This window comes from Phyllostomus discolor, chromosome 6 (genome assembly GCF_004126475.2).
Source record: "Phyllostomus discolor isolate MPI-MPIP mPhyDis1 chromosome 6, mPhyDis1.pri.v3, whole genome shotgun sequence".
Classification (NCBI taxonomy): domain Eukaryota; kingdom Metazoa; phylum Chordata; class Mammalia; order Chiroptera; family Phyllostomidae; genus Phyllostomus; species Phyllostomus discolor.
Window position 1 is genome coordinate 154,548,480 of NC_040908.2, and position 141,005 is coordinate 154,689,484.

Consider the following 141,005-nt stretch of genomic DNA (forward strand, 5'->3'; position numbering starts at 1 on the left):
ATGTCACGGCTGAGAGCCCAAGGAGACATGCTGACTCAATGTGGCGGGGGACCCTGAATGGAATCCTAGCCGAAGAACGTTAGGTAAAAACGAAGGAAATTTGAAAAAACTGTGGACTTGGGTTAATAAGAATGTGTTCATATTGCTTCATGAATTGTAACCAATGTGCCGTGCTACCGTAAGGTTAACAATAAGGGAAACTGGCTGAGCAGTGTATGAGAACTCTCTGTAATATCGTCACAATTTCTCTATTCATCTAAAACTCTTTAAGAAGTAAAGTCTACTTTAAAAAATCCCAGTGAGATGTTATGGAGGGGGGGGTGGGTGGAAAGAAGGGGAAACTTTGGACTTGATCCTAAATTTTACCTGGAATAATAACAGGATAGGAACAGGAGAAAAGTTTCCTGTTAAGATTAAGGGGAGCCTGCCAAGTGAGGGTGAAGTGAGGAGGTCTCTGTCTCCTCCCCTCCGAAGATCAGCCTCTGACGAGGAGAAGAGACCACACAACAGAAAACCCACCTTGGATGAAAGGCGGAACCTCAGGCCACAGTGCAAACCGGTGGAAGGCGCTGAAGCGAGGGATGCCTTAGCAGAGAATCCGGGGCACATCCGGCTCTGACTGGTGTGGCTGTGTTGGTTGGGTGTCATCCTGCAAAGCGACAGGTCTTAGGTTTGATGCCGGTCAGGGCACGTGCCTGGGTTTCAGGTTCCATCTCTGGTCAGGGCATTTACAAGAAGCAACCGATTGATGTTTCTCTCTCACATGGATTATTCTCTCTCTCTTTCTCTCTCCCTTCTCCACTCTCTAAATATAAATAAATAAAATCTTTTAAGAAAGTGTCAAACTTTCTGCATGTCCAATGGGGGCCACAGGGAAGGAGAAAGCCAGTTGCTCGCCCAGACCACAGGGGAGACTCAGGTACAGGAGGGACCAGGACCCTTAGAGGCCTGTGGCTAGCAACATGGGGATGTTTTCCCAAACCTTATACAAGAAGCAGGGAGGCCCCCGGATGACCCATCCGAACCCCACCTGTGGCCGTCAAGGGGCTACCCTTCTCCAGCCCTGAAGATCACTACAGACCCCTTTCCCAGAGACGTGCACACAGAGAGGCATTGAACTTGGTTTCCCTGGGCACGAGGAGGGTGAGAACGTGCTGGGTGGAACACAGATGAATAAGAAGTCTGAGGCCTCCGGCTTCCTCCCCACTCAGGTCCAAAATCAGGTCCCTCTGATCTGGCATCACCTTGAAATCAGCCCAGGACTGGACTTATTAGCCCCAGCTCCCACCCCTGTGCCCCTCACACACACACACACACACACACACACACACACACTGGTAGAGAGCGAGCATCGTTCTTTGTAAAAGAAGGAAGACCTGCACGCCCCGGGACCCATCGGCCAGCCTTGGCCTCCAGCAAGCCCGGCCTGCAGACCCCGCCCACCCAGGAACGCACACAGCCTATGCAGTGCCTCCCTCTGAAAACCGCAACAGGAGCCAAGGACCACGAGCCACTGATCCAGCATGAAAGAGGAGACAATAAATAGGGGAGAAAGAGCTTGAAGGAGCCAATAAAACAAAGAGTGGGGGAAAGGTATTCTTGGAGAAAACACTGCGCCCACTAAAAATAAAGGAAGCTATAAGAAACAAGAGCAAGAAATCTTGTTGCTTGATGGAAATTTAAAATATAGAGAGATGATTTTTTTAAAAAAAGAGAGAGTTTAAATATTGAAAAATGAGGTCAAGGAAATCTCCAGGGAAGGGCAATAAAACAGCAGAGATTGCGGTATATCCTGGATGGGATACTACTCGGCACTGAAAATGGACAAACTGCGGCTTCAAGCAACAATGTAAGTGAATCGCAAGACACGCCAAGCAAAGGTTGTAAAACAAAACAAAACAACCCCCCCCCCAAGAATGTGGGACAGAGACCACAGGTAGTCCCCAAAGTCTACAGTATTTACTGCTTGACTCTTTTCAGAAAGTTCACTGATCCTCACTATAGGAAAAAAAAGTAAGCAAATGAAAAAGAGGAGTCTATTATGAATTCCACGAAAATAAAAGCTGTAACACAAAGGAAATTTAATTACAGTGTGTCACAGCACTCCCACGGTCCTCACAGCGAAAGCTCCGAGCAGGGGTGCAGCCCAGCCCGGCGGTCTGACCGCTCTGAGTGTGCATCGGGGTGGAGGTGGGCGGGCGGGGCGAGGAGTCAGGGAAAATGGAGTATACATGAACTCAAGACTCCTCTACCCCTTCAGAGAGTCGCTAGGTAATGTCTAAAACGGATTAATCAAAAACTAGCAATAGTAGCATAAAATTCAGGAAAATGGAGGCGATACCAGCTAAGAGTTTCAAAATTGCTGCCTTTGAGGAAGAGACTAAATTGATTAAAATAAAAAGATAAGAAACAGTGGAGGCGATGTCCTTTCTAATATTAAAAGGTACCATGGAGCTGCAATAGTTTAAACAGGTTGGCTCCGTACACCTGGACCAACGGTCAACAGTGCAATGCGGAAAGACAAGACTAAGCCCGTGACGGTGCGGGAGTCGGCGCAGGACACGGGCAGCCTGCGGGACCATGAGACCGACGAGCGAGCGGCCCCATGACCGGTGCTGGGGCAACTTGCTCCCCGTTAAAGAAAAGAATGAAGTCAGATCCTTGCTCTGCACCACAATAAACTCCAGGTGGATCAAACATTTAAACAGAACTAAACTGGAAAAAAGTCTAGGAAATTTTTTTTATAACTTTATAAAGGAGAAGGTCTTTCTAACTATGCCACAAACCCATAAAGGAAAAACAGAAAACACTTATATTTCCATGCAGCAAAGATACATCATAAATAAATTTATGAAAAAATGCCGGAATTAAGAAAATAAGTTGCATGATATATTTCAAACAGAGGCTTTTGTTATCCTTAATTTGTAAGCTACATTTATACATCAATAAAAGGCACAGGGTCCCCAATTTAAAATGAATAAAGGACATAATCAAGCAATTCACAGAATCAGCACCAAAGATTACTAAACATATGAAAGTATGCTTATCTTGCTAACAATATCGTGTCCTTTAAAACAACAACAAGATGCATCCCTTGCACTTTAAAGTACTGAAGACCAAGCAGATGGACAGTGTTTGGCGTGAGGGAGCAGAGACACAGTCTTGCTCCTACAAAGCCAATGGGAACCGACATTGGTCCAGCCTTTCTGGAGGGCGGTTTGGTGAGATGCCGCAGGACGTAAAGCCGGGCACATGCTTTCACCCTGAAATTCCACTCTGGAACTCGTTCTGAGGGAGCAATGAGAGCAGCACACAGAACATCCGTGGAAGGATGCCCGCGTCAGCATTTGTGTGATAGAGGAATCTGATGTAACCTGAATACCCGTGTGTCTACGTGTCCTTACTTGGATGTCCCCCAGGGACCCCATGAGTGTCACCTGGGAGGTGGCTGCAGTGTCTGGTGTGCGGCGGGTCTGCGGTGAACGCCCTAGGAACGGGGTATGGGTGGGCGAGTGATGAAAGAGGAGAGGGAGAGAGGGAGGACGGTCTTGGGGCTTCTTTGAAACCACCTAGCGATTCCTGCCTTCCTTAACTTCATGCACGTTCTAAAATAACTGAGGGAACTACTATACATTTTTATTTCGCCCAGTCAGGTCACTGGGGAAAACCACCACCATCTTTTACGTATGCCATTACCATCAGTTCGCAGAAAACAGTTAAACACCAAAATAGTAGAAAACACATCATCTTAGGACAAAAGATAGTCCTGCAAGCTGAACCGATTTAACTTTGTGAAAACAGCCTACCTTGCTTTATGGTTTCCGTTTTCTCCAGGACCAGGTCTCTGGGGAAACCTGTCGGGGAAAGCTCTCCGACAGGTGTGGCTCTGGGGACTGGTGGTGTGTGGAAACCGGTCCCTTCCTTTACAGATCAGGCGCCTGAGGTTCTGCGCTGGATAGGACCTGCCTGTGGTTTCCCAGCAGCCAATCAGCAGGGAGAGGGCCAGATCCCTCATCTCTCGACTCACAGAGCCCATGATGTAGCAACACGGCTACACTCTTCTTAGGGTCAGGAGTATTCAGCTCATCAAACCCACTACCTGACCTGAGAGCATAAATCATCTCCAGAAGACACCCCCCACCCTCCACCCTGGTTTACATGCCTCCAGTAACAAGAAGCTCACCATTTGTACTGGCAGCCCCTCTTGTTGGGGGCGGGGAGGGGAAGAAAGGGCTGTTTCGTAGGCAGTTCTTTTCTTCCCGGAGCTGAAGTCTGTCTCAGTGCAGTTCCCCCCAGCATTGCTGAATCTCCTCCCTTGTCCCCCATGGGGTCCTGCCGGTTCAGGGATGTGTGGCATTTGGGAGTCTTATCCTTGGGACTGGGAAACAGTCCCCTGTGGTCTCCATCTCCATCTCTCCTTCCCTCCTTAGCTCAATTGGACAAGAAGAGAAGAACGACAATAGAAACACATTTCGTCTGTGGCACAATGATTGAATTCCACATTCCCAACCCAATTTCCAGGCGAAGAGACCGAGACTTAGAAAGCTAGAGCGGCACTGACCTCGGGCTCCCACACCCCTCACAGCTGAGATCCCCTGCAGCAGGGGGCGTGGCCTGGACCCCAGTCTGGAAGCCATGCCCCACAAACGCTCAGGTCGACCCGTCCTGCTCCTCTGTCTGTGGCGAGGGCAGTTTGCAAGGCCAGCCCCAAAGCGGGTGCTCACCAGAGAGCCGTGGGCTCCTCTGCCTGCTCCCCTGGCTATGTCTACCATTGAGAATTCCGGGGAACAGCTGTGCAGCCTTCTGTAAGCTACGTACTTTCTTAGGTCTTAATTCTGCAAGCGACAGAAATCACTCTGGCTGATTTTGGTCACCAGCCCCCTGAGATTCGCAGGCTGTGTGGTCCCCCCACACAGTAGCAGGGCTGGTCTGTATGACCAGCAGGATATGGCAGAAGGGATGGTATGACACTTTGAGATGAGGTTATAAACAGCTGCAGCTAATAATCATCAAGATATGGAAGAGGCCCAAGTGCCCATCAGTAGATGAGTGGACAAAATAACTATGGGACATTTACACAATGGAATACTACTCAGCCATAAAAAAGAAGAAACTTTCACCCTTTGCAACAGCATGGAGGGACCTGGAGAACACTATGCTAAGTGAAATAAGCCAGGCAGAGAAAGACAAAATCTCATATGATCTCCCTCATATGTGGAATCTAATGAACAAACTGAACTAACAAGCAAAACAAAGACAGACTCATAGATGGAGAGCAGGGTGACAGCTAATGAGGGGGAGGTTAGGGGGTGGAGGGATTGAGCAAAAAGGAAAAGGGACTCATGGATGTGGACAATAGTGTGGTGATTGCTGAGGGGAGGGGGTATAACAGGACTAAATAGTGTTGGAAAAAATGCAATAGAAATTTTAAAAACAAACATAAATAAATAAAAGACTGCAGCTTGCTTCTTGTTCTCTCTCTGTCCCTCATCCTTCACTTTAGGGGGGATCAGCAGCCAGGCCGTGAGCAGCCCTGCTGCCCTGTTGACATGCCCACAACCAGGGGCTGAGGCCTCTCGCCAACAGTCACATAAATAGGGCAACCAACTGACCCAGTGTGCCTGGGACTGTCCTGCTTTTAAGGGGAAAGTTCCGTGTTCTGGGAACCCCCTTTCTCCTGGGCAAATTTGAATCGTTGCTCACCCTACATTTGAGGGGATGTGGGAGTCGATTCTCGAGCCCCAGGCAAGCCTTCGGGTGACTACAGCCCCACTGGCCGCTTGCCTGACCCCGTGAGAGATTCCGGGCCAGAAACATCCTGCTAAGGCGCTCCCAGAATTCCTGACAATGGTGAGAAAACAGCAATGGTGAGAAAACAGACATTTACTATCTTTAGCTACTAAGTTTGGGGGTTATTTGTTTTGCAGCAATAAATAACTAGTACACTCATGTAAGCAAGCAAGGAATATATTGAAAGGATTTCAGGTGGCTCATGGCCCTCTGAAACGCTGAAGAACCAGGCGTGGGGTGCACAGAGCCAAAGCCACAGCCAAGGTCATGCCACAAAGCCAGTGCAGTGAGGACAGTGCCCAACACTGACCAACAGGTGCCGGAGCTGGCGCCTCCTGTCCCCCAGCTCTGCTGCAGCCAGCCTCCGGCATCCCTGCCCTGACTACTACCTCCCCACTCTCCCCAGGAAGGACCGTCCATGGTCCATGCCTCTGTGTGTCATTAGCTTCCAGTTTCGGGTGGGGAAAGCACCTGATTGGCTGAGTCTCTGTCACATGCCTGCGCCTTACCTTTGGGGAGGCTCCGTGTCTTAGTCCTTTGAGGCTGCTTAAAAACAAGGAAAGTATTGCTCCCCGTGCCGGAGGCTGGAAGTCTGGGATCAAGGTACCGTCAGATTCAGTCTCTGGTGAGAACCCACCTCCTGGTTCACAGATGCTGTCTTCTCTCTGTGTCCTCACAGGGCAGAAGGGGCCAGGGAGCTCTCTGGGGCCTCTTATAAGGGCACTGACCCCATTCATGAGGCCACCACCCTCCTCACCTAATCACCTCCCCAAAGCCCCACCTCCTAGTACCATCACATTGGGGATTAGGTTTCAGCACACGAATGGGGGGCGGGCGGGGCACAAAGCCTGGTGTTTTCAGCTTCTCTGGGGGGGGCACAGTGAGGGCACACGCTGCTTCTTCCCAAGGCTCAGAAGGTGAGAAGTTTCCCAGTGGCTGGCAGGGACATCAGATGCTGGGCCGCCAGAAATAACAGACATGCCCACATCATCTCTAACGTGGAGACAATTCAGTAAGATGCTTTGTGGACATGCCTGCCTACTCCCCGGGCACTCAGTAAATGTCAGAAGCTACATGGCAGCCAAGAGGATTGTGTGGAAACATCCATCAGGTCCGGCTCGTCTTCCCAGCTGTGAAGTTGCCAGTGGCTTCCATTGCACTGCAAACCAATCTGAAGTGCAGCAAAGGGTGACTCAGATCCCACCCACCTCTCCTCTCCTCTCCCCCTGTGTCCCCTTCCACACTATGCTCTGGGCACGCCAACCTCTGCCTGCCACCTCACACAGCGAGCCCAGCTAGGTCCCGCTTCAGCGCCTTGGCCAGGGCTGCGTCTCCTGCGGAGGAACTTTGCTCAGTTCTCGGTGGGGCTGGCTCCTTTGACTCTGTCAAGACTCCCACTGAAACGCTACCTCCTCTGAGAAACCTTCCTTACCCCCGTGATCTGAAGTTGCTCCTTCACCCCACCCCTACCATCCCTACCTCCACCCCCATGACCCCCTGGCTGGACCCGTGGTAGGCAGTCTGTAAGCAGCAGGGGCTCACGTGCAAGACAGGAGTCCGTTCCCTGCCACGCCTCACCAGGAGGGTCTAATGGGGGATGCTTCCGGGGCACGTGGGGGATAGCGGTTTGTGCCTCCTGGGGAGCAGGCAGGAGAGAGGCAAGCTGCTTGTCATTAGAGCAAAAAATAGCAATAATGATCTGACCCAGGGCATTTGATCCTAGCTGTTGTCGGCAGCTGGGTGAGGAATCCCTTGGTCTTAAGCCAGTCCCTCCTTCCTTCCAAAAGAGGGATCCCTCAGCTGCCGGGCAAGTGGACCAGACCAGAGCAGAACAGAACCATGCCTGGCTTAACACGAAGCCCGTGGAATCTGGGTACCTTCAACAACTCTTCCAAATGTGAATTTATTGTAAACATGTCTTTCTTGCAATTAAGAAAAGGGGATATCTTTAATAAAAAGCAGAGAAAACAAGGCTGAGTCAGTAGGATTAGAAGTAGAAAGGGAAGAATGAGGAGGGAGTAACTGCCAAAGTTGTTGGGAGTGAGGGAGGAATTTGGCTCTGAGCTTCCTGGCAGCCTGTGCAAAAAGGAAAACCTGATCAGTTACGGAGCTCTTCTTATTAGCGAGGGAGAGGCTTGCCAGTTCCTCAAGGGACATGCAGATGGTTTTCAGTGTTAGTTTTCTTTCAGGCACTAAATCCTGAATGAAATCTCTCCCAATAAACACTGTCCTTGTTTTATAGCCAATGGGGACGTGAATCTCCAGTGGTGTGGGCATTCCACTTGCAGCTCGTTGGACGTATGTTCTGCTTACGCATCATTATTATCAGTAGATGAGAAAGACCACATTGGCTTTTCCTTACAAATAGCTGAGCTTCACTACCATAGAGCATCTCAATGTCCTCAGGGGGGCCTGGAGGGGGCTGGACTGTTAGCACAGGTGTTGCAGAGGGAGGTCATGCAGTTCCTGACCTTGCGTCACAAAGATTCGGTCAGCTCCTTATGTGTGATATGTCTGAGGGAGAAATCAGAAAAATAATTTACCACCCACTAGGCGGAAAGGCTCCACGTGGAAAAGGACAATGAACCAGAAACGTGCAAGCGGGGAGGACATCGAGCAATGGAGTCGGGCAGACCTGGGTCTGAGTCTTGTCCTTCCTCTAGCGCCTCGGCCAGGCCTCTTGACCCCTCTGAGTGTGGTTCCCGCGTCGGAAAAATAGCGATCATGAGAGCTGCCTTGTATTATTGAGAGCCCAAAGGTACTGTCCCGGGAAGTGTGTATCGCACGCTCTATCCTTTCGGTCCTCTTCTCCTCCTCCCCTGGCCTCAGGGAATTCGAGTGGAGCTCCCACCCCACTCCTCCTTCTAGGTTTCAGGCAAAACTCAGCCCATTTGGGGAAGCTGAGGCACAGCCTCACAAGACCGAGTGTCTGTGGTGATGACGTTCAGGTCCCGGGGCCACTTGTTGCCCACACTGACCCAGATCACCTGTGCCAGCCCTTGAGCTGCCTCAGACTTCCCTTCTGAGACGGTCTCAGCAGCTCGCCCAGCCTGGTTCCAGGTTCCATCCTGTGCCTTGGTTTTGATTACCCACCTACGGGGCAGCTTCCTGAGGGCAGGATGCAGGACTTCTGCCCTAAACTCCTTATGTCACACAGGAGGAACCTGGAGCCTAGAAGGGAAGAGGCATGTGCCACGGTTTACGGTGTGCAGAGGCGGGCCCCTCAGCCCTGGATCCCTGAACCACGCAGTGTCTCTGCACCACCCGAGTGGGCAGCCCCAGCCTGCAATGCCCGAGGACCCAGGCCCACTCCTCAGCTCTAGCCCGGAATCTAAAAGCAGCACAACAGGAGAAACCCCCTCCTGGCTTCGCTTACCAGTTAATTCTCTTAAAGGACCTCTTTGCTTTTTGGAGGATGTGATCACACTGTCTTTATCCACCTGGCTTTCTAGCCTCATCTCCGGTTCCCCTGCACCACCCACTCCCTACCCCAGTCACAGCCGACTGCCTGGCAAATACCTGGGCTCGGTGACTCCTCCAGGTCTTTGCTCGAGTGGTTCACAGCGCTGGAATGCCATCCTGCCACTGGTGGAAATTCCAACCCCCTCTCAAGTGCAACCTCTGATATCATTTCCTCGGTGAACCCAGCTCTTCAAAAGGAACTTTTAAAGGCTCCTTCCTCAGTGTCCTTCCCGCTGCCCAAGCCCTTGGCCTCCATGTAATATTTAGCGACGCTGGGTGTGCTTTATGTATGAAATTAATTTGAATTGCTGTGAGCGATTCCATCTCCTGGCCAGACTGAGTCCTCCGTAAAGGACCTTGCCTAACCAATCTTGGTACTCCCCCAGTACCCAGTACTCTGCCTGGCATGGAGCTCAGGAAAATGTAAAGTTGTACTGAATGTCATATAATTATGGCATCGGTTACTGTTAGCTGAGCATCTACTGTGAGCAGCTCAGTAGGAGGCCCTGTATATACACTCTCGTGGCTTCTCACACAGAGCCAGCAATGTGGGCTTTAGCATGCCCCGCTTTGCAGGTAAGAAAACTGAGGCTCGGAGCAGGTAAACCACTGAGCATCACACAGCAAATAACCGGGGTGGGGCTCCAAGAAGCTGTGTTGGTGATGCCAACGTCAAGGGAAACCCATGATTGGTGCATAAAGTGCTTCTCCCCTCCACCACCCCCACCCCGTCTCCCCAAAGACTCGAAGAGTGGGGAGCATGTCCTAGGGGCTGATGATCATGGACGCCCATCCTGGCCCGGGCTCCCTGCCGGCTTAGAGGTTTGCGTGGAACTCCACCCCCTTGGGAGGAGATCTCCCCAGGGTACTACCCTGAAGTCGCCTGCGCCCGCTCTTGCAGGGCTTGCACGGACCTTTGGGTGCGGCCGCCGCCCCTTCTGGGGCAGCCCCGCCCACGCACCTTTCTGGGATCCAATCCCTCCCATCAACCTCCGACTTGGGGGTATTCCCGCCGCCCCGCCCCCCCCCCGCTTTAGACCCAGCACAGGACAGCTTTCCCTGGTAGGAGGCACTTGGCAGTTCAGCCACGCGCCTTGCAGGCAACGCCAAGGAAAGGGATTATTTCTGGAATGTTTGCCCGGTTTACGCCGTCCTGGCGCTGTCCTCCGCCCCATCCCAGCCCGTCGGTTTTCCAGGCGCCAAAGGCAGGCTTTCAGACTTGCAAGCACTTTGGTCTCCAAGAAAATCCTCCGTCTCGTCCTCGCTACCTCCAGCCTCTCTGTGATGTTGAATCCCATTTCACAGATGGAGAAACGGAGGAACCGAGCCAGTGAGCACCGTTGAAACATCTTTCCCAAGCCGGACAGGGACCGGCCCCTCCGGTTCTCAGAATCTCAATCCCGGTAACAAATTTCCACTTGAAGAACACGTGCAGTTCGCGGCTTTAACACTGCAGCCCCACGTAAATAGTTAACATTTTAAACGAACTCCCAAGCCCCTTACCCTCAGCTTTCAGCGGGACGCCTGTGTTTTACAACTTGAGTGTTTATCTCTAGACTGTTGGGCATCCAAAGGGTTAAACGGGACCGGGAGCGGGCCTGCAAAGGGCGGCGGAGCCTCGAAAGGGTTAAAAATATAAACGCGTTTGTCCCTCTATTTGGTTCAAAATGGGCAGCGACGGGACCCGGAGAGCCTGGGAGCCCCCGCTACGGAATGACTTTTTAAAAATCGAGAACTTTTAATTCCGACCAGAAAAAAAAAAAAGTGTCCCAGTTCGAAAGTTCTTTTAACCTTTTCTTTTTTCATTTATTTATTTTTTTCTCGATTTTTTCCTCGGGCTGTATTATAAAACTCGCCCTGTCTTTTTGAGTTCGTGGAGCTCGTTTGCCCCTCCGGGCCACGCGCCGGGCGGGGGCCGAGGGGGCTCCGGGAGTTTTCTCCGGGGCCGGGCTGGGACGCGGCTGGTGAGTCCCGTCTCCGGCCCCTGAATTGGGGGGTCCGCGTCTGCCCCAAACGCCGCTTTCTTCCGTTTTCCATGTCATTTCCTGTACTAATAAGATGGTGGTCAAAGCAGGGGAGGAGAGCAGCAGCGAGTCGCCGCCGCCGCCGCGCCGAGGCTGGCGCTGAAACTTTGCCTCGCCCGGGACCCGAGCGCCGCAGCGCGGCTGCTCCCGCCGCGGGGCCGCCCGCCCGGGCCGCGCCGCCTCCGCCGAGCCGCCCGCCGGGCCGCCTGCGCCGCCCGGGCCCCGCGGCTGCCGCAGCATTCCCGGGAAGGTGAGTCAGCCCCGGTAGCCAATGTGGCCATTGAAAATGGCTTCGGAAAGCGCTCGGCAGTTTGCCAGCTAGCGCGGGGTCCGCCGGTGCAGGGGCTGCGAGCGGCTGCGGGGGGCGCGGGCCGTCAGGGACCGGCGCGAGCGGAGCGGGGACAGGGGTGGCGCGGGTGCAGGCCGGGGGGAGGCGGTTCGCCCCGGCCTTTAGGTGGGTTAACCCTCGGCAGGTAGCTGCCGCCGCTGCCGCCGCCGCTGCGGGATTCGGGGGGCCGCCCCTCCGCCTCCTTCCTCCCCGCTAGCTCCTCGTTCGCTCGCCTTGTTACAATGTAGCCTTTTCTCGGCGCGGACGTCCCGCCCACTGACGGACGTGGTCACCGACCAATGGGAGCGGCGGCCCGGGCCTAGCGTTCGGATTGAGAACCCGGCGACACGCGCGGGGCGGGGCGCCGAAGGCTCCTGGAGGGCTGGCTTGTCGCGGCCGCTGGCCTAGTTCTAGGAGGCACTTTCGGCTGGGCGTCCGCGGCTACTGTGCGGGGCTCGGATTTTTCGGAATGCAGTGGGGCTTTTTCTGTCGCGGTCCTTGATTTCCCGCTACACGTGGTCGAGCCGGAGGCCGTTTGTTTAATATGTTTTAAATCTCAGTTGCGGTGTAGACTCTTTGGCAAATCTCTCCGGAGTGTAGCTCGCATCTCCCCTACTGGCAATCCCCAAGGTACTCTCAGATGCAGAAACTGCGGGAACTTCGCGGCCAATGACCTTTCTCCGGTCAAGGCCTGCACACCCTAGGCAAGTCGCTGCAAGGAGAATACTAATGTCTTGAGCACTCGGCGATGCTGGTTGAAAAGTTGCTTGTGTCTTGAACCGGGTTGTGCTATAGGGGCTTAGACCCCCAGGATGGGCTGAGACTTGGGACAGAAAAGGGTTTTAACCTCTCTTCTTACGCGTTTGCTTCACGTGGGGAAAGGCTGTGGTATATAATTTAGAGTGGCTGAAAGGAAACACACCCAGTTCTTTGTGCGTGGGGACAGGAGACAATAATGAGAGAATGCTCTTGATGCCTGGAAACCCTATAAACTTTGGGGGTTTTGTCTGGGCTGGGGCAAAGGAATTTTTCCACGGAGCGTCCTGCCTCTGGCACTCAGGCTTGCCTTTGCTCACATTTCCCTTGAGGGGAAGGAAGGTATTAGGGGGAGGGGTGGCGTCCACCCACCAGAATTAACGGGCTGTGGTCTTCTTCCCTGGGGAGCGGGGCATGGTCAACTCTGATGGGTGGGCGAGCAGAGTGCTCTGTTGGCACGTGTCTGAACGTCGTCCCTTCTGGGAATACAGCCCTAGCAGTTAGGGAGTGTTTGATGGAAAGGGGCTTTTCCATTGGAACCCTCCCACGTGGACTGGGTACTGTTATCTGACCTGTGTGAACCTCGCTTCTCCCTCCCTAGAGCAGGGCCAGCAAAGCCTGTCTGTCAAGGCAGTTGTGAGATCCAGTGCAACGGCCGAGACAAAACGCCCAGCCCATGGCTGGCACATGATTTAAGAAGCGTTGTTCTGGCTCCCTGGAATCAGTGCAGAATAGACTGTGCTGGGAATACCAGAGTATCCTGGCGGCCCCACCCAGGTCCGTTGAGTCCCAACCAGCAGGACCTCCAAGGAGCAGCTGGGACAGGATCTCGTTCCCTTCGCTGGTGACGTTCTCAAATATATGAGGCCCCCTTCAAAGCTCTTGATCAGCCGTCACAACCATCACTTATATACGATTTTGACTTGAGCTACAGTTCTGTCCTTCAGACCCATTGGATGGATGTGCTTCATACATTTGTTCTCCTCTCCTTGCCTGTAGTAGAGCATTGGCAAGTGTGGAAGAGGCAAAGACCACGGGACTAGGAGTCAGCACGCATACCTACGTATTCAGCTGCCTCCTCCGCCTGCCTTCTTGGCTGTCTTAGTCACGACCAACACACGACGTCCAAGGCTGTCCCCTCATCTCCCTCCCTACACCTCCTCCAGGGCTCTGATCTTGGCCAAGGCTAGGGCCATTCTACTAGTTCTGAAGGCAGGAGGCTTGGTGACTCTGTTCCCCCAATCCATTCCATCTGCAGGTCAAGGGAACGTTAGCCTATACGTAGAATCTGTCCACTCCTTTCTGTCTCCTCCTCCCCCTCAGCATCTTCATTGAGCCACCCCTGACTCTCCCCGGGATGATAGCAAGAGCTCCCTAATGGCCCACCTGCCGCCTCCCCTCCACGCCCACCTCAACATCAGCACCATCAGGCCTCCCACGTCCTGCTTACAGCACTGAACAGTCCTCCCAGTGCCTTTAGGATAAAGAACCAAGTTGTTACCGTGGCCTGAAAGTCTCTGAGAGATCCGGCCTCCCGCTTTTTCCTTGGCCTCATCACCCACCCTCCGTTGGGTCTCTGTACCCCAAGGCTCTCCTGCACACTCTGCTGGTCCCTCCTTCTGGAATATTGAGCAGTGTGATCTAATGAATGAGTCGGCAAAGGGCCAGAGGTGGTGGGAGAGTGGTGGTCCTAAATGCTCTCCCTTGAATATTTCCGGTTCATCCAGGCACACAGTAGGGTAGAACTAGTGCTTGGGTAGGGCCATGTGACTGGCTGGTGAGGTCTGAACTATAGTGATACATGTCACTTCTGGGCCGAAGCGTTTAGTTGCTAGTATGGACCCTCCAGAGTGCCCTTTTCCTGTGGTGTGGCAGCTGGCAGTGTGTGGGATGGTGGCTGCTTCTGCCAGCCTGGGTCCCTGCAACACTACACGAGTGGAGCCCCTTGATGTCCCACAGTGGACATGCACCATGAGTGTTAACTAAACCTTCGTTGTTTTAAACCACTGGGATTTGGGGGCTGTTTGTTACCGCAGCATAGCCTAACCTAGGCTGCCCTGCCTTCCACATGGACTAGACGAGTGTTCCTGGCAGGGATAAGTACACTTGACTCTTGAATAGGACCAGGGTTAAGGATGCCAATCCCTGCCCCTAGCAAAATCAAAAGTCTACTTCTAACTTTTGACTCTGCAAAAATGTAACTGCAGTCGACCCTCCACGTCTGTGGATTCCCAATTGAAGATTGGAAAAGTTGGCTCTTGAACCACACAGGTTTGAACTGCATGGGTCCACTTATACGTGGATTTTTAAACCCTTGTTGTTCAAGGGTCAACTGTACACACACACTTGGGAAGGCTCATCCTTCACAGCCGAGGTGACCTTTTTGACGAATCTGAGTCTGTCAACCCTGTCTGAACAGCCTCCATACGCTCATGAACCACTGCTTTTAGAAGGAAGACAGAAATCCTTAAGCTGTCCCCAGGCCCCACGGGACACCGTCCTGTATCCCTCTGTTTGTCGTGTTCCGCCTAACCCGGTACTTTCCTCATGCTGTCCTCTCTGCTCCAACCACACATTCCACTCTTCTGCTTAGGCCTCCTCGTTCTTCGTCTTTCAACTTCATCACCTCTTCAGGGAAGCCCTCCCTGATTAGGTCAAGCCCTGCATTACAGCCTCTCATGGACCCACGGACCCCTCCTCTGTAGCACTCATCTTAGTAGCAGCTTTACACTTGTCAGTGGAATTACTGATTGCAGCCTCACTCCTTCATCAAATCATAAACTCCTCGAGGGCAGGCCTGGGGTGGCTTGTGTGTGCCCTGATATTTCCAGTGTCTGCACACAACAGCTGCTCACTAAATACCTTCTGACCAGTCCCTGAGCACTGACCGTGGGCTCCCTTTGTGCTGCGGGCTAAGGACGGGAGTAACGGACCCTGCTTCCCTGGGGTGTGGGTGGGCGGGTCCAGCCGAAGGAGGTGTCAGGCATGGCAGGCCCAGTGACTGACCGGTAGAGAGCGGATACTGTGCTCCCCATACGTACCGACGACGCTGCTCCAGAAGGACCGTTTTCCTGGGATGGACTAGACGAAATTCCAGGAGGGCAGGAATGTGAGATTCCTTGGCCCCTTGGAGGTCTCGGCCGGAAAAACAGCCCTTGGAGGTCTCTGCTGGTCTGGAGAGCATGTGATTATCCGGTGAAGGGACGCCAAAGGAGACACAGTAGGAGACCCAGGGATGATGAAGGTGAAGAGAATGGAGATGAAGGCAGCTAATGTTTATGGAGGGTTACCGGGTGCCAGACGCGGCACCAAGCCTGTCACATCCCTGTGCAGAGGACAGCCCCACAGGTGGGGATTAGTATTTCCATCTCACACATGGGGGACTGGGGCCCCAGGAGGGGAAGTAAGGGACCCAGCATTACACAGTGGTGTGGCCAGGCCTGGGACCCTGGCAGACGCATGTCACCTCCTTGGGGACGCTCTCGTCGAGTGAGGGCAGAGAACTGCAGCCCCACCGAGGAGAAGCCCGTGGGAAATGTCACATTGGGTTGTAAAGCCCTCGCCGGAGAACAAGTTTCTAGGAGGTAACCCCGCCCCCACCATTGGGGTTTGAGCGAGGGGGTTCTGGTGCCGGGACTGGTCTAGAATCGACCGGTGCAACTCCACCCTGCTGGGGTTCAGGCGTCCTTGGAGGCCCCAGAGCCCATGTTCTCAGAGTGGGGCCTGGGAGGGGCTTCCCTGCAGCTGGTCCAAGGGCCGCACCGGAAAAACAAGCCATGCAGAAAGAAAAAAAAAAAACAATGAAGAAAAAAGAATGTGCTGTTATTTTTAAAAAAGCCGTTTCCTATTGCAGATTTGTATCTGTGTTGGGAAGGCCTGTGTTTCGCAGTGCAGCCGCACGGGTGGTGGCGTCCCTGGGCTAAGGCTTTGTAAGGGCGGCCCGGGGCGTCCTTCAGTCCTTCACTCGTTCGGCTGGAAGTCAGTGTACGTCGGTGTACCTGCGCTTACCCCGTGCCAGGCTCTGTGCTAGGTAGAGAGGGGTGCAGTGTGGAACCCAGACCTTCCTCACAGAACTCACGGACCAGTGTGGGAGGGGGGCAGCTAACCAGGCAAGTTACAGGTTATAGCTGAAGGATGCAAGGGAGATGGCCATGAACTCTAAATCAAGGAAAGCTTCCCTGAGGAGGAGGCCTTTTAGCTGAAGGGTGAGTAGGATTTGAAAAGCAAAGAGGGGACAGGCATTGCAACATGGGGTATGGCATGTACGAAGACATGGCACATTGAAGGGTTTGAAGAGGCTCTTGTAGTTCCTTTGGCTGGAGAGTGGGTGAGGGAGCACGTGGAGGGGGGCGAGGCTGGGAAAGAGTAGGGTAATAATAATATGACTAACACCCAATCCTGACCGTGCCTCAGGGCCTTTGCACTGGCTGCTCTCGCTGCCTAGAACAGCCTTCCCCATCACCTCCACAGCAGGCTCCCGCGCCTCATGGGCACCTTCCTGCTTCAAATTGCAACCCGCACCCCCTTGCCTCATTTCTCTGCTCTTTTCCTTCTAGCACATAGCACACCCTATGTTTTACTTACTTATTTTTCCTTGGTTCTCTCCCCTAGCTATAATGTAAGTTCCTAGGGAGCTGGGACTTTTGTCAGTTTAACTCACTGCTGTATGAACATCGCAGGGCAACAGATATGCGTGGAATGGGTGAATTGAGAATTTAGTGCATGCACAGTGCCTTACTTGTATTTTTCTCATTTATTCTTCTCAGCAGAGCCCTGATCTCGGTGCTGTTACTTCCCTATTCTTTAGGGGAAATGGAAAATGGTGGCTCAGGGAGGTGGGGTAACTTGTCCAAGGTGTTCCAGTTGGTAATCAGTGGAGCTGGGATTCGAACCCAAGCTGCCTGGCCCCTGAGCCCTTCTGCCTAACCCCGATGCTTTCTCCAGCCAGGCTGTGAAAGAAAGGTCCACTGTGCTGAGGAATTTACACACTGTCTGTGGGGCTGCAGGTATCGCAGAGGGTTTTATGCAGAGAGAATCCACGTGGAGATCAGTCCCAGGGCTCAGAGCTCAGCTGCAGCCGCATGTTGGGTGTGAGGCTGGAGGCAGGGAGGCCGATTAGGGGGCTATTGCAGTAATCAGGGTGGGAGAGGATGAGGCGGAGGAAGAGGTCTCGGTGGCAGTCATTCCGAACGGGAAGGTTGGGGTCCTTCCACACTGGGGCTCAAAATGGGTGGGTTACGGCACAGTTCTGGGGGCCACAGGTTCCCTAGTGTGCCTGGTTTCTGTTTCTGAGCAGCCAGGGCACCCCCAGATAAGACCTGGCCAAGTGCCTTGGGCTGGCCTCCTGGCAGGGAGAGGGGAAGCGAGAGGGAACCAGGAGGTGAGGGGGTGGGGGCAGTGCTGTGGCCTCGGGTTCAGTTCTGCCCAGCCCCTTGGCAGCTGCGAGGCGTGGGCAGGAGGCTGCCCCCGCTGGGTTTGCCTGTTCCTCATCTGGAAAGCAGGGGGTGGTATCAGTGCCGGCTTCACGGAGGCCCCAGCGAAAGGAGTCCGAGTCCCTATGTGTGGCCCGGGGCCAACTCTGGGACCGCCTCCTCCTCGGGTGTGAGGCGGTGGCCAGAGGGGAGGCGTGCCCCAGGGCACGGAAGTAACCGTAACCGTGTGCCCCTTGCTGGAGACAGCAGTGCCCGGACAGGACAGCGTGTGTGCGTCACAGAGGTCCTTCTACCCATAGGTGACCTGACCACACCGTCAGACATTTCTATACCCACTGCGGGCCTGTGTTCAAGGCCAGGCACGTCTGGGCCTCAGTTTTTGTCTCTGTGAATGAAGACAGTATTGTCAGTCCTGCGCCACCTTCTGCGGAAGAAAATGTTTTCTTCCGTGTTTTCGGGACCAAAGTTTACGAGAAACATGTATTGAGCCCAAGGGCACTTGACCACAGTCCCACGAGGTCGCTTCCACATGTGAGAATCCAAGGAAGCTCAGAGTCAGAGAGGTTAAGTGACGAGCTCGACGTCACACGGCCATGCTCTAATCTTCCCAGCCACCTCCCCACGTTTATGAAGGAAGCCTTGGGAGTCACCTGCTCGTTACATAACAACTCCCAGCGGGTCCCCTGGGTACCTGAAACACAGGGTTTGATTTGTAAGCTTTTGCTTTGCGTGCTGGTTTCAGGACCCTCTCCCCGTACTGGGTCAGAACTGGTAGGCACGTCTGGACAGACCGAGAGCCTCCGACGCGATGGCACTGGCTGAGGGGACAGAGGTGGAGAAGGGCAGAAGGCTGCTGGCTGTCCTGCTCCTCGGCATCGGCCTCAGGTGGAGGGTGGGTGCAGCGGGGTGGGGACCCCGTCTGCAGACTGAGGCACTGGGCCTCTGGAGCCCTCAGGGCCTTTGAGAGCTTTCCCTTCCACCCCCTCTCGTCCCCACCCCACCTGATCGATCCCTCGGGGACCCCAGGACATCCTTCTCGTCTTCACCTCCTCCCAGATCCCCGTTGTTAGCCTGAGAAGGGGGAGTCGGTTCTCATGGCCCCCGTTTACAATTGAGAAAACAGAGGCTCAGAGAGGGGAAGTGACTTACTTAAGGTCATGCAACTTAGGGAGTGACCAAGCCAAAATTCTACCCCCAAATCTGGCACCCCTTCCTCTATACTCCAGTTGCAGCAGAGTGGGGGACCTCCTGAAATCACAGCAGAATGGGGACCCCTGAGAGCATTTGCCTGTCTCCGTGTGCCACCCTCCAAAAGGAGAGCCTGTTGGAAAGATCACTGCTTGAACATCTGCAGTGGCGCCCTGGCCGGTGTGGCTCAGTTGGTTGGAGCATCGTCCCAAGAACTGAAGGGTCATGGGTTCAACTCCTGGTGGAGCACACACCTGGGGTGCGGGGTCAGTCCCGGTTGCGGTGCGTGCAGGAAGCAGCTGATTGGTGTTTCTCACATCAGTGTTTCTCTCCCTCCCGCCCCTCCTCTCTCTGGAATCGGTGAGCACGTGTCCTTGGGCCAGGAAATAAAATATATATGTATCTGCAGAGGAGGAGTTCACCCTGGGTAACGTGCTCGAAGGAACTTGGGCGGGGAGGGGACAGTGACCAGTAGTGGGCTTGTTCTCTCAGGCTCACGGCCAGGTTCAGGCAAGAGTGGGGCTGGCAGGCAAGAAGACCAACTTGACTTGGGCACCGAGCTGGACTGGTACGGACGTCACCAAGCAAGTAAATATGGAGCCGCCCCCACAGTGTCAGCTTTCCCAGGGCGGCTTCTTCCGCTATCTTGCACTTCCCCCAAGAGTGCGGTGTGAGGGCGGGGGGGATGAGGATGGCTGGCTTGGGAGTCTCTGGGCTGGCTGAGGGCCCTGGGCAGCAGCCCAGGGGACCCCCCGGCTCTAGGAGGGCGTGAGACTCTCGTGGGGTCAGCTGACTGTGACCCAGCTGGGGTGCACTCAGGGTTCTCGTGGCCCTAGGTACACCGAGGGTGGGCTCTGGGTGAGGGGGCAGGCATGGAGGAGGTTGCAGTCGGGGGCTGTCCCTGACCTCACAGCTTGGCCCTTCGCTGCCCCAACCCAAACGGGGTGGCATTTTCTGGGGTAGTTCACAACCCCTCCTCAGACCAGCTGTGTTCCAGAGGGAAAGCCAGAGGGGGCTGGTAGCTGAGGAGGAAGTGTAGAGGATCAGAGGTTTGAGGTGTCCCAGGGAGGCGGGAGGGTGAGAAGGGAGAAGCTCCTTAGCCTGGGGAAGGGGAGGACCGGGAGGTGAAATCTCCAAAGGAGGTCAGCAGACTTAGTAGCCAGGGGAGAGTTCACCCCCCGAGAGAAGGCGTTGGGTCTCGGGAGGAGGGTGAGCAGATAGGGAGCACCCAGGGCAAAGTGTCTGGCTGGATTGTCCCCAGGCTTTTAAAACCATCCATGACAGCCAAGGCTGAATGAGGCTTATAGGTGTGTATGGGCCCTGCCTGAAGCGGCGGGCTGCTCCGTGACGCTGGCACTGTGAGCCTCAGTTCACAGGGGAGGACTTGAGGCCCAGAGGAGTGAAGTGACTTGTGCAAGGTCACACAGCTATGAGAGGCTGAGGCAGGGGGTGAGCCCAGTGTGTGTGGTTCTGGAGTCCGAGCCCCTCACCACTGCACGGGGCGACCTCACTGTTGCTGCAGAGGGAAGTGCTGTCGGGAGCCGGTGTGGGGAGGGAGGGCGGACCGGAGGACCCGCAGGCCCCAAGGGTTGGCCTCGTGGAGCTGGGAGGTATGGACAAAGCACACCGTCGGCCGGCTGTGGCATCAGGCCGGTCACCCTGTCTGCACTTCTGTGCGCTCACCTGACAAATGGGGATGCCTAGCACAGCTGCTGCCCGTGTCACAGGGTTGTTGGGACCTTCCCATCCAATATTTGGGTCAGCAGATGGAGCGCCCCCTTGAGCTCTGGAGGTCTGAACATAAACAAATGATTTCATGGGCCCTGCCCTCAAGTTCCTCCCGGAGCCACAGGTGCAGGGCCCCGCCGGTGCCATGGAGAGGGTGGTCTGCAGACCCCTGCCCAGCTGTGAGCTCTGTGTTACTGGTCTGTGGCCAGATAGATACAGACACAGAGAGTAACTATTGAGAAACTCATATTGCAACTTGACATTGCCACAGCCATTTTCATTGCAATTTACAAAAGCATCAGCTGGCAACAGATTGGAAAACTTAAAAAAAAAAGTCTCTACCACAAATAGTTTGAGCAGCCCTGGCCCAGATCCTAATTGTGATTGAAGGTAGGAAGTGCCCTACTTGCTGGGGGATGTGGTGGGGAGGGGAGCGAGTCATTCTGCCGTGGGCGCTGGGGGAGGGGGAGCACAGGTCGGCCGTCCCAGCAGTGGTGTGGAGCTGGATATTGAAGCATGAATAGAGGTTTGCCAGGTGTTGGAAGAGGGAAGTGTGTTTCTGGCACTGGGAACGGTGTGCGCGAAGGCAGGCAATGGGAGGATCCTGCCATTCAGGGAATGGCAAGTGATCTGGGCAAGTTCGGAGAAGAGTGTGGGAGGCCTCCCTGGAAAGGCAAGTTTGGGCCAGGCTGGGAAGGCCTTGAATGCCAGGCTAAGGGGTTGAGACTTAAAGGCTGTCCTGGAGGTGTTTGAGTTTAAAGGACTGGAAGGGCCTTGTGGGTATGTGTCCTTTCGGTCTTCAGCCATCAGGAAGGTGTTTCTTGGTGTCCAGCGGAGTGAGTTGCTGGTGGGCAGTGGGCCTCTCCTTGTCCCTTCTCAGGCAGCCAGCCCCATGGTTCAGCCCGGATGCCCTGTGAGTCAGCCCTGGCTGGACAGGCCTTCCCAGGCTGTCCTCCTCGGGGGGTCAGCATCTGTGTGGTTGACGGTGTGGGGCCCGTGTAGGAGGTGAGTGAGGACGATGGCCTAACGCTGCTCCCTGCACGCACCCTCGGATGGGCGAGGGCCGAGACTTGCGTCTGTGGCCTGAGGAGTGAACACTAGTTCGAGGTAGTGAGGAATGGTTAACGCTCCAACCTGTGCCAGCTTGAGGGAGCAGACAGCTCATGGTTGCTGCCACAATCTGTGTCCCTCGAGCAAACTCCTGTCCCTAGAGGAGCCTGCCCTGTCCAGGGCTGCTGGGGACAGAGCTCATTGTGCCTGGGCCTGCGTGTGGAGAGTGCCAGCCTGCCGGGGAGGGAGCTGTGGGAAGCGCCTCCCCTGCCAGCCCCACCCACACCCTCCTCCTCCAGGGCCCCTGCTCCGGGTGGCCCAGCCTCCCGCTCCCTCCCTGCAGCTCCCAGTCCCTCCCTGCAGCTCCCTGTCAGCTGGGCCCCACACCACAGGCCAGGCTGTCTGGCTGCCTTTCAGGGGGAGTCCAGCTGCCTGGGATCCGTGGGATGGGGCTACAAGGCGTTCACAGCCTGTCCAGGCGCAGGCTTTAGGGCCAGGAGTCACTGAGGTGCTTTGATTTTGACAGTGGCCTTGACATCCTCAGAGGCTTGTATACTTGGACCTGTCTGCCTTGGGCTGGTCCCACGCTGGACTCAGTACTTGCCATAGCCCGAGGGTCTCCCTGAGGCGGGGTAGGGCAGCTCTGGGGCAGCTGACCCCTCCAAACCCCGCCCCCACCCGGGGTTGTCCTGCTGCTGCTGCAGTGGCCCAGAGCTGGTGCTTTCCCTGGACCAGACGGGACCTCCTTGCTTCTCAGTGACCCTCTTTGCGAGACCTCCTGAGCCCGTTCTGCAAGGCCCGGGGCCACTGTATCTCCCAGACTAAACCCGCCCAGGCCAGCTGTGCCCTTTGCCCCTCCCAGCCTGTCAGCTTCTCCCAGAGACTCTGCTTTGCTCTTCCTCTCTCCTTGGCTCCCCTCCTGGTCTGTCCCCTGCCACTGCCCCAGCTCCTGGGCTACTGGTGAGGCGGGGACTCGCCTGCCTGGCTCCGAGGGGCCCCTCCCCCGGTTTCAGGTAGAAACCAGACTCCTCCCTGGCACATGCGGGAGGCTCCCTGCCCACCTCCCTCGCCCTGGGCAGTGGCCAAGAAAGGCCCCACTGCTTTTTTGGGCTGTTCCTGTCTCCTGCGCCCTTCCCTCCCTGCCGCCCCCCCCCCCCCCAAAGAATGCCTCTGCCCGCTTCCTTCCCAGGCCCTACCTGGGGCCAGCCAGGGCCCTTTTCTGGCTGTGCCCTGGACTCCCAGACCCACAGAAAAGCCATCTGCTTTTGGAGCTCAGTTGTCGCCACTTCCTTTTCTCTGTTCCCCGTATCTGCTGCCTTGACGGGCCCTGCATTCTGTGGGAGCCCCAACTTCACTCACAGAGGCTGTGTGGGTGTGTCTCATGTTGTCTACACAGCAGGCTGGGAAGCAGATACTATGAGCCTGTTTTGCAGTTGACAGAATTGAGGCTCCAGGGAGCTCAGACTTTGTCAAGGTCTTGTAGGAAGTCGGGCGCAGCTGGGACTCCGACCCACCTCTCTATGGCTCTTCCTTTAACCCCATAGCTGTCTTGAAGGTAAGAACTTCACTGACCTTGGCTTGTTATGTTGTCAGGGGCCAGCGCCCGACTGGGGCCAAGGGCCTGCCCGGGGCTGGGCTCGGTCCCCGGGGGGTTAGCGCTCAATGGTAGCCTGGGCTCAGGGTCATAGTCAGGGGCGATCAGCCCTGTGAGCACTTCACATCCACTTTCCCCTCCTCCTCACTTCCTGAACTCTCGCCCCAGCGTGAGTTCCTCCCAGAGACATGGCCCCTACCCTGCGAGTCAGGCTAAGGCAGGGCAGGCAGGCCAGGGCTGGAGCTGCTGGGCCAGGGGTAGCTCCTGGAGTCACTTGTGGAGGGGAGCGGGAGAGGCAGGGCGGCAGGAGACTCAGAAGCTGGTCCATGCACCTCTAGCGAGGGCCCACTACTCCGGCCTCCCTCCTCCTGGGCCTGATGCTCGGTGCTTCCTTAAAGGCACCCCGGCTCCCGGCTGCTGCGGGGCACTCGCTCCTGATGACGCTCTGAGGTGCAGAAGGACCAGCGAACCCGCCTCATCTCCAGCATTCAAATGCTCTCTACCCCCCCCCCCCAAAACAAACTGCCAGGGACTGCTCGCTCCCTGGGTCCCCAGGCAGCTCATTGGGTCCTTTCTATGCTGTTTTACCAAATTTTAGTTATGGAAGGAATACAAATACATTTACATTGTAAAAAAATCAAATGCTATTTTAAAAGCGAAATATTATCTTCCTTGATAACACAACATTCAGCTTCCTCTGCACGGTTAACCACCACAGTTATTACTTTGTTATTATCCTTCTAGATCATTTTCTCTATGTTGCCACCCTACAGGGATGTGCGCCGTTACGGCGTGTGCGTCTGTAGTTTCCTGTAGGACAGGTAGTTGTCCTCTGAATCGCTTTACTCAGGTAGCTTTGGACCTAGGAAATCTAGTGATGGTTTTACGTAGTGAGCTACCATAGTCTGTCTGTCTCTCTCTCTCTCTCTCTCTCTCTCTCTCTCTCTGTCCTTTTTACTGACGCACAGTGGTTTTGGAGGGAATCATCAGTATTTACGTATGGGTTATTTATGTAGCCGTCCTCCCGCTGCTGGGCATGTAGGTCAACGCTGAGGTTATTCGAGTGTGGCTCCCTGGGCGTATCTGGAGGCGCTCCTGCTGGTTCTGGGAGCCTACTGCATTTTAAAAACATTATTGGACGCTGTTTACAGCCTGCCCACTGAGACTGTGCACAGAACCAGTTGTCTCCCTGAGGGTCCCCCGCTGTTCCTGGGTCTCCTCTTTAGAGCCAGAGAGAATGTCGGCTGCCCTGTCCCCACCGGTCCCGTGGCCGTGGCCGTGGCCGCTGGAGCCGTTCTCCTTCACTCGGGCTGTTCCGCCCTTGCTCAGAAGGCGTGTTTGAGTGAACCCCCGCTCTTGGGAGGCTGTGGTGGTAAGTGGGTGCCGGTGTCGGAATGCCTTGGTTCAAATCCTAGTCTTTCTGGGATGCTCCTTAGCCTTTCTGTGCCTCAGTGTCATCGTCTGTCAGCTAGAGATGCCAACAGCATCTATGTCACTGATGCTGTTGTTTTGAGCTGCGGTGAGGACCTAGTAAGCTAACACGTGCAAAGCTCAAAACACCGTGCCAGGCCAGTAGTAAAATCCCAGTGATTGTTGTCCTGTATTAGCTCCAGACCCCGCTCTGTGGGCAGAGGGCCCCAGCTCCTGGTGGCAGCCTGGGATGGCTCCAGCCTTGGCAACAGCTTCCTCCCACTGGCCACCGCTCTCCCAGAGGGGGCTGCTGCCTGGGAGTGCAGCGGGCGTCACGTTTCTGCCCAGGCCGGCCCTGCAGATCCTGGACTGGGGCCCACGGGGAGTGAAGGAGGTCAGCCTGACCCTTCGCTTGGCGGTGGTGGCCAGGAGCCTGGTAACATGACCCCACACCTCGGGCACATTTACCGGCTCTCAATAAGGCCTATTGTGGCCGGGGATTTGATCTCCCTTGGCCTGCGAGGTGGGCAGGAGAAGAAAGCAGCCTGGGGCCAGCCTCTCCCCTGGGAGTCCTGGGGCCTCTCTGGGCCACACTGGCCAGTGCGGGCAGGGGTTTGCCTGGGGCACATCCCTGCAGGGGATTGTATGTTTAGTGTGGGAAAGGATGGCCTTGTTGCTCTTTTCCGCATGACCCCCATGCCCCCTCTGTTGGGTTTAAACCACCTTCATGCCACTGGCTAACCAGTTTCTCCCAGCTGCCTCTGAAACAGGCAGCGTGGCCAAGGCCATTCTGCAGGTGTGGAAACTGAGAGGATCAGAGAGGTTAAGTGACTTCCCCCAAACCACACAGCCACTGACAGAGTTAGTAATATACCCAGGCCATCTGGCCTCCCATGCAATTCTTCTTCGTAAGGCCACTCCATGTGAGTCTTGGCAGAAGGTGCCCGGCCGGGCAGCCCTGCTTAACCTCCGGCCTTCTGGGCATGGCGCGTGCGGTCAGTGAGCGCAGAGGCGGGGTGATCTCCCGAGAGGCGAGAAGCGCTGTGGCCGGCCTGGGGCCCGGCCCTTCCCCAGCATCAGCCACAGAACTTCTCTGCAGCCAGAGGTGGCATGGGACAGCGCGTGGCTGCTTCGGCTGAGGCCCTCTGCCCTTCTGGGGAGAACACTCGCCCCTGAGCCTGGCCTGAGATGTAGGCGGGGCTGCAGCAACGCCAGGGACTCTGAGTACTCCTCCCAGAGAGGCAGGAGAGCAGCCGCTGTCGGGCCCGCTTTAAGACTCCTGGAGAAAGCAAGGCTCAGAGAGGCCCAGGGGCCAGTCTGAGCTGGTGGCTGGCAGAGGGAAACTCAAACCACCTCCTCATTGTAGACATAGACCCGCACCAGTCATGCTGCAGGGTCATACCAGTGACACTGACCTTGCCTAGCTTGGAGTTAAGAGCACGGTTATTGGTATCAGAGGAACGTGGGCTTGGGTCCTGGCTGGATTATAACTTTAGATTTATTGAGCACATACTATGTGCCAGTCTTGACCTGGCATGTTTCACTTAATCCTCAGAATAACCTCAGGGGGTAGATGCCATTATTATTTTCCATTTACAGCTGGGGAAACTGAGGCACAGAGCAGCAAAGGATTTCCCAAGGTCATACGAGGGTGAAACTGGGATTTGAATCCTGGCACTGCGGCTCCAGGGGCTGTGTGTGAGCCGCCACTCAGTGCCTCTTACAGCTCGGGAGGGCCGTGGGGGCGACAGCACACCTGTCTCATCCTGGCACGGTGCCTGCCACACGGCAGGTGCTCCGTGTGCCTGTGTCATGTGAATAACCGCGCAAATGGACACGAGGCTTTGGACAAGGGACACAGCCTCTCTGGATGTCGGTTTTCTCACCGGCGTGGACAGGCCGCGTCCAGCGCAGTCATGTGTGAAAGTGCCGAGCTCGGGGCTTGGGCCACGGCGGCTGTGCTCGCTCTGGGGAGCTGCTCCAAGCCATTGCACTGGTCTGCAGCTGCCTGCCCGGGGGCAGAGGCAAGTTCTCCCCACATGGGTGGCTGTAGGGTGTCCCCTGTGGCTGGCCTTGGGCTTGCCGTCAGCAAAGCCAGGGGCCAGAGGGCTGAGGGTGAGCACCCTGACCACATTCTTGTGGGAGCCCTGAATTCCTGTGGAACACCCACAGCCTGCTGGGTCGTTCGTGCCCACGTTTACCTGTCAACTTCTGAGTCATCTTTCACCCAGGCTGCAGGAGGTGAGGTGGCGTGCCCAGGTGCCCACGAGTGTGGAACAGGATCCCCGTCTGCCTCACCTGCTGCCTTCAGAGGAGCCCTCTCGATTGCTGTGTATCCCCTGTGGGTTCCGAAAGTGGGGGGCAGGTGCCTGGGGCAGAGCCAAGGGGGGGCCCTTGGTGTCTCAGGGGTGCCTCCCACCTCTGCTGTCCCCACGGGTGGGGACTGGACTTGGATTTGCCATTTTTGTAGAAGCCCTAGCAGTAGGCTCCCTGCAGTGGGACCCGAGAGATGCCGTTCCAGCCTTAGACTCCACCACAGGTTTGCTGTGTGTCCTTGAGGGAATCCCTTTCCCTCTCTGGGCCCTGTATCGTGAGACTTGGGCTCACTGATACCTGCTTTTCTGTAGTCCCTTTAAGGGGTGTGGTTTGGGCCTCAGGGGCTTTAACTCACCCCCCCCTTTTTTTCTTTTTTATTAACATCAGTGTGTGGTTGCCTCTCACACACCCCAAACCGGGGACCCCGCCCACAACCCAGGCATGTGCCCTGACCGGGAATGGAACCAGCGACCTTTCAGTCCGCAGGCTGGTACCCAATCCACTGAACCGAACCAGCCAGGGCAGCTCACCCCCTTTTAAAGAGACTGGGATATTGGGGACCCTCTGCCTTGCCAGTAGGACCCCTGGGCTTGGAGCTGAGGACCGGGGTCTGGTACTGAATAGACGGAGATTGTGCAAGGCACACGTCAGGGTGTGGTGGGGCTGGCCAAGGAGCCCCTGACAGATCCACTCCCCTTGCCCCACCCGAGACCTGGAGCTTGGCGACCACACCTAGCGTGGGGGGTGGGGGGAGCATCGCTCTTGGAACTCATGAGATCAGGGTTTGAATTCAGACTCTGCCACTTCACTCCAGCTACCTGCTTTTCTCACCTGTAAAACTGGGGGTGTGGGATGGGGGGTGAAAATTCCCTCCTGAGGCTGAGGTGCAGGTGAAAAGCCTGCATTTCTCCCTAGCTACCTGCTGACACTTAGCCGGTCCCAAGCAGCATGCACGGGTCTGTTGAGAGTGGTGGTGGTGGGGGTTGGGGGTCAGAGAAAGCTCCGGAAGCCTTGCCAACAGCCCTGGAGGCTGAGTCCAGAAATAGAAGACCCCGGGGACAGAGGCTCCTGGTGGCCGGGCTGGGAGGCCACTCTGAGCGGGCTGCGAGGGCCTCCCCTTCCTCCCGGGGCCGTTGGCTGCATACATTACTCGGCAGCCTTTGGGCTAATTTTACCTTCTTGGTTTTCATGAATCATTTCCCATCTGGGGGCGTGTGAGAGAAATGGAAACAGTTCTGCCAGCTGGATGCCCGGGCACCAGCCGCAGCGAAACACCCCTGGTGAGCCCCGCTCGCACGCTCTCGGAAGCAAGGACGGGACACCCAGGGACCCCAGGAAGGGCCCGCAGGGCCAGCTTCTCCCAGCTGTGTCCCTGCACCTTCGGGTTATCGTGGTTTGGGGTAGAGGAGCCACAGCAGGTCCCGGGGCTGGAACTTGGCTAAATCTAAAGGAATTTGGAATCGAATGGTTTTGCCGTGATGATCAGCAGGGTCTGTTCTGGGTTTTGTGGTGGAGTGGTTTGGTAGACAGACCCCTGCGACCCAAGGGGGTGCTTCTTTGTGGGGTGGCACCGGTGGTTTGCGTGAATGCTGAGTCTCCACAGTCACAGAAACCTGGAGCGGGCAGGTCCTCACAGGCAGTCGGAGCTCCCTGCCTGTTCACACAGACGGTCAGCGGAGGCCCAGGGAAGGACGCACCTCACTCGAGGCCAGGGAGTCAGTGGAAGAGGCGGCGCTAATGGTTCTTCGGTGGCTGTTGACCACTCTGCTCACGGCAGCCCTGTTTGACTGCTGTAACCCCCATTTGATGGAGGGGTCCCTGAAGACACAGAAGGTGAAGGAGCTTCCCCAGGTGACACGGTAGTAACTGGCGGAGCCCCAGTGCACACCTGGGCCTGGGCCGAATCTCTCCAGAGTGCAGGTCCGACCTCTGCACCAGGCTGCCCCTTTCCAGTGGGCACAGGGCTGCTCTGTCCCGGCCCCCTTGCGGTCCCTCGCCCCAGGAGTGGTGTGCAGGGGTCGCAGGGACGCAGTCCCGGAAGCTTCCAGCTCACACCTCTCATTTTCTTCCATTCACCAAGGAGGGTCAGCACTCTGTACCTGCCGCTTCTGTATCCAGGGATTCAGCCTCTGGGATGGAAAATATTTGGAAAAATGTTACATTGTTGCTGACATGTACTGTGTAGTTAGGGCTACGATGGTTGTAGGTATAGACTTTTTTCTTGTCATTATTCCCTAAACAATTCAGGATAACAACTATTTACGTAGCGTGTCCATTGTATCAGGTATTACCTTCATCTAGAGATGAGTTCAAGTACAAGGAGGATGTGCACAGGTTGTGTGCAAATACTGTGTCATTTTACATTAGGGTCTTGAGCATGTGAGGGTCCTCGGAGGTCCTGGAACTAATTGCCCTTGGATACTGAGCAACAACTATGTATTTACTGAGCTCCTGCTGGTGCCAGGAACTGTTCTGGGCCCTGGAGATTGGGAGCAGCCCGAGTGGACAGAGGCTGGGAGGCCAGTGAGGCCCCAACCCAGTGCCCCATAGCACTGGACGCCGAGTCCTTAGAGGACAGTGTGTGCACGCATTGTGGGCGCTGCCGTGCAGCCACAGACTCAGAGGCCTGGCCCGGGCAGAGAGCACAGCTGAATGGCACGGGCCGGCTGGGGCACTGGACGTCCGATGCCTTTGAGCAGGGCCACTGGCACTCTGCTCCAAACAGCCCCTGTCACATGGGGCTGTCTGCCTGGTGTTCCCAGTGCTTCGGATTTTCCAGAGAGGCTGAGCGTCTGTGGCCTTACATGAAATCTTCTATTTGTTTAAAGTTGGCAGCTCAAGCAAAAATAAAATTGGGGAAAAGGACTTTCCCACAGTTTGTCACCTGTGGATCCTCACTTCTGCCGCCTCTCTACAGCCGTGTCTCAGGTCGAAGCAGGTTCTCGTTCTAATTATCCCTCAGGGGCCACCTCTCCCAGGAAGTCTTCTCACTCCCTGCCGGGAAAGACACCGCCCTGCCCCAGTCGTAGCTGTCACCACCCCACGGGGAAGTGGTGGAAAGGCCATGGACTTAGACTGCAGATACCTGCTGTGCAGCCTGTTCAAGCCACTCAACCTCTCTGAGCCTTCCATGTTCTATCTGAAAAACAAGTAAACTGTACTCGCTAGGTTGCTGAAAGAAAGCTAGGGAATGCAATCAGACAGAAACGCAAGTCGAGCAGGATTAGGCAGAAGTGGAATTTATGAGCTCAGCGAAGTGAGAAGTCCAGGAGCATCCACAGCTTCAGGCACAGTTGGATCCAGGGGCTCACAGTGTCATTGGGTCATGGTCTGCCCATCTTACTCTGTGTTCTTCTGTACTGGCTCCATTCTTAGGCAGGTTGTCCTATGTGGTGGCACAGTGGCTGGCTGCCAGCAGATCCATACCTACACTCTCTCTGTGCAGCCCCTCCTTTCAGCAGACTCCTCCAAGCCCCCGCTGGCAGCTCATGATTGGCTGGGCCCTACGCCCTTCCCTGCATCCTTCACTATGATCTGCAGATAAGAGTGCTGGTCGGTTGGTCCTCGGTCATGTTCCTGGCACAGAGTGGAATGCTTGGAAAAAGGTTTTCCCAAGGACACCAGGGGCATTGGTGCCAGAGGGGGGGAATGGATGTCAAGAGAAAAAGCTACAAACATTTTACATAGGCTTCAAGTCTCATGAGGATAGGGACCTAGTTTCCTCGTGGTTCCCAGCACCTAGGACAGTGCCTGGCACTGCCTAGGGCAGGAACGCAGCACAAGCGAATTTGGATGTCCTGGATGGTGTGTGTGGAACACCCTGCACAGGGCCCAGCATCAGCCTCATCTGGGCCCTTCCTGCCTCCTTCCTGGAGGACCAGGATGAAGGTCTTCCGTCATCCTCGCCAGGCTCACCTCCCTGCTGGAGTGCCACAGCCGCACGGTGCCTCCTCGGTGTCGAGCTCGTTAGCTTAGCCCGAGCGGCCCCAGAACACCCGTTTGTCTGAGCGAGCCTGACAGACAGTCATTATGATAATTAGCGATCGCACCACCTTGCACTCTCAGGTATCATTCTCACAAATCATCTCACTCTTTGTTTACTTCTTTATTGCCTGTGTCTTGATAATTTGCTTGTTATTCTTTGGAGACCGCGCTGCAGGCGGAGCTCCAGGTTCACCAGATGTAAGCAGGGGGTCCAGCCCGAGCTGCAGGGCTGTGGAGAGGGTCAGGCGAGACGATGCGAGAGTGGAACACCTGGCGCCAGGCCCGGCACGCAGTAGGTGCTCAAGGAGGCCAGGTCCCCTTTGAGTCCCTTCAGGTCAAGGTCTTAGTGTGAGCCCACGTGTACAAGCCTTTGCCTGAGGACATGGGAAAACAATTAAATCTTTTTTAAAAGATTTTATTTATTTATTTTTAGGGGGACAGAAACATTGGTGTGTGAGAGCCATCAGTTTGTTGCCTCTGTCCCCAACTGGGGACCTGATCTGCAACCCGGGCATGTGCCCTGACTGGGATTCGAACTGGTGACCTTTTGGTTAGCAGGCCAGTGCTCAATCCACTGAACCACACCAGCCAGGCTGGAAGATAATTAATTCTTCATAAATGGCCTCTATTGGCAAATGCTCAGACCCACAGACACCCCCTACACACTTATAGGAAAGAGCCCCAGTACCATCACCTAGATGCTCAGTGTGGCCAAGGCTCCGTGGGTCAGCAAGTCCGTTTATCACAGCACAGCAGACAGCAGGATTGTCACTGGGTAGCAACCCAGCTGTAAGTGCCGTGGGTGACATGATGGGCCAGATGTGACTGTGTGGGCAGTGGGTTACGCTGCACCGGAACTGGGGGCGAAGGACTGGGCACCTTCTGTGGCGAGCAGTCAACAAGCCAGGCCCCTTCTCTGGGGAGAGAGCCGTTACACGGTGTTCATGCTGTGGCCGCCGTGACCTACTTGATGGCCCATGTGACTCACGACCAAAATGGCTTGGGTCAGAGGGTGGTGCAGCCTTACCGTTTGACATACTCAGAAGCAGTGCTCAGAACCCATGGCAGACACCTCTCCCATCACACATGTGCATGTGCACATGCACGCACACACACGCACACACACCTCTTGTCCAAAGATGCAGTAGTTGTCTGGCTGCCCGAGAGTGAGTTCCCTGGTAGAGGTTCTCGTGCGTGCTTGGAGGTCACACGCACTGAGGCTTTGTGCATCTGCAGTTGAGACCGGTGCCTCTCAGACTCTGCTGTGTGTGCAGAACACCAGGGCATCTTTTCTGGGAGCGGCCATAGTGAGCAGAGACTGGGAGGCCCATGAGGTCCCAGCCCAGCACCCCCGTCTCACTGGCTGCTGTGTTCTTAGAGGACAGCATCCCGGACAGATTCCCTTTGGGGGATCTGGGGTGAAGTTCCAGATGGCATTTCTAGCAAGCTCCATGCGGTCCCAGCACTGCTGGTCTGAGGACCACACCCTCAGAAGCAGGGGTTTAGGTGACTTCTGAGATTCCGGGCAGGACTGGGCCAATGAACAGCCAATGAGAATGGTGGGGGCAGGGTGGAGGGGGGCAGAGACTGGGGGAGTAAAGGCCGGTGCTGGGGCTGCAGCCCCTCCCTCCACAGGCCTTTAGCAGACCTCTTATCTTGGGGCCAAAACACCCTATGGTATTTCACCAGGGTCTCACCTCACTGAAGAGAGGCTCCAGGCTCCGAGGGTCCAGGGCCAGGAGGAGTGTAGGTGGAGAATGCAGAGAACCTACTAGGGCTGGGTGAGGGGAATGGCTGGATGGCGGTGGTTCCTGTCTCTCACTGCCTTCCTCTGGGAGGTCTTAGCAAGTCACTTCACCTCTGGGCCTCGGTTTCCTTGTCTAAAAAGGGAGGGTGGCTGGGACAGGAGGTCTGGGAGCGTCCTTTCAGCTCTGGCCTGCAGGAGGCAGGAAGATGTGAGACCACACTGTACCCAGCCCCTGCCCCTTCACGGCCATAGGCATGACCTGGGGACAGACCGCTTTAAGTCTCCGCCTTCTGCATTAGCATGGGGGCAAGTTGCTGAGGAAACCAGAGGCTTTGTTAGGTCCCCTGGCACCAGTGCAGATGGCTTCTGTTATCCGTAAATGAATCTCCATGTCCGGGCCTCTGTCACTCACGACATTCCCACCCTCCCATTTTGTCATCTGCAAGCGTGGCCGCCCTGAGCCCTGGTATCTGCAGCCCAGAGACTCTGCACGGCTTGCAGCCTGACCCCGGCCCTCCCTCTGCAGGCACGCGCCCCCTTCTCGCCAGGCCTTATTTGGCCGTGCTCCACTTGGCCGTGTGGAATCCTGGAGCCCAGCCGGCCTCAGGGAATTTGTTTGGACTTCAGGGTCCCCTTCCAGGGGGATGGCAGGTGGTTAGGACGAGCCCCCTCTGCCTACCCTCCCTCCGTGGGCAGATGCCTTCTCCTCTTTTCCTGCTCCGTTCACTGGCCTGCTGGGCGTTTACTTATTTGTAAAGTTCCGGGGAAAGAAGGGCTCTTTTCCTAATACTAATCTATATTTTTTTGTATTTCATTATGCCAAAAGGTATATAGAGAGTATAATCAACCTCTACATACCTTTCACCAGGCCTCAGTAATGAGTAACTCCTAGGCGTTATTAATTTATTTTTAAAAATCAGAAAAGCATACACGTGGTTTAAAATTCAGTGAGAAGTCGGTCCCTCTCCCCCTTAGCCCTCAGTCCTGGGAGCAGCAGCTGGCACGGCCTGGCACTGCGCTGCACATACATGAGTGCATGTAAAGTGTGTCCTTGTTATTTTATTAACATAGGGCATGGTTGTTTCATATAACACGTTTACATAGCTTCCTTTGCGTCCGCCGCTATTCCAAGTATAGTATAAGTGTTAACACATTTATTTAACCCTTATCAGGTAGGTGCTATTAATATCCTCAGGCACAGAGTGGTTAGGAAACTCCCCTGACATCACACAGCCATCAGCGATGCAGTTGGGAGTTGATCCCAGGCAGCCGAGCACCGGCATCCATGGTCTCAATCACCATTTCTGTGGCCTCTCACATCGCACATATGGCCCTTTCCCTCAGTTTTGTTTCCACCGCCAGCTACATACTCCACTCAACAACCTACGCGTACGGTGTGCTTGCCTTGCACCAGGCACCGTTCTCGCGGCAGAGGATGCAGGAATGAACAAAGCAGATAAACGTCTCTTCCTTCCCGGAGTTTACATTCTAGCTGGGGAGACAGGCAGCAAATAAAATAAATGAGCACTACATCAATTTGTTGGCAAGTCGTGCTCTGGAGAAAAATAAAGCCAGGAAGGAGAGGTAGAAAGTTTAAGGGAGTCGCTGTTGTATCTAGGCAGCCAGAGGACGTGACATTGAGTAAAGGCCTGAAGGCAGTGAGGGAGCAAGCCCTGTGGCAATGTGGGGGAAGAGCATTCCAGGCCGAGGGAACAGCCAGTGCAAAGCACCCAGACAGAACGTGTTATGGTTCAGGCCAAGGGAAGCAGTCCCTGCGGCTGGGGTGGGAGTGAGGGGTGCGGAGGGGGAGGGGAGGGCATGAGGTCTCCGAAGGGATGGGCAGACTGTCCCCCTGGCCTGCCAGGAAGGGCTTTGCTCCTGGCTCCGTGTGTGATGGAACCCTGCGGAGGGTTTTGAGCTGGGGCCTCTGGTCTGACTTAACTTGTAAGAGGTTCACCCTCCCTGTGGGATGGAGAATGGACAAGAGGGGTGGAGTGGAAGCAGGGAGACAGTCAGGCTGCCCCTGCAGCCCTTCAGGCCGCAGGGAGAGGTGGCCCAGCCGGGCTGCGTCCCTGGAGGAGTGGGCGGAGTTCCCTGCTCCACCGTCTTCCCTGAAGCAGCTGCCCGTTGTGTGTGGCTGTGCCATCGTGCATTTAACCAGCCTCCAGAGGGGCACACAGGTTGTTTCCAGTCTCTTGCTATTCCATACAGTGCTGCGATGATTACTCTAACACATGGGTCTCAGAGAAGTTTCTAGAAGTGAAATAGCAGGATCGAAGGGTATGTGCATTCTGAAAAGTTTCCCAGTACAATCATCGCCCCCGATAGAGGTTCCGGTTTGCGCTCCCCTGAGCAATGCAAGTGCACAAGAGCACACCGGTTATAGCTTCAGTGGGGTCTTGGGCTGAGGGGCAGCAGGCGGCCGGGGTGAGATGCTGTGCACCCACCCACTTTGCCCCTTTGGAGGCCAACACCATCGAGGTGGACACTTCACAGAGGCACAGCCAGTTGTGGACCCAGCGGAAGTGGACCACGGGGAGGTGGGGGCTGCACCTTGGTAGGAGGACAGGGTGCCGGGGAGGATGGCGGTGGCTGCATGTGACAGAAACCCTGCGCTGGGGTCTTGAGTGACGGAGACGTGTAGCAGGACATTCACAGGCAGGGCGGGTCCCAGGGCTGGTTTAGTCAGCACCTCTCACCCCGTCCAAGTCCCCGTTTCTGAGACGTTTTCCAACACCAGCCGATTCTCAGATACACTGACACCAGCTGGGTGTCCAACAGCTCAGTTCAGTTCTAAAACGGACGATCCAGGGCTGGCACAGAGCCCGCAGGCCAAGGGCTCAGCCCCAGGAGATGCCCCCTGCAGACTCCAGTCCCCGGTCCTGGGGGGCCTGTGCTTCCTGGCCAGCGTAAGTCAGGGGTGTCTGCAACTCCTCCTCAAGGTCTGTTACTTCCTAGAGTGACTCACAGAACTCAGGGAAGCCCTTTGCTTTCTATTACTGTTTATTAGGAAGGACACACTCAGGAAGAGCCAGGTGGAAGACAGGCAGGAGCCAGGTAGGGGCGCAGAGCCTCTGAGCTCACTCTCCGGCAGCGCCGCTCTCCTGGCCCCTTGGGGTGTGCACCATCAGGAAGCTCTCAGCTCTTGTCGCTCGAGAATTTTGGAGGCATCCTCCAGAATGGGAGAAAATATTTGCAAATCGCATGTCTGATACGGGGTAGTATCTAAAAATATATAAAGAACTGATGCAACTCAATAACAAAAAAAAACTGATTTGAAACTGGGCAGAGGGCATGAATAGACATTTTCCCACAGAAGACCTGCAGAGGGCCAACAGGTGCACGAGAAGGCGCCGAACGTCACGCATCCGCTCGTCGCCAGGGAAACGCAACTCAAAGCCACGCGGCCCTCAGAAGGGCTGTCACCAAAAAGACCAGAAGTTGCATGTTGGTGAGGATACTGTTTGGTATGGAGGTTGCTCAAAAAATTAAAAATAGAACCACAATATGACCCAGGAGTTTCATTTCTGGGTATTTATCCAAAGAAAACAAAAACTAACTCAAAACGATATCTGCACCTTGATGTTCACTGCAGCATTATTGACAATAGCCAAGGCCTGGGAGCAACCTGAGTGCCCACTGATGGACAGACGGATAAAGAAAGTGTGGCGAGATATCGATGTCTAATCTATACTTATGCCTATGCCTATACCTGTACCTGTACCTATGTCTGCACTAGTATATATATACACACTACGTAGTATGTATATATATATATATATATATATATATATATATATATATACTATTTAGTCATAAAGAAGGAAAGGAATACTGCCATTTGCAACAACACGGATGCACCTTGAGGGCGTTATGCTAAGTGAAACAAGTCAGGCACAGAAAGACAAGTACTGTATGATCTCACTTACATATGGAATTTAAAAAAACAAAAACAAAATAAACTCATAAATACAGAGACTAGATTGTTGGTTGCCCGAGGCTGGGGGCAGGGCAGGGGGCCAGGGGTCGGCAAAGTGGGCGAAGGGAAACAGAAGGTGTAAATGTTCAGTATAAAATAAACAAGTCCTGCCCAGCATCTGGTGTTACCGCATGCACACTGTTGTGCATAATACTGTGGTTGCTGAGAGAGTAGATCTTAAAAGTTCTCATCACAAGAAAAAAAATCCTGTTTCTGTGTGTGGTGACGGATGTGAGATTTTTGTGGCGGTCCTTTTGCAATATATACCAATGTCAAATCATGAGGTTGTATACCTGCAACTAACAATGTTTTTATGTCAATTATAACTCAATAAAAAAATTTCTTTTTGTAGAGCTCAGTCTCCAGGCCCCTCCTGTCCTAGGAGACCAGTAGGTGGGGCTGCAAGTTCTAACTGGAATCGCTGGGTCTTTCTGGCGACCAGCCCACCCTGAGGCACAGGGGCCCCACCCCAAGTCCCCCCACTGGCGTAAATTCAGGTGTGACAGGAAGGGGCTCCTTCTGAAGAACGAAAGATACTCCTGTCACTTGGGAAATGCCAGCGTTTTCAGGAGCTCTGTGCCAGGAACGGGGGACAGAGACCAAACACGTCTCTCCCTACAACACCTTCCCTCCACTCTGCTGCCCTAGCTTCCTCCTGAAGCGGTCCCCTGCCAAGGTCCCCTGCAGGGCACGGCTGCCAGCTGCCATCACGTGGGTGCGCTCTCTCGTTTGAGTCGTGACATAGAAGTTCTTCCCGCCCTTTGATGGGCCTCTGTAGGTCAGGAGTCATCTCAGGAGATGACAAGGTGATTGGTTAAAGGCCGGGTCCGTGATCTAATAGTTGGGGAGGGGAGGGTGTTACCGTAATTGGAGTATGTTCATCGGAGCCCACCCCTGGAGCCCAGGGCACGCTCAGCTCTGCCGAGTCGCAGTTGGTTCTGGCGGCGGGAGGGGTGGCACCTGTACAGTGTGTGGTTCTCCGTGGGGAGGAGAGGGCGCATGGGCTCCAGCTAAGCCGCCAGCAGCGTCCTCGGTGAGGAGCGAGCACATAAAAAAGGCACCACCCTTAACTACCTTCTCCACTCGACTCATGAACCTTTACACTTCTTTTCCCGACGTCTTCTTATCCAAGTCTCACGGACGGTGGAGTCAACCATCAATGATGGGACCAAAACCGCCTTGGGAGAACGTGTTCCATTGCCCGACCACCCGCCCCCAATGCCAGCTCACTGGTCCAGCTCAGTGGGAGCTGCTCTTCGGACGGAGGCCTGAGACCCCACTGCCACAGGCCCCCCAGATGCGGAGTCAGGGCGGCACGGGGTCAGAGTCCCCCACGGGAGGACTTTGTCCTTCCTTCGGGCCCCTGCCCATATGTATGTGTTCATTTTTATTAACATGCGAATACACGTGGAAAAATGCACACACAGTGAGAGCAAGGCTCAGTGTACTTTCACAAACCTAACACACCCAGAGGAGCAGCTCGGTCAAGATCAGCAGAGCGTGACCAGCACCCGAGGGCCCTCCCTCTCTCCCGTCCCAGTTGTCCCCATGGATAACCATGAACACTGCTACTTCCGATCCCCTGTTCTGCCCACTCTGTAACCTTCCATACATGGAATGACACCGCACGTGCTCTTTGAGGTCCCACTTCTTCTCCCAGTGTTGTGACTCATCCACGCTACAGCACGTGCTTGTCCTTTGCTCATTCTCATTTCTGCATAGTGTTCTCCACTGACCTATTTCTAAAATACAAAGCAGCTTAGTGACTATCATACACTTTCTTATCAGTTAATATTAATTAGCAGGACCAGCGAATGTGTGTGCCAGATTTGTTTGCTTTTGCTCAGAATGACAACAGCCAACGAGCGTGTTGGCCCCGGCGATGGCGTGACCTGTGTGTTTAGGGAGGGCTGGGGAAGTGGACGATGCCACACAATGTACGCGGTCAGTGTAGCAGAGAATGTCTTTCAACATGGGAATCATGAGGAAAAAGAGAGAGAGGTGCTTCAATGGAGAAATCACAGGGCCCTTCCTGACCGATTGATTGATTGATGCATTCATTCACCAGATACGCATCTGGTGCCACTTACACGCCTGGTACTCGGCCTGTAGGTTGGGTTCCTCCCTCCTCCTGACCAATTGGTTTGATGTCAGCATCTCATGACAAGGGAATGATGACGAGAGAACCTTAGGGATCTTCTCTAGCACTTTCTAAACTAAATGAGTATAAAGACTTTCTTGAAAGAAGTTTTAAGCAACATTCTTTTTCATAAGGGAAAAAGAAAGAAAGAAGAGAAAAGAAATCAGAAACTCTCTCTTTAACACTGTCCCTCCACCAGCTAGCCACAAGTGACCGATAACCCAGAATGCATCCTCCCAGACCTCTGCCTGCACATCCATATGGCTATGCGTATACATTTTAAATGGTATTATTTTGTATCTATCTTTCATACTTTTCATTTTTTTTAAAAAATAGACTTGATTGTTTAGAGCAGTTTTAGGCTCACAGCAAAATGAAAAAGATAGTGAGTTCCCAAACACCCCCCGGCCTCCCACAGTCCCCCGCTGTGCACACCCCACCCCAGAGGGGCACATTTTACGCAACTGATGAGCCCCTGCTGACGCATCACAATCACCTGACGTCCGTCGTTTGCGTTAAGGCTCAGCCTTGGTGTTGCACGTTCTATGGGTTTGCACAAATGCATAATCGTAGGTGTCCACCGTTTTAGTCCCACGCAGAGTGTTTTCACGGCTCTGAAAGTCCCCCATGTCCCTCCTACCCATCCTTCCCAACCTCTCACCCCTGGCAACCACTGACCATTTTACGGTCTCCAGGGTTTCACCTTTTCCAGAAGGCCCTATAGTTGGAATCATATAGTACCTGGCCTTTTCCAGTGATCATCTTTCACTAAATAATAATGTTTACTTTTGTAAAAAAAAAAGATCTTATTTATTTATTTCTAGAGAAAGAGAAAGGGGGTAGAAAGAGGGGGAGAGAAACAGCACACACGCCCCCAACTGGGAACCTGGCCCACAACCCAGGCATGTGCCCTGACCCGGAATCAAACCAGTGACCTTTCGGTTTGCAGACTGGCGCTCAATCCACTGAGCCACACCGGCCAGGGCAATAACATTCATTTTTATTTTCCAATATGTTGAGTATTTGTTTCCACATCAATAAATATTCTTCTAAAGCATTGTGAACTGCGGTCTGGTATTTCATTCTATGCTACCTATTAACCTCTCTCCCACTTTTGAGGTTTACATTGCTTTTTGTTTCTTGCTACTAAAAATAGTGTTGCAGAGGACAGCTTTGTAAGTAAATATTTACACACAACTCAATTATATCCTTAGGATAAATTCCAAGAGGAGGATTACTCCTGCTAAGGTTTTGCTCATTTCAAGGCTTTTGATACGTGATGCCAAATTCCCCTCACAAAGGACAGACGAGTTTATAGTCCAGCGAACTGGGCCTGTCGGGTCCTTCCCCTACACTTGCCAGCTCTGAATACGTGTATTTTTAATCTTTGCCAACTTAATAGAAGAAAAAACACTGTTTGTTTGTTTTCATTTGTATTCGAGTGTTAAGGTTTTGCAGTTTCCCATAAATCATATTGGCTATTTGTCTTTCTTATTTTGCCAATTGCTCTTTCATGTTCTTTCCCGTTGTTTCCTACTGGGATAAGCATCTTCAAAGTATAGATTTAGTAAAAGAGTTTCTCTGGTAAGGGAATTAAAATACCGCTGTGAAGCCCCTCACAGCAGTATTGTAATGTCAACAGTTTTCACCCCTGTGCCCACCCAGTGTCTGTTATACCTTAAAAAGTGGATACAATGAGTGATAATAAGAACTAATATTTATAACTCCATATTATCTTATGACATGCCAGGCATTATGCCGTGTAAACAAGCCCTGTGAGATAGGTCCTCGCCTCCCTCCCAGCGGACAGACGGGGAAACCAGCGAACCTGCACGAGTGGTTAGTGAGTGTCCTCAAGGTCACAGGCACTGTGAGTGGCCATGCTGGTGTCAGCATGATTGACAAACACGTGGTGATGTAGCGCTTCTATGAACTCAGTAACACTTTTTAATAAATGTACCTTATGTTCATCGCAAAAGTATCTACACATGTTTGCAAATCTATCTGATGTATAAGTTCAAGGTGATTTTTTCTCTCCATTCAACAACTCCCTGTGACGATCCCATGCTCTCCCCACTCCTGTGACTTACTGTTAAGAACCGTGTTGGACCTTGTGTTCTCCAGGAAGGTAGCTGAGGCTCAGGGCAAGGCAAGACCGTGCTCTCGGTCACCTGAAAAGTTTACGGCACAGCCGGGACTGAGACCTGGGGCTCCGCATACCTAACCCAGTCCCCTCATCTCCTATTCCTTTGTTGTCAGAAGGGCCAGCGGAGGATGCTGTGGTGGCACCAGGACAGACCTGCCAGATTCTCATGTTGCCAGCCTCTGGGGAAACCAAGTGGGCACAGACTCCCAGTCCTCTGGCCACACGGGCTGCTGGGCATTCCAGGCCCCTGGCGTGCCGCCAAGGGTGAAAACAGAGCTGCAGCCTCCCGAGCCACATTCTGCCCCCTCCTCTTGGTTTGCATCTCACTGCTGGGTTTGCAACATGCCTAATCTCTGCATGTGCAGACTCGGAGGAGCCAGCTGAGAGGGACCACTGCCAGCAGCTCGGAGTCCTCCGCAAGGCCTGCTCACCACGCCTCCCCCAAGGCCCTCACCAGGCAAGCAGGGCCACAGGAGTCTGCAGACATGGTTTGGGGAGCTTCACCTGCTCAGACCTTCCTTGCAGTGCCCGCTGGGATGGACTCAATGAAAGAAACAAGTTCAAATTCTCTCTTCCCAAATGGAGGAGAGAATTTCACTGATTCTGCCAGATCCCATTTCTCCTGACCTGTCCCCATGGCCTTCCTTACAGGCACAGGGGCAGTAATGCACATCGGTCATGCAAATAAGGCTTGATCTTGGTTCTCCAGGCAGCTGGACTCCTCCAAGAATGGAGAGAACTTAATTGTGCAGACTGTCAATAAATAGGTGTCAAATAGCAAGTCCTCTGTAACCCATCATGTTTCCTTTTTTGCCTTAGCTGCTAGGAAGCTCAGAACTGACTGGACAGCTAGATCACTAACCATCTTAAAACAGTTTCTTGGTATCATTGGCATTACTCTTTCTCCATGAGGTCTCTGGTTTTTCTGTCTCCTGTTGGGTGTGTGTCTGTGTTATACATCTTCACAGTCCTCTAATGTGATGAAGGTGGGCTATGAATAAAAATCAGATGTGAAAGGAAGTGGCCTGTAGACCTCTCTACTTTGAGATACAAATGAGTGCTTTCCTCAAGCGGATGGTTTTCCTGGCACCATGTAAGACTCAGGAAAGTGTCTGTGTGCCGTTTTTCCTGTCTTTGTCCCTCTTTTGGTCTTCCTCCCCCTTTCCACCTACTTTTTCCCCACATTCCTCTCCCTTCTCCTTCCCCTTCCATCCTCTATTCTCTCGCCATCACCTACTTTTCTCAATTTCCCTTCCCTCTTTGTGAATCTCTTCCCTGCATCCCCCGTCTCCTCTCTCCTCTTCTCGTGCACCGTGGCCCTTACCTCCGGGTGGCCCGTTAAACGTTACCATTCCTTACAAACCCACAGCACTCGGCTCTGTCCGAGGCCTTGCCCCCACCTCTATCTCATTCACTCCTCGTGCGGATAACCTGGCAGTTAGGATCATTTCCATGTTACAAGGAAGACACTAAGGCCCAGAGAGTTTAAGTCAGTGGTCCCCAACCTTTTTGGCACCAGAGACCATTTCGTGGAAGCCAAGGATGGGATGGAGGTGGAGCCCAGGCAGTTCGGCCAGTGATGGGGAACAGCGGGATGGAGGGATACAGTTTCTCTCACTGGCCTGCTGGGCAGCCTGCTCCCTAACAGGCCACGGAGCAGGGGTCGGGCCCCCCGGTTTAAGTGATGCGCCCATGGTCACACGGGTGTGCTTTACAACTCACTGTCACACTCAAGCTCCAGGCCTTGTGAGTCGGATTCCACCGCACCCTCCACCGCACCTCACTGCCTGTCAAGACCAGCACCCCCCGCCCCCTTGCCTGGCGAAAATCACTGAGAGGGCATCTTAAGAAGAGGATTCAAAACAATACTGCCCACCATGTCTCCCCTTCTAAGGTCTCTTCTAGAGCTGAGATTGTCAACGGGGCCAGCAGAGCATATGTATTAGAGGAGGGGGCGGTGAATGATGACATGGGTCATTTGGAAAATATTTCTTGGGAATGTGCTACGTGCCAGGCAAGGCTGAGACCAGAGTAAGGCAAGCAAGGCCCCCAGGGTGCACAATTTAAGAAGACACTCACCCCTAGGTGCCATTCTTGCAAGCGCATGACTCCGAGAGTGGGTGCTCTTCCAGGTTACGCCCTGGCACCTTGCTTGTCTTCGGCTAGTGCCACCCTGCCGTCAGGCATCGTGACAGGTGCTGGCAATCAACGGTGAGCAAAAGGGCCCACACCTTGCCCTTGGGAACTTATAATCCATTATGGGAAACAGATATGAATCAAACAATCAGGCTAATGAATGACCATTCTAAGTGTGGACAGGGTATTATGGTGGGGGGACAGCAAGAGCTATAGGTTAGGGTAGGAGTTTCCATGCGGGTGCAGGTGGGGGACACAGCAAGTTCACGGGCCTCATGGCGGGGTGGAGCATGGCATACAGGTGAGGCTGGCAGAGGACAGAAGGGCCAAAGCAGGGAAGTTCAATGTAAAATGGTCCCAAGCAATGTGTCTAATACGGTGCCAGAGTGTGCAAATGACTGACTAAACCAACAATGACAATGACAAATCCAGTCCGGTGGAGAGAATGCAAAACCTCCTCACCCCCATGAGGTCCCTCCTCCTGTCCGCCTTCCTGGTCAGCCTTCCCCCCGAGGGATCGCTCAGACTGCACCTCGCTCCCTTCGAGCTCACCTCGGTGCAGTACAGCCCCGTCTGTGATAGAATCTAATCTTAGCCACATTCTCCGTGCAAAGAAGTCGGAGCACAGAGGTTAGGTAACCTGCTGTCTTAGTTGGCTGAGCTGCCATCACAAAACGCCACAGACTGGGTGGCTTAAACAAGACATTTAGTTCTCCCAGTTCTGGGGGCTGGGAAGTCCAAGGTCAAGGTGCCGACTGACTCTGTTCCTGGTGAAGCCTCTCTTCCTGGCTTGCAGACTGTGGCCTTCCCCCTGCCTCTGCTGGCTGCAGAGAGCAAGCTCCTGCGTCTCCTCTCCCCTCGTATTGCAAGGGCAGCAGCCCTGCTGGATCTGGGCCCCGCCCTTAGGACATCCCTGAACTCTTATGATGTCCTGGCAGACCCTGTCTCCAAATACAGGCACGTGGCGTTTTGGGCATCAACATATGATTTGGGGCGGGCAGCTGTGGGCATTCGGTCCATCACACCTGCCCAGGGGCACAGAGCTGATCAGCAGGATTCGAATACCAGCGCCGCTGCGCTGGAGCCCAGGCCCCTGACCATGACACGCAACTGCCTGAGAATGTCCGTGTGTGGATGTTGCCACCTGAGTGCCATCCCTCAGGGCAGGGGTGTTCAGTGACCCCTTCCAAATGCGTTGGTTCTTGTCCCCACCTGGCAGCTTGACAAGTGTGTTGAGGCCTGAACCACCCCAGGGTGATCCCCGTGGTCCCACTGTAAGGGGACCTGGCAGAGGGTATGACATGGAGGAAAACCAGATCTCAGACCTCACGCTTGAGTTTGGGGGTTCTGTTTCCAATTTACTGGGAGAGGGCCCCAGGCTCCAGTACAGACGTCACCAGGAATGGGCTGCGTGTCCCTGGGCAACTCACTTGACACCTTCCAGCCCCTGGGTTCCTGCCTCTCACGGGAGGCAGGGGGCTGTCTATCCACGGGCCATGAGATCCGCCAAGCACCAAGCGTGGCGCGGGTGGCCGGAGGCAAGGGAGAATGCAGGCGTCAAGCCCCCACCCAGGCCGCGCAGGTGGGGAAGTGGGGCGGGCGTACGGTGCGCGGCCGGCGAGTTGAGTGGCAGCGGCGGCTCTGGTGGCGCAGCAGGCCGCTCTGCAGCGGGAGCGCTTCGGCTGCGGAGGCCGGGAGGGCGCGCCGTGAGCTGCTCGCGCATTTCACAGACCTGCACCACCACCCGCCGTGCCACAGGGCCCGGCCTCCGCCGCGCTATCACCCGCACCAGACGCCCGTCCGGCGCCCCCAGGCCCGCGTGGGGGCAGAGCCCGCGAGAGGGGCTGGAATTCCTCCCAGGGGCCCCCCTCCCGCTGCCCCTCCCCGGTGCTCGCTTCCTCCCGCTCCCCGCGCGCCCCCCTCCCGGCCGCCAGCCAACTGCGTGCCCCCGGGGCCGGCAAGAAGCCACATGCCCCCGCAAGGAATGCCGGGCCTAGCGGGCGGGGGCTGGGCAGAGCCGGGCTCGGCCGGGCCGGGCAGGGAGCGCCCCGCCGGGAAGGTTGGTGACAGGGAAAGAGCCAGCCCGCGCCCTCTCGGGCCTCCCGTGTCGCCCCCGAGTTCGACCCGTGCGCCGCCCCGGCCTGATCGCGGTGTCTCACACTTTCCCTGCCGGACACGCGGACGGGACGACCCGCGGGGTCCTGGGCTAAAGCGGGGTAGCTCAGCCCGGTTTGGGCAGCCCCCGCCCCTTTCCGCGCCCCCCCCCACCCCGCCCCGTCCCCGCCGGCTCGGAGGAGGGGGCAGGCCGTCATGTTTCCCCACACCCCTCCCTGCCGCCGCTGGCTTTGGGGCCCCGGTGGGGAGCAGGGGGCTGATTAGCCGAGGAGCAGGGGTGTGGCCAGCGGGGCCCCGGGTAGTGAGTCACACACGCTGCTCGCCCAGTCCCGGGGCCAGCGCGGTCCCAGCCCGAGCTGTGCGCTTCCCTGCCCTGGCCCGAGGAGTGTCCCCGGGCTTGGCATGAGGACCCTGGGGTGCCGAGGGAGGGATTGAAGCCCGGCGCAGTGGTGGAGGAGGGCGGTAAGCGGTGACTGGGGAGACTCCCCTAGATAGAGCGGGGTGGGGCTTGGAGTCAGGGCCAGCCCACCCCAGGACCCCCAGGCTCCGCCCGTACCTGCTCTGAGCTGGCCAAGCGGGCCTGGCTGCATTCCCTGGCCGCCCCTGGGCTAGGGGCTTCACCGCGAGGCGCTGAGGGCCCATTTCATTAGCCCGCGCCCCTTGGCCCCAGCTGGACTTGAGTCGGTCCCTCCCCTGTTCCCTACTGCAGAGTTTTGTGCGGAGGCTCCTGCGGGTTCCTCGTACTCTTTGCCCTTTGATTTCGGGGTCTAGACTGTGCTGTCCAGCTCTGCCTCCTGGCCCGGGCTGCCCCTGGGCCCTGACCCCATGGGGCTGGTGGCTCCAGTCGTCCCCAGGACCAGCCTGGGATAGAAATGGCATTTCCTCTTGGCCAGGCTACAGCTGTTTTTGTTGTCTGTGTTCTCAAGCGCTTCCTCTGGGGATGGCAGGGAGGGTAACCAGACTCCGAGGACCCCCGATTGCCCTCTCTGACACTCACCCCTCTTCTCCTGTCTCTTTGATCCTTTTCCTGTGCCGGCCCCACCTTCCCGACCCCAGAACAGAATGACTGAGAACATGAAGGAGTGCCTGGCACAGACCAAGGCGGCTGTGGGGGACATGGTGACCGTGGTGAAGACAGAGGCCTGCTCCCCTCTCCGAGACCAGGAGTATGGCCAGCCCTGGTGAGGCCCCTGTGTGGGGACAGGAGAGGGAGCTGGGGGAATCCCTGGGCTGGGTCGGTCGGGTTGGTGGGAGACCCTGCAGAAAGTTCCCACTCCCCGCCCACCTTCCTTATCCTTCTCCGCACAGCCCTTGGGACCAGAGGTGAGCACAGGCTTTGGAAAAACCCAGGGAGTGGCCCCAGAAAGCCCAGGCCCAGGCCTCAGGACTCCTCCCTTCCCACCGCCCCCTGCACCAGAGGGGCAGGCTGGCTGGGGCTCCTCCACCTGCCCTGCTCCTGTGGCCTCGGCTTCTCCGCCCGCCGGCCTCTCTGTCTCTGATGGCTTCTTTGCTTTCTTTAATGGCCCCTGTCCTGGCCAGCTCTAGGAGACCAGACCCCTCGGCCATGGAAGTGGAGCACAAGAAACTGAAGGGGAAGCGTGACCTCATCATGCCCAAAAGTTTCCAGCAAGTGGACTTCTGGTGTAAGTGGAGCTTGGGGCTATTGGCTGGGCTACTCCTCCCATCATTTCCAAGTGCTGGCCCCATCGTGCTTAGGGAATGTGCAGGGGTAATACTAAATGATCGTCACTCACCTTCTATGTGCCAGACACAGGTCCGTGCTTTAGGTGATTCTCCCCATGAGCCATTGAGGTGGTTCCTATTGGTCCCATTTTCCAGGTGAGGAGACTGAGGCTTGGTGAGGGTTAAGAACCCTGCCTCACGTCCCACAGCCCACAGATGCACAATTGCAATGGAAACCCACACCCATCTGACTCCAGAGAGTGCTCTTTCTTCTATTTTATCAAACTTGAAACAAAGGGAGCTACTGGCTTCCTTAGTGTTGGCAGGCATGTCCTTGAGCCCCCAGGGAGGGTGCTGGGTTATTGCTACTGAAGACTCGGCAGCCCATAGCTGGCTGGGGTGGAGCCAGGGCTGGGGCTCTGGAGTGCCATGCGGTGCTTTCCACTGTCCTGTGCTGTCCTCAGGGTGGTCTTCCCTTCAGCCCCCCAGCCTCCCCCGACAACTGAGCTTCTCCTCTCTCCATCTCTCCAGTCTGTGAGTCCTGCCAGGAGTACTTTGTGGACGAATGCCCGAACCACGGTCCCCCGGTGTTCGTGCCTGACACGCCGGTGCCCGTGGGCATCCCGGACCGGGCTGCCCTCACCATCCCACAGGGCATGGAGGTGGTCAAGGACGCCAATGGGGAGGATGACGTGCGGTGCATAAATGAGGTTATCCCCAAAGGCCACATCTTCGGCCCCTATGAGGGGCAGATCTCCACCCAGGACAAATCAGCTGGCTTCTTCTCCTGGCTGGTGAGTGTCCCGGGCAGTGCCATGCGAGAGGGCGCCCAGGAACATGGAAGGGAACCAGCAGAGGGAGCCCTCCGCTGGCCCAGCCTGGCTCCAGACCTTTTCTGCCGCCATTCCCGGGCAGGTGGATGATGAACCCTGCTGTCCCCTTGCCCCAGCTAAGTGGCAGCAACCCTTGGTGGCTGAGGGCCATGCTGAAGGGCTCCTCTGGCAGGTGTCAGCAGAATCAGTGGTGGGGCGACTTCCCTGTGCAGGGTCCTCCCTGTGTGCGTCGGCGGGGGCGCCACTCAGTGGCATTTACGAAGGGTTTTCCCAGGTCCTCCTCTGGGCTGGTGACTCAGAGCTGGAGGCTGTGGGGATGCAAAGCATGACATTCGGCTGAAAAGCAGTAACGTCAGGTGCTGGGCTAGGTGCTGGGGGGAAAGCCTTCGATAAGACAGACAGGGTGGCAGACCTCAGGGAGCGGGCAGTCATGGTGGGGAGAGCGGGCACCGAGCAAGCACGTGCACACGCGGTGGCACTGCCGGAGGGGGAACATAGGACTCTGGGAACAGCGGGAGATGGCTGTGTTCGTAGTGTTCGGGAGTTCGAGGCCTGCGGCCCGAGTTCATTATGTCATCCGGCTTTGCTATTTACTATCTCATGTGCCCTTGGACAAGTCATTTAACTTCTGCGTGCCTGTTCTTTAACAGGGTAATCATAGCTAATGGTGAGGATTAAATGAGTCAGCGCTGTGATGTTCCTAGAGTCGTGCTTGCCCCTAGTAAGTTCGTAGCGAATATCAGCCGCTGTTATTGTTGTTGTTGGCTATGCGAGCGGTTTGGGCAAGATTTCCTTTAGCCAGAGACTTGAAGAGTGAGTGGCAGTGGTGGAGGGAGAGTGGAGGGAAATGGAAAAATGCTCCTCGCAGGCAGAGTGGCCAAGAGAGAGGAATTCTGAGAAGTCCCCTGTGGCCACAGCGACGAGCCAGAGGGCTGAGTGGCAAGGAGAGCGGGGCAAGGACCGGATTAGGCTGCGTCTCCTGAGCCAGGGTCTGTGCGTCGTCCCTCCCGTGGGCCCGGGAAGCCACGGGGGCATCTCAAGCGAGGTGCAACTTGGAGAGTTGGGATTCCAAGTGGGAGGCTGGGGTGGGGGTTCAGGTAAGGAAAGAGGGTGGTTTAAATGTGAGTGCCAGCGGAGGACACACGTGAGAGAGATTCAGGAGGGATAATCCCCAAGATTTATTGATGGATGGGATGCGGAGATGCAAAGAGGGGTTTTCAAAGACATAAAGAGGGGTTATCCGAGGCAACTCTTAGGAGTCCAGCTTGAACAGAGATGGGGGGTGTGGGACGGAAGAGGAAGGCAGGCTAGCGGGTAGGAAGACCGTAGGAAGGCGTCCTGGTAGTTGGGCTGTGACCGAAGGGAGAGAAGACCCACCGGGGAGGACTGGCGAGGGGCCACCAGGTGGGTGGGACAGCGCGCCCAAAGGCCCTGTGGCAGGAAAGAGCGCAGCGTGGCTGAGCGGCAGAAAGAAGAGGCGTGTGCCTGGAGCGCAGCCAGCACCAGGGCCTGGAGGAGGAAGTGCAGGCTTGGCCATTTAAAGCCCAGTGGTCCAAACTGGGACTTCTGTTCTTTACTTTAAGAACAATGGGAAATTTTACTTACGTTTTGAAAGGGTGTTTTCACCACAGCATGGAAAACGAATGGGCGGTGAATGGACGTACACACCCGGGTCAGAGGGCTGTGGCCGTCCTCTGAGTACACCGTGGTAGAGGCTTTGGTCGGGGAGGGAGCAGAGCCATGAAGACCAGTGAAGGGGTTTGTGAACTGTTTCAGAGATGAAGACATTTGACTTGCAAATAGACTAACTGGCCCCAGGAAGGGAGAGGGAAGCGTCCAGAACAACCGGGGCAGGGCTCCCCTCCCAGCAGGTCAGGAGCGGGACCTTTCCTTGGGAAACAGGGGTCTGCGGAAGGGGACGGGGTTGCAGGAGAGCTGCTCTTGGCTTGGACTCGTGGGGTTGGAGTGACACCGAGATATCCTAGTGCAGCATCCACGAGGCAGTTAGATATGTGGGCTTGGAGCTTGGAAAGGAGGTTTGGAGATGTCGTTTCTTAAGTCACCTGTGCAGAGGTGGTCAGAGGGGCTAGGGGTGTGGGTGGCACTCCCCAGGGAGTACGGGCTGAGTGAGAGGTGGCGGGGGAGGGGGGCCTGGGACTAAGCTTTGAGGAACTTCAGCTGTTAGTGGTTCCGAAGGGGAGCCCCATCCCGCAAGGGAGACAGAGAGAACAGCCTGAGAGGTGGGAGGCCATGACGGCCCACAGTGGCAAAGTCTGCCGAGAAGCCGAGCAGGAGAAGGACTTAGAAGTGGCCGTTGGATTTAGTGACAGGGAAGCCATCGGCCACTTTAGCAGGCGCTGCCACTCTGAGACAATGGTCCTCAACCTGGAGCAATTTGCTCTCCCCTCCTCCCGCCCATGGGACACTTGGCCATGTCTGGAGACACATTCGGCCCTCACACCTCAGGACAGGGATATGCTACGGCATCTGGAAGGCAGAGGCTGGGGACCCTGCTCAGCATTTTATAATGCACAGGCCAGTCTCCCACAGCAAAAAGTGGTCGGGCCTCCAACGCCAACAGTGCCATGCTTGAGAACCCTTGCAGGTGAGCGATGAGACGGAGACCTTATCAGAATGGAGGTGGCAGTAGAGTCACTTCTTGGGTGTTTGATTAGCGATAAGAAGGGGAGGAGAGAGACCGGAGATAGGAAGGTGACGGCTGGAGGAAGACAGGGGGTCAGGGGAGTCTGTGGATGACAGACGTGAACACCTGTGAAAACCCCAGTGGGAGGAGTCTTAGGGCAGAGAGAAGGCATGATGGGTAAGCTTTTACATCACCTGAGAATGTTCAGGTGGAGACACTGCATGTGGAAAGGCGGAGGGTCAGCGTTTACTTTTCCTGTCACTGGTGGTCTGGAGCAGGTAGAGGGGGGTAGGCTTAGTCAACCAAAAAACACCTCCCCCCAAGGTACCCATGTCCTGATCCCTGCAACCCGTGACTGTGTTATCTCATATGGCAAAAGAGCCTTTGTACATGTGGTTATACTAAGGATCTTGAGATGGAGAAACTGCCTTGGATTATTCGGTGGGCCCAGTGTGATGACACGCGTGTTTGTAAGAGGGAGGCAGGAGAGCCAGAGGCAGAGAGCAAAGACGGGAAGACGCCCTCCTGCTGGCCTTGAAGATGGAGGAAGGAGCCACGGAAGGCGGGCAGCCTCCAGAAGCTAGGAAAGACGAGGAAACAGGTTCTTCTGTGGAGCCTCCAGGAAGACCTCAGCCCTGCTGACATCTTGATTTTAGGGCTTCTGACCCCCAGAACTGTAGGTTCATAAACGTGTGCTGTTTGCAGCCACTGTGTTTGCAGTGGTTTGTTGAGGCAGCAGTAAGAAGTTAATCCAGTGTTTCGGGGCCACCTGCTAAAAGGAGCGGAGAGCTGGAGAGAGGTGGTCTGACGTTGAGGAGAATGCAGAAGGCGAGTCCTATGTGGAGGTGTACAGTTTGGGGTGCACAGGAGACACCCTGGGGGTGCTGCCAGAGGCCCATTGGAGCACGGGGGTCCGCAGCCAAGGGGATAGAAGGGGAAACTCAGTGTATCAGTTGACGCATTTGTGCAGCGGAAGCCCTGGGAAGGGACGGGCAGTGGGGTCAGTGCTGTGGAGGGGGAGCTTGAGGACAGCCCACTTGGCTCGGCCAGCCCACAGGCCTCGGTGTCCTTGGTGGCGGCAGTTTGACAGCAAAAGCCACATTGCCATGGACTGAAGAGCGAGTGAATGGGAGGTGAGGCGAGGGGCCCTGCAAGGGTGGCTGGCTCCTTTTATGTCTGGCTGTTCATCGAGCAATTATTATACGACAGGTGTATACCACAATAGTCCCACAGTTGGAGGTTGCTGCCCTTCTTACTCAGGGATGGAAGAGGTTAAGTGGCCCCAACTTCCAAGCTGGTACGGGGTAGACTTGGGCTCCTTCAGAGGGAGCCCCTGTCCGCAATGCTGTGGGGCTGTGAAGAGTTCCTTCATGGGAAGGCGTGCCTAGGGGAGCAGTGAATGGGGTCGTGTGTGCGACCCCAGACACAGAGCCGCTCCCAAGCGCTCAGCCCTGAGCAGGGAGCTCTAGGGGTAGCAGAAATGCATGATGTTTGCTCTCTGCTCTTCTGGAACTTGTGGTCCAGCTGCGGGGAGCAGGGACCGAGGTGAATGAGGGGGGAAGTGGCTTATTCCCAACCGAGGAACTTGGGGGCAGAGAGTTGCTGGTGACTGCAGTGCTGCAGAAGGCTCCAGGGGCAGGGACAGGGGACATGGTTTTGGCCGGGCAGACTGGAGATGGGTCTTGAAGGATGGATAGAAGTTCAACAGAGGAGGGTGATGGCTTCTCAGCCTGCGGTGGCCAGGGGAGCAAACCTAGGGCCATGCCCAGGGCAGGGCTGCTGGGATCCCCTCCTTTTCCCACCAGAGTCAGTCTGCACCTGGGCACAGCGCGGCCAGGCAGACTGGGGTCTGTAAAGCAGGCAGCTTCCCCAGGTTTTCGGGCTGCTGTGTGTCTGGGGTCTAAAGAAAACACAGACTAAGAAGCCCCAGAATTTGCACCCTGGTCATAGACCAGCGCGCTGTCAGGAGTGGGTGTGGCCCACGGTGCCGGGGTGGGGCCGGAGGCCAGCAGGCTGCTCCCCTGCAGGCTCCTTCCTGGGATCGTGAACTGTGGCCTGTGGACGGGTGAGGGGAGGGACTGGGTGGAAGTCACATGTGGAGGCTTTGACCTCTGCGCTCCAGAAAAGTGAGGGGTCTTAAAGGCCTCGAGAGAATAGGTGTGCAAAATGGCTCAAGAAAGCAGGGCCCATGTGTGCGTGCATATGTGTGTGTGTGTGTGCATGTGTGTGTGTGTCCCAGACGATGGGTTGGATCAGGACCCAGAAGCCTCACGTTCTAAATGAGCCTCATTCGTTGGTCAAATCCTGTTCCAAAGCCACACTTAATGCCTCTCCCTGACCTTCCGTGTGCCTTCACGGCTCTGGTCCCCGTCCAGCACAACACCTTCCCCTCCACACCTCCTCAGCGTGCACACTCCGCTCCGGCGGAAATGCTGCTGATCGTGGCGTAGCCATCAGTGTTTACTGAGCACTTACTCTATGTCTGGGCTCATGCTCGGCACCTGCTCGCATGGTCTCATTGAACCCTAGCAGTGCCTCCGCGAAGCAGATATCGTCCCATCCTTTGCACGGCTGAGAAAACTGAGGCCTGGAGAGCGTGAGTCAGTCCTCACGAAGCTGAAGAGCTCGTGAGTCATTGAGCTGGGCAGCGTGACCCGCCCTCTCTTCTGCCTCCTGGTGCTCCTCACCTCCCTTCCTCGTCTCACCTGTTCCCACCGCCTGGCCCTGGCCGCCTCTGCTCTATTCTCCTTACCTGTGCGGCACAAGTGCCCTCTCCGTCTGCAGTGCTGGTCCCGGTGCGTGCCGTCGGGGGTGGGGACACAGCCTGGGGTGAGATGGCCCAAATGACTGTTTCCACTTGGTACCTCTCCTTCATGGCCAGGCCTCCTTGGATGAGGTTTTATACTCACTCCTGGCTGTTTAGAAAAGAAGTTCCCCTCCTTCTGCTTTCTCATCTCGCCGGGAATTATAAAGTCCGTACCTCATTGCCAGGGTTGCCAGGCCGCCCTCAGCCATGGCAGGCCCGGCCGCAGACGAGGCTGCAGGCACGAGGCGCTTGAGGAGGGCCTGGCAGCCACGTGCCTGGGCGAAGCAGCAGGAGAAAGAGGAGGCCAGCCTGGAGTTTCTATTTCAGTCTCTTACTTGGACCCCGTCGTGTTCCAGTAGGGATTTGGGGCCGCCTAGCAGGATACATAAAATATAACATGATAGCATATTAAAACTGGGAGAGAAGAAAGAAAAACAAGGGTGGAGGCCCTACACGGAGCCAGGAATAAGGCTAGCTGTGCACACCATAATGACCCATAGATGGACTTTAGCTACATGGGGTCCCCGTCGGGCAGCTGCCGGGAACGGCAAGCCTGGGTGGCTACCAATGTGCGCTGTCCCCAGCGAGAGAAGTCCCAGGCGGCGCCTGAGCAGGTCCACCCAGAGGTCCTTCTCCGGAGGACGGCGTGTGGTGGGCTCGCCCACCCACTGTCCGCCCGCCAGACTCCTGCTGTCCTGGGGGACGCCGCCGTGAAATGGTGTGGCAGCGTTTTCCATTTCAGCTTCCATCGTAAAACGGGGATTAATTTTAAAACCTGAAATTCGATGTGCGAAAGTCCGTGGCACACCCTCTGGAAACCCCTCAGTAACCGGGATAGAGGGACGCGTGGGCAGACGTTTGCAACGCCGACAGGCAGGCTTGACCAAGGCGGGGAGCCCAGAGAAGGGGAGGAGGGGCACTGGAGACGGGCCGGGCGTGTCTGTGTGCGCCGGTGTGAGCTCGTGCTGTGCGTGCTTGTGGGTTAATTTCTATGACCTCTTTATTTTGAAAAATTTCCAACCCTATAGAAAAGTTATAAGGATAGTATAGTGACTACCCACACACCCTGTATCTAGATTTACCTACTGCTAACACTGTATAACAATGACTTTATTTTTGTTCATTTTCTTCCAAACCGTTTGAGATATGTCAGTCTTTTTTTTAATAGTACTCTTAATTTTTTAAAGATTTTTATTTATTTATTTATTTTTAGAGAAGGAATGGAGGGAGAAAGAGAGAGAGAGAAACATCAATGTGTGGTTGCTGGGGGTCATGGCCTGCAACCCAGGCATGTACCCTGACTGGGAATCGAACCTGCGACACTTTGGTTCAAAGCCTGCACTCAATCCACTGAGCTACGCCAGCCAGGAGAGATATGTTAGTCTTTATGGGCTAGATAGTCTCTGTCTCCACTGATCAACTCTGCCGTTACAGGGTAAAAACAGCCATAGATGGTGCATGAATGGATGAGTGTGCCAATAAAACTTTATTTATGAACACTTAAAAATTTGAAATTCAGCTCTGGCTGGTTTGGCTCAGTGGACTGAGTGCCAGCCTATGAACCAAAGGGTCACTAGTTCAATTCCTAGTCAGGACCCATGCCTGGGGTGAGGGCCAGGTCCCCCGCTAGGGGCACATGAAAGGCAACCACACATTGATATTTCTCTCCCTCTCTTTCTCCTTCTCTTCCCCTCTGTCTAAAAATAAATCAATACAATCTTTAAAAAATTTGAATTTCATATAAATTTGCAAATCTTATCAATGAAAGTATATGAGAAGTTTTTCTCATTGATCAAGATAACAAAAACCTTGCAGGCTGTATATAAACGGATGGGGGCTGGGCTTGACCTCGGGCAGTCATTTGCGACCCCTGTCCCATGGAGCCACGATATAATTATTGCACTCAGGACACATAACCGTGGATGCAGTATTGTCTCAACTGCGGTCCATGTTCATAGTTTTCCCATTGCCCGGAGCCAGCTCGCCCCCCCCCCCGACCCGGGGTGCACTCAAGCATCGCACGTTTCCTTTAGTCGTCACGTCTCATTAGTCTCCTGTGTTCTAGAATGGCTCTCCCCGCATTGCTTTTCCCTTTCGTGATATCGACACTTGGGGAGAGTGTAAGCCAGTTGTCTGCAGAGCGTGCCACGGTTCAGGTTGTCTGATTGCTTCCGCATGATGGATTCAGACCGCAGATTTTTGGCACCAACGATGTTGTGTCTTCCTCGCTGCGGACATCGGGAGGCGTGCGGTGTCAGCTCACCTCGTCTCTTACTGACGGTTCTCGCAGTGATGGATGAGCCTTGCTTGTACCAATTATTGTTCTTAGTTTAAAACGATTTTTAACTACACCTTCTACATGCACTACTTGACATTCTTCTGTTAAAAAAAAGTGCTCTAACTTCTCTCCCACCCCATCCCCTATTTAAAAATTATTTTTAGTATCAGTGTGGACTCATGGATTCTTTCTTCCTTCAGTGTGGTTCGGTCTAGTACTGTTGTTATTCTATTTGGTGTTTAAATTACCCTAGAACTGGCCAGGGGGGGATTGTTCAGACTGGCTTCTCGTTCTTATTTTAGCACGTTCTTACTGTCTGGTGCAAAAAGTTGTGCTTAGCCATCTTTCTTGGGGGCCCTGATTCATTTTAGTGGGGAGTGATGTTTAGAAACCAGGATCTCTAGGCGATAGGCATGCACACTGTTACAGGGCCCGAACTGGATTTTGAGGGAGGGGTTGAAATGAGCGGCCTAAGGAATCAAGAATTGAGAGAACATGCATTGCAAGCAGTGGGCACAGCACGTACCAAGGCCCAGGGGCACATCTGTAATGTTGGGGAGGGGATACTCATGGGGTATAGCAGGAGTGGAGTGTGCTCACAAGGAAAAGTGGAGGACAATGCTAGAAAAAAGTCACTTCTATTCTAAGATATGGATCTGAAGAGACTCTTGAATCAATACCAGCTCTTTTCAGGAATGAAAATATGCACCTCGATCCTAACATTCCTCTTAGCACCAGAAGCATTTAACAAGCTCGGCTTGTATAACTATTTTATAAATGCTGGTAGCTTGGTTTTGGGATCACAAACAAAGCCCAAGATCCTCCCGAAAATATCATGTGCTAGCGAACGAGTCCTGGCTGGAACCGAGTCTGTAATTCTCAAAATCCTCCTACAGGAACCAGAGCGCAACATGAAAAGCTCTTCTGAGCTGTCCGGTGTGTCCCCCCGAACCAGCCTCTCACCCAATCCTCTTCATTCCTGCCCCGAGCGCTTGCACAGCGGTGCCCCTCTCCCCCACGCCGTGTTCCCGTGTTCCGCGACTTCAGTGTCCCTTCAAGAGGCATAAGCAGAAAGCTAGATAAAAACACTTCTTACAGCTTTTAAACAACTACAAAACCAAGACAGATGTCCAGATATAAAATGAACAAGAGCTCCCCAAACCAACAGAATTCAAATGAACACAGGCAGTCGAACATTTCGGATCCAAGGTGCTGTTTATGAGGTGAACGTGGCAGTGACGACTGAGACAACTCTTTGGCCCTCGGCACGCCCAGGCTCTTGTGCGCCGTGAGATGCCTTTCTTTTCTTTGTCTCCGTTTGAAACAGCGGGAAATCATTTGTTAGCGCATCTGCCGTGATGTTTCTTGGTCTTTCCTTTGCCAGAATGCATATACGTGTTAAGCTTGCATCTTACTCTTTCTTCAAGGGCTCATGTTAAGTAGTAATAACTGGTGTTGTGCTGTGTGCTGCGTACTATGTCACAAGCTACCTCCAAAGTCAGTGGTACAGAACGTGGGCCTTTTTGTGTAAAGGGCCAGACGGTAAAGCTTTTAGGCTTTGTGAGCCATGCAGTGCATGGTCCCAACCACACGGTTCTGCCATTGTCGTGTGCGAGCAGCCGTAGGAGTGGCAGGTTCTAGCAGCACTTTATTGGTGGGTACAGCGATTTGATTTCCATATAATTTTCACATGATGCAGTACTGTTCTTTTGATGTATTTCTAACCGTTTGGTGATGCACAAACTATGTTTAGCGGGTGGGCCGTACAGAAACAGGTCGCAGGCTGAACTGAGCCCACAGGCCATGGTTTGCGGACCCCTGGTGCGGAACGACCGTCGGCTGTTCCTGCCCACCTACGGCTGGTGGAGTGTGGTTCGGCCAAGTTAGCTGGACGTGGCTGGGTGGCTCTGCCCCAGTGTCGGCCGGTAGCTCCTCCCCGCGGGGAGTCAGGAGTGCTCCACGTGTGTTTGTTCTGGACCCAGGCTGCGGGCCAGGGGCTCCCCGGGAAAGCGCTTCTCCTGGCGGAGGCAGAAGTCCCAGAGGGCAAGCCTGTCCACGTAAGCACATTTCAAGCCTTTGCTTGCATCATGTGTGTTAACTTCCTATTGGTCAAACAAGTCATCTGGCTAAACCCAAGGTCAAGGAGCAGAGAAGTACTACAGGCCACCTGTAAGACAGGGTCATCCAGCCAAGGACGAGAGGGACGGGCGAGAACTGGGGCCAAGAATTCGGTCTACCCCAGGTGCCAACTCAGTCACAACACAATACTTTCGTGCGGTGGCCGTCTTCGGGTTATTTTCCTCTGTTGATTTTTAAAACTGAAAAATTCTTAAAACTCTTGGATCTTGAGAATATGTCCAAAGACCCTGGGTTGAGAAACGCTAATTTTGAATAAACTTCTTAGCTTTAATAATAGAGTATTTGGGGTATTTGAAAATTCCTCCAGGAGACATCTTCTCTGATCCACACCCCTGGAGCCTGATTCGGCACCTTGAAATCCCCATGGGTCCCTGGTTGTTGTGTGATGTCGGCAACAACACAACAAGAGCAACAACAATGGCTGCCATCTATTGGGCACTAGAACACGTGTGTGTCTGAACTCAGTCCTCACAGCCATGCTGTGGAATAGGTTGATCATCCCCCTTTTACAGATCAGGAAACTGGGACTTAAAGGGCCAGGTTACTTGTCCAGGGCTCTACAGCTAATCACGGGGCCAGGACGTCAAACCAAATCTCAGGCTCCTTATCTCCAGCCCCAGATAGGACTATGTCAATGAACTTGGTCTTCGCCACTCCTGTGGACTCCTGCTTCTCTAGTGAATACTTTTCAAGCCGATGGTATATGAGTGTTTCCTTTCCCTTGTCTGATCGCTGCTGATGGATTTTGGCAGATGTTCATTTTCAACAGCTTTGCTGAGATACAAGCCGCATACCCTGCAATTAACCTATTTACAGTGTGTGATTCAATGGTCTTTAGTGTATTCACAGAGGCGTGTTGTGCAACCGTCACCACTAATCTTAGAACATTTTCGTCACCTTGAGGAGAGATGCTGTCTTTTAGCTCTCACCCCAGCTCCTTGTCCCCACGCCCTCCCACCCACTAATCTACTTTCTCTCTCTGTGGATTTCTCTGTGCTGGACGTTTCCTGTGAATGAGATCATGCAGGATGTAGTCTTTCGTGACTGGCTTCTGTCACTTAGCTCAATGTTTTCAAGGTTCTTCTGTGTTGTAGGATGTATCATTTTTTATGGCCCAATGATACTCCACTGCATGGATACACCACATTTTGTGTTTTCATTCATCCATGGCTGGGCTGTTTCCAGCCATGGAAACATGGCTGGAAGTTGGGCTGTTTCCACTTTTCGGTGATAATGAACATGCTGCCATGAACCCTATGCACAGGTTTCTGTGGGGGCATACGCTTTCCTCTCTCCTGGGCGTGCACCTCGGAGGGGAATTGCTGGGTCACATGGTAACTCTGTGTCGAATCGTTTGAGGAGCTGCCGGGCTGTTTTCCAGAGTAGCTGGACCATTTTACATGCTCACCAGTAGTGGCTGAGGCTCTGGTTTCTCCCCGTCCTTGCTGACCTTTGTGGTTACCCAACTTTTTGATTCTAGCTGTCTCAGTGGGTGTGAAGTGGCTTTGGAGAGCTTCGGTTTTTTTCCCTGCTTTTCTTCTGCCTCTTATTCTTCTCTCTGAGGGAGAGAGATGAGGAGCCGCCCACCATGGATGTGCAGGGCGTGTGCTGAAAGACCGCATGGAGTGCTTTTCACACCAGCCCTGTCAGCTGCTGCCCTTGGCCGTGTTAGTTGGGAGGACCCTTCGGATCCATAGCTGACACTGAAAATTTATTTCTGTCTAATTTCTCTCCAGCCACAGGCCCATTTGCATGTGCATTTGCATTTTTGCTGCCTCCCAGAGGGCAGACTCTCCTGGACCTCTCCCCCACACTTGCCCCGAGACCTTTATGCAATGGCATGACTAAGAGACAGGGTTCGTTCTTGCCCCAGAGCTCATTTCACCGGCTTCCCCAGCAGCCAGATTGATTATGAAGAGCGAAGCCAAGTGTGTTCTAAGACTGATTGGTCTGGGTCCTACCTAGGCTGGGGGCCTTGTACAAGCGGAGCACAGGGCCTTGGGATGGGAAGAGCTGTCTGACTCAGTCACTGGGCTCTGGGCTCAGACACACCTACCACCTGCGGGAAGAGTGTCTTTGAGCGAGTCCCTTGCTCTCTCTGAGCTCTAGTTTTCACATCCATACAATGGGGTGGCCAATCGAACAGAACAGAGAGAGCCACGGGTCTTAGTGCTGGCTGCACGCCTGGTGAAGAGCAGGTGCTGAACAGACCACAGCCAGCTCCATCGTCTCTCTATTAGCTTCACGTGGGCTGCAAGAAAGGCTGGGGGGTTGTGAGTGAAATTGCAGAATGTGAAACCTGCATGTGGAATTGGCGATTGCAGGTAAATGTATCTCATTTACCAGGCCTCCAGGGCTTTGTTTGAAATTTGATAAAAGATAGTTTTAGAATGACAAAACAGAGTACTAATTCCATTAGCCGTTCAATGGGGAGGGGAAGGGTTGGATCACGGTTTTTGAGCATTTCTGAGTCATTCAGGAAGTTATACTTATATGTCAATATTTACAAAGTGTTATGCACATTTTAAGGGACCACGTCCCTTGCCAAAGCCTGTCCGTGGACACCAGGTAAGGAACCCAGGCCCGAATCATCTCAGAGAACCCCTCCAGCTTCAGTGCCCTTCACTCCGTTTCTGGTTGTAGCAGAGGTCAGAGTTCAAGTTCCAATTCAGGCCAGCCTCTTCATCCCTCTGCTCTTGTGTCTGCTGGACTGGAAAGTAGCTGGAGAACGGAGGCGATGCTGCCGCCTGCCTCCTGCGGTTCTGGGAGGAGCATCTGAGACGTGCTGTGCGTGCTGTGCGAAAGCACTCTGTCGACTGCGAATGGCTTCACAAATCGTGGTTGTAAGCGCTCTGCTCTAAGGCCAGCAGTAGGGCTGAAAATGCAGATGTGTTATGGATTCGATGGATTCCTGGAAAGTTACAAGCAAATCAGGTTTTGAAAGTCCAATCTCCGCAGCATCCGGTTGTGTGATCATGTAGGGGAACCCGACAGTGAATCCCCAGTTGTGGCGGACGTTTCTCTGGCAAAGCAGAATATTCCTCCCTGTTAACTGCATGCTTGCACAGCACATTTTCTCCAACCAGAGGGAAAGATGGGAGTTCACCGAGGATTCCAGGACATTTCTGCTGGATTCTGACAAGGTCACAGGAGGGAGGGCGTGGGTACCATCCCTCACTCCGCTGAGTGCTTAAGAGCACGCACTGTACGGGTAGAGACTTGAATTTGAACTCCAGCTTCCACGCCCATTTCCCTTGTGGCCTTAGGCAAGTAATCTAACAACCTTGAACCTCAGTTTCCTAACTTGTGTAATGAGGATTATAGTAGCTACTTCACAGAGTTGTGAGAATTCAGGGGACAGAGTACTTGGCAGTGTGAAGTTGCTCCACGGCAGCTGTTCGTGTGTTATTACTGATGTCTGTAGTAGTTAATACCATGGTCAGAAATAGCCCTCTGGTCCATGTGGACCATGCTCAACCCAGGGGGCCGAAACTCATGCTTTCGTATTATTTTCTGAGGGTCTGTCCACATACAGTCTTGGTTTAGGCAGACTTTAAGAGGTCATTTAGGACAGATTCTTGCTCTTTCTTCAGCCTCCCTGACAGAGGGCCCTCCAGCTACCAATGCCTGCCCAACGTCTGCATCTTCTAAGCGCACGCTGGTGGGGCCCCGCCTCCCCAGTGTGGCAGCCCTTCCTTCCGTTGATGATGGCTCTGCTTACTCTGGGCTCTTCTCCTCCAGGCCAAGGGCCCCGTTCCCAAGCTGACCAGCCCAGGCTCTGAACGCTGCTGTCAAAGTCCGTCTCACATCACGGTGCTCAGAGCTTGGGCTGGTCCCAGGAACACCAGGCTCAGAGGGGCCGAGGAGTTGACCTCAAGGGATGATACAAGGGAGGACTCTGGGAAACCAGCTTCTGGGGCCTTGGCCCCAAGCATCTGTCCCTGGATGTCCAGGGCCGTCCCAGTCCCGGGCTGGAGGCCCATATCCCAGTCTCTACTTCGGGTCACCTGGGCTCATTGCTCACATGTGACATGGTCTACGTGCCCTGTGTGGTTCTGCCAGTCGCTGCTCCCTTTGCCTAGAACACCCTTACCCTCCTCTACTTCAGGACCTCAGTTTAGATGCCACACCCCCTCAGAAGGTCCTCCACTGGCTCCCAGGTACAGAGCTCTAGCTCAGAGTCCCCATATGCCACAGAATTCCCCACCACAGCAGGGGCCACGGGCGGCCGCGGCGACCTGTCTTTGGTGTCCCCCTGGACTGTGAGTTTTGTGAGAGCAAAGACATTCTCTGCCTGGGTCTCCATGTCTCAGAGCCTGTAGCTGCTCGCTCAGTGATATTTGCTGAGTGAATGAATGCTTGATCTGAGAAAATCCTGACTGGCAGGAAAGACAAGCCAAGAAACATCCCTCAGTTAACGTCTGCATCTGAACCCAGCCACAGAAGCCTTGGGCAGCTCCCACTCAGGTCTCTCCGCCCAGTTAAAGCTGCAAAACAGGCTGGCCACAGCCACCCACTGTTGGCCCACAGACCTCCCGTCGCTCAGAATGAGTGATAACTGGCATTCCTCCCTCCACTGGTGATCGTGACCCCGATCCCAATGCTAACAGCAGTCGTTTGTGAGTGCCTTCCACAGCAGTCGTGACGGCAGTGTCTGGGGTTGGGTTTTACTCCATTTCATAGATGAGGAAACTGAGGCAGGGCCAGTGAAGTCACCTGCCCACGGCCACTCACTCATAAATGGTGAAGCCGAGATTTTCATCAGTTCTTCGGGCCCCAGCACTCTTAACCCCCACTAGGTGCTCCTGCTATTGGCCGCCAGGTCTAGACATGCTTCTCTTTTGTCCCCAGGAGAGGGATAATCAGAAAATGATAATGTAGGGTGATTAGGATTGTGATAAAGGGCAGGGTTCTGTGAGACTCCAGGGCAGGGTCCTTGAAGGCTGGGGCATCGTCTGGGGAGACTGCCAGGGAGGAGATGCCTGAGCTGCACATTTTCTGTTTTTGTCTCAGAGTTTTAAACCTCAAGGCAGCGCAGTCTCATAAATAGACAGACAAAGCAAAAGCCTTATCCCTCTTCCCTCGCTCCATCCCTCTAGAGACATGCATCTCCCAGACTCTCCACGCACATATAAACAGAGGAAGAGCCCTGACCGGTGTGGCTCGGTGGGTCGGGGCACAAGGTCCCGGGCTGGATTCCTGGTCAGGGTGCTGGCCTGGGTCGCAGATTCTGTCCCTGGTTGGGGGGCGCACGAGAGGCAACTGATCCACGTTTCCCTCTCACACCAATTTTTCTCTTCCTCTCTTTCTCCCTCCCTTACATTCTCTCTAGCAACAAATTTTAAAAATCTAAAAAAAAATAACATAGGCATGGTGGGATGCTTAATAACCTGGTGGTGGGGTGGAGGGGCAGTTATACGGGCCAGTTTCCCGGGTGTAAATGCTCCCGCCGTGGCTGATGACCAGCTACCAACAAAAAGGCGCCGAACGAGCAGCCGGGAACAGAGCTACGGGAGCAACCGCCACACGGTGTTTCTGCCGCGCAGGTGCGGCCGACACCCGCGCCTTCAAGGACGTAGATAATAGGAAAATGCAGGGAAATTACTGGGAGGTGGTAAGCTGTGAGTACTTATTACCTTTTAAAAATATGACTTAATTGCTTTGTAAGTTTATATAACTTAATTTTTAATAATGGCTGGGTTTAACAACTGGTTCACAAAATTTTGGAAAATTTTACAGTCATCTCTCATTAGCTAGTATAAGCCAGCTCCAGCACCCCGCTCATTTCCTCTTTACTGAAACAGTAATGTTCTCTGAATTTTTTCTTTAACTTGCTTTTTTCTTAAAAGATTCTTTATCCAACAAGTTATCCATTCAACCAATGTGATACCATGTGCCATGCGCTGTGCTGGGAATGGTGCGCTTCACCTTCGTTAGCTTATGGTCTGGACAGTCAGTTACCCAATCCACAGGTAGATGAGCAGCATTGATAACAAAAATGCACCTTGTAAGTAGGTCTCCAAAAAAGACATAACGGGATGATGTCATGGAGAGCACGCTGAGTGGAGGCAGGTGTGTGGGGGTCAGGGTGCAGCAGGGAAGAAACTTCTCAAAGCCCAGGCCAGGACGAGCTTCTTCTGAGAGGGTGACAGTAACCGAGACTCCAAAAGGAAGGGGCCAGCCATGCAAAGTTCGGTGGGAAAGTGTGCAAAAGGATAGGTCCACCTGGGTACCATTTCTGTGAACTTTACAAACATGCAAAACCAGTTCTGTACATTGTTTTTACAATAGTCCTGGTAGAGTGAAAATGGGGAGGCTCCCCACAAGCTTCGGGGTGGAGGTTACCCTTGGAGGGAGGGGAAGCAGAAGAGCGAGTTGGAGGCAGCGATGTAGGCAGCAACAACATCCTGGTATTTTCTTACGGCAAGAGAAAGGGGAGGTCTGGGGCAAACATGGCTGGTGGTGGTTGTCGTTGGCTCTAGCTGATGGGTACCAGGCTATCAGTGGCATTGTCCCCTATAACTTCTGGGTGCCTGAGATAGTTCATGATTGTTATTTTTTAAGAAGAGGGGAGAAGAGGTTGTGTGACTAGAGCAATCATTCACTCTCGGAGCATTTTGGCTGTAGAAAAGTGAGGGAAGATAGAAAGAGACTCAAGGGCAGTTGGGGAGGTAGCCAGTGACCGGGTCGTCTTGAAGGCTGTGACCATAAGTCCGAGTCGCATCATAAGTGCAGGGGCTGCCCCCTGGAGCTGGAGCGTGACATGCTGGGATTGGCACTGATGGAAGAGTCTTCTGGCTGCTTTGAGGGGAACTGGTGGAGAGCTAAGAACTGGTATCAGGGAGGTTAGTTCCGACCTCTAGATGGAGAGATGGAGTCTAGACAGAGCTGATGGTGGTGGCCTGAGACCAGGGTGGATGCAGGAAGCACCGGAGAGGAACATTTTTGAAATCCGATTTGAAGGACTTGCTGAGGGATTAAATATGGGGTGGGTGGTGGGGGTTGAGACAGGGAAGAAGGGGGAGTGACTTCCTTTTCTAAAAACCAGTTTTATTGAGATATATGTCACATACCATGGAGTTCACCCATTTAAAGTATATCTATTACTCAGTGGTTTTGGGTAGGGATGATTGGTTTTTTAAAACCTGAGTGGATGGTGGTTTTTAAGTCTGTGTTGGGGAAAATGAGAGATGTACAGGCTTAGGGGAGAGGCCCGAGGGAAGTTTGAGATGCCCATGAGACATCCAAGGGCGGGGGGGGGGGGTGATATGGGACATTAGATACTCACATCTGGAACTTGAAATAGAACATTGTGAATAATGAACCATTTGAGAGTCTCGGGATGGATGTGAATGTCCACAGAAAGAGTACAGGTAGCAAGGTGTGCAGGGGGACCAAGGGGACCCCAGTCCAGGTGGACTAAGAGTTCATGCTTTGAGCCCCAGCCCACTCTGCCAACCCCCACGCACACTGCAGTGAGAGGCCCAGAAAAGAGAGAGAGAGAGAGAAACGCAAAGCGATCACGGAGCTGAACACAGAGGCCCACAGGGCTCCCGTCTGGAGCGGGCAGGGCGGCGGGGAGTCTTGGATCCTTGAGGGCGATGAAGGAGAAGTGCCCCGTGTGAGGTGGAGAGTGGAGCCCGACTGGCTGCTGAAAACAAAAGCGAGGGAGGGAGAGATGGACACACAGGCTCAGACTCAACGTGAACCTCCAAATGGAACGAATCTCCAAAACTAACGAAGAAAATTAATGTAAAAAAGATAGTCTCCAAAAGTCCATGACAAATGAACTCACTCTGATTACAATAAAATGAGTAGAGTATTCTAAAAACGAATTGAAAATAACTGTTCAGGGTCTCTATCAGGAGTAGGTTGGACGGCGAGTAACTGAGATTCAAAATAACAATGGCTGGATCAAACTAGGAATTCAGTTTCCTTTTAGGAATATGTTCTCATGAGGTGGCCCCGCCCCACCCAGGCCTCAGGGAGCAAAGCTTGATCTGGCTCATCCTGTCTCAATGCTTGGACTGTCCTCATAGTCCAAGTTGGTAGTTAGACCTCCAGCTATTACATCTGCATCCCAGGCAACAGGGTGGTAACAGCACGCTGGTAGCAGCTGTCTTTTGAAATTTTCAGAAAGCTGACACACGGCACTTTCATCTACATTCTATTGGCCAGAACTTAGCTAGAGGAGAAGCAAAAAATGTGTCCTGTTACTATAGGTAGCCACGTGCCCCGTTATAATTCAGGGGGTTTGTTACAGTGGGCACAAGGGGTCATAGATAATGAGAGATAATTAGCAGTCACAGTCTGAGGCTCCTCAAAGAAACAAAGGAAGGAGAATAGCCATGAAAAAGATCAAGACGGGGGGGGGGTTGTTTTTGTGTTTGTTCAAATTGAAAACCTCTGTTCTTATAAAGACATCATTCAGAGAATAAATAAACAAGCCAAAGGCTTGGAGAAAATATTTGTAAATCATATATTGGTATGGTATTTTTATGATATTTGATATCATATCAAATATCATATATGATATTTGTAAATCATATACGAAAGGTACTCCGAGAAAGGAAGAACCTCTCTAGCTGGACAAGCTCTGAACTGGATACCGTCAAAGAGAGAATTAGTGAATTGGAAGAGAGTTATGAGAAATTTTCCCAGGGCACTACCCTGAAAGAGAAAGAGAGAAGAATGTGAAAGGGTTCTTTAAAGACATGGAGAATAAATTAAGCTGCTCCCAAATACATTAAACAGAAATTCTTCAAGAAGAGACAGGAGAAAATGACCAAGAAGCTATACTCAAAAGCCTAATAGCTGAGAATTTTTCAGAATTGAAAAAGAGATATGTCCTATCAAATAATGTGCTCATCGAGTAATGCGGGAAAATTTTTAAAGTACATCTCTACTTCAAAACCACACAGTGCAAGTACAGAAGATCAAGAATAAAGAGAAAGTCTTAAAAGTGACCATAGACAGATTATCCACAAAAGCACAGCACTAGACAACATTAGAACAGTATCAGTGGGTTGCTGAAGAGCCTATGGCAGCCTTTTTGGCAATCTTCAAAGGCGCTGAAAGAAAATAAAACTTAATCTGCCTAAAATTCCATACCAGCTGAGGTCTGATTCAAGAGTGATAATGAAATAATGACAGTTTTACAGAAGATAAAGGGCTCAGCCTAAACCCTGAGGGTCCTGAATGTTCAGAGATTTGGGAGAAGAGGATCCATCTCAAACCATGTATGTCTGTGTGTCTAGTCTCCCAGTGCTGGCCTCTGCCTCCCAGAAACGAGAGAGAGAGAGAGAAAGAGAGAGAGAAAGAGAGATGGGAGGGAGGGGGGAGGGAAAGGGAAATAGAGAGAAAAAAGAAAAGAAAGAAAGAGGCTGGGTTTCACTGTTGCTGGCCCAAGCTCGGTCCCAGCCCTGCAGCAGCGCTAACGTGGTAGTGGAGGGCAACAGGAAGTTTCTGTGCGGTAGCAGGTGGGGCCAGGCCCTGGGCCCTGGGCCCTGGTTTGGGGAGGAGCCCAATAATATGAGAGCCCCCTCCTGTAGGGCCCATTCTAGACTCTCTCTCTGTCTTCCAGATCGTGGACAAGAACAACCGCTACAAGTCCATAGACGGGTCAGACGAGACGAAAGCCAACTGGATGAGGTGAGTCCTGCTCTCTGCTGGTTGCCCTGGAGCCTGGCCTGAACTCTGGAAAGAGACCAAGGGAGCATGCTGGGCCTCTGGCGTCTCCAGTGGGGGGTGGGGGGGCCCCGAAGGCCCCAGGACTGCTATTGGCAGGGTTTGGGGTGTGTCTAGCTCCAGGCGACCCTCTGGCTTCCCCAGGCTTCCATCAGGGGGGTTTGGAGGAGGCCTGTGTCCAGGATTACAGGGACCCCTAGAGACCGCTCCCTTCTCAGTGTGTCTGGAGTACCCAGGCCCCCCGGCCCTGGCAGCATTCCCACACGGGGGCTGCCCCTCCCCCAGCACCGTGGCACCACTCACAGGGCAGACTCCTGCTGCTGTGGTGCAGGACCCACCCCAGGGCAGCCACAGCAGTTTAAATGGGCCCCGTGGAGAAGGCAGCTTCCAGCACAATCTCGCTCAGTTTCTGATCGCGCTCGCAGCCCCGGCATGAGCACTTTCCAGAGTGGTTTTACTGTGGTCCAGGGTTGGGACAGATGTTAGCACCAGAAGGACCCTTCGTGGCCAGCCAGGGAGAGCAGGAGACTGGCGGGGTGGCCCAGAAGCTGAGCTGAGCTTGGACTCCAAAGGCGCCCCTTGTGGTTCTATGCTGCTGCTCTGTGCCGTGTGCCAGGGCCGTGCCGGTGGCGTCTGGGGGTGGGGGTGGCAGGTCAGATTTGCCTTGTTGCCTTTTTGGTGGCCTCTGTCTGGGACTTGGGAGTGGTGACCAGGGTCTGGGTCTGGACTGGGAGGGGGGGCAGGCTTTGGATGGCTGGACCTGGGAGCACAGCCGCATGGTGGATCGGGCCCTCTGATTGGCGTCCTGCAGTTCTGTGACTCGTGGAGACGGGTGGGGGTGGGTGGAGGGAGCTGAGAGACTGCTTGCAGGGAGGGCAATGAGGGGCTTGCTGTATTTAAACTCTGAGACTTCCCAAGCCAATGAGGAGAAAATTGGTTTGAGGTAGGCAGGCTGTGGCATTGTCTCCTGTCCCCTTTTCTGTGGCTTCATCAGCCCCCTTGCTCCCACACCTGAGAGCCTCAGCCAGGCCCTGAAAGGGGCTCCGGGAAGGCAGTCCACACTCCTCACTGCCTCCTCCTCCCCGACCGACCACGGTTACTGAGCACCTGCTGGGGGTCAGAGCCTATGTGGGCTCCTCGCCCTCCCAGCCCTCCTGGGCCTCACACCTTCCACCATGGAAACTGCTTTTTCCAAAACACCTGTCGAGTGGAGGCACAGACTGCGGGCTCCGAGGGCCCTGATGGAAGGTGGGAAGGGGGCTTTGAACCGAGCCTTCAAAGGGACCAGGCTTTTCTTTGAAGGCACAGCGAGCAGAGACTCAGAAGTGGGGGCCAGGTGTCCGGTGGGCCGACAGACGGCCCCTGGCCGGTGCGCCTGCACCCTGCTGCCGCACCCTGGCTGTTGCAAGCGAAGGGGAGAGTGTCTGAGCCCTGTCTGGTGTCAGGCCTTCCTGAACTGTCACTTCCAGACACGTGGGCCCGTAGAGCTGATTCGGTTCCCCTTTTGCACCCACCTCTGATCTCTCAGCCTGGGAACAAGGCTTCGCTACAGCTCCAGAGAAGGGGATTCTCCATCCGAGCCGAGTGAGTGATCATGTGGCACCCCACATTCTGTTTTACGTGGGCTGGAGCTCAGCCCGGGGCACTGGTGTGTTTTAAAGCTCTCCATAGTAGTTCCGATGCGCCACTAGTGTTGAGAACCACTGCTCTGTGCCGCTGTGAATGCTCCGGGGGTAAACTGAGGTCCAGAGCGGGTCAAGGCGATGCGTTCAGTGGCAGAAACTGGACTTCTGTGCTGGCATTCTCGGGCCGGTTCTGTCACCCCTACCTTGCTGACATGAGGTCTGTCCTGTTCTGCTCAGGGCTCATTCTGATCCAAAAGGACACCAAGGCAGTCACAGCTGCAGGGCCCTCATTCATTAAAGACTCAAGGAGTGGGTGGGACTGGGGCTGTGGTTCGTCGCCATGGAGATGCCCCTCTGGCGGTAGTGGGCGGGGAAAGCCAACTCATCCTCCTTCCCCATGAGTGTGCAGCTGCCATTTGCACAGCTTGTTGTCACTGCAGACACCAGTCACTTGCACTGTCGCAGCCTAGGGTCTTGCAGGAGATCGGAGTCAGGTTTTAACAGTAAGTGGGCTGGGAAGAGAATGACACCTGCATAGGGAGCACCGACTCAATGGCAGCCGTCTGCTAGGTGTCATGCGTTCATGAAATCAGCGATGCACCACCAGGGGCTGCTTTGCCCCCTGGGGGTATTTGGCAGTCTCTTGGGGCTTGTTCGGCTGTCACGTCTCCATGGGCGGATGCTGCTGGGTTCTCCTGGGCAGCAGCCAAGGCGCTGATAAACCTGCACACTGCCAGGGCACCGCCCCCGCCCCACCCCCACCCACTAACGAAGAATTTTTCAGCCCCAAATGCCAACAGTGGCAAGACTGAGACACCCCTGCACGCAGTCCTCCTGGCGGCCCTGCGAGGCGACGCCAGAACCGCCGCCCTTGTTTTACAGAAACGGGTTCACAGGGGAGACCTGCCTCTAACCCCAGGCCTGTCCTCCTCTCCTGCTTCTGCCTCGCCTCCGGGGCAGCAGTGCTCCGGAGGGACTTGGGGAAGAGGGGAGAGGTGAAGGGCCTCTGTGCTCCCGGCCACCCACTGAAGTTTGGGCAGCAGTCAGAGACGTGAATCAGGTCCCAGCTCTCCCTCCATGCCCTGGGTCCCTGTCTTGGGTGGACCTTTGGGCACTAGTCGAAGGGTAGCCAGAACCACACTGCGGAGACTGAGTTCCAGGGCCAGAGCAAGTGCCTGGTCAGAAGGGGGGAAGAGCCATGCTGCCCCCTTGGCCAAGGCCTCTGGCTGCTCCTTGCACATGAAAGCTGAGGTCTCTCTCTCCTGGTCTTCCTTGAACCAGAGCTTGCCTTTCTGTGGGCGCTCACGGGCTCCTCACTCTCTACCCATAAGCTGCCAAAAAGCCACAGCAGCCGACTCCCAAAAGGAGCAGCTGCCGGCTGGCGCTCCAGTTGGAGGGGAGCCTGCACACACCCAGAGGTGGGGCCTTGGTGGGGACTTGCAGGCAGGGGATGGAGAAGAGAGCCGCTGGACAGAATAAGCTCTGTGTGACCATGCCCTAAGTCTGGGCGTCACCAGCAAGGCCACACACCATGGAATGCCCATGTGAATAGTCTCCCTGTTTAATTATTCTTCCTGCAGGCCATTTACAGCGGCAGTGGCCTGGTCCTCACCCCAGGATCATCCTTTGTTTCCATTCTGGGCTTTAAAGCTCCTTTACATCCTTGTGCTCCCCCCAGCCCCTCCTTAGGAGGAATCCCCTAGGTCGGTGTGGTTGTTATTCCCTTTCCGGATGGAGAGAGTGGGTCGGGAGAGGCTGACCGAACCGTCCAGGCCAGCACAGCCGGTCGGAGGGCCTGGAGCCGGAGGTGGGGGGCTCAGTCCGGGGCTCCCACCACGTGCGTGCGCCGTGTGGCCTCCCGCCTTCTCAGCAGTGGTGGAAGGACCTCTCGGCAGGAGGAGGGTGTGGTGGTGGTGAGCTGCTGAGGGCGCCCAGGTGCCTCCTGGCTCCCCAGCTGGGGGCCGGCATTAGGAAGGAGGAGGACCACCCACGTTGCTGGTCATTTACCCAATTGTGCTTTGTGGGATATTCAACCCAAGGAATGTGGCACCCCTGGCCGAGCGTAAGCGGAAGCCCAAGTTCTCCAAGGAGGAGCTGGACATTCTGGTCACCGAGGTGACCCACCACGAAGCTGTTCTCTTTGGGAGGGAGACCATGCGGCTGTCCCATGCCGACAGGGACAAGATTTGGGAAGGCATAGCTCGGAAAATCACCTCCGTCAGCCAGGTCCCCCGCTCCGTCAAGGACATTAAGCACAGATGGGATGACATGAAACGGAGGACCAAGGACAAGCTGGCCTTCATGCAGAAGTCCCTGTCGGGCCCGGGGGCTGGGGGCCGGGTCCCTACCATCACGCTCACTGCCCACGAGAGGGCCATCGAGTCGGCGCTGCTCTCGGCCCGATCCGGGCACCGCTTCCCCAGGGCAGAACTGGACGGCACCGACAGCCCTTCGACCAGCTGTGAGTACCACTGCCGCCCCTCCCCCCCAGCTGCTCCTGCCACTCCCTACCCTCCTCCTTGGCGGGTTCCCATCCACCGGCCTTCTCCTTCTCTCCCTCTCTGTTTCACCCATCTCCCCATTCTTCCCTCCTTGTCCCACCGTCTCCTCCACCCCTTTCCGTTCATTCATTCCAGAATGTTTCCTGAACACTGCGCCAGGAGTTGTGTATAAATTCTACACCGGCCTTGCTCTTGGGGAGTTCCGAGACTCGTGGGAATAGACAAACTTTAAGTAAATAATTGCACAAGGAAATTTGTAATGAGGGACTGAGGGACCAGCACAGGAAGTCCCGAGAGCCGAGTTCAAAGGGGTGTGACCTCTGCCATCTCTCGGGCCCTGGGCTCCGTCCGTGCTGGGCGACACGCTCTGCTAGTCCCTGCCCGAAACTCAGGGTAGTTTTTGAACAAGGCGTCCTGCGTGTTCATGTTGCATCTGGCCCTGCCGATGATGATGCTGCTGCGGCCTGTCTGAGAGCACGCAGTGGTGGGACAGGCTCTCCCCCAGGGGCTGGGGAAGGCTCCTGGGAGAGACAGCTGAGCCGGGATGCACAGGGTGAGGAAGAGTTAACCAGGCCGGTGACTGCGTGGGGTGCAGAGGAGGGGAGGCGAGAGGAGCGCCTCACAGGCAGAGAACAGCATGTACAAGGCCCCGCATCAGGAAGGCGCTTGGCACGTTCCAGGAACAGAGAGGAGCCAGGGAAGCCCAATGGAGCAGGCGAGGGGGAGGGGGCGCGGGAGGAAGCCAGCCAAGTCTTCAGGGCCCAGGCCACGGAAAGATCAGTTCTCTCTCCCTCTGTCTGCCCCTAACGTCTTTATTTCTGTGTTATTTTCTGCTCTCCGTGCCATGCCGCCTTCTCCCACTTCCCTCCGCACCCTGCCTCTTGCCGCCTGCGCGAGGTTCTCTCTGGTCTCACTAGCTCCCCTCCCCGTGCGTACCCCCCTCGTGTCCCCCTCTTCTCCCCCAGCCCTTGTTTCCCTCTCTCCCCTCCGCTTCCTCTGTCTCAGGACAGGCTCTGATTCCAGGGGCTGGGGTGCCACCAGGGGCTGGGGTGCCAGATCTCCTGGCCCAGCCCGATGTGTTCCTAGCTGGGGCTCACCAGAAGGGGGAGCAGTTGAGGCCCTTCTGTGTGGGAGCTGCACCCACTTCAGCTCTGTGGCTGCACACCCCCACCTCCACCCTCAACCCACAGCCCCAACTGGAGGCCATCTGGCTGCTGAGAGACGGAGCAGGGCAGGAGGGCTCCAGAGGAGCCGGCCGCTGGCCAGCTCCCGGGAAGGTGGTTCGCAGAGACCCAGCCTTCCCTTCCAGGGCCCCTTGCTGTTGGGATCTGCTAATTTCCTGCTTGGCTGGGGCCCTTGACAGGTGGCCGCTCAGACTCAGATGTTTAGGACGGGGAAGGAACGTGGAGACCAGCTAGTCTAACTACCCCGGTACCCAGATGAGGAGGCATCTGAGCCCCAGACACAGAGATGTCCCCAGAACCAGGACTCCAACCCGGCTCTGCGTACCACACTGTTTTGCTAAGGTTCAGGATAATTCCACCCTATTGCGAGAAAAAGAAGGGGGCCCAGCACCCAGTGAAGTCTGTTCCCTAAATCTTGCCCACTCCCCCCTCATGCCAGAGCAGAGGTAATGAGGTTACCAAACGTGACCTTGGCCGGGCAGGGGGCCTGGGACCCTCCGCAGCAGGCTGGGCCGGCCCTCCCTCTCCTTCCCCGCTGCTCCACCAGCTGTTACAGCACTTGGCCAGGGGCTCGGTGGAATGAGGCCCTGGAAGGGAGGGAGCAGCATCACCTCAGCCCTTCCCACTCCTTCCAGCGCTGCCACGCCAGCCCCGACTCCAGGGGGATGGCTGCTGTCCCACGCAGAGAGATGGAGAGGCACCAGGCTCCTCCTGTGCTGGCCCAAGGGAGACCCCAGGGCCCCCGGGAGGCATTCGGCTGGGGGCAAGATGAATCTGTCTGTCCTCCCATCACCTCCCCTGGAGTCATCGTGAATTCCCCCCCCCTCGGGGACAGATGTGTCTGTCCGTAGGGTCAGCTCGTCTATGTCTTATTCCTGCTACGGGAATCAGCTTATAACCTGATCACAAGAGAGCTGAGACCTGCGTGTGTAGGGACTGGGCCTCTCCACGTGACCGGCCATCTCTGTGATGGTCCCTGTGTGGCATCAGACTCTCCTGGGTAGGAGTGATGTGTCTGGCCAGGTAGCCTGCCGTGAGGGGCCAGCACCCTCTGGGCTTATCTGTTCTGGCGCCATCCTTTGTCCCCCTTCTCTAGCTTGTCCATATCCCCCCCACCCCGTTCCCCCAGTGACTTAAAATTGCAGATTCTGGCAGGGCCACAAGGTGGCCCCAGGCAACTCAGAAATGGCTTCGTGGAGGCTGGAGCTCAGGGAGCATTGCAGTAACTCTGGCAAGTGTCCCTCTGTCTGTCCCCTTTGCGTCAGCTCTGTGTGGTCTCCTTAACAACCCTGCTAGGTGGGCCAGTGGTTCGGGAGGTAAAACGTGGAGGGATTATCTTTGCTTTGCAGAAACCGAGTCTCAGAGAGATGAAGGGAGTGATCCGGCTGACATGCGGTCCCTAACGCTGGGGTTTCTCCCAGTCCCGTCCCCTGGCCTCTCTCACACTAGACTGTCGCTGCTCCTGCCAAAGGAAGGAGACCTGGCCACTGCTCATACTCATGCCTCTCCCCAGGGGTGTCTGGCCTGCACCCCTCAGGGATTTGGGGAGCAGGCATTTCTCCATGGGTGGGCGGGCAGTGGGTGTGTGCCAAGCCAGGCTGAGTGGTGACAGGGGAGGGGGATCGCAGTGTAATGCGGGGGTGGACCCAAGCCCGGGGCTGCCCCCTTTCTCCCTGTTGTAATCGGTTGCCCTTCTTTGTTTCTGTTCCCCAAGATGATGAAGATGAGGAGGCACCCGGGCCCTCGAGACAGGCAATGCGAGTGTCCCTGCAGCGGTCACTGGAAGATGAGGCCTGCCTGGCCAGGCCCACCCTGCTCCGCTCCTCCTCCTCCTCAGACCAGTCCGAGACAGTGGGCCCTAAGCCAGAGACCCTGCCCCGGCCCTCGCCCCAGGCCCAGGCCTCCTGCAGGACGCCCCGGCCGCACCCGGGCCCGCCCGGCACGGGCCTTGACTGGCAGCTCCTGCACGCCCACGCCCAGCAGACCGAGATGTTCCAGCGGTTCTGCCAGGACCTGGTGACGGCGCACAGGGACATGGCCGGCAGCATGCACGCCATCAGCCAGACCATGGCCGAGCTGGCCAGCCGAGTCGGTCAGATGTGCCAGACGCTGACAGAGATCCGGGATGGGGTTCAGGAATCTCAGCGGGGGCCAGACAGGGCAGCCCCCACCGGCTCTCCGCACCAGGCCGAGGCTCCCCCACCGGAGCCCCCAGCACCGGCCCCTTCACGGACTACCAGGTCTCGGAAGAGAAAGCACAACTTCTAACCTGGCCAGTGTGCACTGAGACGAAGAGAAATGCAGGAAGGCTGTCTGGCCTCGAGACAGGGGCCAGTCTCCTACCCAGGTCTGACGACCCTGGCAGGACTTGGGGGGCACTGACATCTCCGCCCCGAGTGCAGTTTGGCTGCCCCGTGCTGTACCAAAGCATGTATGCAGCTCTACTGTCTCATCTTTGGCAGATGCTCAAGATGCAGGACCGGCTCCCTGCTTGATGCTTCCTCGGCCCGGAGGGTGGCCTCCTGCTGGTCTGTGCCTCATGGCAGCGGGCCTTGCCGGGAAGGGGGAAGCAAGCATGGGGAGCACCTGAACGGAACCCTGCTTTCTGTCCCCAGGGCTGCTGCGTCAGCGTCCCAGGTCCTGATTCTGCTGCTTTGGAAGGGGGCCAGCCCTGCGGACGGGTGGGCGGGTGGAGCCCAGCCCCTCCAGGAGGAGTCTGTCCTCACCTCCCCCAGGGGTCTGACCCCAGCAGGTGGCGCCCCTGCCTTGGCCTTCTGCTTGCCCTCCTGTGTGCGTGTGCTCAGCTGCTGTGCTTGCCCTTTGTGGAGAGGGGATGGCGTCGGAGGAAGGAGAAGACTGCCTGGCATTCTTAGGACGAGCACCTGGCGCTGTCCCCTGCACTTGCAGGTGTGCGATCTCGTGGGGTTCTCAGGACACCTGAGAGGCAGCCAAGTCGGGTATTAGTATCCTCATGAGTGCCATCATCATCATCACCATCTGCATTTCATAGATGACAAATGACACAGCAGTCAGTGTTGGGGCCAGGACTGGGGGGGCCAGGTCTGTGGATTTTTTCCAGCTCCTCTGTTGGAGACCAGATTTGGAGTTGGGAGGGGTGTTGCTCCTTGCCCGCCCCTGCCTCAGCTCTCCTGGGTGTGAGTGGGAGGCGGTAGCAGCAGCATTTAGGAGGTGAGCCCACCCACGCTACCCTGGCAAGAAGGCCAGTGGCTCTGGGGAGGCTGGGCCCAAGTCTTGGGATCCAGAAGGAAACCCCTCTTCTGGCTTTTAAAAGAACCCAAAGCCCAGAAGAGCTCCTGTTCATTCCAGGTTCCAGCATGCCTCGCCTCTGCTTGCTTGGGCTGCCTACGCATCAGCTACACATATCTGTAGCTTCATGTTTCCTTTTGGAGAGTGGGGAGAGTGCCGGGCTCTTAGAGTTACGGAGGGACGGGGCGGGTGGCAGATGCAAGCTCAGCTCTGACATGGGTGCAGCTCAGCTCTGTGTCCTCTTTGCTCCCTGGCCTCAGACTGACCCTGGCAGAAACTCTCACGCCCCAGCCCTTCCCCTCCTCACGCCCACCCCCTGGAGCCCTGGTGGGGCCGGAGGGAGACTGCCGTACCCAGTGCCTGCCCGGCCATTCCTGGAGCGCTGCTTCTAAACCCAGACCAAGCTTTGTCCTTTGTAGGGACAGTGGAGGGCCACTGCATTGTCCCCCCGGCCCTGGCTCCATCTCCCTCTTCGGTGGTTCTTTGGGGGTTTCTGTTCCCCCAGGCTGAACACTCCCCCGTCCAACAGCCCGATGGCTTCATTATTGCCTGGCATGGCCCTGCCCCCCGATGCTGGAATCAAAGATTGCCTTCCCGAGTATTTTTGTTAAGATGGCAATAAAAAGACATTGATCTCACACTTGGAACACACCCAGTCTCCAGGATCTTTCTTTGGTGTGTATTCTCTTTCTTGGCTTCCTGTGAAAAGCTCCAGGCCCCCAGAGCAGGGGTTAGATGACCGAGGGACAGCGAGCCGGCGAGCCGGGATCAAGTGCCCCTGGCATTTCCCAGATCCCATTGCTCTCAGGTGCCCTGTGGTCACCACCATGCGAGGCCCTTGGAGGAAAGGAGAGGGACTGAAGGGCTGGAGGAGACAAAGCATCTACCTAGGAAACCATTCAGCTGTATTTAATGCACATCAAAAATGAGCTGTTGCTAAATGCATTGTATTGTTTGATTCTCCAAAGTAAGTTAGTAGTGCTGGGAAAAAAGTCACCATTTCCAGTAGGAGACCGTCTAGAAGGGTCAGGTGCTGCCCGTTTGCCATATACCCCAGGCGTCACCCTGAGGCCTGAGCTTTTTTTGGCCACCTCCCCACTGATGCAGGTGTCCCTATCACAGGCAAGGCCCTGCCCCCCTAGGTCTAAGGCTTCTCAAAGGAGCTGAAGTAGCTTCCTCTGGCTCCTCTTGGTGGGGGGGTCTCCTCAGCAGAGAGGGGGCCTCCTGACAGGTGCATTGTTTTGGCTTAGGGCCAGTCAGGTGGGGAGATTCTCCCCAGCAGGAAATCCCCAGGTCCTAACCAAGGATACATCCCCTTTCTGGAAGGTTCCATTGGAATCTAGGTCATCCTTTGCTATTCTTAGCCAAAAAGCCTGGCCATGAAATCAAGATCATACAATTTCTAGGAGATGCAAAGATGGTGTGAAACCAGGCCTGGGGTCTTTCCCATCAAGGTCAAGGTGCCAAGCAGTGACCGATTGGCCTGTCCCTCTGGTCCTGAGGAGGGAAGGGGGCAAGTTGGAAGCAAAGGGGACAGAGAGATGAAAAGACCGGTCACCTTTGGATGGAAGAGATTTTAGTTTCTTTTTCTGGGCTTCAGTGGGGATTGTGGGGCTAACACGTCAAAACAGGAAGGGGAAATGGGGCCAGTGGGTGGAAATGAACGGGCAGCCAGTTTCAGCCTGAGGTAGGAAAGGCTCTTCTAAGAGTCCGAGGTCTCCAGTTATGCCTGGGGCCGGCTGGGCGGCATTTTGTTGGAGGCTGAGTGACCATCTGGTGGGTGGACGCATGACCCAAAGACCTTCCCAGCCCAGAGACGGAAGTGCATGTGGGACCCCCCCCACTCCTTGGTCAGTCTCTTCCCATTTCTGCTTCCACGACCAGGGTAGCTTCCTTGCCGTCAGAGGCATAGCCACCAAGTGTCTAAGCCTGTCCCTTCCAACACAACGGTGGCCCGTGGCATATTTTCTCTCTTAAGTTAGAACTGGCGGTCACTTCCTGACCCAGCTAGAAAATATGGCGCACTCGATAAGTCATAGTGGGTGACATCTGAGAAGTGTGGTCATAGGGTCCTGTCCTGTCCCCGGAGTCCACGAGGAGGCAGCAATAAAAACACTCCATTCTCGTCCTGAAAGGTTCAGTCCAGAACATATCCGCCCCCTACCACCCACCCCCTTGGTAGCTTCTGAAGTCCCCGACTCTGTGGCTTTGATTTGAAATGCTATCAAATGCGATGTCAGTGATAGCACCGACATTGGTGGAGCAGCCCATGTTGAGCATTTTCCACTCCCCTTCTGACATACTCTGTGCCTCCTCTCCAACAGGAGAGGGACCTCTTCCAGGGAGGGCTCTTGCTCACCCGTGGCCATGGGATGGGACAGGCATGGGTCTTCACAAAGGGGTTCTGTGTGGGGACAGAAGTCACTGGCTGATGCTGTGGAACCCCTGAAAGGGTGAGGCCTGATGGAGGTACGGTAACTGATGTTGAGACATAGCCGGCTCCACCTCAGGTACCATGTACCAAAGTCATCTTCTCAGGGGAGCAGGTGGTTCTGATTCACCAAGAGTTGTCACGTACATCACGTTTCAAATGCCAAGTTCCAAAACAACCAAACATGACCAGATGCAGAACAGATTCTGATCTTCTTTCAAGCTGCTTTGTGATTGATGCAAAGATTTGGGGTTCTCTTCCTAAATATTGGCTCTCGTTGGGTAGGAAAACACCAGGAGGTGGCAAGGGAAATTGACTTGGATCCTTCTAAATTTTCTGACTTTGGAAGTCACCCTTTAGAATAAATCTCTGATCGTTACATGTTCTTTATCTCTTGTTCTCTGAAAGTTGAGTGCCAGGGAAGAATAATTCCAGTCTTTAGAGCTTGGTGTCTATTTAGACACTGAAAAAAAAAAGACTGTATTCTTGCAAGTGGTTCCCGTGAAGAAAAGATGGATGGTTTGCCTTCGATACCTGAGAGTAGGAGACTTTGGATCTGCCCCTGTTCTGCTCTATGCTAACCGCAAGGTGGATTAATTTTGGGTGTCAAATCCAAGACGCGTTCAGTTGGGGATAAGAAAATATTTTGCCCATTCAGAAGATATCTCAGGTATGGAAAAAAGGCAGACTCCTGCAGCTGGAGAGCTGAGATTGGGAAGTGTGAATCCGGAAAGGGTTCTCTGGGCCAGGGGGTTCTCTTTTCTTTTCCCTGAATTCTTTGTTAATAATAATGTGACTGGGTGTCCCAGAGGTCATGGTACTGTCTCCACAGTTCAGGGGGACCCACGCTCCTATCAGACATTGACGGGAATACAGATGTGTTAAGGCTAAGATCCTGGACAAAAGCAAGATCTAGGGGTCCGGGCGCCATGACTGTTGTGTGCCCCGCCCCCTCCTGGTGGAGCTCACCACTGGCTTCTCTCACATGGGTGGAGTAGCCAAAGCCAGCACTCTCTTTCCCGTCCTCTTGGGGTCTGTGCTGCATCCTTTTGCCATGGTGAATGGGTCCCTGGGCTGGAGCGGTTGCCCTCGTCACGGTGTCCTGCAAGGCTGAGCAGAGTAGGGTGCACAGGGGCCTGTCCGGATGAGAAGGGGCAGGGGGTACTGGAAACGGGCTGTGCCTGGGGCACCGGGAATGTGATCGCGATGCTGCTGGCCGCCATGAAGGCCACCACCGCCAGCCCACACTGGGACTGGCATCCATTCACTTTGTTTCTTTTGGGGGGAGTGGGAGTAACATAAACAATTGCTTACTGAGGAAAACTTGGGAAGTACAGAAACTTAGAAAGAAGTGGATCTACCTGTGATGGAAAATCACTGTTGGGACTTTGCATATTTCCTTCAGGTCGTTTACTGAGGTTTGTTTTTAAAGCATGTGGGAGCGTAGAATGAATAGCTTTCAGACCTGTTGTTCACTCTGCCTTGTATCAGGACCATGTTTTCATGTCCTGAAGGATTCTTTGGAAACACTTTTCTAGATGAGTAACATTCTGTTATATGAATACACCGTGGTGTGTTAAATTATTTCTCTAGTATAAGACATTCCAATGTTTTTGCTTTTGCACTATCATAGATGATATTTAGGCAGTCGTTGGTACACAGAGTTTGCATATTTGGCCTGCATGTTATTGTCTTTTTAAAAAAATTTCCAAAGTTGTGGCAAAAGACACATAACATCAAATTTATCATTATAACCATTTTAAGCGTATGAGTCTCTGGCATTAAGCACATTCCCATTGTCACACCACCGTCACCACCATCCTTCTCCAGAACTGTTTTATCTTCCCCACCGGAAACTTGTCACGCATTAAACATGAAGCCCCCGTCACCGACTCCCCCACCCCCTCTCCCTGGCCCCTGGCGACCACCGTTCCACTTGTGTCCCTATGAATGAATCGGACACTTCATGTAAGCACTTCATGAATGTGGTCACACAGTGTTCTTGGATGGTGATCGGCTCATTCCACTCACCACGTGGTCACCCATGCAGCGCATGGCAGAATCTCCTTCCTTTTTACGGCTGAAGAGTGTTCATTGCGTCTCTACCACATTTTGTTGAATTCGCCCACTGAAGGACACTCAGGTGGCTTCCACCTCGTCACTATTGTGAATACAGCCACTGTGATCACGAGGTACAAATGCTTCTCTGAGTCCCTGTGGCCAACCGGTTCCCGACGTTATTCTGATGGTGCCACCGTCGGTGTAGAGACTCTTCCTCACACCTCAGCCAGTACAGGTGCTGTCCCTTAAAAAAAAAAAAATCTGTGCCAATGAGACAAGGTGCCACTTTGCATTTCCTGTTACTGACACTGAATTTTTTTCACATGTTCATTATCTGTTTGGATGTTTTCTGTGAATTATTGTCTTCCCGACTGCTCCACCTACAATTCTTTGGACCTTGCTGGTTGGACAGACTTCGGTTTCTTTCCTGGCATTTGAGACTAATCATCCTAGCATAAGGGAAAAAGTTTATTTGTGACAACAAATTTCCTAGACACTGGTATAGCCCAGAACCCTAAAGCTCTGAACACTATCCTTTTGCCCTTTTACTCCACACACCACCTCCCCTCTTGGATGTGGTGCCGCCTTACCTCCTGGAGGTGAGCGAGGTGGCAGGTGACTGCGAGGACTGTCATTTCAGGGAGAAGGGGCGAGGGCCACAGATTCTGAGGGTGTGACAGAACTTTAAAGGTTACCTGGGCACTGAGAAGGGGGCGCTTAGGCGCCCACGTAGGAGCCGTGAGTTCTCGTGGGGAAAGTGTTGACCTCAAAGCCCCGTCTCCATTTTTCAGCTGTGTAACCACAGGCAAGTCACTCAGCCTCTCTGAGCCTCAGTTCCCTCGTCTTAAAATAACTTAGATTAACCAGCAGGTGCCAACTCTTCCTTGCCTTTTTCTTCTGTCCCCCTTGAGCCCCCTATTTTCAAGGATTTTGATCATTAGTGTGTATTAGTTGGTCTCTTGAGCACCCTTGTCACATGGGTTACTTTTGCTAGGTTTTGTGAAAACCATTCAAGACCCACCGTCACCACCCTCAGAGGCCCCCATGGTTAAAGGTTAGTGGAGAGTAGATGATCCAACAGTTTTCCGATCACCGTTCTATCTGGCGTTGAATCTCACGCTTAGCAGAACCTGGGGGGTGGGCAGGGCCGGTGTCATTTCCAATTTCAGAAAACAGAGATTCTAAAAGGTTCAGAGACTTGCTCAAGGTCACACAAAACAGTGATGCGGAGTCAGCATACCAGCTCTAGCTGGTGGTCCTTCCCTCGGTGGGGCAGCTGCCCTGTCGACTTTTGCACAAGTCCACATGCCGGTGGGCTTGTGACCCCTGTCGCTGGCCCCACACTGTGCCCAGCACCAGCAGGCATTCATCAAGGAGTGACCCATGCGTTCTCCCCTGTCCCCCTCGTCCCCTCCAGGTACGTGGTCATCTCCCGGGAGGAGAGGGAGCAGAACCTGCTGGCGTTCCAGCACAGCGAGCACATCTACTTCCGGGCGTGCCGGGACATCCGGCCGGGGGAGCGGCTGCGGGTCTGGTACAGCGAGGACTATATGAAGCGCCTGCACAGCATGTCCCAGGAAACCATCCATCGCAACCTAGCCAGAGGTGAGTGCCCACCCTCCACTCAAAGGCCATGCCCGCTGCTGCCGACCCCCAAGGGAAGCCAGGTGTGCTTCTCTAGAAGTGTCCTAAGAAAACAGATGGGAAATACAGTACACCACTGATGGGGAGACCCAGAGGGCAAACAGATGGTCCAGGTCTGAGCAGGAGCTCAGGGCAGAGCCTTGGGTACCACTTACCCTCCATCAGAAACCGTCTCAGAAACCCTATTACATGTAAATGTGTCATTACACATTTTGGAGTATCAGGGAGAGAGGCAAGTCCCCAAAGTCACGTCCATAAATTCAACAAAGATGGATCCTATTTCCCTCTCCAAATGATGGGAAGATATTACAAATGACCACGGCTGCAGTACTTGGTAACATTTACTAAGGACCTGATATGCACGAAGCTGGTGTTCCCTGGCACCCCATGCAGTCATGACAGCAGCAGCCCCTACCCTGTCCCTGTGCTAAGAACTGGCTGGATAACACCCATGCAGAACGGTGTCCACCTTGACCATTGTAAGCCTTCCATCATAGACTGTTAGTACTGGTGACTCATGCTGATGGTTATCCCCACCTTACAAATGCAGAAGCTGAGCATCAGATAAATACAGTGACACCCCCAGGGTCGTGTGGTGAGTCAGGGCAGAGCTCGGTTTCTAACTCACATCTGAGCCCAGGGTCTGAGCTCTAACCTATCACGTTCTATGGTCTCCCAGATGAACCTGGGTTTTCCCTCTTCCTCCTGGTTTATTCCTGAAAGTCCCGATGCTGTGTTGCAAAAGGACAGTATCTATTTAGAACAGGGAGGTTGGAGGGAGGCGACCTTCAGTGCGGATGACGGTCTGGAGGGTGAAATGTCCGTCCAGGCTCCATTTAAATGAGTCATTTGAAAATGGCTTAAAATACTCCTAGTCCCTAGGCCTTTGCCTCTCTGCTCCACCCTCAACCTGGCCAGGGCACACTGGTGAGGGCAGGTCCTTGGGACCCGCCTTTCCGTGGGAGCTGCCTTACACTAAAACCGTTCAGCCAAAGACCCAGAGTCCATTTGGTCCCGGGGAGCAAGGTTGTCCCTAAGCTCCACTATATCATATCCCCGACCAGCCTACTTCTTGGACACAGAGCTTCATTTGGAACGTGAGTGGGGAAGGTGAGAAGGGGTGGGAGTGGCCCCCTGGAATGAAGCTGTCTTTAAAAACAAACCCAACAGAGCAGATTGTGGACAGCGGCTGCCTGACTTGGTAAAAGGTGTCTGGTGATTGGGTGGGCAGTGAGAGGAGGCCCGGTAGACGTACTCATCTCTGGTCCTCTCTGCTTCCGGGGGCTGGGCGCTTGCTGATTGCACCTGGGAAGGCCTGGTCCTACGATGAGATTGCCATGGTTCCCATTTGACATCTGGAGATGCCTCGTGCAAATGCACCTGACACGTAGTGGGTGCTCGACCTTTGTTGACTGGATAAAAGAAGAAATGAGTGAAGATAGCCAAGACGTCTCCAAGAGACTCCTATCACCAGAAGAAAAGGAAAGCAAGAGAAGAAGTTATACCTGAGGACACGGGTTCCATCCTTTGGCTGTCATGTTCTTGAATTCTTCTGGATGTGTAACATCCTTTTCCCCTCCAGAGTCTTCTTCAAAGCGCTTCAAGCTGCATCATCCTCAGAGAGCCCTGAGGCCCCAGGGGGATGCTCAGAGAAGGGAGCATGGCAGACAGACTGGACAGGAAATACACCTAGACACATGAAGATACAGGAGGAGGGAGTGCCTATTCCCGGCCAGGCTGAGGACTAGGAAACAGGAAGGGAACAGGAAGGAAACAGGAAGCCACCACGGGGCAGGGCTAGCGCAGAAGGCGGGCTTGGTCCTAAAGTCCTTGGGAGCAGTCTGGAGCTCGGTGGCTTTTAGACGTGGTGTCTCTGTAGCCTGTAGCTTTGGCAGATGCTGGGAACGGGTAGCGGTATCTTAGATCTGCATTCCGGTCCTGCCCTGGAGGGGGATCCCCCGAGCTCAGTCACGTAAGGTCTTGCATGGAAGGAGGCTTCTTTGTAATCGGAGGCCAGAGCCCTAATAAAGGCCAGTGCATGAATTATTAGTCCTGCTTCCTGAAGAGAGTGTAAATTATTTCTCTGTGGTTATCTTTGAAGAATAGGATGCATCTAATGCATATATTCAAAGGATTTATGTTATTTGATCTACTTTGAGCCATTGATTTACTTTGTGGTGCTTCCCCCATGTTTTATGGAGGCTTTAGAATCAATTTCCTAATGTTTCAAGGTCTTTTTTGACCCATAGATTTTTCTAGAAGTCTTGAGTGCAGAGAGATCTCCTTGTGTCTGAGCAGAATAGCATGAGGAATCCCTGGTGGTGCGTACTCTTGACGTCCAGACATCCTCAGGTGCCTGCTGCCTGATTGGTCCACAAGAAGGTGAAAGGGTGGCCCTTTAGAGATTCTGAATGGGCAAGTGTCATATGTAATCTGAACAAAGATGTTGCATTTTTTAAAACACTGTTCATCTCCACCCTTTGCACCCCTCGGCTGGTAGAGAAATGCAGGCTGTGGGGACTCACCTGGGTTTCAGGACACTTGCAGACAACATCGTGCCCTAAGCATTCACGTGAAGACGGAAAAGGGACATCCCGGGTAGCTCCCTTGCTTTGGTGCTGTTACCTGCAGGAAATCTGGAGTCCTGCGTGGGCCAGGGCACAGCACTCTGTGCCAGCCATGGGAAGCCAAGGCTTGGTCACAGCGTGGACCACCTGGCTTGCCCATGGAGATCCCTTGGTCTTCCCTCGGTGGCCAAGGGTGGCAAATGCAGCTAACAGAAGCCTAATTACATCATAGGCATAGGTTAAGCCCTTGGGCAGGTCGCATCTCCCAGGGTCCGCCCCTGACCTAGGAAGCCTCTAAGATTTCCTAACCCCACAGGCCGCTGTCAGGACCTTCTGAGGGTTCCCCCTTAGCATCTGTGCCCCTGGGCAGCGCTCGCCCTTCTTTAGCAATTTATGGAACTGTGTCAGTCCTTTTGAAGAATCCGGCTAAAATAATGTATTGTTGGGCAGCTCACCAAGATATTTTAAACCCCTTACATGATAGAAAGAAATAGAAAAGGAAACATTCTTTGCCTTGTTGGGTAAAGAAACAGCTGTGTTTTGAGCATGCTTTGGGTCCATGTGGTCACATTGTCCTTTACCTCGAGGGAGGCTACTGTCTGGGAGCCACCGAAGCTGTCCCTGTCTTGCATGTCCCCCCACCGTAGTCATCACGTACTCCTCACGTATTCCTAGCTTCCCGATTACTGGGACAATGAGAAAGGAGAGCTGCCACCGGCGGGCTGTGCCCCAAGTGGGCTGTGTGCGGGAGGAGGAAGGATGGGACTCAGTATTTCCTGTGAACCTTTTACCAAGTCGAAGCAGCCATCTGATTGCGGGGGCGAGACGAGCAGCCTGGAGGGGTGGGGCGTCCGTCTGCACCTAGTTCTCAGGAATATCACCACCCACCCACGCGAGAGGGCCTCTTCTAGGGTGACAGGGTGGCAAGAACCTTTGACAGAACTTCCAACTACCCTCTCCCATAGCATTCTCTCAGTTAATACATGTAGAGCTTGTATGTATAAGGCTCCATGGAAATGGTCTCTTTAAAAAGAGTTCCTCCTGCTTTTCTGGCATCCTATGACCCCCCATGATCTACTGAGTGATCCGCCCCTCCCTTTTTGTCACGCATGCCCTGTGAGGCCAGCCCCAGAGGGATGTGTCAAGCGACTTCCTACACGGAGGCCTGCTTTGTTCTCTCCTATTTCTCCACCTGGGGCTTTTCCCCACATCCTCACACCCTGGTTTTCCTTCCTAGGAGAGAAGCGGTTGCAGAGGGAGAAGGCTGAGCAGGCTCTGGATGGCCCAGAGGACCTGAGGGGTCCCATTCATCTCCCTGTGTTGAGACAGGGCAAAAGTCCCTACAAGCGTGGCTTGGACGAGGGGGACGTGAACCCCCAGACCAAGAAGAAGAAAATTGACCTCATTTTCAAGGATGTGTTGGAGGCCTCACTGGAATCCGCAAAGGCGGAAGCCCACCAGCTGGCGCTGAGCACTTCACTGGTCATCAGGAAGGTCCCCAAATACCAGGGCGACGCCTACAGTCGGTGCGCAATGACCATGTCTCATGGCGTGCAGAGTATCAGCCGGACCCAGGGGGAAGGGGACTGGAAGACCCCCCAGGGGGCTGCTTCGACGGAGCCAGGCCCTTTGGAGGATGAAGAAGAGGAGCCTTCGTCATTCAAGGCCGACAGTCCTGCCGAGGCCTCCCTTGCGTCTGACCTTCACGAGCTCCCCACCACCTCCTTTTGCCCTAATTGTATTCGCCTAAAGAAGAAGGTTCGAGAGCTCCAGGCAGAACTAGACATGCTTAAGTCTGGGAAGCTTCCTGAGCCCCCCGTACTGCCAGCACAGGTACTGGAGCTCCCAGAATTCTCAGACCCTGCAGGTAAGTTGGTGTGGATGAGAGGTTGTCAGACGGAAGAGCACACGGCAGGCCGTGTAGGAGTGGCCTGGCACTCTCTGCTGGAGCCACCTTTGGGGAAACCTGAGGCAGGCGTGTGACTCAGAGGTGAGCTCTGGCCACAGCCCGTGCCCTCAGGTGCCTGCCACTGACCGGTGGCTTTGCAGCTCCAGTGGGTGCTTCCTGTCTTCCCCTGTATTCTCCTCGTCAATAAAGGACATTCCGCTGCAGAAGGGGTGTGTGCTGTGTTCTTGACCTGTTGCCTTTCTCTGGTGGTCCTAGGGGTGTCTGACCCCAAAGTCCAACTTCTAAAGCCGATCTTTCTGCCCAGTCCCAAGCAGGCTGTCCTGTCAGGGAGAGCTAGCTCCTGGCCTTCCCCAACTCAGTCCAGGTACTCAGCCTCCTTCTCCTCTGCCCAACCTGCTGTTCCGCCACAGGGTCCCATCTCCCTGCCTGGGGTCTTGGAAGGACCTGGACCCCCGGCACTCAGCTGCATGCTTCTGGCTGTTTCTGTGGCTGCCTGGATGTCTTAGAGCTGGTTGACAATGAGGAAGACTTCTCAGTACACATCTGCAGCCGACCTAGAGTATTTATGTAGCGCTTTCTATTTTAACCACATCCCTTAGCTCCGAATGAGGTGTTCCAGATCATCCAAGCATGCATCTGAATTAAACTGCGCCCTGATCCTGAAATAACCGGGGGCCATGCCACAGCTGCCTCCATTGGAGGGCAGCATGCCGCCCCTGACCATGTTGGTGGTGGGACAGTCGAGTCCCATGCTCTCTTACTGGGGGATGTTCGATGTGCTTCTTCCTCCCCTGGTTGTGCTGGCCAGTTGACACTGAACAGAGACGTTCTTTGAGCGCCCACTAGTGGAGGGTGAGGACAGGAAGCCTGGGGCCTGGTGGCCACCATGGATAATCCACAAAGAGGGAAATCACAAATAGATAATGAGAGGGCTTATACATAAATTCTAGGCTGGGACTCAATTGTTGTAGGAATTGGCTTATGTTTCACATAGTGCAGCACCTGCCCTGCGGGCAGTGTTTCCCGTTCGCTTTAGAAAAGTCTATGTTTCTTTCCTATTTGTCTTCCAGCCTCAGAGAGCATGGTCTCCGGCCCCGCCATCATGGAGGACGACGACCAGGAGGTCGATTCAGCAGATGAATCCGTGTCCAACGATATGATGACTGCCACCGACGAGCCCTCCAAGATGTCGTCTGCCACCGGGCGCCGAATCCGGCGCTTTAAGCAGGAGTGGCTGAAGAAGTTCTGGTTCCTGCGGTACTCCCCGACCCTCAACGAGATGTGGTGCCACGTCTGCCGCCAGTACACGGTGCAGTCCTCACGCACCTCGGCCTTCATCATCGGCTCCAAGCAGTTCAAGATCCACACCATCAAACTGCACAGCCAGAGCAACCTGCACAAGAAGTGCCTGCAGCTGTACAAGCTGCGCATGCACCCCGAGAAGACGGAGGAGATGTGCCGCAACATGACCCTGCTCTTCAACACCGCCTACCACCTGGCCCTGGAGGGCAGGCCCTACCTGGACTTCCGGCCCCTGGCTGAGCTCCTGAGGAAATGCGAGCTCAAGGTGGTGGACCAGTACATGAACGAGGGAGACTGCCAGATCCTCATCCACCACATCGCCCGGGCGCTGCGGGAAGACCTGGTGGAGCGCATCCGCCAGTCGCCTTGCCTCAGCATCATCCTGGATGGGCAGAGCGATGACCTGCTGGCCGACACGGTGGCTGTCTATGTCCAGTACACCAGCAGTGACGGGCCTCCGGCCACAGAGTTCCTGTCCTTGCAGGAACTGGGGTTCTCTAGCACAGAGAGTTATCTCCAGGCGCTTGATCGAGCCTTTTCCGCCTTGGGCATCCGGTTGCAGGATGAGAGGCCCACCGTTGGCTTGGGCATCGACGGGGCCAACATCACAGCCAGCCTGCGTGCCAGCATGTTCATGACGATCCGCAAGACGCTGCCCTGGCTGCTGTGCCTGCCCTTCATGGTGCACCGGCCCCACCTGGAGATCCTGGATGCCATCAGCGGGAAGGAGCTCCCCTGCCTGGAGGAGCTGGAGAACAACCTGAAGCAGCTGCTGAGTTTCTACCGGTACTCGCCTCGGCTCATGTGCGAGCTGCGGTCCACGGCCTCCACCCTCTGCGAGGAGACGGAGTTCCTGGGGGACATTCGGGCTGTGAGGTGGATCATCGGCGAGCAGAATGTCCTCAACGCCCTCATCAAGGACTACCTGGAGGTGGTGGCCCACCTCAAGGACGTCAGCAGCCAGACCCAGCGGGCGGACGCCTCGGCCATCGCGCTGGCCTTGCTGCAGTTCCTCATGGACTACCAGTCCATCAAGCTCATCTACTTCCTGCTGGACGTGATCGCCGTGCTCTCACGCCTGGCCTACGTCTTCCAGGGCCAGTACCTCCTGGTGTCCCAGGTGGACGACAAGATCGAGGAGGCCATCCAGGAGATCAGCCGGCTGGCCGATTGCCCCGGGGAATACCTGCAGGAGTTCGAGGAGAACTTCCGAGAGAGCTTCAACGGGATCGCGATGAAGAACCTCAGGGTGGCCGAAGCCAAGTTCCAGTCCATCCGGGAGAAGATCTGCCAGAAGACCCAAGTGATCCTGGCTCAGAGGTTCGATTCCCGCAGCCGGATCTTCGTCAAGGCCTGCCAGGTGTTCGACCTGGCGGCCTGGCCCAGGAGCAGCGAGGAGCTCATGAGCTACGGCAAGGAGGATATGGTTCAGATATTCGATCACCTGGAAGCCATCCCGACCTTCTCCCGGGATGTCTGTAGGGAAGGGCTGGACCCCCGGGGGAGTCTCTTACTGGAGTGGCGAGAGCTTAAGTCTGATTACTACACCAAAAACAGCTTCAAAGACCTGATCGGCCACGTTTGCAAATACAAACAGAGGTTTCCGCTCTTGAACAAGATCATCCAGGTCCTCAAGGTCCTCCCCACTTCCACCGCTTGCTGCGAGAAAGGCCGCAACGCCCTGCAGCGAGTTCGCAAGAACCACCGCTCCCGCCTGACCCTGCAGCAGCTCAGCGACCTGTTGACAATCGCGGTCAACGGCCCGCCCATCGCCAACTTCGACGCCAAGCGAGCCCTGGACAGCTGGTTTGAGGAGAAGTCCGGCAACAGCTACTCCCTGTCCGCCGAGGTCCTCAGCAGGATGTCGGCCCTAGAGCAGAAGCCAGTGCTGCCGGCCGTGGACCACGGCTCGGAGTTCTACCCGGACATCTAGGGAGCCTGCGTCCCGGAGGTCGCTAAGCTGTCAAATATTTTTTAAATCTATACTCATAAGCTTTGATATATTATATAAATATATATTATATTATATATATATATATATTAAAAATCCACACTGAAAATTTTTTAAAAACCGAGATGACGCATCTACCAGAAGCTACTGGGAGCTTTCAGAAAGGAGTAATGTCAGACACTGACCCTTGTCTCCAAAATTTGGCAGCTGCAACATCCGTGGCAACCCATTTTCACTCACAGAAGCATGTGCTGCGGCCACACGTGTTCCCACCCAGCGGTCCACCGGCCACATAAGCTAAAGCGACGGGTCTCTGCCACCACCTTTAGGTAGCTCGTTTGGTTCACGTTTGTGTCTGGGGGGCGGGGGGCTCAGGTTGGGGTTTATGTTCCTGCCTTTCCTTTTCTTGTTCAGTTTCTCGTGCGATGGGGTTTCTCAGCCTCTTCGCTGACAGGCTGGCCCAGCTGAACGCGACCTCTGATTCTGGAGAGAGCAGGCTGTGTGTCTGGGTTCTGACTCTCTCTCTCCCGCCCGACTTCAGCTTGAATGAATTTTGTTCATTTCCCGGCGAGCATTTCTTCACTGTCTTAGAAACGTATGTCGGTCAAACTGTGACTCCCCACCTCTGTCGCCAGTCCCGTCCCTGGGTTGTCGATTCCCTCCCTCCAGCCCCCCTGGATCCTGAAGATATTACCTGTAATACTGAAGGCAAATTTGCCTGGCAACCAAGCTTGAAACCCTGGGGAAGGGATGGGGGGGTGAACATTTTGCATTCCTGTTTTTACGTGGTGTGGGATACAATAATCTTATTCCATTCAGATCCAGGGCTGTTGGAGGAAGGAAGAGCCAAGAAATCCAGACCCCAAAGGGCAACGATTTATTGGCTAAAAACAAGTGAAATGAAAAAATATGTGTCAATTTACATAAATTATTCGTACTCTGTCTTTATAATCCTGTAATGTGTTGGGGGTATGTTCTTTCCTTTAATGATCGAGAAAGGCCTGCGGTAGTTCAGTAGCAGGAGATGTCAATGCAAGTTGTGCCCTGGATTATGCAAATGAGAGTCGCTAGAGATTCAGTCCTTTTTCTGCAACAGGCTGATGACCAGCCCTACAGCCGGGCAGGAAGGTGGTGGGGGACTGAGCGCTGCATCTATGCCTGTCAACGCTTCCGTTTTTGAACAGGGTAGAGATGTCCTAAGAGAAAGGAATGAGCAAGGGGTAAAATAGGACTCTCAAGGCATCCGCCTACACACACACACACACACACACACAACCACAATATAAGCTTTAGAAATAGCCACTTGCCTATTCCCTGGGGCAAGTAGTGGTTTAAGCTAGAGGAGTGAGATCAATCCTCTCTCTTTCATTTAACTACCGGTATACCTCGCAAGGGAGTTTTTTAAAAAAAATGTGCATGAGCTGTTAACTTCTGTTCATGTTTCCACACCTGACTGACGCACATCCGATATGCAGAGATCCGGCATCGTGGGTGCAGGTCACATCGGGGGAGGGAGGAGGACCCGCTTCGTCCGTGGTCAGAGAGCCACCCCTCTGGGTTGGCAGAGGGTGGGCGCAGGATGTTGCAATCTGGCCACAGGCAGGCCCCAGCGTCCCCACTCCGAGTGGGTCCGACCCTCTGAAACTGTGGTGGTTCCCTCCCTCCCTGGTTCACTTTGTCTCTGAGGCCTCCCTCGTGCCACCGTAGAGAACCATTGTGGACATGTCATCAACACTGAACACGTCACTCCCCCTTCCCGGTCCTGCCAGTCCCTCCACCCCCACAGGCCCCTCCCCCACCCCCATGGTCTTGGTGCTAAGATAACTTTAGAATCATTGCTGCTAGTTGATAGCTTTTCATTATATAAATATATTATATATATTATATATTATTTTTGAAACTGTTTTTGTTCGTTTCAACAGTGATGTAGCATGTTAAAAAAAGAAAACAAAAAACAAAACCTGGTTTTTCTCTGACCGGGCCCCACTGCCAGGCCTCATATGCTGCCTTCTTCAACGAATCAATGCACCCCTGCCTGGTGACATTCAGCCCCCAGCCCCTGCCCTGGCGCCTCCCCGCCCCCCTCTGCAGGAGAGAGAAGGAACTAGCAGGAAAGACCCAGAGCTCTTTCTGAAGCTTTGAAATTCCCCGCTTTAAGTTGAGGTCTCCGCCCCCTACCCCCACCATCAGGGTCAGTAACTGTGGTCAAGTGGGACACTGTTGCAAAGCACAAGGTTCCACCGTTCCCGCCCCAGCTTCCTCCCCACCACACACAGACTGAGACGGCTTGAAGGCAGAGGGGGCTGGTGAGGTGGCTGGCGAGGTGGGCCTCGGCGGGGGAGGGGCAGAAACGGCAGGTTGGGATACTTTCTTGTAGCCAACAGATGCCTTACACCTTCTCTTTCCCAACTGCTGCTCCTCCCCATCCGCTACGCTGGGACCCTCGGTGGAGAGCCGCTCCGCCAAGCCACCCATTTACACACCGGGGAGAGAAGGTGTGCTGGAGCACCTGGGCGGGGCTGCACACGTGTCCTCTCGAGAGACTGCGGTCAAACCCAGCTCAGTTTTATGCAAGAGGAAAACCCTTGGGTCAAGGCCAGTGTCGACCCTGTACCTCCTGAGAGAGCTGGGAGCACGAGCTGCCGCTAGCAGCACGTGGCTCCCTGAGGCCGTCTGCTGAGCCAGGGCTCAGAACAGAAAGGATGAGCTCCCTGGAGGGTCTTGGAGTCTGGCAGGTCGCCACTCCAGCTCTGGGTGCCAGGCCATGTCAGACACCCCGGAGGCTGCTTTGCCTTGGGAGGGGGAGTAACCAGGGAATAATTGGGTGACACACCACTCACACAGGGGCTTCTCTCAGCCTGGGTGCTCCCAGGAGGCTCAGCACTTTCGTTCTGTGAACGGCACACGTGGTTGCCCGAGATTCCTATAGCGGGCACTTCCCACTCTCCGCTTCCTCGGGAGGGCCCCTGAGCGGATGGGGCCCTCGGGGTCTGGTCTGGGGAGATGCGTGCTTGGCTAGCCCGGCTTCCCTTCTGTGCACATATGGAAGACTGGCTGGGCGGGCGGTCCTCATGTCCCAGGTGTGGTGGCTTCACCCGGGCTCAGGAGCAAGTTACAATGGCTTACAATACAGTGTCTGTGTCTCTGGGCTCAAGGCTTGTCCTAACTGGGCTGGCTGATCAGCGGTTTTCTTTGGCTTCTGGGCGGCGTGAGAAGCGAGGTCAGGTTTGGGGCCGGTAGCCCCTGTGATGAGAACGGTGCGGGTCTCCTCCGTGGAGGAAAAAGACCCATTGCCGTCTGTAGAATCTGTGCGACCTGAGGGCTCCCCAGTCCTGCCTACAACTCTTGCTGTGTCAGAATCCCCAGGTCTTGATGGTCTGGTTGAATGTTGAGTACAGGTATCTGACTGAAACGCCAGCTTTTTTTTTTTTTCCTTTTTAAATGACAGAGGGCACTATTTTGTAGTGCTGGGCGGACCCTTATTTCCTCATCCTCAGTGGAGAACGAAAACAGGTTCCAGCCCCAGGGGCCTGGATACCTGAGTTCAGTGCTGGGCCCTGAATCCAGGGTGGGGTGGTGGGGGGAGGTCTTTGCACCAGCCCCTCCTACGTGTTTCCATGTGGAGGCCTCCTGCCCAGCCTGGCTCCTCCCTTTGACTAGTTTCTGCTGACCCTTCAGTTTGGAGCAAGGGCCTTGTCATTGTTTAAGGTAAGGTCTAAATACTTCCCGTGTGCTCAGAAAGCCAGGGAGAAGCGTGTAGAGTGCTGGAAACAATCATGGAGACATGGAAGTGGACTGCATGCAGACAGGGCCCAGCCTGGGCGCAGGGCCGGAGGCATTTTACGCTGGCTGCTCACCTGGAACCTCATGGGGTCCAGGGGGTGGCCTGGGGGGTGCGGTGAAACAGAGATTCCCTTCCAGGTTCCTCACCCTTCCTTTTTCCTCCCACCCCCTCTGGGAGCAGCAATTCTGTGTCTGGAGCTTGTTGAAGCTTGCAGTGTGGGTTGATTTCCGAGCAGAATTCGTGTTTTTTCTTGGTCCTGACACCCAGTTTAGGTGGAAGGCTCCAGACTCACTGGATCTCACATCCCCTCCCTTCTTCAATGGGCAGGCCCTGCCAGGCCAGCCTGGGACAGCCCAAGTGGGGAGGGCAGGTGAGCACGGGACAGTTCCATTCCAGACGCCGGCCTCCTGGAGGCTGCACTGGGTCTTATAGGCTCTAGCCTAGTCTTGAGAGGGAAGATTGCGTCAAGAGACATCCGGGGCCCTTTTTCTGCTTGGAGGAAGGCTCTCTGTTCTGGGAGCTCTAGCTGAGTGAGTGGAGCTGTGATATTTTATGGAGCCTTTGAGGCGATCTTTGTGTGTTAGCCAGAGGGAGAAAAAGTGCCCTTTGGGGAGGAAAATGGTACGGCCCTCCTTTTCCATCTGGCTCTCCCCCGACCCCTATCCCTTCGAGTGGTATCGCCCTGGAAATACCTATGCAATCCAGTCTCCCTAGGAGAGTGCATAGAAGCAGGGGTATGTGCAGTGTATAATACAAATGCTACAGCATATATATTGTATATATGGACATATGCAGTACGTATACACAGAGTAAGAGATTGAATCACGTCTATATATCTATAAATAATATCCTATATATTTATACATTTCTATGTTTTAAATAGATATAAAAATAGAGTCTATAGAGAGCTGGGAGAGCAAGGGGAAAGCCTGTGTTGTGCGAAGAGGGAGGAGGCAGAGCCTTTGCAGGGGGAGACGAGGGAGCTAAGGAGGCAGGGTTCGCTGGGAACGGGGCCTCCTGCCCGGAGCGGTGGAGAGGAGAGGACCTGGGTCCCGGCCCTCTCCGTGCACTTTCTCTCCTTCACTACAGGCTTGGTCTGCGGTCGGAAGGAGATACTCACCCCTTGAGCTCCAGCTCAAACACCCCCTCCACCCCCCCTCCAAGCCTATGGCTGGTGGTCTCTGCTGCTTGGCAGTAGTTTGGGATCACTGACTACAGTGTAGGGACCACTGCACAATTCCCCCCAAATACTCTGCCCCCAGGAATCAGCAGCATTGACGGCCATAGAAAAGATGCAAATTGGACCAATAGTGGTCCAGGAAAGATGCTGCCTGCCCCCCTTGTGTGCTTCTACTGGCCCCTAGAGGCCAAACCTCCGAAGTACAGCGCCCTGGCCTCCCTCACCTCCTCCATCACTGTCTGCCAGGGCCCTGGAGAAGTGAAGCGGGCAGCGTGAGCATCGCCACCCTGCGCCGCCCACCATCCAGAGGCTTTCTGGCCAGGGCACGGGGCATCGGCTAACCAGGAAGGGCGGGAGAGAGATATCCGCACACTCATGACTTCAGTAGCAATTCAAGTTCAGATGCAGGGCTTTGGCCCGGCCCACTTTGCACAGCTGCTGCTGCTGCTGGCTGTACTCAGGACAATGCTCTTCCCTCTCCTGCACGGAGGCCCATGGACCCTCACCTCACCGCCACCCTAACAGACAGGTTTAGTTCACATACACTGTTCTGATTCTGTGTCTCGAGGCAGAGGCTGAGCCGGACGCCCCATGACGGAAGGCTGGCGCGGCCCTGATGGGATCAGAAGCTCATTCACTTCCAGGTTTCTCTCCGTAGTTGCGTTTCCCCGGAGGTGGGGGCGGAGGGGCTGTGGGGTTGCAGATGAAGGGAGGCGAGGGCAGCGGCTGTGTCCTCTGCTCTCCAGACCAGCCTCTGCCTTTCGGCTCTCCTGCCTCTAAGCCCCCTGTGACCCCCTGCCCCGCTCCTCCCTACCATCCTACCAACGGACCTCAGTTTCCAGCAGACCCACCCCTATACCTGCATTCGGGGTGGGTCTGTTCTGCCAGTGCCCACTGCCTCCCCTCCACGTCGGCCTGGGTCTCTGAGCCACAGCTAGCTGCCAGCCGGGTCTTGGAACGCCCTCCAGGGCCTGGCTCAGGAGAGGCTGGGCCCAGCCCGAGCCTTCCTCCCGCTGCGGTGGATCGGACCCACGGCCAGGGGACGGGCACCCCCGGGCAGCAATCCCACAATGCACTGTACCTCAGAGAGAGCTGCCACAGGGCATCGAGGGCACCGGGCCCTCCGTCCGAGGACAGCCGGTCACAGCACTGCTCACAGAAAGACAAGGCCAGGCTGCCGGCGGCACCCCTGGGGCCTTACTTTGTCTGTCTCTCGGGAAGAGCCAGCAGTCTGATTCAGCCTTCTTCAGCCCCTGTCTCTCTCCTTCCCCCCACCCCCACGCGGCCGAACCATTTCATTTCAGTCATAAAGGAAAACTGTAGTGGGGGTGGGGTGACATACCTAGGAGTCTATTATCACATACATATTAATATGTTAATACTTTCTTTCTTAAAAAAAAGAAAAAAAACCCTTGATGTTATTATTTTGCAGACTACGCTTTATAGTACCTGTGTGACGGGACCTAGAACACTGGATACAAATAGAGCTGTGTTGGTTTATCATAATCTGTACGCGGAAACTTTCCTTTTGTCATATTATCCTTGTAATGTAAGGAGATTGTTAATAAAAGCATTTAAATGGACTCACTACAGTCCAATCCCTGCCTGCTTGCCTCTGTCCCTGGCCCGTTTTCGGGGCGATTCAGAATGGGTCGCGTCTCAAGGACTCCGGAGTCCGCCTGAGAGCTGTCTGCTGCCCGGCCAGAAGGGACTGGGAGAGGCTCTGAGCTGCTTCCTGGCGCTCTCGCTCTTCTTTCATTCAAGTCCACTTCCAGCGGGTGACTTACATGCCTCATCTACTGGTCAGGCCAGAAGGAGGTGTAACTGAAACCATCAAACATAAACCTACCTGCCCTGCCCCCCCTCCACCCCCAGTGCATTTATCCACAAGAATCTCTTGCAGGAAACGAAGATCTATTGCAGAGAAAAGGTTGCTCTAACTCTCCCTCCGCTGCCTTCCGTGGTTGGGTCTCCACTTACTGGCCAGGTCCCTGGGGGAGGGGTCTTTCCCCAGTAGTTTGCTAACGGTGCTGGTATGGGCTGGGCGATAAGTGATATTTTATCCAGATGGTTTTAGAAAGAAGATGGGCCTAAGTTTAACGAAGACACAGATAAGTGTTTTTAGTTTTTCCTCCCAGGTGTGAGTCTCCACCCACCCCCGCCCCTTCTGGCTTCCTGTCACTGGCCTTCCCTGTCCCTTTCCTTAACCTCTGCCTTCCCAGCACCTGCCATCTCCCTCCTAGCACGTGTCCCATGCAGCCCCTGGAGGCCCCTACAATCAGTCAGTCAGAGGCTCCCTGCTGTGAGAGCCACCCCTTAGTCCCCATGGAACGCTCTGGCTCTCCCCTTTTCCCAGAGGAGGAGTCGGGAGGAAGGAGCAAAGCGGCACAGCTGTCCTGCCTAGCCAGCCCAGGCGAACCAGGGCCAGCCCCGCCCCGCTGCTGGCCGTGTGGATCTGGCCCACACCTGCAGCCGCGTCTGGAGTGTGCTCACGACTTCAGCACTTTCCTTTCCTTCAGCAAGGAAAGGAAAGACCCTCCATCGGTGCTTGGGAAGTTGGTCTCCCTGTAGCGGGTCTTGGAGGGAGTGAGAAGGGGGTGAGGACTCATCTACACTCTTCCCTCCCTCTTCTCTCCAGCTGTTCCTTGCCTCCCTCTCTAAGGTTCAAAGAGCCAGTAGCGTTCACCTTGGAGAGAAACTTAGGAGAGGAACTGGCTGCCTGAAGACTTATAGGCTGCTATGTGACAATTTCTAGAGTGGTCCAGGTAGCATTTTGAAGCTACTGCCTTTGCATCTGTTACCTTTCTAAGAAAGAGCCCGGGCCCCTGGGTCAGAGCCTGGACTTTAGGGTTAGAGCTGTGTCAGCTTCAGATCCTCCCTCTGCCTCTTACAGGTGGTGAGATCTGGGGCCAGTCCCTTACCTGAGCCCGTGTCTTCAGGGCTGCGCGCAGAGCAGTGGTTAGTACATGCTGACTCTTTCTCATTACCATCGTTATTGTTACCTCTTGGATCAGATGAAGGAGGTGCTAGGAAGTGGTGGGGGTGCCTTCTTTTACCCAGAATCCCTGGGGCTCCCCTGAGCGAGGGGTCGCCTGTGACGTTTTCATACAGAGCCACTGGCATCTATTCCGACGGCCGAGTGGACGCCTCTGCCTGAACGGAGCTCGCGTTTTCCTTCCCAGCCTGGGAAGGGGTCCTCCGGCACCTGCTGCTTCAGTGGCTCTTCTCACCTGGCTCTGGAGGGGAAAGGGGCTGCACAGAGATTTCATTGTTTGGTTTTGGGCCAGAAAGACAGGTTCCTCCTTGCTTGTCCCAGGTTCGTATCCCTGGGTTTCTGAAACAAGATTTCTGCCATCACCCACTTGCCAGTGGGAAACTGGGAGGGGAACCCGTGCTCCAGGCCGGGCCGCGCTGAGAGGAGGCCACACCCAGCCGGGGACGAGCCCCCACAGGGCCCTGATCACACAGTGGCCACCGCTGGACCTGTTTTCATGGCGATATCTGGCTTCCAACCTGCAAGACTGGCTTCCTGCCCCCTCCTCCCAGGTAGGCTCCTGCCTCCCTCTCTGGCTTGGGGAAGCTGCTGATGTTCCTATTACAAATCATCTGTGCTGGCTCACCTCAGGAGAAGAAGGAGGGGAGCACGGGGGCAGCTCCCCCACACTCACACCAAGAAACTGCCCAACCCTCTAAATGCATCCACAGCTACCTCCTGTGGCTCTCTCCTTGCCAGCATCTGCCCCGGGAGGGAGCCCGAGCAGGTGCTAGGGATCCGAGCTCCTGCAATGGCGGTGCCTCCAACTGGCTCTAGAAAACCAGAAACTCTTTGATGGAAAATTACCACGGGCTCCAAGAGCAATTAAGAAAATGGGAAGAGACTGACTCAGAGCCTCAGGGGATGTTGCATATATATTGTCTGGAGGAGTGGGTGGCCGTCAGCAAGGGCTGCCAGAAGATGCCAGGGAGCATGACCACCGCGGGGCAGGGAGGGCAGGGGCACGTGCATGTGGGTTTCCCGTCGGATTAGAGGCCAAAATATGTGTGAAAGGCTCCTTGCTGCCAGTCTAGATCACAGAATCACAAAATACTAAATCTTAACTCTAGAAGGGACCTTAGTGATCGTTGGGTCCAAATTCATCTTACAGACGTGGCAACCGAGGCCAGAGGTAAGTGGCCTGTGACACAGACAAGCTGGGCTGCACTTCTCGGCTCCCAAACGCAGTGCTCTGGACTTGGTTTGCGTGCCGGAGCAGAGTTTGTTCGAGGCAGTTCAGTGGAAAGCCTTGTGTAAAGTAATTAATGAACTCTTCTTCCCTCTCCCATGTCTCTTTTATGTAAGTCCATAGTCTAAAATATTAGTTTTGGGCTCTGTGGGCCATCTACATAGTTACCTATGGAACATAGTTTATATAATATTTGGCTATGCAGGATAAAACCCACGTCTCCTATTTTATTATGAAAATAAAAATCCTGAATTTTGCCCTGGCTGTTGTGACTCAGTGCATTGAGTGCCAGTCTGCAAACCAAAGGGTCACCCGTTCGATTCCCAGTCAGGTCACATGCCTGGGTTGTGGGCCAGGTTCCCAGTGGGGGCCATGTGAGAGGCAACCACATATTGTTTCTCTCCCTGTGTTTATCCTCCCTTCCCCTCTCTCTAAAGGTGGATAAATGAAATCTTTTTTAAAAATCCTGAATTTTGAAATTCATCCTCTGCCCCTGGCTTAACACCAGAGACTCTTCCTCCAGACACCAGGACAGCAGTGGCCACCAGGAGGCCCTGGGTGACAGAACTCCAGGAGTCCCCTTGTCCCTGCCCACCATCTGGAGTGCTGGGTTGCAGGTAGGGGTGGGTACCATTGGCTCCTGCACTGACTGTTCCGGAGATTTTGCTTTGGGAATATTAGAGAAAGAGAAGTCTCTAGTGTCCAACTGATACTGATTTTTCTTCTCAACAGTGGGGTCAAAGCCCCCGGAGCACTCATACCCCTACTGGTAGGCAGCCCCTTTGACTCAGTGCACATGCGCAAGCCCATCAAGGTGCAGGCGCACACGGCACGATCCATGATCTAGCATTCCACTCACTCCTAGGTAGTTATCTCAGAAATGCACACATGTAAACAAGGACACACGCACAAAAATGGTCATAGCAGTCCTGTAACAGCAAGAGAGAGAGAGAGAGAGAGAGAGAAGAAAACTTCTAAATGTACGTCAACAATCAAATGGGATTGTGGTACACTCATAAAATGGAATATTATAAAGAAACAAAAATTTAATGAACTAGAGCTACATATATCTATATAAATAATGCTCAAATTTTTAATGTGGAGCACAAATAGTGCAATAAAATCGAAATAAAGTTTAAAGTGCCCCAAAATACTCGATGGTGCCCAGGGTTTACATATACATGCAGTAAATGGATAAAGAAATGCTTGGGGCGAGAAATCTCAAAATCGGGATGGCCGTCTCCTCAGTAACGGGCTAGAGGAACTTCAATGGTATTTGTCAAGTTTTATAAAACTTGGCAGTGGTTCATCAGTGTTTATCAAACTGTTGTGTCTGCATTTTATATGTCTAAGGTGTGCAGCGAAAAGAAGAAACCACCAGGCCGCTAACCCAGTTGGAAATTATTTATTTACCACTGAAAGGGTTTTTGCTCCAAAGTGTGACACCAGACATATGACTACCACGTCTCATGCTTCTTTTTGTGCTTCGGTTCATAATCGCAAACAAACACACACGTAGCATCGACAACAGGACACACGGGCGGCAGAAACAAGTCACAGGGGCTGCATCGCTCTCTGGGTGGTCCTCACCTCAGTGTGGCTTAGGTTCCAGCCACCTGCCACCCAGGACTCTGAACGTCGAAAAGGAATTGCCCTTGAAGAACTGTTCCTCCACCTTGCTCTCTACATGGCGCCATTTGGGGTGATTTGTCCCTTGACCCACGCCAAGAGTCATTCCTCAAATTGAAATGGACAGACACATGCAAGGTCTTGATCAATAGGCACTCGACAAATAGATATTGATTTGACGTACGAAGTAGACCCACAGATTAATGCAAGTGGATGCCCAATTCTCTGTCCCCGTCACCGAACCTAGGAAAGAACCGATGGCCTTGTGGGCGACAGCCCAGTCTGTGATGGCTTCTCACTTTATTGTCACCTCCGCCTCATGCCCATCTTGGAAAATACTCCCTGGAAAAGTGCCCGGTGCTCCTTCCAAAAAGATCAGGTGCACTCGTGCCCAGCCAATTACTCTGCAAATTGCCACTGTTTCTTGTACAAGGTAAACCGATGCAAAGATTACCGAAGGTTTTTGATTTGTCAGTCTGATGTCTCTGGGTAATATAGAATTCACCAAGACAAAGTCTGGGTGACAAAGCACAGCAACAATATTCTCTTTGATCATCGATGACATTTCCTCGAGCTACAAATTGTCATCGGGTGAACGATGATACCCAATGTCATGAATTTCCAGGCCAACTGAGATTTCTGGTGCCTTTACCCGTGAGAAGTCAGCTAGGACTCTGGTTTTTGTGCCACTCACAGTGTCCTTTGCTGTCTACTCCCCCGTCCACACTTTATTCGTTAATTCATTCAATAAATTTCACTGAGGGCCCACGCACCAGCTGCATTCTCGGTGCTCAGAGCACACCAGTGAACACACCAGACAAACACCCCTGTAACACCGATCATGTTTCTCTTTATGCCTGCCAAGAGAGGTGACAGCTGACACCTATGATGTTCTGCGGCGGCATTGGACTCTTATTAGGGGCAACCTTTAATTTATTGACTCTGGAAAACGAAACCTCTGAGATCCAAAGAACTGAACGCCTCACGGTGGAATGACCGAGGGTGGAGTTGATGTTTCTGGGATCAGAGGCCCTACCCAACCCGCCTCAAACTTTGCTTCCTTTGCTTAGATTCACAAGGAAGTGGAACCGTGTTTCCTGATTTTAAGCCTAGAATCCAAATTTTTCCAGATTGGAGTAGCTGATGTTACCAAGAAGAGAGTACAGCTTACACAGGGAGTATTTTGTTCTCTTTTAGCCACGCCAACCAAAAAAGGGAGAGCAGAGTGATGGGGAGGGTGTCTCAAAAACATGATACAAGAAATCACTAACAAATTTTTTTTTTTTGCCTAAACAAAACTTGGCAGGCGGTGGTCAACCTTAGCGATCAAGGTTTCCGATGATCTGTAAGATTTCCCCATTAAAGAGGGGTTAGATACTTCCTGTGTTTCTTTGGAGGGGGTGTAGGGTAGAAGTTGCTTCTCATGCTTTTCTACTTCTGCAGAGAAAGGAAACATGATAACTAAGGGTGACGAGGCCCCTGCTCAGACTCTCAGGGAGAGGCCAAACAGGACTTGCCTTGCTGAGGGTCGAGGGATCGCCCTTATCCATCCTGCCTAGGAATTCTCTTCTAGATCAGGACTTGGGTGACATCAGAAGGTCCAGGGTTTGGACGTTGGTATTAGGGAGCCCAAATGCAGAATTCATGGCTCTGGAAATGCGTGGGACGGTTCTGCCCTTGCCGGGCATGGTGAGCCGCCAGCTTCAAGCTTAAAGACGATCTGCCGGTAGCCTCAGGGTTTGGTTCTAGCCAGCGACCGCCCACAGCTGTTGAGTACTCTTTCATTTGCCACGTGGGTCGCACAGACAGAGCCGCCACGTCATCAGTCCTGCTCGTCGGGGGGCCGACAAGAGAACCCAGGAGTCCGGCTCAGGGGCAGACGTTACACCCACTCCACTAGGCTCATAACTTGGTTACCCATGTGGACAGCTATCTGGGATCATAAGGGAGGGATCTGAGGCCTCGCTGCTGGCTGTTTCCTGATTTTATAGGGACAGGCCCTGGAAACGGAAGTGGGAGGCACATTTGTGAAAGTCTTTGTTTCCTACTTACAGTTACCTTCTCTCTCCACCGCCACAGAGCCAGACATAACAGACTGAATAAACATGTGCCCCTCCCCAGCTACATGCTTCCCAACGTGGCTGGACTGCTGGAAGGGATGGGTCTGTCTCAGAGGGTCACCATGGTGATGCTGGTGGATGTGACAACAAGCGCCCAGTGACTAATGGGGGGACCCCACCTGCATGTGGTCAAGAAAGTTCCCCCCCGGAATATAATATACACTGATTTTGAGGTAAAACAAGAAAGTTTTCAATAAAAAGTACAAATTCAATCCAAGAGCACGATCTGAAAAGCACAAATGAAAATATTAAGAATTAAGATCATTAAATGTAAAAAACACAGAGGCTTCCAAATTTCACGCTGATGGCTGAGATGTCCAGACCTGGAACTGGCTGCCCCAGGGTGTCGGGGCCCAACAAGGGCTGTGGAAACCCGTCTGCAATGTCGTAAAAGGGGTTTCTCCCGGTGCAGCGCTCCAACCTCTGCATCCAAACTGGATGTGCTTGTTCGGAAGCCAGGCTCCCGGGGTCTGATCAGGAACGTCTGCAGGCAGGCCCGGGGATCTGCTGGTGAGGTCTCCACACTCTAAGGCCCGAGGACTGCTGGGTCGCTGCTGCCTGGGCACGGTGGGAGCCCGACTTCACGCAGCCCGAGATTTCACCCCGCCCCGACACGCTCTAATTCTACGAGTTGATCCAGAACACTTTCATTTGCTTTATCATTTTTGAAATGCTCATTTTTAAAAAGCCACATTCTTTGCACCCATTACTCCTCAAATTCAGCTTTCTCTGCGCCTGGACTGACCTCTCCCCACGCCCGGCCGCAACACCTGCACAAGGGCTGTATTTGGTAAGTGTCTCTTCAGTGTCACAGAGGAGCAAAGAGCATTCCTCAGTGTGACCCAAATGTCCACACGCTGCCCTGCCCTGCCCTGCCCTGCCGTGTCTTGCTCATGTTTTAGAAACGGGAGTGTGATGAGCGAGGATTGGTGTCCTGGCCTTTGCAGAGGCATCTGTCTTCTGGGTGTCAGAATGAGGATGTGGCACAAAGAGAAGGTCACAGAGGACAGCTGAGACCAAAGGGACAGGGCTGTGCCCAAGAAGGGAGGTGGCCCAGGAAGCCGACTACAGGTGCAGCTGGTGCCACATGGCAATCTGTCGGCGTGGGTTTTTGAGCATCTCTTCCCAGTGGCTGCGCTCGGAGCCCGAGGCATGCAAGCCCAGGCTGCAGCAGCCCAGCACACAGCTCGGCCCCTCCTCCTCCTGGCCCAGCACCTCCAGCTCCACGCTGGAGGCCTGCAGTAGGTCATCAGGCAGCTCGAACATGATCATCTCATTCCACACGGGATTGATCTTGTGCTTAGCTCGTTTCGTCTGCTTCTTCTTCAGCTTCCGAGCTTGGTGCTTTAAGGTCACCTTGACAGAGACATCTGGGGAGGGATAGAGGGGAAAGAAATGGAGAGAAGGGTCAAGAGTGAACTTCTGGGTTGTGGCGAGGCCCAGGGCAATGCTCTCTCTTAGGGATGGAGAGAAAGGGTCTCTGGCTCGGGATCTGCACTGAGACGCCTTCTCTGTGTGCCCCACCCCTGCCATGGGTCAGGTACTAATTCAACAATTATTAAATGCCCACTGTATAGCAGATACTGGTCTAGACACGGGAATACAGCAAAAGTTCCTGCCTAATGGAATGAATAGTATGGAAAACAGACAATGGCATTAAGGCTGGTCATTGGGTGGCCCATGATCGTGTCATGCTAGGGGACAGCCAGGGGGTGCCCTTTGCCATTAGGCTAAGTGCCCATATGTCCCACATCAAGCCAGGCCCAGGACAGTGGCTCAGACGCCCTGCAGCTGGATCACAAATCAGTCCAGAGAAACTAAGCCATCCAAAGTCTTCCTGCCCTTGGTCCTCCATCCAAGCAGTTTTGTCTATTATTAGGCTCGTAGGTCACCTGCTGGCTGGATGAGTTCTTCTCCTCTGCTCTTCTGTACGTGTTACTTGAGGACTCGGACTTCCCGTGGAGGGTGAGGGCAGGCTGCCTCGGCCCCCATGGGGACGGCGGCACCGAGAGAGCTGTGAGCCCCCCGCCCCGTCCAGAAATCCGTCTGTCCCTCCCCTCAGGGACACAGGCCACCGTCACAGGGCTCAGGACCCAGATTACGTTTCGTTAGTCAAAGTTCCCAGAGCTACTGTGAGAATAACTGGTTCTCTGCATTTACTGCTATAATTACCCCCACCGAGGCGGGGGCAGTTTGTTATTTCAGCAGGTGTGTGAGAGATGGAGCTCCGGCTGTGCGTGCCCGACCGGAGCTGCTGACATGGAGCAGGAGGCAGAGGGCCGCCCGGAGCGGAGGAGGGAAGAGCAATGGGCTCTGACTTTCGGCTCAGGAGTCTGGCAGCAAGGCCAGCACTTCTGATTTCACTCACCCATGAGGTTTTTCTCAAAGATTCTGAACACAGGGACACTTCTTTATTTGTCTCCTGCTGTAAATATCTGTTTATTTATAGCCTGCCGTGAGCGCTTGGCCCCGGGTCCTGGTCCCGCACGGCTAACCAGGGATGCTTTCTCGCTCTGGCAAGAGGACCTGCTCGGCAACCCCCGACGTGGAGTCTGGGCTGAGGGATCCGGAAGGGAAAACCGGGGCTTCCAGAATGGCGAAGGGATGTTTATTTGGGTATATGGGGCACAGACGAGCTAAGCTTCAGGCCTCCTCAGCCCACGAGCCCACGCACCTTCTGCCGTCACCCACACTCAGCTGGTGTGGGGGTGGCAGGTTGGCAAAGGCTGGGAAGCGAGAAGAGACTGGGGTGGGTGTGGGGAGCACGGGGGTGGCTTAGCTGAGATAGGAGAAGGGGAACATGGGCTTCTCCACACCTGCCCATAAGGTGGGCCCAGCCAGGTCTGGGTGACAAGGTCAGGGCCAGGCTCCCACTACAGCCCAGATACGCCACTCCATGGTTACAACCTGACCCTTGGCTTCTACAACCAGGGGTAGGACCGGTTCTTCTCAAGGTGGATCTCCAAGGTGGGGAGTCCCCGGTAGGTAGTGGGCCTGGCCAAGGAGTGCATGGATGTGAACTTAAAGAAGAGAGTGTGCCCTTTACAAATTAATTTGTGAGCTTGGGGTGGGGGACACAGCTGAGGCCAACTCCACAAATGTGCTCATGTCCCACCTCCCTGCTCACCTGCCCCGTGGTCTTCCAGGTGCGCCCTCCCTCTGTACACACTCCCCTCACACCCCACTCACCCTTCCCCAGGAGCTCCTTGGACTGGCTAGAGTGGAGGTTCTTGGCCTTGATCAGCACGACCAGGAGGCGGTTGGCAGCCGGGAGGTAGCTAATGGAGAGAAGGACCTCTCCAGTGCCGGCGGAGGGCTCCTGAAACAGGTGGGAGAGTGAAGAGACAGCCTCACTGAGGGCGGCTTCTGCCCTGGCCCCTGAGGCCAAGGCCAAGGCCAGGGGCACACCGCTCGTACCCAGCTGGCATCCTGGATACCATTTACCCATTGGCGCTGGCTTCTCCACCCTTTGCAGGAGGGAAGGGGATGCAAAAGAATTCTATGTAGCACCTATTTCAATAAGAGTTGGTTTCGTTTGTCACCACATGTGATTTTCCCTATGTTCAGATGCAACATATAAAGCAGATCAAAGAGATGCCGCTCAGGAGGTGGCAGGGGCCCCCTGTCGCCCTTCACTTGCCCCTGCCCCAAGCCCCTAGGGCATCCTTACAGAGCACTAGGGTTCCGGGGAGCACAGCTGAGGAACCACTGCTCTCACCCCTCAGGTTCCTGGGGCAGAGGGGAACTGTGGTTCCTTACTCAGAAAAGATCATTCCTTCCGGCCCCTACAGTGCTGAGAGAGTCAATACTGTCATGTACTAACGCTGGGCAGGGCCTGGCCTTGTCAACAGAATGGCCAGCTATGTCAACAAGAAGGCGGGCGCGCGATGTTAGGTGACGCGCCAGAGGCCGCAGGCAGTGACTGCGCGCGGCAGGAGGTGCGGAGCCCTCTGAGAAGCGTCCAGCACGTCTACCCCGTCGGCAGGCTTACAGAGCGTCTGCACCGAAATTCCTGCAAGAATTTGTTGGGAATTTCAATGAATCCATGGAGGGACAAATGTGACCAAAAGAGCCACTACAGAAGGCGGAAGTCCGTCACAGGCCAAAGGTAGTGTTAAGAGTATGGAGTCTAGAACCAGACCAGCTGGGTCTGAGTTCCAATCCTACCATTTGTTGGCTGTGTGACCTCGGGCAAGTTACTTAACTTCCCCAAGCCTCTACTTCCTCATCCGTAAAATGGAAATAATAATAACATCAGCCAATGGGGTGGTAGAAGCTAAATGACAATATTTAATGGCTTAGAAGAGTGCCTGACACACCAAGCACCAGGGAACCGTTTGCTCCATCCCCATCCGTTATCAAGGGAGGACGATCACTGCCTCTCAGGATGAAGCGGGAACGTTGTTGCCAGGTGGATGGGGGCCGGCCGGCCTGGGCTCTGGGAGTGAGGCGGGACAGAGGGGCTGGCCAGCCCTCTGCCTTTCACGCAGGAAAAACATCTTCAACACGACCCTGACGTCCAGTGAGCCGTAAGTGACTAGTGATATGACGAAATGATCTGGGAGCGGCCGGGGACGTCAGCAAGGACGTGAGTAAGAGCATCTGACGTTGATTACACAGGCACCGCGCGCCGGGTGCGACTGTGCTATCTGTCACCCTGGGCTGTGAACTCCACAAAGTCATGCCCAGCGGCCGGTACACGGTGACACACAATAAACACTTGTGAGAGAGAGGGGTAGGACGTCCCATTTAATCTTGGTGACAACCCGAAGAGCAACACTGACTTCATTCCCGTTTGAGGCGTAAGGCCCTGATGCTCACTCAGGGCACGCCGCTGCCCGAGGTCATGTAGCCACAGACGGCAGACCGAGCCTTGAACGGGGGTCTGGCGTGACAGCGAAGCCCAAGTCCTAACCCCAGTGCTCTTCGATGTCCTTGGAGTGTGCTGCAGACTCTCCCTTCAGGGAGGGGACTGAGGCCCGGGGCTTGTCCAGGCGCCCAGGGGGTGGCAGCAGAGCTGGATGGGCACCAGCCTCCTGATTCAAGGGCACTTATTGGAGGTTCACAGTTGGCCTGGGCAGTAGCCGCAAGGTGAGAAGGTTTCGGTGCTCCCCTCCCCACCAGACCAGGTGAAAGGAGCCCGGACCTGTTAGCACGTTAAGGGCTCATCACCTTTGAGGAGGGTAACAAGAGTCCCAGACAGGCCCAGCTGGCTGCACCGCAGCCAGAGGGTTTCACAGCATCTGCCCCGAGGCTCTGCTGCTTTAAGTGCCTGCGGACAAAAATACAGGCGTGCCACAGGGGAGGCTGGGGGCTCGACTCCAGGTCACCACGATGGAGTGAGTGTTGCAATAAAGCCAGTTGCAATCTTTTGCAGGTGGAAGGTCTTGCCTTCAATTTATAAAACATGCGGTATCCGTGGAGCACAATAAAGCAAAGCTGAACAAAACAAAGTGTGTCTGTAACCCTCTTTCTTCCTCATCTTCTCCCTGGTTTTTCCTGCCTCCCCCATCTTTTCCTTAAGCCCTCAATGAATCATGCAAGCTGCCCTTGGAATGGGTCACTGTATGGTGCCTGGTGACGCACATGCCACTTCTGGCTGAGTATGCCACTTCCGGTGAGAACTGGGGCACGGCTGGCACCTTTATTAACCCATTCTGGTCTGCAGAGATGAAGGCTCCACCCACCGGTTCACACGGGCCAGCACCCTCCAGCTGAGATCAGGGGCTTTCTCCTGCCACCTGAGTGCCACCTCCCACTTCTGACTCCAGGCTGCCCTCTGAGATCACTCACACTTGTGGGAAATAGGCCAGCGGTCCAAGTGGGTGCAAGAAAACATTTGTGCCGCAGTGGCAACTACAACGTGTGTGACCGTTGTTAGAGTGGCTGAGCCATAAAAGCAGGGCTTCGTCTCACCTACTGCCATGTCCTTAGCTCCTGGAATGGTGCCAGGTGCACCGCAGGAAGCTGGCGAAGTCTGTGTGGCATGAATGAAGGGTTTTTACTCTTTGGGGGCAAGGATAGAAGCAGCTTTGGTGCCTGAGACTTCTCTTAGATAGGCTGAAGTCCAGCCTATTAGGGCTGTCGCCAAAGCCCCCAGGGCCCTGGGGGAGCGCCTCCGTCTCTGGAGAAAGCTGGTTTACCAGATGAATAAACCAAAGTGTGCATTCTCCTTCCCAGGGCCCCCAGCTACGCTTCCACACGAATCCCAGACCACACATTAACTAGAGCGTGTGCTTTGGAACAGCCTAGCTCCAGCTGAGAGCGACTGTTCGTGTTTACCAATTTTCTGAGCCATGGGAAAAGAGAAAAACAAGGCAAGAAAGAGATGATAGCAAAAAGGGATACAGGTGGGGGGTGAAAGTGTACCCCCGCTCCTGCAGGGTCCAGTGGGAGAGGCACCTGCTGCCGGCGCCTGGGGCAGTCAGGCACGTCCAGGGCGTGGTGGCAAGAGGACGGCACACGATTCACAGCGAGGCCAACCTGGCCTCAAGGCAGAGCTTGCCACGACCCAGATGGGCAACCCTGCACGGGCGCCTGAGCTACTCCAAGGCTCTGTCCCCTTGTCTGTGAATGGGGAGTCCCAGCACCACCTGGTGCTCATCTCCCCGGCCGTGCCTGGCACACAGTAGGTACACAGGAAGTAGAAATGAATGTAAATGAGGATAATGCTGCCAACACACTTTTAACACAGTGGGGAGGTCTTCGCAAGGCAAGCTAGGAGCAAAACTAGCCACCAGGGATCCCAGATCCTGGGCTGTGGGTCTGCTATAGCCCTCCACCCTGGGAAGGCTCCAGCCTTCCTTATACACACACACTCACACCCCTGACTAGGAGACTCTCCAAAGCCTGCCCCATGCTCTACTGCCAGGTTTCACCTTCCCTGGACGGAGGTAGCCCTACCTTACTTGAAGTCTTCAGCTCCCCCCACTGGGCGGTCCCCAGAGGCACAGACACCCCGTCCAGGCTGAGGCGAAGCTCCCCGGCCACACTGTGGCGGGAGAAGCGGTCGCAGGTCCTCAGGGTCAGCGTCAGGGTTGCCGTGGGGAGCTCCTCCTCCTCCAGGGGCAGCGCCAGGCCTTCCTCCCAGGAGGTGTGCAGCTCCCGCTTCTTCAGGGCCGTCTGGGCCTCCACAGAGCCTGTCCTGCTGGCCACGCTGCCTTGCACATAGCAGTCACAGCCTCCATCATGGTCGCTGGTCACAGCTGCAGCCAGGGACAAAGCAACACCGATAGGGAACTTCTTGGGAGCCCAGGGAGGGGAGAAGCAGGGCCCTGCTTTGAGCTGCAGAAGCCGGTTTGAAGGTCATACCTTGGGTGTGCAGACAAACCCCAGGGCTGACCACCTTGGCCTTGTAGAATCACTGTTCAGAAAGACAGCGAGATGAATCTCTCATCTGAGGGGGCCAGTGTCAACACGGGCTGGCTTCCTTGGGGCACGGGGACAAGACTTGGTGCTTCCCAGAGCCCTTCCACCTCAGGGCTCTGAGGTTTCCCCCATGTGCTGGAGCCCAGACACTGCTGGGGGCATTTATTTGTGTTGCTGGCACAAGCTGTTTGTTCTGTACTTTAGGTATTCGCCCCACAACCACTTGTGGTGTGATTCTCTGGGCCGCTACCTCATAAACGTTGGTTTATACCCAGCACCTTGGCATTTCGGTGCTCCACAGTGTGGACATTTGCACCTGTGGCGCCTGTGGGGCTGGTCCTGAATGCTGACATGAGTCATGGTGGCCGATGTTCCCGGGAAGAGGAGAACTGAGGCCGTGAGTCCCAACAGGAGGTGGAACTCTCCGCAGAGCTCCAAGGGCACTGGGGGTGAGTCCCAGCTCTGGTACCTGTGAGTCAGAGTGATCTCAGACAAGTCACCTGACCTTGCTAGACCTCAGTTCCCTAATCTGCAAAATGGGACCATTGCAAAGACCGACTATAAAAGAGTATACAAAAATACTAAAAAAAAAAACCTTTTTAAAAAATAGAAAAAAAGGCACTGTCTAAAAATATTAAATTAAATATGAAAGTCCAATTTTTCCTGCCCATGGCTTCCAGGAGCCATGGAGTAGCCCTTGTTAGCCCTGATTCCTTTGCAGAGTCTTAGCTTTGTTTGCTGACGGTAACGTGAATTGTCAGGGTAGAGAGGCCGGGACACCCTGACCCCTTTGGAAAGACTAACTGGTTCAAGGCATGCCGACCAACAAGAGCGCCCACTGTGTGCAGCACAAAGCCCTGTACAATGTCAAAGGTGTGGCAGAGAAGGCGAGCTGTTCACCAAAGCCCCATTTCCTTTTTTTTGCTGGGCAGCTGCTGGGCCCCATTTCCCAGCCTCCTTTGCAGTCAGTGACCATGTGACTGAGTTCCAGCCCATGCGATGTGAGCAAGAGTGATGCATACCATATGCGAGTAGTTTTTAAGGAACGGTTGCATCCTCTCCCCAGTTTTCCCCTCCCTCCACCTGCTAGACACAGATGATGAGGAGGCCTCAGAAGACTGTGAAGCCACAGATGGAAGGAGCCTGGTCCCTGAATCACCCACCATTTGGAGGAAAGACGTCTGCCCACCAGGAATCTCCACTCGGACTGTTAGATGAGAGAGAGAGAAAACCCCTATGTGTCTGAGCATCACACGTCTCCGGGTCTGTTTGTCACAGAGTGTGAATCCAGCACCAGTCCCTCAGCTGCTCCCATCACTCCTGCGTGTGCGGCCCCTGCGGGGGAGACAGACACTCGGAAGTCCCTGAGAGTCAACTGTGAGCATACCTTCCAAGCGCGTGACAAACAGTTCCGCTTTCTGCTGGTCGTACTCCAGGCAGTAGTGGAGTTTGGGGGCTTGGTTCCAGCTGGCAGCCTTCTCTGGGTTCCAGGTCTCCATGACACAGACGTCCTCCACCACACCTGTTGGAAGGTAAAGCCGTCACTGCCACCCACACTGGGGCCCTGCTTTCTGGGTCACACCTGTCCCATCTCTGCCATCTGTGCCACAGACCCAAACCCAAAGCTTCCTGGGCAGGTGCAAAATCACGGTGGAAGCTCCTGCAGCCCAGGGTCTTGCACTTCCAGAGCCCATCACGGCCCAGCGGTTAAGACACGGGCCTCGGTGTCAGACATGAGCTGTTACGGAATAGTTATGCGACCTTGAACAAGTTACTTCATTTCTTCAGATCTCAGTTCCTTTATCTTTACAGTGGGAACGACAACAGCTCTTTCTTCCTAGAGTTCACACGAGCATTAAATAACATAAAGTGGGAAAGCACTTAGCCCAAGGCCCGGCCTATCATGAATTTTCAGTAAGAAAAACTGCCATAGCTCGTGCGGTTCTGGTCACCCCATTTCAGACACACCATCCCCAACCCATCTGCACAGCTCCGCCTCTCCCAGAGTCCAGTCAGCTCCCCAGGAGTTCATGGCCGCATAGCCATGCCAAAGACTGAGTCGGGAGATGCCGGGGGCAAGGTCAAGGAGAATGGATGCGATTTTTCGTGCGCGTTCAATCAATACTTGCTGAATGAATGGCCTGACCTTATCTCTAAATCAGAAGCTCCCAAAACCAGAGCTCCTTCTCACTCTGCCCCTCACTTGAACAGCAGCCAAACATCTGGGAGATTCTCATTATTCAAATATAATATAAGAATTAAAGGATCCAGCAGCTGCCATAGCCTCCACTTTAAGCAAATGGGAATTTTAAAAAGTTTGATTTTCAGAACTACTTTAGAGGGCAGAAATATAAAGGAGTATTTAATTTCCAAAATGGTTCATTCGTGGGCTCCTACAAGAAGTGAAAAATATCCCCGGTGCATCGACACAAGGAACAGATGGGCCAGGAAGTGAGTGATGTGTAACGTGAGATACATGTGCACAAGGACCCGTGGGGCTTCCAAGGGCACCACGGGACAACCGCGGCCAGGCCAGCGTCAGGAAGGGCTCATCAGGCACTCAGAAGTCCTCGCAGTCAGACCACCTCAGCCTCCGAAATCAAGGCCAAACCATAGCCAGCACCATTTGGAGAGGCAGGAGTGGATTCAGCTTTAAGAATCGGGAATTTGAGCTGTACACCTGAAACCAGCACAAAATAAAATGGAAAAAAAAGCAAACTGAGTCTACAGAGGAGCAGATGCGGAGCGTCACTGGTGGGAGTGGACTGCGGTCAGCACCTCTGGGCTCACCTGGCATTCTTGTCTCCTGTGCGCCCTCACCTCTGGTTGGTGCCTGTGAGCCAATCACCTCTTGGTCGATTTTGTGGGAAAAGAACTTTGTCATTGTCTTATGGATGCAGAGAGGAGTGAGGAAGCATGGAAAGGAGAAGGCAAGCTAACGTGTTCTGAATTTTCCAAAGTTCCAGAGCCTGGTTTGCTCTTCTGCTCTCTTTGTAGAGGGCCCAGTCCTGGCTTCCAAGCCTTAAGGAACCTGGGGCTCCAAGAAAAAGGGGCCCTTCATGATTACGATTTTTAAAAAATCCTCGCCCGAGGACATTTTTTTTCATTGCTTTTAAAGAGAGAGAAAGGGAGAGAGAGAAACATAAATGCAAGAGAGAAGCATCTATTGGTTACTTCCCAAATGCACCCAGAATGGGAATCAAACCCACAACCTAGGTATGTGCCCTGACTGGGAATCGAACTTGCAACCCTTCAGTTATGAGACAGTGCTCCAAACAACTGAACCACATGGGCCACAACCATGAAAATGATTATAATTAGCACCCCAAGGGTCCTCAAGCAAATTGTTTTACAAGGTCTCAGTGGATGTAGTTTAAATCTATTCAAAATGTGGGCTGGCAAACCTGAAGGCTAGAGCCAGCCAGGATTCATTCATGCCGTAGGCACTGTGTGAATTTGTTCCTGCAGAAAGGCCAGGCTAATCGCTGTGGTTCTGGCCCAGGCTGGAGGGGCCTTTGGTGACTGGGCAGCATGGGGCACAGCTGGACCCAGTCCAGGACATGTGTCAGGAGCAGGGTCCATGTCAAATGCTGCTTCTGCTGTCCCTGTCTCCACCTCTGTCCCCAACAGGAAACAATCCCAAATGATACAATCCATTCTCCCAGCTGCAGTTTTCACCTCCTTACAAAGGCCCGCATGCTCCTTCAAGGTAAGGACTGTCTCTGCTTCGCACCGCTGGCCCAGTGCCCAGCCTAGCACCGCCCACTTAAAGGAGCCACGCTCTCGATGCTGATGCTGATGAGGAGAATAGAAACGGTAACAACAACAATACATTCTGGTGACCTCCTAGTGCCAGGCCCTGAGCAAAGCACTTTATATGCATTATAAAGGATTATTTAAGGATTTTATTTATTTACTTTTAGAGAAAGGGGAAGGGGAAGGGAAGGAAGAGGAGAGAGAGGGAAACCAACGTGGGAGAGAAACATCAATCAGTTGCCTCTTGCACGCTCACAACCCAGGCATGTGCCCTGACTGGGAATCAAACTAGTGACTTTTCAGTTTGCAGGCCGGTGCTCAGTCCATTGAGCCATACCAGCCAGGGCTGTGTGCATTATTTTATTTACACTTTACAACCACTTTATCAAGCAGGTAATAGTATGAACCCACTTTACAGATGAGGAAACCGAAGTCCAAAGAAATGAGCAACATCACCAAGGCCACACAGCAAGTATGTCAGAGGGCAGAGAATTGAACTCATGACTCTGAACCTGGGGTTTTAACCATGACTCTCTATCCCCTCTTACTAGCTGCACACGTGACTTGAAAGAGACCCCTCATTTCCTAGTGAAAAGCCAGGGGCCCTGGGTCCCCAGGGCCCCAGGGGACCCGTGGCAATATGGTAGCAGAAATAAGAGACAGTAACCCTGAGACCCTGTGCCCACCCGCCTGCCCTGTGTCAAATGTCACAGATGTGGGGGCTGGCCACGCCCAGGGTCCACACAGACACTGACAAGCCCCCGAGTGTTACTCTCGGGGGAGTGAGGGGCAGGGGACCCCTACCATTCTGAGGAAGGATGAACAGCTCCTCCGTGACCTGCCTCTTGAGCCGGCTGTCCTTCGGGGCCTGGGGGCTGGCGCACGCAGCCGGCCCCTCTGTGCCCCTCAGCGTGTAGTCTGCATAGTTGATGACCTCCGGGGCCGTCACGGCTGGCCTGGGTCCGTAGATGTCTGGGAACTTGAGGAGGGCTCGGGGCTGGACGGGCTCCGTGGACTTTTTCACATTGAACTGCAAACAAACCACGCTGGTTAGTCCCCCGGAGGACCTCCCGCCTGTTTCCACCCACAGAGGGGAGGAGCGATGACCCGACCCTTCCTGGGGGGCAGAGGGGCAGCTGGGGTTCCCTTCCGCTCTGAGGGGTGTGAGCTGGGGAGGCCAAACGTCACCCCCAAATCCACCTGAGTAACTTTCAGCAGGTCATTTCACCTCTCTGAGCTGTCACATAGGGTGACAGGTGACTTCAAGGTTTGTTCCACTCCCACATTGTAAGGAGCTCCTTAAAGGTAGGATGGGGTGGGACAGTTCTTCATTTGCAGGGGCAGGTGAGTTGAGGAGACAGTCACAAACGAGAGAGTGAGCAGCAGGTGTATTTGGCAGTTCAGGACCGCCGTGCGGAAGCGGGCCTCGGGGGTCTGTGTCAATGACCAATGGGGGAGCAGACAGCACATGCAGGGGGCCAGGCAGAGGAGTCAGAAAGGCCAGGGGTCTTCAGGGAGGAGCCAGAGCCTGAGCTGGACCCTGAAGGAGGGAACCGGAAGGTAGAGAGAGGGGCAGGGAGGAAGTCCGAGCCCTTGACACACGGAGCCAAGAGCCCCGGAGGGAGACACACAGAGTGATGACTGACGTCCTGTCTTCGTGTCCTCCACAAAGTGGCATCCAAGCCCGAGTTACATTTATTACACTATTTCACAGTGAGGAGATGGAGGCTCAAGGAAGTTCAAGATCATACCACTGGCAAGTGGGAGATAATTGAGCCTCCAGGTAATTTGTGTCATTTTCACTGCCATGCAGCTGCTTCTCAAACAAGAGTCCCTGCTTGTCTTGGATGTTGGACTTTTGGTGGCATCACAGCATCCTGGGGCTTGGGCCCTGCTGCTCCCCACTGTTCATCAACACAAAAGTGCCTGGGTGTCATAGGCTGCTGGACCACGCGCTCCTTCTCAGAGTCATCCCTTTCTGTCCCTCCCAGGGCCCAGGACTGAGGCTGTCTGACTGTTGAGGGGACCATTCTGGGTTTATGTTTGGTTTCATCCCAGCTCAGTCATTCCAGGGAAGGGCTCTGTTGATGAATTCCCAGCTTGGTCAAATGTGGCCAGTTTTGCATTTTTAATGGAGAAATACTCATCGAGCTCAGTTCTCAGCAAGGCTGACCCTGTGTTGCCGCAAGTCTCGGCAAAACCTGGCTCCGTGTGCCTCTCTCCTCGGCGGGTCTCGCTCTGTGTGCCCTTCGTAACCTCCGGAGCCACAGCGGGAGGCTGGGCTTTTCTTGGGAGCCTGCCAATACTCATCCCTTCTCCCCTCTGCATTCCCTCCAGGTTTTCTGGGTTCCACCCCAGCCCCAGCTCCTGGGCAAGTGGGGGCTTCTCTTTGGCCCGATCCTATCAGTTCTTGGCACTCTCCTGCAAACTGCTTCTGGCCCAGGGGTTGGCACCTGTCCTGAGGAAGCCAGCCCAGATGGAATGAAAGGACTCACATTCCACGGCAGTGGAAAGAGATTTTTCTCTTCTGCTGGACAGGAAGCATGTGGCCACACCTTCTGACTGCAAAAATGAGTCAGTCTTAGGACAAAGTTGAGGGTGTAGACAGCAGGGTGGAGGGACAGAAGGAAGCTGTGTCCCTGATGACAGTGTCATTAAGCCAATGACTCAACCAGAACAGAAATCTCTCCTACCTCTACTCTTCAAGTTACAGGAGCAGTATTATTCTTATTGTTTAAGCTGGTTTGAATTGGGGTTTGGGGGACTTGCAGCCAAGGGCACCCCAAATGGATGCACTGCATTTTTAACAATCACTGTGAGAGATCGTGACCCCAGTATAGAGAAATTCTGCCTAGGGTCAGGCACCACCCTCTCCCAACCCCAAACCTCTCTGCCTCCAGCCAAAGGCATCCTCATTAGCTGTCTATCCTTGCCCTGCCTTGGCAAGACCCCGTGCATCAACGACAGCTTTTAGTGGAGGGTGATGGATAGCCCTCGACCAGGCTGAGAGCAGTCTGATGACTGCTACGTGAGCCTCTTCAAGAGCAGCAGCTGATTACATTCTCTTGTGCAACTTTATTTATCGCATTTCAGAGCACCAAGTCAAATGCATGTATGCTTCCAGCTTAAATAGCTTAAACTTCAGTGCCCAGGAAGCAGAAAAAGGGTTTGGGAGTGGAGGGAGGGAGCCTGGGGAAGGAGCAGAGGTGGACAGAAAGAGCTCCTGGAGGAAGGGGCCAGCGGGGAGCAGGCCCCTGGGGCTGGGCCTGTGCTCGAGCCTTACATAGTGTGCAGTGGCAGCAGGATTTGGAAGTGGGGATTCTGTCTCTAAGTGTCCCCCGAGCCCAGGGGAGACGGCCTGGAAACATACATGCAGGGCAGGTCAGGAAGGTTTCCAGGCATCAGCAATCAGGGAGCGTCCAGCTGTGCTCAGTACTGCAGGTGCAGAGACGGGAGAAACGCTCTGAGCTGGTGCCTCAGACCCTCCAACGTGCCTCCTTGGACTCACCCTGAGCCCTGTGTCTCTGGGGCTTGGACTGCTTTCCCCTCCCAGCCATGGCCAGCTCCGCATGGACTCCAACCAGCATCGAGACGGTACAGCCTCATCGTCCCATCCATGTCCCCACCCTGGGGCTTCTCAGCAGCTGCTGAGATACTACGAGGCATGCAGGGACACTCTGGGTCCACCCCGGGGCCATCCAGGTGTGTAAAGAGTTAATACTCCCTGGTAGGTGGCGGGAGGAGGGACACTTGGCCACTTCAAGCTAGAAGTCAAACACATAACTCTTTTCCCTTCCTCCTCACTACCTCTCCCAAAACTGTCTTCAGCGGACTTTTGGAAGAGGACACCTCAGGATCCAGCAGTTGCCCTTGACACTGACCGGCGGCCCACTTGCGAACATGCCCTGTGGCTGTATGCGCCTTCCTTCCTCCCCCCACTCCTGGATCCCTCCGTAGCTCTTCTTGACGCACAGCAGCCTTCCCGTAATCCAGGCTGAGACAAATGGCATCGGGGGTGGGGGGAAGGGACATTTCATTTAATGAACAAATATTTGTTGAGCGTTGCTACAGGCCAGGGCCAATGCTAAATGTTAGGAACACAGCAGTGACAAGACAGATGCTGTCTTTCCCTGTGAGGCTTACGTTGGGAAAAAAAGACATTAATTGTGTAATTAATGAGCTGTAAACAAACACTTAACCTTACCAGAGATGTTGGGCGAGCCCTTTTGTGATATGATTAATTTGTTCACCCAAAGATCACTTACTGATTTGGGTTTTTACACTGGGGCAACCACCTTCAAGCATCACAGCACCCAGGAAGTTACAGGAAGGGGAGCTAGACTCAGCTCAAAAAGGGGACAGGTGGCTTTGCCCCGTATACTTGAACTTTAAAGAAGGAGAGGGGAGAGATGGACATCAAGTGTCCACATCATGTCAGGCACAGGCCACTGCGGCTGGGGGGTGCAGCTGAGCACGGCGAAGCCCCTCAGAGGGGAAGTGGGCCAGGGAAGAGACACCCGCGACCCCTGTCTCTCTGGGCTCTAATGCTGATAAGTGCACGCACTAGCATGTGTAAAGGAGTGTGAAATACATATGGCCCAGCCGCCCGTGTTCAAGCTCTAAAACAAGATAGCTTGGCTGTGGTCCAATCGCTTGCTTATGTGACCTTGGGTCTGATCCATTAGTCTCTCTGCGCACCGTGCCCCGCCCCCCCCCCCCCCCCCCCCCCCCCGCCGTCTCTTCCCCTGTAAAACGGGGATGCTTCCTCCAGGGAGCGGGAAGCCTTTGGGAGCCGCTGGGAATCTTTCTTGAAACTTCCAGTTCCACCTTAAAATTCATGTGGCTGTCCATACTTGACTCTATATGATTATTTTAGTATGAAATGTTTCCCTTGCTTATTTTGTGACTTCGGATATCTCACAGGATGCCTGCTGGCTCCACGGCCCCTCTGCTCACTCCAGAGCCACCGAAGTGTCCCCCTGTGGGGAAGCAGGACTCTCTCTCCTGTGTTGGCCAATACAAGGTGAGTCAAGCTGTCAGCTAATGGGGAGAAACTCATTTAGCCTCCAGGGAAAGAGCAACTCCTAGGAACTGAGTCTGAGTGGGAACAGCCCTCTGTCCAGGTTTTCCTTCCAACCACGTAGATAACTCTTCCAGAGAGAACTTGGTGCGCAGCTGTAGAAACTCTTAACCAACCTGACGACTTGATTCCGTCCGCCCTGGCCCTCTGCAGAGCACCCTCGAGCGCTGCTTGAATCCTCACAGCCAGCAGACCCCTTGCTAGCAGCCTTGTGTTAGCAGGGAAGGCCAACGCTGTGCAACACACAGCCCCCAACTCTCAGTGCCTAAACACAGTAAAAGTTGACTTCTCACAGTCTGAAAATAGTCTGGTGGGTTTTCTCTAACTTGGAGTCCCAGCCTCTTCTCCCTTGGGGTTCCGCCCACCTGTGCCCTGCACTGCTCAAATACACACTCACTGAATCCTCACGATAACCCCGTCAGGAAGTGCTACTGTGATCTACCCCACAGTTCCGAGGAGGACCCATGGCCGGCTTGTGAACAGTAGAGGCTGGATTCGAACCTGGGCAGACTCACTCCACAGCCCTACATTGACCTACTCTGCTGCACCTCTAGCCCCTTTACCCACCTCCTCACACTTCTAGTCATACTGTCCCGCTCCCCACGTTTTGGCACCACTTAGACAGGTGCCTGGGCCACCGCCTGGCCCACCACCCCTTACCTTGCCCCTGTGGGCCCTTCAGACATTGGAACAGGCTTAGAAGCACTGGTTCCCACATTTGATGTCATAAGTTTCACCTGGGGAAATGTAAAATTCAGATTCCCAGAGCAGCACCCCAAGGGGCTCAAGTCAGAGGTCTTAGGTGGAGCCCGAGGAACCTGCATGTCTAAGGAGCTCCCCAGGGGCACCGTGATGTGGGCGCTCTCTGAGGCTCACGTCGGAATGCCCGGTGTCGGGAGGCCCCAGAAATACAGGTGGGGCAGACATGGAAATGTCCCCTTGCGTGGTGAGCTGCTCACACACACAACCTGCCCATCTCTCAGCCCTGCCCCCTCTCCCAGCTCCCTACAGACATCTGCCTGGTAGATCCCCAGCTCCGGGGAGCTGCCGGGACCACCCTCTCTACTTCTTGGCGGCTTATCTGCCCATCCACAGGGTCGGGACCCGGGGTAGAGCCTATTTCAAGCTGCAAAGTTGAAATTCACTCTGAAGAGGCAGCTTATCTTCAGGTCCAGGTGCCAAGCAGTGTCTCCATGGCAACACAGCCACCACATCATCTTTTGTTATCCCTCCCAACACCTCCTTTTCTGTTATTACAAATCTGTGTCACAATCCCTTCTCAAATCCCCTTCCCTGGGGACTCGCCTCCTGCTGGTCTCTTTCCCCTCTGTAGTTATTTTAAAACCTAAAAGGCCTGACTTCTGGTTGACCCACCACACTCCGGCCCCCCAGTCGGTGCTTGTTGGTGGGTTAGCCCTGCTGCCAGTCGGGTACGAGCGCCTCTCCCAACCAGGCAGGAAGGAGACACCGCTGGGAATCACAGCCGGGCCCAGAGCAAACCCTTCCTCTGTCGGTAGTCGTTCCTCTGATCCTCTGCCCCTCATTTATTAAACCTCTAAGATGCTGGTCACCCACGGAAATGACACTGTCCAGTCATTTTCCTCATGGAGCGAGCACGGCCAGAGGAGTAGGGAGCAAAAAACTAGTACATTCAAAAAGGGAATTTCAGAGAGAAGTGCTATCAGGACAGAGACAGGTGGGAATAGGGTGGATGGAAGGAACAGTTGTATCCACTAGGAATCTGAGGGCCAGGAAAGATTTTTTTAGCCTGAAATTTGCATGAAAAAATCCTGTCTAGCATTAATAATCATGTGTTGGATACAGGTGTAACCCTCTTGCCCACAGGGCTCCATTTAAACTCACAGCCTCCTGAGGGAGGGGCTGTTGCTATCCCACTTCATAGAGAACACTGAGGCACAAAGGATGTAAGCATGAAGTCGCACAGCTCACTGGGCGGAGCTGGGATTTGAACCCAGGCACGGCACTGTGGGGCCCATGGGCTCTCCAGCTTGTCCACGCACTTCCCTGCCTGCGTGAGACCCAGGAAGCAAAACTTCACCAACCTGTCATCTCTCTAAGGTCCTGGGTGGATGTAAGGGAAAGCCTGCCGGGGCTGGGGGACGATGTCCCACCTGCACCCTCCTACCCCAGTGTCCATTCATTCACCCCTTCAGCCATCGTTCAACGCTGAGAACCTTGTCTGTGACGGAGGCCCGGAGAGTGGTCACTGGTCCTCACGCACTATATGGGTGGGGAGGAGTGGGCAGCGGGGGGGTTTAACGTAACAACCACAACGGTGGAGACCAGCGGAATGTAAGACAGAGTGGGCGGAAACACCCTGAACTTTGCCTGGGGAGGGTGTAGTAGGGTGGGGTGCGTGTTGGGCAAGGAGATTTTAAGGACGATTCAGAAGCTCCATCTTTTGGTCAGGCAAATAAATAAAAATAACCTCATTGTTTTCTTTACAAGGAGGAAATTAAGGCTCAGTGTTTACTATTGATCTCTGTCTTAACCAACAGTGTTCACTGAATACTTTAAACATGTTTTCTCATTTCCTCATTTGTGGGGGCCATGTGTATCATGCAGAAAAGTCATTTTGGTACTAAAGGCTGAAATACCTGGCCATGTGCCAGTTTCCTTGACATTGAATTCAGGATCTCCTTCCAGAGCCTCTCTAGAGCACCTTCAGAAAGTCTGAGACTCATCCAAGGTCTCACAGCTAACGCACGGCAGCTCTGGGCTCGGAAACCGAGTTCACGGCAAAGCCAGTGCCGCTCAGCACACACTCGGTTCCCTGGGGGCGTCGTCTCTGGGAACCAGCCGTGAGCAGGTGAAAATGGAACTGTCGGGTCATTGTGTCCTTAGATTGATGACTCCATTCTTACCCTATCCAGCTGTCTGGGTCTTTTTAATGAGCTGCCTGGATGTTTGGGCATCGGCTTTGTTACTGCTCTCCGTTCGGAATCTGGGCCTGACCTTCTTTGTGCAGAAAGTGTGTTTCCTTTGTGACACGAGCAAGACGTCAACATGATGTTGTAACCTCATTCACGCTCGTCATGAGCGCGTTTCAAAGCTGGAATTTTTATAAAGGTCACAGGAACCCCTTTGAAGAGCAACCTGGGGCTCAGGCACAGCCCTCCCACGCCATCCGCCCCACCCTTATTCTCCCGTCTCCAGCCGCCGTAGCAGGGCTGTTGGCTGTGGGCTGGACTCCGAGCAAGGCCTCCCAGGCAGACTTTAATGTCCACGTTTCCCGCTTGCTCCCCTGACCCCGCTGGGCTGGTTTATTCGGGCCGTACACATCTTTCTGTTAAATTGAAACCATATAGCTGAGGGAGACCTCAGCCCTGCATCTTCAATAGCTCTGCCAATATTAAAACACACATGTTTAATATCAATCTCTGTCTTAACCAACAGTGTCCGTCTGAATACTTCAAACCTGTTTTCTCAGTTCCTCATTTGTGGGGGCTGTGTGCATCACGTAGAAAAGTCATTTTGGTACTAAAGGCTGAACTATCTGGTTATATGCCAGTTTCCTTGACATTGAATTCAGGATCCCCTTCCAGAGCACCTATAGGTTTTCTGACTCTATGATGCTTGGCTAATTGATGAAACTGTCAACAAAGGCGACATTCCCTTACGTGCAGACACTTGGAAAGCATATACTTTTCTAACCTGGCAGTTTAAAAAAACAGCCATGTGGAAAAGTGTGACTTAAAAACAGGACAATGACTATTTTATTCCATTTCTTCTTATATCTTGGTTTCAAACAAAAATCCTCCAATTAAGCAAACCCTCAGAAATCAGCACACACTTGTTGGTAGCTATGTATCCATCACCCTACAGACCACGGAGGACATATAACTAAGGCCCTGCCCTCAGAAAGTTTACCGTCAGTGACGGGCATCGTCCCATCACCCAGAAATACGAAGTGCTTATGCTACAACTTTCCTACCCTGTGTCCAGACACGACTAATCAATTAATGCATTCTTTCCTGCTGTGCTCTGAGAGAGCCTGTCCAGCTTAGGGCTCCAGGAAGCCACTACCAATTAATAAGAATTAATAAGCAATGCTCTTCCTGATGCATACTGATAAAAAATAAATAAGCATAGAAGGTAGTCTTAAAAGGCCAAATGTCTGCACTGTGTGCTACGGAAGACTTAAGAAGGAGCCCTTCATCATCAATGAGATCAGAGCAGGCTTCCTGGAGGAGGAGGTTCAGCCCGACATTCAAAGACGACTATGGATAGGAGAGCAGCAGGTACCTGAAATGGAGAGAATGACAGCAGCGTGGGTACAGGGGTTGCACTCGGGGCATCGTGCGTCCGGCAAACCAGTTGAAGAGAAGGGCTGGAGAGTTTGGAGAAATGAATTTGCAAAGGAATGGTGAGGCCAGGCCACAGATGGCCTCAAATGCGCAGCAAACAATTCTGAATCCCGCCTTTCAAGAAAAACTTGACAGTTCGTGAACAGGAGAATGACACGAGCAGAACAGTGTTTTCAGCAGTTCCGACTGGCAGGTGCATGCAGGAGGGACTGGGGGGACGGGAGCGGAGGGAAGCAGAGGTGGAAGACCAGCCAGAGACGTGCTGGGAGTAATCCAGGCAGGAGGAAGTGAGGAGCCAGGCCAGGAAAGGTCTTTCGAGATGAAAAGGGGAAATGCTCCGAGGAAGATTTGAGTCTTAGGGGTGGAGCAGTGAGTAGGGAAAAGGAGGAATAAGAGAGAGCTACGTCAAAAAAAAAAAAAAAAGTACTTTCATTGTCACTTCTCAGGTCTCCGTTTGCAATAAAGCACAATCCCTGAGTGTCACTGTGTGTCTACCGCTACAGCAATGGCTCGACAACAGACTGGGTCTTCCATGTGACTTTCGTGAGCGGTCAGCAAGGAGATTTCAAGGGACGGCCCTTAAGGGGCTGCTTCTAACACTCTCCTCCCAACTGTCATTCTGGCAGACTCAAAGCCGGTGGGCACCACCTGTAGATGTAACTGTTCCTTCTTCTAAACGGGATGCAAACCTATTGGGTTTCCCTTCTGCATCCCGTGAGTCAACATTTCAACAGTGTACAAATGTCATAAAAATGCAATGTGATCACAGAAGGTCAGTGATATCAGAATATTTGGTTCCAAGTTACTATAAATGTTAAATATTTTTCCTCAGCTCATTTCAAGCTTTTTTGAAATGAGAACAATAATTGAACCTTCTAATCAGGATGTGTGTGTGCTTGGCAAGTGTGTATCAAAAGCTACAAGATGTTCCGAGCCCCCTGCCCGAGGCTGGATCAAACCTGGGAAGACAGTAGCAGTTTTAAAACCATCAAACCTTGTGCAAACAGTGAGCTTTATTATCGTTGGCCCTGACCTTTGCCAATGTGTACATACTCTCTCTGACGCACGGAGTGTCCCTCTATGATTAATAGGGAAGGGTTTATAATAAGCTAACGTTGACTGTCCTATCAATACGGGCTTTGGAGGAGCAGGTGGCACCTTCAAAGTGGGTGGCTGTGGGAAGTTTCATGAAGCAGAGGGTTAAGTAAAACAGCAGGAATGGAGAGTAGCAGGGGGCCAGGAGTAGCTGGGCCCTCTCCATACCCCCAATGGGGGTAGGTTTGGGTGGGTGTCTGGGGAGGGGAGGAGGACGTAGAGGGTAGTTCTGGATGGGAAGACACCGCCCTACCTGGACTGATTTAGTCCCCACAACAACTCAGTGATGACAATGACACACAGTGAGCCAGACGCACATAGAAACTGGAACCCACAACCCAGGTGCTCCGTCTCCTCCACTCACCTAGCACGTGAAGTCACATCATGCGACAGTAGTTGTTCCGATGACAACTTAATCATTCAAACGACGTGGTAATCCAATAACCATGTCATAGACTGCTGCAACTAGTGCCGCCTCCCAAAGGCCACCTCTAGGAGTCACAGTGGATGGTTTCTTTCCAGCGGTGGCAGCATCCAGAGTCACCCCTGGTTCCCTGCTCCCTCGGAGGCCAAGGGCCCTGAGGTGCCTCCACTGGGTACAGTCTGTGGGTGGTGGACATGGCCTGGATTTCAGGCCGCGGCCCAGGGACTGAAAACGCACGGGTGGCATCCACCCCACTTTCCAGACGCTAAGCCAAGGGGACAGCGGGGCTCGCAGCGAGCGCCCTACCTGGGCCTCCCGTGGGCATCAGAGGTTACGGGTCCAAGGAGCTCCTACTTCAGAGTCCCATGTTTCCCAAAATAAGGAATTCCAGAAACACTATGGGGCACATGACCCCTGACTTTACCAGCTTTAAGTGAGCTTTACCAGCTTTACACCAACTTTAAGTCCATCACTTAATTCTTCGCTCTAACACTTCGCCTTCGCCCCGACCACTGCCTGCCTCATGAGAGAACTAAAAGATGGTTCCTGCATTTGCCCCTGGTGGGCGCATTGTCCTCGGGGCACCCAGGGACATGGATGGCTGGCCGAGCCCTCACGGCTGTTCTTCCACAGAAAACAGCCTTTAGACCAGGGAGCGCTCCACGCTCTCTCCCCGTTTGTTCTCCACTTTGCACCTTTCCCGATTCCACTCCCTGGCCCGTTGCATCGATGACACCTTCTCAGCGTCTACAGGCCCCTTCCCTCCCGTCCTTCCCCGATGCCAATGGTGCAACGGCAGCACTGGGTGGGCCCCGTTACCCCGAGGTCCTGCCTCTGACAGTCGTGCACTTTTATTGACTTGTGACTTGAAACCTGTGACGTCACCTTTTCCAAGTGTTCCCTTGTTCCACTCATGGGTACCACCATCCCACGGGGTAAGTGAACGACTCAGGTGTCACCCCTGACTCCTCGCTGTCCCTGAAGCCCACACCCGACCCACAGGCAAAGCCAGTCGATTTATTTCCCTGGTGGCCCCCAGGCCCCATGTGGCCCCGCCCTGGTCTGCCTGCCTCTCTTCTCATCACCCTCTCCTGCACCCTCTGAGCTCTACCCACTCTGACCTTCTTTCGGGCCCTCCCAACTGGTACTTCTTTCCACAGGGCCTTTGCACATGCCCCATGCCTAGACTATCTGGAGCCCTCACCCCAACACCTTGACCTCGTAAACACCATTAACCACATGCCACAGAGCTGTGCAAGGCAGTCCATTTGGGGGTTGGGAAGAAAGTAACAGAATTTTATTTTACAATTTGTTTTTATCATATCGGTTTTAGAAGGTCCATTTTGTGAATGCTTTATGATGTGCATAATATATTTGTAGAGTTATCTGTATAAAATATATGTTCATATAAAATATATTTACATATAAAATATATAAGCATATTTCTATGTTACAAAGAATTAACTATACACCTATAATGGGTGCATGCCCACGATTTTTTTGCCTCCCTGACACACTATCATAGTTGTAGATTTATATGCATTTGCACGACTGTGTGAAGACCTCTCTACCCCTGGAATGTGAGCTGCAGCAGCCAGGGACGCTGTGTGCCCGGTCGCCGCAGTGTCCTTGTGCCAACTCCGTGCCTTGCACATAGTAGGTGACCAAGAAGTAAGTTTTGCATGAATGAATATTCAAGAAGTGGAATGTTTACAGTCCTCTTCCCACACTGACGTAAACCTTTCCTTTCCCACGTACAGGATACTTCTAACAAGCTCCCTTTTTCCAACACAGTGAGCACGGAGCCCAGTCATCGCCTTGGCAAAGGACAGACAAGCAAGTGACTCACAGGCACCTGAAATGCACTCTGACTAGTAGCCGGGCGCTGAGCGTGCTGGGTGACTTTGAAAGTGTAGTCATTAGCATTACGTTAGCATTACGTTAGAGAATCTTATTATGATCATCTCTGTTTTATTGATGAGAAATGTGGGGCTCACAGTGGTCAAGATCATTCAGCTAGGAAGTGGGGGGGTGCTGAATTCAAATTCAGGGTTGGTTTCTGAGTCTAATTTGCTTCCTATTGCATCTCAGTAGCTTGATCATAAAATGAATATTTTTATTTTAAGAGTCAATTTCCTCTTTTGAGTGGTCTCAAAAAACAAGATTGTTGTTACCTAGAACTAATTCTGGTGGGTATCCAAAAAACAAGATTGTTATTACCTAGAACTAATTCTGGTAGGTATCCAAAACCAAATTCAAGTGTACCATGCTGTGGTTATGAATCTCACCTTCATTCCTTTCCTTTTTGGCTCTGTCTCGGTGTGTTTTATTTGGAGGCTGTTATGCAAAGGGTGACAGTCATGTTGCCACCTAAAGGACCCCTCCCACTTGCGTGGTAAGACACAGGCTCATCAGATGACGCATTCATGACCAATGTGCCAAACAGCCCTCCAGAGTGTGCCGATGTTTCCCTGCGGAGTTTGGTCTCTGGCCGTGTCATCCCTGCCTTCACTGCACGTCCCTCTGACAGCCTGGCCCTTTCTCCTGTGCGCAGTGACTTGCTGGAGATGAGAACACACTTGAAGGTGGTTGGGGCGCACTGCGAGAGGGAGGGGAGCTGAGCTTCGAGCTCACGGAAGTTATTCCACACGCACAACTCTTTCCGCCAACTCTTCCTGTTGCCCGACCACATGGCTGTCCCCAGCCCTTACTTTCCTCTTCAAATGCCACCCTCTCCAAATCATTATTCTCCGTTCTATTTGAAAAGCAAAGTCTTTACTACCCTGCCTCAATAACCTACCTCTCCCTCATTAGGTCATTCTTAGCAGGAAGTCCCAGCCTGTGTGGTTTATAATGCTTTCCCAAGTCACACGTGGTCTGCGGGTAACAGCTCACTGGCCTTGCAGCTGAAGAGTTTTTAAACCGTCTCCAGCGTTAGCCAAGGGATGGCAGGTTCTACAGGAGGGGACGTGATGGGAAGTGTAGTTGCCGCCCCTCCAAGCTTGTCTCGATTCCTTGCCGTCACCACAGAGAGGCACAGAGACTCTTCAGCGAGCTCGGTGCCTCCCCTGTGTTTCTGTCCTTGGGAATTTTATTCTGGCTGCGAGCCTGGGCGGTGGCCCCATAAATGCCCCCCACCCCATGAATGGCCCCCCCGCCCCATTCATCCATCCATTCCATTCACGGAGTCCTGCTGTCATTCAACGTTTCTCCTCCTCTTGCCATCTGCCAAGCTCAATTTTTCTAGGGAGAAAAAGCATGTCTTGGGCTTAATAAGTGGAAGGCAGGGCAGTCAATGAACTATGTCAAAATACCCCAGGGCCTATGCCTGATGCACTAAAACTCAATTTCACAGAATTCCCGTAGGATGTCCCTCCCCTTTTTCTTATTCATATTCATGTATACAACTGCCCCTCATTAACTGACGCTCATCTGTCCATGGAAATGTCCTGGCTAGTGAGAGCAGTCACTTGTACTCTAGTGAGAGCAGTCACTTGTACTCTAATATTAAATGAGAACAGCTATAATGCACTCCAAGTCCACCCCCGAACCCCAATCAGCTTCCTAAAATATCACTGTATATCACTGAACACCCCCAAATGCCATGTGAAAATCTCCTGGGAATTTTTAATAATATAAATCAATTAAAATACCTTTCACTTAATGAGCACATAGGGAGGGAATGCCTTAGTCAGAAGGTTGCAGTGCGTGTGCAGAGAACGGACACCGTGGGGGGTCAGGGCTCCTCCCAGCATCTCCCTGACCTGGTAATGTCAGCCCAGGAGGAAAGGATACTGAAGGGATAGTAAATATCACCTCAATTGCACCGGGTTTGTAGGGTCCCCTGATGAGGCAGAGGGGCGGGGGGTGGGGCGGACTCACCAGAAGCTAAGCTTAGGGAGAACAAAGCGGGGAAGGTGACGGTGACAAACCGCATCACATTTAAAGGATGGAGCAGCAGGTGCAAATCCGCTAGGAGAACAGGGCAGCCAGGACTGCCACACACTCCCCTCCCCTCCCCTTCTGAGACGCGTGGACAGGGAGGTGGGCCCGCATGAATTCCTGGTAATGGGCAGTCAACACAGAGAGCAGATGGTGGGTAAAAACTTTCCAGGTGCCAATGAATATTTTTAAAAAATGAGTTAGTATTTTTTTAAATTAGAAGCTTAGAAAATACCACAGTGAGATACCATTTCACATCCAATAGGATGGCTTCATAAAAAGGAAAAAGAAAAACAACCACCTCTAGGAAGGACGGGGAGGAACCGAACCCTCCCCCACTGCGGGTGGGAATGCAGCGTGGTGCAGCCAATGCGGCGAGCAGCCTGGCAGCCCCTCAAAGGGTTAAACGCAGACTCACGGTGGGACCCAGCTAGTGCGCTCCCAGGCATCTGCTTGAAAGAACTAAAAACAGGTAAACAAATACGTGGGTGGGAATACACACAGCAGCACTATCTGAGATAACCAACAGGTCCAATCAGCCCAAGGGTCCATCAGTGGATAAGCAAAATGGAGTCAGTACATACAATGGGTCTCATTCAGCTATAAAAAGAAACTGTTAATACTACACCATGGATGAACCTTGAAAGCATGCTACGTGAAAAAAGCCAGATGCAAAAGGTTACATATTTTATAACTGCAATAATATGAAATGTCTGGAATTGGCAAATGCAGCGGACAGAAAACAGATTGGCGGCAGCTGGGGCTGGGGGAGGAGTGGGGGACAGAGTGCCTGCCTGGTGTGCACGGAGGGGTCTTCGGGGGCGACAGAAACGTTTCAGACCTCAATGGAGGTGGTGGGTACACCGCAGTGTGGATGCACTCGGTGTCACTGATTTGTACACTTTAAAATAGTTAATTTTATGTGTGTTTTACCTCTGTTTTTAAAAAGGCTTTGAAAATTGCAGTAACTTTAATATTATCAGCACAGAGGTCAGTGTCCCTCCCTCATGTGTGCATGGTATGTGCCGTGAGCCGGCTCTGACTCTTGGTGACCCGATGGACGAGTGACGGCCACAGTGTCCTGTCCTCAACAGCCCCACTCAGCTCCTACAGACTTGTGTCTAGGGCTTCCTCTATGGAGCCGATCCATCTCATATCTGGTCTTCGGTATTTCCTGTTGCCCTCTATTTTCCCCAACATTATTATCTTTCCCTAAGAATCCTGCCTTCTTGTGATGTGCCTGAAGTATTAATATCTGTCACATAGGCATTAATAAACGTTTGACCCGTGAACTTGTCCATGGTCTACAACGCCCTGCTAGCACGGGTCCCTGCCCACCTCCTCAGCCTCACCATACGCCAGCTTCCCCTCGCTCTCTGCTCTGCAGGCACACTGGCCTCTCCGGAGACACTCCTAAGTGCTGGGCTTTGTCGTGCCACAGGACCTTTGCACAGACTCATTCCCCTCTCCGGAGTCCCTCACACTCCATCCCACGGACCCGGTTAACTTTCCCTCTGGTTCCAGCGGTCGGCTCGGCTGTCACTCTCTCCAGGAAGGCCCTCCCTGACCTCCTCCTCGGGTCAGTTCCATCTAGTTTTTTTGGTTGTTTGTTTTGTCTTTCTAAAAGATTTTATTTATTTATTTTTAAAGAGGGCAAAAGGAGGAAGCAAGAGAGGAAGAGAAGGAAGAAATATTGACGTGTTGAGAGAGATGAGAGATACATCAACTGGTTGCCTCTCACACCTTCCCAACTGGGGACCTGGCCCATGACACAGGCAGGTGCCCTGACTGGGAGTCGAACCAGTGACCTTTCAGTTTGCAGACCGGCACTCAACCCACGGAGTCACACCAGCCAGGGCGTCCACCTTACTGTCACAGCACCAGAACTCCCCCCCCCCCAAGGTCACTTCCCACCACCACACAGTTGCATTTTCTGTGCTCTTCTACTAACTCTGGCCGCTCCCACTACTCCAGAGGTTTGTAAATGAGCATACCCAATAAACATTCCTGAGGGTAGAAGGGGGAGGGAGAAATATATTGACCTTTTTCATCAGTTTTCCTTTAGAGAGCTAAAAACACTATTTCTTTTTTTTTATCCTCGCCCAAGGACATGCTCATTGATTTTAGAGAAGGGAGAGGAGGCAGAGAACCATCGATGTGAGAGAAGCATTGATTGGTTGCCTCTTGTGGGCTCCCTGACTGGGGACCAAACCCACAGCCCAGGTACATGCCCTGATGGGAAATTGAGCCTGTGACCTTTTGGTTTTTTTGGATGACATTCCAACCAACTGCGCCACCCAGGCCAGGCAAATCTATAAACTTCATTTCTTATGGAACTGGCTATGGAGGCCCTTTGAATGAACCTGCATGTTGATGATGACAGAAACACGGAGAATCCCTTAGTTCTTAAAACCTGTCTCTATGAAGCTATTGTCCATCCCCCAAGCAGGGTTTCCTGAGGCTTGTTAGCAGGAAATAAGCGCTGGAGGTAGTGAACACAGTTCCACTGCGGTGGACACGGGGGATACACTGTTACGGGTGATTGGGAGATCGTGGGTCAAATAGCGTGGCCAGTGCAGGGGTCGTGTCTGTTGACTGTGACCTTTCCTGCTGGTCTCAGACCCTGGATGGTCAGTTGCCCTTTGCTTGTTTCCTCTGTCTTCTGGGTCTGCTGCTTCCCCTCCCTCCTCGCTTCTTCCTTTCCTTCTGGCGTTACCTTAACCCCCCTCTGGTTTCTCTCCCAGGTGTGTCTTCCATCACAGTCCGACAGCCTCGCTATTGCTTCCTGCACCACAGGTACTGGATGGCACCTCGGGTCAGAATCTGAAAATCCAGACATTTCCAAGGATGCAGCCATGTTCTCTGCTGGAGTTATCAAAAACTGCTAGTGAACCATCAGTCCCACGAAGAGAAGAGCCTGGTACCCGGATTACCCACGTGCTGTGCCAGAGGAGAAACTTGGGAGGGGAAGGGGTGTGCCAGGTCCAGGTCCCGCCACTGGAAAGGGATTGATGGACCCAGACGCAGGGGCCTCACTGTGAGTGTTTCCAAGAGCCTAGTGTTTCCAGCAGGTGCGTGCTCATCTCCCTGAAATAATCCATGCTAATGTCTCGATAAAAAATTCATACTGGCTTCCTTGTTGCCAAGCAACCAGCCCAAACATGTCTACTGTATAAGTCTCTCTGGAGGGTCCTGGGTTACACCCAGTGCTTGAACTCTGGTGCACGTAAGAGGCAGCAAAGCAAGCCAAAGCTTTGAGAAAGGTTTCTAAAGCACATGAGGATAAAATTAGTACAGTTAAAGGGCTCAGAACAGTGCCTGGCACATAGAAAGAATTCAGTCACTGTTAGCTATACTATCACTATTATTTATTACTCTATGGAAATGGGATCCATTTTCTGTTCATTTGTTTATATGAACAAGAGACTACCAGCCAGGAGATCAGCTGGGCAATGAGTCCTTTTAAGGGGTAAGAATCCACGAAGGTCAGACCTTACAGCAGCCCAGAGTCAAATCGGTGCTGGGAATGGTGTGAGTAATTCATGGAGCCTCCCGTGAGGACTGAGGTACAAGGGAGACCTCAGCAGAGCAGCCAGCCAGAGCCAGAGAAAGTCCTACTTTGGGCTGAAGGTGGGAGGCCCATCGGAAGGGCTCCCCCGCCCCCCACCCCCCCATCATGGTAGCACTGCAACTTGCTTCCTGGCAACTGCTGGCTTCCTTGTCTCCCAACTTATCAGAAAGAGCACATGCCTATCTTTTCATTGCCATATCCCAGAGCCTGGCATTAACCTTTAATGCTCATTATCCTTTAATGAATGAAATTATAAGCTAATGAAATGCAGCATCTGGGCTCCGATGCATCCTCACTCTGACGAGGACGAGTTCAGACCAGTGATCTGAATGTCGCTCCAGCTGTCTAAGGAAGAAAGGAACAGGCAGGAGGTTTGACGGGGCCAAGCTGATGGTCTTGAGGCCCCATCCCAAGGAGGAGGTGGCCTCGGGAGTAGCCGCAGAAAGCAGACCAGGCCAGGGAGGCAGTGTGAGACTGACCACAAAAGGAGGGCCATGTCTCCAGATTGTGGCCCAAAAGTCCTCCTGGTAGTAAAAAGATTAGTTGATACTAAAGCAGTGTTCACAAACATGATGTCACAATATGATAAACTGTAACAAAAATTTCACTGAAGTCCAAGTCCCTCAAGGAAAGTACACAAATCATAAATGTGGAGCTGGATGGATTTTCGTCCACAAAGGAAACACACCTGTGTCACCAGCAGGCGGAGCTTGTGAACAAAAGCCCAGAAGTCCCCTCCCTGCCCCCTGCAACTGCACACTCCCCAGTTTGGGGGTGGGGAAAGGCCCCACTATACCTAGCATGTTGTTTAATACACACTCAGCACTTATTTTATTCCAGGAGAACCTAGAATCAACCCGTTAGTGTTTGCTACAGTCTGAATGTTTGCATCCCTCCAACATTCATGTGTTGAAACCTACTCTCCACGTGATGGCATTAGGAGGCGGGGCCTTTAGGGGGTGATTAGGTCCTGAGGGTGGGGCCCTCATGAATGGGATTAGTGCCCTTACAGAGACAGCCCAAGAGAGCTCCATTGTCCCTTCCACCCCGTGAGGTTACAGCGTAAAGTCCAGAGAGCAAGATCTCACCCGGTACTGACCCCACAGGAGCTACGACCTTGCACCTCCTGGCCTCCAGAACTGTGAGAGATTGGTTTCTGGTGCTTATAAGCCACCCAGTGTGTGGTCTTTGGTTTCAGCAGCCCACACGGACTAACACAGCATTCTTGCAAAAGCCACTCTGGTCTTCTCCACTCTGCTGAAGGAGGGTGGGGTTTCAGTGTGGCAGTAAGAGCAGTGCGGGCTGATAGAAGAGGCGTGGCACCACAGCTAAGGGGGCACGCAGCCTGAATAAAGGCTTCCACCCCGTGTTGGCTTCAGTGTGACAGCACCAATGTCACCCTGGGGACCTCTGAAGCACATTTGGAAAGATTCACTTAAGTGTACAACAAGGTTAAGCACCGTGCTGGGAGAAATATCAGACGCCAACACGAACACTTTCTGAAAACGGCCCAAACTCCTGGGAATCGATGGGAGGCTGGTGTAATGAGCCGTGGGGAAAGAGGACAGCTCTCCCTGCTCGCTCTTTAATGATTGAGGTGAGCCAAAAGGAGAGCTTCCTCTGAAGCCACCCAGAAATTCAGTGGGTGCAGGCAAGCATGAAAAGGAATGTTGGGGAGAAGGAACCAAAGCGTCTGGCTGCCTCTGACAAGCAAATTCATAAGGGAAGGGAGGATGCTCGCTCTCTCTCTCCCTCCCTCCCTCTCTCTCTCTCTCTCTCTCACACACACACACACACACACACACACACTGTTCTTCCTCTCTGCTCTGTCTCCTTGCTGAAGCTGACCCGTCACATCCCTGTCTAACAACCGCGCTTGAAAAGCTGGGCTGACAGCAGTGAGGGAGTTCCCAGGTGATCCTGCCAGACCGTGAGTGGGTGTCAGAGTGAGACCGAACTCCTTGTGTCTCCGACAGACTGCACGTGGGTGAGCATGAAGGACTGCCTAGGGAGGCGGAATAAAGGGTCCAGAATCAGAAAAGCAAAGAACTGTTGAAGCTGGCCGAAGGCGTGGAAGGTGATGCATGACCGAGGACTTCCAGCGTCTCCCACCTCCCACCGAGCAGAGAATTCTGGGCCTTTTTTGTTCCATGGATACTGTCACCTGTCTGGAGAAGCCTGTGGATGCTTCTTCCGAATGTTTGAAAAAGCCGAAAATAAAAGGCATGAGACTCCAGGGGAACACCTGATAACGTCAGTTTGTGAAATAGTTATTGCGCGCCTCCTTATTCATTTGCTAGACAATAGGGTCTAGCAGGAGATCTAACAAGGACCGTGATCTGGAAGAGGAGAGGAGCACAAATGATAATGCAAGGTGCCTGTAGCAGCTGCGGGACTGTCTGCGATCTCCCTCGGGGACAGAGTCGCAGGTATTGTTAGTACCCCTGCGATATATGGTTGATATTCCTGCTTTGTGAAAATAACGATGTAAGTTTTCTTGTCCAAGACCATGAGCTCTTTTAATTCTACCTGCAGACCCTTTGGAGGGAGGAAGGTCTACAGGCCTCGGGTTAAGATACCCTGGGAAAACCTCCAATTCTTTCCAAAAATCACTACAAATTTCAACTTCATCCAAGCATTCAGGGCCAGAAATCAGGTTCCCAGGAATGGCTCGCAAACCCCAGGAAATTTTTCGGCAAGCCCAGCCGCCGACTTACGGAGACGTGGGCCGTTGTTACTCTGCATGGTACAGACACCCCAGTTCTCAGTGGCATCAGGAATCTGGAACCCTCTTCCTAGCCCCCATGCCCTCTCTTCACAGAACATCTCCGGAGAGCCTTCCCCAACTCTCCCCTCCTTGTCAACATGTGCCGTGTCCACCACCCTGCTGTCACCTGCCACCCCTAAGGCCACCTCCCTTACTTTCTTTGAAAGGCCAAGTGTGTTGCCTTTTCTCTGTTTACTCTATCTGGGTCATGGCTGACTCTGTCAGAGCACAATGGCAGGCGAACCGACACTGAACTCTCAGCCTCCCGCATTCACACCTGAAGATTCAGCCCCAGGCTGCCCAAATCCCTGCCACTGAGGGAACCAGGTGAGGGAACCTGGATGGATGGGTCTCACATGTCCACATTTATTGTGCTTCTGCTGAGCTAGCACTGGGTCTCGAAGGCCTGGTGTACTCATGCGCTTGTGAAGAAGTCACTCAGACAACGGTCCCACAGTGCTGGATGCTGGGATGCCTTTATTTGTCAACGATTTCCTACTGGGCACCTAGTGGGTTCCAGGTGCCGAGTGGGTGCTGGAAATATATATACAAGTAAGCAGCTATGACAGAGCACGTCCCATTGTCACTAGTGCTGGAAGAGAACTTGGAAGGGACATATGGAATAGGGTAATGGGGGAGGAGTGCTTTGTTACATGTGGCAGGAGATGCCTTCCCTGAGATGGTAAAATTTATATGGAAAGAGACCTAAAAGATAAATAGAAGGAGCCATCTGTGTGAAAAGCTGGAGGAAAATGGGAGGGGCTGGTGTCTTCGAGAAGGATCAGAAACCCAGGGAGGCCGAGGCTGCCAGTGAAAGGAGGAACTGGCGTGGGTTTGGCTGGAGAGGAGGCTGCCAGACCAAGCTGAGGGAGTGGACTGGAATGCTAATAGCACAGACTCCAGAATCAGACCGGGTTGGCTAGGACCCGGCTCCGAGACTTCTCTAGCTGCGTGACCTTGGGGAAGTCACTTGCCCTCTGAGCCTTCGCTTCCTCATCTCTAAGTTGGGAGCCACGTCTATGTCCTTCACTGAGTTGCTGAAAGCCTGAAGTATAAAGTACTTAGAACAGAGCCTGGTGCACAGTAGGTGCCCTGTAAGGGTTTGTTTTGCTAGGACTCGTTCCACACTCGGTGCGAAGCTGTGGAGGATTTTAATCTGGGAGAAGAACGATCTGTTTGTCTTTAACGGATTTTTGGCCACCGTGTGGGTTATCAATAAGAGGAAGAGTTGGAAAGGATCCCGGGCATCATCCACACCAACACCTTCCCCCCAACCCAGTGGTTCTCTCTGGGAAGGGGAGGGGACAGAGCCCGAAGAGTCACCACTTGTACAGGCAGAAGAATGGCTGTCCCATAAGTGCACTGGGCTGGACAGAAGGTGGAGGGGCAGCTGGTCACAACTTCTGGAGAAGGTCACATCAACCCCCCCCACCCCCTACCCCCCACCCCAGCAGTGAGCCCTCTGTTCCCACTCCCAGAAGATGCCAGTTCCCACATCCCGGGGCCCAGCTGGCTTCTGTCCCTGCCAGTGTCAATGTCACTTCTCTTGGGTCGTCAGTGCCTCAAGGGCAGCAGCCATTTCCTGCTACTCCACTGTACAGTGACTGACAGGCCCACGCAACTGGGTCCCGGAGCTTTTGAATAATTGAAACAGGAAGGTGGAATCATAGCATGTCAGTGCTGTTCCCGGGACTCTAACCTCTATCAGGGATCCAGGGGGCCCTGGCAAGTCCTTAAGTCATGGCCCTTGGGGTGGGGGGTGTGGGCAGCCTTCCTCAGACACTCCAGCCAGCCTCTTCCCCTCTGGTTCCCCAGAGGACATTTTTGCTCTCCCCACCTTGAAAATGCATCTGGAGTTCACAGCCTCTGCGGGCAGCTCCTTCCAACCCCTTTGCTGCCCTGTTCAATGGGGGCACCACCCATTTCCTGCCCGGAGGGCCTCTGCAGATGAGCCAATGCATAGGCTGAAAGCCCTCCCGTCTCCAGGGGCATCTCCGGAGCTGAGCTTGGGGAGGCCACCGCAAGCCCCCTGGCTGGCTGGGCTGCAGGCTGCTGGGAGGGGCCGGGATCTTCATTCCTCCCCCAATTCGCCTGCCTCGCCGGCCCCCAGCGCTCTCTGTGCAGCTGCTCCCGGCTACAGTACCCCTGCCCTCTGGTTCTCTGTGGACGTCCCCTGGTCCGCTTTGTCCGTGCTTCCCCTACACCAGCCCATGACCCCTCCTCCCCCCACCTTCCCTTCCCTTTCACTGTCCTCTTCCTCCTCCCCCCAGTTCTGCAAGCTTCTCATTCGGTCTCCCCTCCTTTTCCTCCCAATTCCTTTCCCATTCCTCACAGCCCCCTTCCAAGTCAGCCTCGGAATGCCGGACTCACATTCTCACCCCCACCCCGGCCTTCCCTCACTCCTCCCAGCCCCGCAGGCTCGGCTCCCAGCCCCTCTCCTTCCACTCCCAGCCCTGATTCCTCCCCAAGTCCCCTTTCCCATTTTCTCCCGCGCCCTCCCCTTAGCCCTCGCGGTCCTCGTTCCTCTGCTGTCCAAAGTCTCCCATCGCCTAATTACAGCCCCCTCCCCCAGCCCGCCCCGTTTTTCCGGGCCCCTCCGCCGCCATGCCCCCGCCCCCCGCTGCTGTGCAGAACCACGGCGGCTTCACCCCATGTCGCCCCACCGCCGCAGCTAGGGAGACCCCACCGCTCCCGGGGAGGCCGCGGCGCCGCCCCGCTCACCTGTTGGGCGGGCTGGAGTACGCCGGGTCTCGCCTTCTCCGGGTCGGGGTCCCGGTCCCGCTGCAGCAACCCCTTCTTGGGGTGCATGTGCCTACACAGGCAGGTGACCCCGCACAGCGCGAGGATGCTGGTGGCCGTGCCCAGCGTGGCGCCCAGCGCGATCACAGGCACGGACAGCACCATGGTGCCCGCACCTCGCGCGGGGTTCGTCCTGCCGCCGAGCACCTACCACGACCCGGCCCGCCGCGCGCCGCCGCCACGCAGCTCCGAGCTCCGGGCGCGCCAGCAGCTCTCCCGCGGCTGGAGGGGTGGGGAGGGAGGGCGGCTGTGAGGACGTCAGAGCAGGGGGCCGGACCGAGCGGCGAGTAGCCTGCACTCAGCCCCGCACCAGCGACCACCCCTCCCCGACAGCACGTGACCGGACCCCCCACCCCAGCAGGAGCCGGAGCCTTTCAAGCGGCTGGAGCCTGGGGATTGTCTCAGGCCTTTCCTTGGGCTTTATGTCTGAGGGCACTTGTGCCTGAGAAAAGCAGGGAGTCGCACTGTTGTAGGAAGAAACACGGGGCTCGAACCCCTGTCTTCGGCTCCTTCCGGATACCTAGGGGTCACTTGGTCAGTCTATTACGTCTCCCTTGATTCACACCCCCTGGCAGAGGAGGAAGTAATGTTTGTTCCTCCAAGGAGCTTTTCAAACACAAGCACACAAAGCTGGAGATTTCCCCTCTCCCAGACTTGAACTTGCCAGGTGTTCGCTCAGGCCAGAGGCAGGCGGCAGGGCAGAGGGACCTGGTTGGGTGTGTGGGGTTGAGGCTGCACCTGCGTCCTGGTGGAGATGGTTGCAGGGATTTCATTTACACCTGCCTCTCCTTCAGCCCTGACCCGTTAGTTCTACCACCTACCCTGACCTGCGGGTGTTCTCACGTCCGTTTACTGATGGGGAACCTGAGGCTGAGAGGGGATGTGAGGCAGCGGGAAAAGTCCAGTCATCCTGAACCCAAATTCAGGTTTGCAGGTTCAGGTCCACACCTGACTCTCGGAGAAAGGACTTGCCTTTGAAGGACAAAGAGTATCAAATGCAGCGGCGGGGAGTCGGCCCTTGACTGGACAGGGAGTGGGGCGGAATAAACGAGGCAAGCGCAGAGGGGACATTAGAATTCCAGACATGAGGATGGTCCTAGATCAGACAGCAGCGATGTTGGCTGCTTCCATTATGTGGGGTGTGTAATTCGGCATTTGTAGGGAGTAGGCTGTACTCTAGGCGTGCGGGGCATGCGCGAGAAGGCAATTCCGTCCACAACAGGATTTCCCATTTCCCACTCGGCAGAGGACTCCTAAATCTGTGATGGCTCCCCCAGGCCTTGTCTTCTGAGCTGCCCGAGTGACCACCGCCTGGTACTCCCCAGTGTCTCAGTTGTCCGTCCCTGCCTGATAAACCACTGCCAAGGTCAGGGGTGTCCACCACCACCCCCCGCACCCCCCTCACAGGACAGTTAAAAATCCTTATATAATTTTGACTCCCCCAAAACTTAACTACTTACTAATAGTCTACTGATGACTAGAAGCCTTACCATTCACACAAACCATCAATTAACACACATTTTGTATGTTATTGGGTTAGCCAAGAAGTCTGTTCAGTTTTTTCTGTAAAATAAAAGACACTTTTCATTTTTACCAATCACTTTATTGATTTGGATATTTTGAGTATGTCAGCTATCTCCTGCTATTGGCTTCTAGTGAGTAGAGGCCAGGGGAGCTGCTAAACATCTTCCAATGCATAAGACGGCACCACAGCAAAGAACTCTTTTCCTAAAATGTCAGTAGTACCAAGAGACTTCACAAACCACTTTTGACATTTTCAATCAGTCACAGTACCTTCTCCACACACGGCAGGAATTTTTTTTTTGTATTTCATTTGTATTTTTACCTTTCTTGAAATAAGAAAGCATAATATCTTAAATTGTGTATTTTCTTTAATCTTCAATATTAAAATGGCTGTGCAAAAATTCACCAATTTTGATAAGTTTTTTTTAAATGCACATTGATGGCAATACCTGGAAATCTCCAAGTCTGGCCCTAGTAGCAGCCATCTCAGATTACTTTATAATTCAGGGTGATCCTGGCCAAAACACAGGTGGGCCCTGATCTTGGCCTGCACCAACCGAGAAACTCCAGGGGTTAGTACACCCCGTGGACAGCTATAGACCATGTCGGAGCACCACCACCCTGTTCCTGCACAGCTGATCCTCCATGGAGGGTGGAGGTTGGTAGTCAGTGGTCACAGCCAATCCTTGCAGCTGACTGGCCTAGGTAAATCCCTCCCATTGATCTGCCAACAGCAACCAAGGCTCAACTACAAGAAGAGAGTGTACTCAGCCCAGATGAAGGGCGCACCTCAAGGACCCAACCTGGGTGATAGCAGAGGCTGTGCCACTAGACCCTCCAGGACTCCCACTGCATCAGCCCACACTACCAACACATGGAGTCAGAGCAGCTCCACCTAATGCATTGAAACAAACACGGGGAGGCTGCCAAAATGAGGAGACAAAGAAACGTGATCAGATCAAAAGTCCAGAAAAAGAACTAAACAAAACGGAGATAAGCAGTCTATCAGGTGCAGAGTTCCAAGCACTGGTTATAAGGATGCTCAAGGAACTTCGTGAGGATCTCAATAGCATAAAAAAGATCCAGTCAGAAATGAAGTGTTCGCTAATTGAAATAAAGAACAATTTACAAGGAAACAACAGTAGAGCAGATTAAGCCAAGGATCAACTCAATGATTTAGAACAAAAGGAAGCAAAAAACAACCAATCAGAATAACAAGAAGAAAAGAGAATCCAAAAAAAATCCCAACAAGGATAGTGTAAGCAGCCTGTGGAACCACTGTAAGCAATCCAACATTCACTTCATAGGTGCCAGAAAGAGAAGAGAAAGAACAAGAAATTGGAAAACTATTTGAAAAAATAGTGAAAGAAAACTCCCTAATTTGGTGATGGAAACAGACATGCAAATCGAGGAAGCATAGAGAATCCCAAACAAGATGGATGCGAAGAGAACCATTCCAAGACACATAATTAAAATGCCAAAGGTTAAAGATAAAGAGATTGGAGGGTGGGTGTGGGAGAATGGGTGAGAGGTGAGGGTATTAAGAAGTACAAATAGGTAGTTACAGAATAGCCAAGG

At 53.9% G+C, this 141,005-nt stretch overlaps 2 protein-coding genes across 6 annotated transcripts; one reads left to right on the forward strand and one right to left on the reverse strand.

The window, feature by feature from the left end:
- Nucleotides 1-11,473: 11,473 nt before the first annotated feature.
- Nucleotides 11,474-91,982, forward strand: PRDM11 (PR/SET domain 11). 5 transcript variants are annotated; one of them, XM_028516476.2, is made up of 8 exons: nt 11,474-11,526; nt 46,382-46,506; nt 46,865-46,968; nt 47,540-47,802; nt 67,292-67,359; nt 81,882-82,069; nt 85,913-86,542; nt 87,655-91,982. In XM_028516476.2, the coding sequence occupies exons 2-8, from the start codon at nt 46,388-46,390 to the stop codon at nt 89,817-89,819; spliced, it is 3,537 nt and encodes a 1,178-aa protein (XP_028372277.1). In that variant the 5' UTR covers nt 11,474-11,526; nt 46,382-46,387; the 3' UTR covers nt 89,820-91,982. The 5 variants fall into 5 exon arrangements, with proteins under 5 accessions (XP_028372277.1, XP_035885172.1, XP_035885171.1 ...); XM_036029279.1 differs by lacking the exon at nt 11,474-11,526 and adding an exon at nt 45,223-45,269; XM_036029278.1 differs by lacking the exon at nt 11,474-11,526 and adding an exon at nt 45,365-45,787.
- Nucleotides 91,983-100,413: 8,431 nt separating this feature from the next.
- Nucleotides 100,414-138,103, reverse strand: SYT13 (synaptotagmin 13). Its single transcript, XM_028516226.2, has 6 exons — nt 137,826-138,103; nt 114,702-114,927; nt 111,529-111,663; nt 109,677-109,978; nt 105,963-106,092; nt 100,414-104,143 (listed from the first exon to the last, which is right to left on the reverse strand). The coding sequence occupies exons 1-6, from the start codon at nt 138,006-138,008 to the stop codon at nt 103,839-103,841; spliced, it is 1,281 nt and encodes a 426-aa protein (XP_028372027.1). The 5' UTR covers nt 138,009-138,103; the 3' UTR covers nt 100,414-103,838.
- Between the last annotated feature and the right edge of the window lie 2,902 nt (nt 138,104-141,005).

Coding starts and splice junctions, on each gene's coding strand:
- PRDM11 (XM_028516476.2), top strand. CDS start 46,388: ATGACTGAGAACATGAAGGAGTGCCTGGCACAGACCAAGGCGGCTGTG. Junction 46,969..47,539: donor CCAGCAAGTGGACTTCTGGT/GTAAGTGGAGCT, acceptor CCATCTCTCCAG/TCTGTGAGTCCTGCCAGGAG. Junction 67,360..81,881: donor ACGAAAGCCAACTGGATGAG/GTGAGTCCTGCT, acceptor CGTCCCCTCCAG/GTACGTGGTCATCTCCCGGG.
- SYT13 (XM_028516226.2), bottom strand. CDS start 138,008: ATGGTGCTGTCCGTGCCTGTGATCGCGCTGGGCGCCACGCTGGGCACG. Junction 106,093..109,676: donor AGCTGAAGACTTCAAGTAAG/GTAGGGCTACCT, acceptor CACCTGTTTCAG/GAGCCCTCCGCCGGCACTGG. Junction 104,144..105,962: donor CAAGGAGCTCCTGGGGAAGG/GTGAGTGGGGTG, acceptor ATCCCTCCCCAG/ATGTCTCTGTCAAGGTGACC.